The sequence below is a fragment of the Daphnia pulex genome, chromosome 8, assembly GCF_021134715.1.
Source record: "Daphnia pulex isolate KAP4 chromosome 8, ASM2113471v1".
In the NCBI taxonomy this organism is placed as follows: Eukaryota; Metazoa; Arthropoda; class Branchiopoda; order Diplostraca; family Daphniidae; genus Daphnia; species Daphnia pulex.
In genome coordinates, this window is record NC_060024.1 from 8,284,694 (window position 1) to 8,404,482 (window position 119,789).

At 39.0% G+C, this 119,789-nt stretch overlaps 15 protein-coding genes and 4 long non-coding RNA genes across 35 annotated transcripts; 8 read left to right on the plus strand and 11 right to left on the minus strand.

Moving 5' to 3' along the window:
* Positions 1-12,106: 12,106 nt before the first annotated feature.
* Positions 12,107-16,581, minus strand: LOC124200838 (nodal modulator 1-like). The gene is made up of 9 exons (XM_046597167.1): positions 16,308-16,581; positions 16,137-16,236; positions 15,944-16,072; positions 15,310-15,882; positions 15,078-15,246; positions 14,708-14,996; positions 13,319-14,641; positions 13,075-13,249; positions 12,107-12,990 (listed from the first exon to the last, which is right to left on the minus strand). The coding sequence occupies exons 1-9, from the start codon at positions 16,445-16,447 to the stop codon at positions 12,265-12,267; spliced, it is 3,624 nt and encodes a 1,207-aa protein (XP_046453123.1). The 5' UTR covers positions 16,448-16,581; the 3' UTR covers positions 12,107-12,264.
* Positions 16,582-21,523: 4,942 nt separating this feature from the next.
* On the minus strand, positions 21,524-24,854 carry LOC124200839. The gene is made up of 7 exons (XM_046597168.1): positions 24,093-24,854; positions 23,775-24,026; positions 23,521-23,698; positions 22,441-22,899; positions 22,257-22,370; positions 22,091-22,176; positions 21,524-22,009 (listed from the first exon to the last, which is right to left on the minus strand). Exons 1-7 carry the CDS (start codon positions 24,488-24,490, stop codon positions 21,829-21,831), a joined length of 1,668 nt encoding a protein of 555 aa, XP_046453124.1. The 5' UTR covers positions 24,491-24,854; the 3' UTR covers positions 21,524-21,828.
* A 366-nt stretch (positions 24,855-25,220) lies between these two features.
* LOC124200841 lies at positions 25,221-30,550 on the plus strand. The gene is made up of 3 exons (XR_006877399.1): positions 25,221-26,127; positions 27,572-27,822; positions 30,215-30,550. It is a non-coding gene; the product is annotated as an uncharacterized LOC124200841 (long non-coding RNA).
* Positions 30,551-32,239: 1,689 nt separating this feature from the next.
* LOC124200840 (alpha-L-fucosidase-like) lies at positions 32,240-34,706 on the plus strand. Its single transcript, XM_046597169.1, has 10 exons — positions 32,240-32,442; positions 32,508-32,832; positions 32,916-33,057; positions 33,141-33,247; positions 33,320-33,480; positions 33,540-33,741; positions 33,818-33,979; positions 34,069-34,210; positions 34,285-34,441; positions 34,518-34,706. The coding sequence occupies exons 2-10, from the start codon at positions 32,508-32,510 to the stop codon at positions 34,617-34,619; spliced, it is 1,500 nt and encodes a 499-aa protein (XP_046453125.1). The 5' UTR covers positions 32,240-32,442; the 3' UTR covers positions 34,620-34,706.
* Positions 34,707-35,299: 593 nt separating this feature from the next.
* LOC124200650 (transmembrane protein 165-like) lies at positions 35,300-37,164 on the plus strand. The gene is made up of 8 exons (XM_046596918.1): positions 35,300-35,444; positions 35,557-35,731; positions 35,807-35,936; positions 36,007-36,226; positions 36,298-36,473; positions 36,528-36,719; positions 36,786-36,891; positions 36,956-37,164. Exons 3-8 carry the CDS (start codon positions 35,814-35,816, stop codon positions 37,024-37,026), a joined length of 888 nt encoding a protein of 295 aa, XP_046452874.1. The 5' UTR covers positions 35,300-35,444; positions 35,557-35,731; positions 35,807-35,813; the 3' UTR covers positions 37,027-37,164.
* Positions 37,165-37,557: 393 nt separating this feature from the next.
* Positions 37,558-44,298, plus strand: LOC124200645 (DNA-directed RNA polymerase I subunit RPA1-like). Its single transcript, XM_046596910.1, has 20 exons — positions 37,558-38,047; positions 38,118-38,526; positions 38,585-38,716; positions 38,773-39,193; positions 39,256-39,432; positions 39,499-39,801; positions 39,872-40,004; positions 40,069-40,183; positions 40,258-40,786; positions 40,849-41,030; positions 41,104-41,389; positions 41,464-41,592; positions 41,660-41,815; positions 41,884-42,068; positions 42,130-42,508; positions 42,574-42,863; positions 42,921-43,416; positions 43,482-43,754; positions 43,819-44,011; positions 44,088-44,298. The coding sequence occupies exons 1-20, from the start codon at positions 37,708-37,710 to the stop codon at positions 44,186-44,188; spliced, it is 5,229 nt and encodes a 1,742-aa protein (XP_046452866.1). The 5' UTR covers positions 37,558-37,707; the 3' UTR covers positions 44,189-44,298.
* A 431-nt stretch (positions 44,299-44,729) lies between these two features.
* LOC124200647 lies at positions 44,730-47,448 on the plus strand. Its single transcript, XM_046596912.1, has 5 exons — positions 44,730-44,992; positions 45,086-45,334; positions 45,463-46,185; positions 46,249-46,504; positions 46,577-47,448. The coding sequence occupies exons 1-5, from the start codon at positions 44,867-44,869 to the stop codon at positions 47,281-47,283; spliced, it is 2,061 nt and encodes a 686-aa protein (XP_046452868.1). The 5' UTR covers positions 44,730-44,866; the 3' UTR covers positions 47,284-47,448.
* LOC124200648 (ADP-ribose glycohydrolase ARH3-like) lies at positions 47,312-49,056 on the minus strand. The gene is made up of 4 exons (XM_046596913.1): positions 48,920-49,056; positions 48,573-48,847; positions 48,394-48,493; positions 47,312-48,330 (listed from the first exon to the last, which is right to left on the minus strand). The coding sequence occupies exons 2-4, from the start codon at positions 48,793-48,795 to the stop codon at positions 47,487-47,489; spliced, it is 1,167 nt and encodes a 388-aa protein (XP_046452869.1). The 5' UTR covers positions 48,796-48,847; positions 48,920-49,056; the 3' UTR covers positions 47,312-47,486.
* A 275-nt stretch (positions 49,057-49,331) lies between these two features.
* LOC124200649 (persulfide dioxygenase ETHE1, mitochondrial-like) lies at positions 49,332-50,973 on the plus strand. 3 transcript variants are annotated; one of them, XM_046596917.1, is made up of 8 exons: positions 49,332-49,475; positions 49,577-49,675; positions 49,736-49,880; positions 49,949-50,134; positions 50,222-50,391; positions 50,462-50,474; positions 50,535-50,651; positions 50,711-50,973. In XM_046596917.1, exons 2-8 carry the CDS (start codon positions 49,631-49,633, stop codon positions 50,797-50,799), a joined length of 765 nt encoding a protein of 254 aa, XP_046452873.1. In that variant the 5' UTR covers positions 49,332-49,475; positions 49,577-49,630; the 3' UTR covers positions 50,800-50,973. The 3 variants fall into 3 exon arrangements, with proteins under 3 accessions (XP_046452873.1, XP_046452871.1, XP_046452870.1); XM_046596915.1 differs by having other exon boundaries at positions 49,337-49,475; positions 49,572-49,675; XM_046596914.1 differs by having other exon boundaries at positions 49,344-49,675.
* Positions 50,974-51,260: 287 nt separating this feature from the next.
* LOC124200651 (gamma-secretase subunit PEN-2-like) lies at positions 51,261-52,093 on the minus strand. Its single transcript, XM_046596919.1, has 3 exons — positions 51,776-52,093; positions 51,601-51,705; positions 51,261-51,519 (listed from the first exon to the last, which is right to left on the minus strand). Exons 1-3 carry the CDS (start codon positions 51,834-51,836, stop codon positions 51,380-51,382), a joined length of 306 nt encoding a protein of 101 aa, XP_046452875.1. The 5' UTR covers positions 51,837-52,093; the 3' UTR covers positions 51,261-51,379.
* A 2,498-nt stretch (positions 52,094-54,591) lies between these two features.
* LOC124200029 (sodium-independent sulfate anion transporter-like) lies at positions 54,592-58,105 on the minus strand. 2 transcript variants are annotated; one of them, XM_046596110.1, is made up of 13 exons: positions 57,787-58,105; positions 57,559-57,667; positions 57,181-57,479; positions 56,804-57,002; positions 56,506-56,726; positions 56,254-56,431; positions 56,011-56,175; positions 55,765-55,926; positions 55,567-55,707; positions 55,342-55,487; positions 55,107-55,271; positions 54,890-55,040; positions 54,592-54,817 (listed from the first exon to the last, which is right to left on the minus strand). In XM_046596110.1, the coding sequence occupies exons 2-13, from the start codon at positions 57,593-57,595 to the stop codon at positions 54,672-54,674; spliced, it is 2,010 nt and encodes a 669-aa protein (XP_046452066.1). In that variant the 5' UTR covers positions 57,596-57,667; positions 57,787-58,105; the 3' UTR covers positions 54,592-54,671. The 2 variants fall into 2 exon arrangements, with proteins under 2 accessions (XP_046452066.1, XP_046452067.1); XM_046596111.1 differs by having other exon boundaries at positions 57,568-57,667; positions 57,787-58,104.
* Positions 58,106-63,191: 5,086 nt separating this feature from the next.
* On the minus strand, positions 63,192-74,582 carry LOC124199644. Of its 3 annotated transcripts, XR_006876914.1 has the most exons (6): positions 74,291-74,582; positions 74,111-74,232; positions 64,391-64,690; positions 64,169-64,312; positions 63,923-64,093; positions 63,192-63,473 (listed from the first exon to the last, which is right to left on the minus strand). It is a non-coding gene; the product is annotated as an uncharacterized LOC124199644 (long non-coding RNA). The 3 variants fall into 3 exon arrangements; XR_006876913.1 differs by lacking the exon at positions 64,169-64,312 and having other exon boundaries at positions 74,297-74,581; XR_006876912.1 differs by lacking the exon at positions 64,169-64,312 and having other exon boundaries at positions 74,291-74,581.
* A 529-nt stretch (positions 74,583-75,111) lies between these two features.
* LOC124199643 lies at positions 75,112-77,253 on the plus strand. Of its 4 annotated transcripts, none has more exons than XR_006876908.1 (5): positions 75,112-75,267; positions 75,358-75,981; positions 76,040-76,123; positions 76,186-76,549; positions 76,607-77,253. It is a non-coding gene; the product is annotated as an uncharacterized LOC124199643 (long non-coding RNA). The 4 variants fall into 4 exon arrangements; XR_006876909.1 differs by having other exon boundaries at positions 75,132-75,267; positions 75,343-75,981; XR_006876911.1 differs by having other exon boundaries at positions 75,182-75,199.
* Positions 77,254-78,222: 969 nt separating this feature from the next.
* On the minus strand, positions 78,223-79,104 carry LOC124199519. Of its 2 annotated transcripts, XM_046595349.1 has the most exons (3): positions 78,862-79,104; positions 78,423-78,719; positions 78,223-78,365 (listed from the first exon to the last, which is right to left on the minus strand). In XM_046595349.1, exons 1-3 carry the CDS (start codon positions 78,883-78,885, stop codon positions 78,315-78,317), a joined length of 372 nt encoding a protein of 123 aa, XP_046451305.1. In that variant the 5' UTR covers positions 78,886-79,104; the 3' UTR covers positions 78,223-78,314. The 2 variants fall into 2 exon arrangements, with proteins under 2 accessions (XP_046451305.1, XP_046451304.1); XM_046595348.1 differs by having other exon boundaries at positions 78,223-78,719; positions 78,862-79,103.
* Positions 79,105-79,774: 670 nt separating this feature from the next.
* LOC124200925 (sulfide:quinone oxidoreductase, mitochondrial-like) lies at positions 79,775-82,623 on the minus strand. Its single transcript, XM_046597308.1, has 8 exons — positions 82,358-82,623; positions 81,590-81,695; positions 81,290-81,514; positions 80,994-81,188; positions 80,706-80,918; positions 80,451-80,637; positions 80,110-80,356; positions 79,775-80,046 (listed from the first exon to the last, which is right to left on the minus strand). The coding sequence occupies exons 1-8, from the start codon at positions 82,441-82,443 to the stop codon at positions 79,986-79,988; spliced, it is 1,320 nt and encodes a 439-aa protein (XP_046453264.1). The 5' UTR covers positions 82,444-82,623; the 3' UTR covers positions 79,775-79,985.
* A 53-nt stretch (positions 82,624-82,676) lies between these two features.
* LOC124200926 (lambda-crystallin homolog) lies at positions 82,677-84,432 on the minus strand. Its single transcript, XM_046597309.1, has 6 exons — positions 84,265-84,432; positions 83,913-84,100; positions 83,603-83,811; positions 83,359-83,516; positions 83,147-83,289; positions 82,677-83,080 (listed from the first exon to the last, which is right to left on the minus strand). Exons 1-6 carry the CDS (start codon positions 84,294-84,296, stop codon positions 82,857-82,859), a joined length of 954 nt encoding a protein of 317 aa, XP_046453265.1. The 5' UTR covers positions 84,297-84,432; the 3' UTR covers positions 82,677-82,856.
* A 1,111-nt stretch (positions 84,433-85,543) lies between these two features.
* LOC124200927 (serine proteinase stubble-like) lies at positions 85,544-93,316 on the minus strand. 6 transcript variants are annotated; one of them, XM_046597315.1, is made up of 10 exons: positions 92,568-93,316; positions 88,882-88,979; positions 88,123-88,719; positions 87,298-87,633; positions 87,095-87,186; positions 86,907-87,013; positions 86,597-86,834; positions 86,452-86,511; positions 86,253-86,378; positions 85,544-86,185 (listed from the first exon to the last, which is right to left on the minus strand). In XM_046597315.1, the coding sequence occupies exons 2-10, from the start codon at positions 88,970-88,972 to the stop codon at positions 86,027-86,029; spliced, it is 1,806 nt and encodes a 601-aa protein (XP_046453271.1). In that variant the 5' UTR covers positions 88,973-88,979; positions 92,568-93,316; the 3' UTR covers positions 85,544-86,026. The 6 variants fall into 6 exon arrangements, with proteins under 6 accessions (XP_046453271.1, XP_046453270.1, XP_046453268.1 ...); XM_046597314.1 differs by having other exon boundaries at positions 87,298-87,990; positions 92,574-93,265; XM_046597312.1 differs by having other exon boundaries at positions 87,298-87,990; positions 92,568-93,265.
* Positions 93,317-94,322: 1,006 nt separating this feature from the next.
* Positions 94,323-96,732, minus strand: LOC124200928 (GDP-fucose protein O-fucosyltransferase 2-like). Of its 3 annotated transcripts, XM_046597317.1 has the most exons (7): positions 96,486-96,732; positions 96,302-96,413; positions 96,082-96,223; positions 95,890-96,010; positions 95,603-95,810; positions 95,114-95,417; positions 94,323-95,021 (listed from the first exon to the last, which is right to left on the minus strand). In XM_046597317.1, the coding sequence occupies exons 1-7, from the start codon at positions 96,602-96,604 to the stop codon at positions 94,735-94,737; spliced, it is 1,293 nt and encodes a 430-aa protein (XP_046453273.1). In that variant the 5' UTR covers positions 96,605-96,732; the 3' UTR covers positions 94,323-94,734. The 3 variants fall into 3 exon arrangements, with proteins under 3 accessions (XP_046453273.1, XP_046453274.1, XP_046453276.1); XM_046597318.1 differs by lacking the exon at positions 96,302-96,413 and having other exon boundaries at positions 96,486-96,647; XM_046597320.1 differs by lacking the exon at positions 96,486-96,732 and having other exon boundaries at positions 96,279-96,415.
* An 11,510-nt stretch (positions 96,733-108,242) lies between these two features.
* On the plus strand, positions 108,243-111,515 carry LOC124200410. The gene is made up of 3 exons (XR_006877302.1): positions 108,243-109,866; positions 111,105-111,248; positions 111,311-111,515. It is a non-coding gene; the product is annotated as an uncharacterized LOC124200410 (long non-coding RNA).
* Positions 111,516-119,789: the final 8,274 nt, after the last annotated feature.

Genomic DNA, 119,789 nt, shown 5'->3' on the forward strand with positions numbered 1-119,789 from the left:
GCCTAATTGGGCACCTGTCGATGGGTTGTAGGGTAATGGGGAGCATGGGCCGGTGAATATTTATTTAACTGTACGATTTGCCGGTCATTTGCAATTGGGCCAGATAATCCAAAATTAAATTTACATCGCTAGAAAGGGGATTTTTATCCAGCAACAAATACCAATCACACCAACAGTCCTATGCTGATTCGTATACCGCGTTGGTGTTGGCGCGCCCCCCTTCCAAGAGAAGCTCGATAGCTGGCTCTGAAAACCCTTGCAGAATGTAAGATCTCATAAGAGTCTCCGGGCGGCCAGCTTGAGCAACCCTGATTGGAGTAACGGGTGATACGTGCCTTGTGCTGAAGTTGCGAGGCTCGCCGCTGGTACTATTAGGTGAGGGATATTGCATGCACGTTCCAGTAGTACCGGAAACCCCGGTTGGCCTCTCCAAATGTGGAAAATTAAAACGATTGTCGCTTTTTCTCGACTATGCTTTTCAATACATCTTAAAATAACGGAAGTTATTACTACAATTATTACTACTTATTACTACGCGTATCCTTTAACTCGATTCCAGCTAACTGAAAACGCGTTGATGGCCATTGCTCCGGGCTGTGCCTTCCATGACACTAAGCTTTGTAATTGGGCGTTCCACGGTGCGGCAAATAAATCCGTGTAAATATCCCAAATTTCTCGCATCTCGGAAAACACGGAAGGGTCCAGCCTGCGTCTGCTTCCGCCCAGGATTCTCGATCAGCAACAACATTTAACAAGATACACAATAATAATATGTTAAGTTCCGATTTTTAAAACTAACACGCAGTAAACTAACTCCAAGCGTGCCGAAAAACCGTAAAAAAACACACATTTTGACACTTAATGAGTTGGCGGAGGGGTCTAAATTTTATTTTTTTTAAGAAAAAAAAATATGGTAGTTATTCAACCTATAAACTAACCTCGATTCAAAAAGATCCATACGAAAATCAAAAAAAGTGCGGGAATGAAACAGACTAACACGTATAATAACCGAAATTCAATAATGTCTGATGTCCCCTCTCCAGTAGCACTGAAGCTCAGCAAAAAATTTATTCTGATGCCAAACTGCCAACATAAAGGCTATTTAATCCACCTTGAAATTCAGCAGTCCATCTAATCAGCTGGCGGCTGCACGAAAAATAGCCCAGCAAGTAAATTGCCAAAAAATGTGGTCGTCGTGTGAAATTCTGGTGTCATGGCTCTCAATGCTTTCTCTCCAGGTAAATATAAAACTAAGATTACAAATGCAATGATTATGGGAGCTTAAATTGAAGAGTTAAACCTGGTCCAAATTAGTTAGATGTTTGTGCAGATTTGAGGCCTGAGACAGCCATCGTAACAACAAGTGGGCAAGTTCTACTTGTGGTTCTTCAGAAGCAAGCATGGTATCATCACTAGGGCAATGATTTGTGTTACTTTTATTTCTCTGGATATTTTAATGATGCTAAACTAGCATCTTAAATGCTACGTGGAAACCTTTAAATTCTCCTTTTATAACAAATTAAGATTTATCTACCGTCTCATTTTCAACTTTTCTTGACTTGATGTTTCTGCAAATATTTTTTCGTAACCCATTTTTAGTTAGACAAACAGCATCCCGTTTCATTGAAGAAACTTCCAGGATGTCGATCGAGTTACTGTATCTCTTCTTCCTCTTTCTTCAAATGTCCTCGTGTAATACGCCCATGCGAATGTGAGGGTATTCACGAGGACCCCTTGTTCCCTATCCTGCTTGGCGTATTTAACTCTTCAGTGGATGGATGGAGCACCTGTGAATATGCCTGACCGTATTTCCCATGCTGAAAGTTAGGAAAACTGTCACTGTATTCTTCTTTTTTCCAAATTTGGCTAAAAAATTGACACGAGAGCCAGTCCCTATTGATCTTTAAAAAAAGGGGACAATTAAAAATGCAGAACAATGTTTTATAGTTCCGTTTGCCATCCCAGCCAAGTAAAATCTGGCACATTCCGTTTTCGATTTCATCAGAATTCTCCTGTTTTCTACAAGTGTATATGTTTATGTAGTATATGCAGTATATGTATTCTAAAAATGGTATTCAGAAATTTTTCGAGGAAACCAAATGTTGTATTTTATCGGCTGATGGCTAATGCTGGCACAGTATCTTGCAAGAAAACCTGACAACGCCTACAAATCTGTCAGCTTTTTCTGCAAGATACTGTACCTAGCATATACTTACAAAAGTTGCTAGACGTAATGTCTTTTTATGTGTATGCTTCTAGAGTCTTTTCTTTTTCTCTCCAATTCACCAGAAAATCGGGTGATAAGAAGAAAATTTTTATTGGTTGGCATTTGGAGATATCCAAATTGTACGTAGATGGGATGCAATATTGTTGTGATTGAAACGACAGAAAGAAAGAAAAAAAAACTATTTTTTGAAGAACCGCCACTCGCTCATCAGCTACGGTATATCAGTCACATTATAAGTTATAAAGTTTGGATAGGTCAATAGGCCCAGAACAACCAAAAAAAGAAAAATATTAGTGAAATTTTGTGTGTGTTAATCCGGAAAAAAGAGGACGGGAGTTCTTCAACGCTTCAACTTATTTGTGTCATCTTCTCGCTCGTAAATCTTGAAAAAAAAAGAGTTTGAAATTCTGCTATGAAGCATAACTGTGGATATATTATTTTTGGGCGAAAATGGGCCTTCAGATACTCAAAATGTTTTGGGGATTAAAAAAAAATTTAACATTGAATAAAAAATTTCAAATGGTCTGCCAACAAAAAAGTAAAACAATAAATAAAATAAAACTCAATGAAGTGACCAGTACTTGAACTGTTTTTGGTACATCTTTGCACGGTATTCCAAAATCAAGCAATCTTTTATTCGCAGATATACAAGATAAAGATCCGACGCAATTGAGACATTTGTTCAACAATAAACAGAATTCGGTGTTAGGGTATCTTCTTCGTCTTTAAAAGGTTTAAATGCTACATGGCTATAAATGTTGTCTCGGTCACTATGACATTTGAGTTTACCGTTGACGTGATATTTTCCGCATGTGACTGATAACTTGTTCCACTGAGAAGAATACCGTCATTCTGTCATTGCTAGAATATGAAATAAGGTGTTACGTAGTTGATCATTTTCAATTTTAGGATTTGTAACTAATTCCATTTTAAAAAGCTTTTATCATCAAATGATCTTCTTCTTGGTTACGTTTGCAGGGGAAATTTTGTAAACATGTTTAAAAGAAGATAAGTTTGGACAGTGGTCTACCTTCGTTCGTAATTATGTATGTATTTTAGACAGTTGTTAAGTGGGGTAGTTGTGAGTATTTCCGTTTATAAATTTCAATTTGAACGCTGGAAATATATTTAAAAAAATAGAAGTTATGGTAGAAACTGAAAACGATTAAGATTAGTAAACGTCATATGTGCTAATAAAAATCTTTATCATGTGTGACACATGATAAAGGATATGGAGCTAGTAAACAATTTCATAATAATTGCGAATTCAGAGATGAAGGAAAGATGAAAATCAAGTAGCAACTACGATTTTTGCTGCCTAATTGCCTGTTACATGGGAAACCAGACCCAACTTGCAGATTCCTAATTTTTACCTCTTATCCCCCATTACCTCAAGTGAAAATGACACATTTTATTTCAAAAACACGCCAGATTTTAGATTATTTTAGAATGTTTTATTCCACAGTGATTCACAATTAAATTGACCTAACCTAGAGGAAATGTATCTTGCACGATTCGATGGGGGCCATGTACTGCATGGCCTTCATAGAACAAGTACTTCAAACATAAACTCTGAAGCTTACAAGAAACACATCAAGTGTGGCATCAGCTGACATCGAAGATGCATAGGAAGAAGTTGAGTCCTCCTCACACACCGATTCAGAATCGGAAGCATCATCATCTGTTTCTGGTCCAAACACTCCAAAAGCAAGAGAGCCGAAGAAGAAGAGCCCTATTTGGCAATGTGAAGGATCGGAAAAAGCTATCCAAACATTTTTTCTGGTCAAAATAGAAGAAAAAGATAAAGAAGATAAATATTGCAAATATGTCAACCAAGGTAGAAAAACCACAAATATGAGACTTCTCCTAGAGAACCACCACAGCGAAGAACTGAAAAAACTGCAAGATTATGAAAATACAGCAGCTGAAAATTAAAGTAAGAAACCTGCAGGAATATCGCGATCTTCCGGACTCGTCGACTTCTTTAACAAACCATCTAATTCAACTAAACCACGTGTCAAAAATCCGTATCCTCAAAACATTTTATCCTACAAAACGTTTAAAGAGGATCTTACTTGCCTAGCAGGATTCACCTCCTTTCCACTTAGCATCGTAGATAGCTAGTAGTCATCATGCATTGCTGTTTCATGCAAACAGTCGCATTGCCGATCTTCCAAGCCGAAATACCCTCAAAAAGTAGGTTGTGGATTATTCAATAAAAGTATGTATGTATGTACAGTATGGTCCAAAAAAATCCGAACAACCTAAAAGCCACCTATCAGTCATGCGGGAACTATGTTAGGCTTTTTGGTCCTAATTTTGGGGGCTAAGAACAAAGCGAAAGGTGGGAAGAAGGAAAAAGGAGAAATAGGCTCATTTAGCCACCGGTCATGCCTTTCCCCCCAAAAAAAATCATGAATGAAACCAGACGGGCTGTCTGGAATTTCCTTTGCGGGTAAAAACGAATAACCGCATTGCAATAGCCTTAGGCCTTAGGCCCTAGGCTCACCGTCAATATTTCGACAAGTGACAAGAAAAGGAAAAAGCTGGCCCAATCCTGCACCATGAAGCGGGAAAAATTCAAAGTTATCGTAATGTTGCTTTGAATCCCGTTTCATGCAAGTCAATTTTGATCGAATGTCGTGACGTCAACGAAATCATTTCACTGGCGATTATTAATCGTTTCCTACTATTTTCCTATCATTTAATTAAAGAAGTAATGAAAAACGACAATTTGATTGTCAATTAAACAAGATTCCATACTTTGGAGATGACGTGATTTGAACTCGGGACCTTAGAAGTCGGAGATAACTATCGTAACCACTAGACCAACACAGAGTGATTCAAACAATGTTATTCTAAAAATAAAAACAAAACAAGAATTTCAATATTTAGTCTAATGCCCTTCAGCCTGACAACAGAAGTCTAAACGAGAGACTATTGAATCAGACAATCTCTCCCAGCATCCCAGTCCCAGTCTAGTGGATACGGGTGTTTTCTCCTACCCCTAAGGTCGCGAGTTCAAATCTCGGCATCTCCAAAAAATGGAATCCCGTTTAATTGACTATCAAATTGTCGTTTTTCATTACTTCTTTAATTAAATAATGGGATAGGAAAATAATAGGAAACGATTAATAATCGCCAATGAAATGAATTCATTGACGTCACGACATTCGGTCAAAATTAACTTGCATGAAACGTGATTCAAAGCAACATTACGATAACTTTGAATTTTTCCGCTTTATGGTGCAGGATTTGGACAGCTTTTTCCTTTTCTTGTCACTTGTCGAAATATTGACGGTGAGCCTAGGGCCTAAGGCCTAAGGCTATTGCAATGCGGTTATTCGTTTTTACCCGCAAAGGAAATTCCAGACAGCCTGTCTGGTATCATTCATGATTTTTTTTTGGGGAAAGGCATGACCGGTGGCTAAATGAGCTTATTACTCCTTTTTCCTTCTTCCCACCTTTCGCTTTGTTCCTAGCCCCCCAAAATTAGTACCAAAAGTGAAACATAGTTTCCCGCAATGTGGGTAGGTGGCTTTCAAAATAAAATCGGTGTTCGGATTTTTTTGAACCATACTGTATGTATGTATTCAATTTATATAGCGCACTATCGCAGGAATTCAATCCCGATCTAATGACGCTGTTTCGTTTCCAATTTGGAAGATGTGATTAAACACATCACCGTATGTTTAACGTCATATCCTTGAAAGCAATCAAGGATCCCTGTGTTATGCATGCTGCCTTTCTCCACGGCGCGACGCTACAGGATTTTGACGGGTTCAGCTGGGTTTCGAAACCATAGCCTCATTGCCTTTTTCCAAAGCGTTGACGCTCTAATCCACTACACCACCACATCCCACAAGTGAAGTAAAATGTCATCACATCGTTAAAAGCAGCGAAGAATTTTTTCGTCACAATGAAAATTAAGAGCCACTTAGGACTCGACAAATTTTATCTTGGTGTTGTAGGGGGGGAGGGTGGAGTGAAACGGGACAGCGAGAGGGAAAATAGTTTAAATCATTATAAAATTATCAAAAAATTACCTCAAATGGGAATTGATGTATTCTAATGAGGGTACAAGTTTGGATCGTTTTGGTTTAAAATATAGGTTTTATTTAAAAAATTAAAAACAGCTTTTTCTTCGCTAAAAACGTTTTCGCCATTTAGTGTTTCCTACTGAAACCATCAGAAAATTTTATACTTTGAACATACTGACATGTTTGTTATTCATTTTTCTATCGTTTGTCATAAACATTTCAATTTTTTCAACAAAATTTCGTATCAAAACAGCATTTTTAAAAAAGGCCGTTGTGTTGGGTGGGTTGGGACAGCTGAAATGTCCGATATGGGACAGCAGTGGGCGGGGTTTATGGAGATGGATTTTCGTCCTTCACTATTTCTTGGCATCCTTATCAATCGATTACCCGAAACCAAGCCCCCTCGATTGTTCCCCTATCTTAGATAAGCAGTTTATTTTGCTATAAGAAAACTTTTTTTCAAATTATAGATTTCAGATGAAACCTTTTCAAACTTAAAGAATTCATGAATGCGGATAGTTTTTCATTTTTTAAATATTTTTCCTGGTGTTTTATTGGCTAAACCGAGGCTGTCCCACATCAACCACCCCAGGAGGCCAGTGTCCCAATTCACCCAATGTCATAAGCTCCTCCCTCAAAAACTTTGAAAATCGGTACACGGTAAACCTTTTCTTTTAACAAGCGATCTCCCACTCAAGCGGATCGAAATTCCCCCTTTCTGGTGGAGGTACTTTTAGGATCGTAATCCAGAAAAGGACTCAAAAAATCCGAACTAGGTCTATTCTGTTCAGAATCGCAAGGCGATTCTAACGGAATAAAGTCCGGATTTTTATCTTGTCTTGTAAGATGCCCCAGATATCACGATTTTCGTGAGACCCTCATTTCGACACATTTTTCAGGCATGTTATTCGGCGTTGCCGATTGCCGTATATGTGACTTCGCCCCCACTCCTTCGCTTTTTCCATTGTTTCCTATGTATCAAGTCCCATCTGTATCGATATACAAGACCTTGAAAAAATAGGAAACAGGGAAAAAGCGAAGGAGTGGACAGAAAAGGGGGCGAAAAGATCACTTGTTAAAACTACCAAAAAATTACTGGCAGTGGGAAAAAGCACAGAAAACAGAAAAACAGAAAATAAATCAAATCGGTTGATTTATTTGGTAGTTGCAGCCTAAAAACAAAACGCGTCTCAAATTACTCCACTCTCCCCTAGCTGTATTCTACAATAAAAAATCATCAAGAATCAAAGTAGCTGATGCATCAGCCTGTAGAGATTTTCCTCATCCATATACTGGATTGCGTATTAGGCAGCTTTTTGAACAAATTTTCATCGAATATGATTTAGATGTGAAGAAAGTTATTCGTTTTTCACAACTGATAAAGGAGCTAACGTTGTTAATGCTTTACAGCCATATAAAGTTGTTCAATACGTGAAACTTTTATAGCCTCTTTCAGACCTCCAGAGATTTAGCGGAACACTAATAAACATCTAAACTAAGACTTCTTTCTGTTGCAATAAGCTCTGGTTATAATCTAAAAATTCTTTTCTTTATTTTAGCTTGACCTTAACAGTGTTGAATCACTGTATTTAGCTCTTCTAAGGGTACAGAAAAGTTACCACTTCGACCTTCGCCCTCCACCAAAGAGGGTGAGGGTGACTCCACAAAACTTTTTCAGCTCTTGCAGATTGTGAGCATATCAAGGCCGAGCTCTCCTATGCCTAGTGAAACGGAGGCCCATGAGGAGTCCCGTGGATAAGCCCTTCGTTCTCGAGATCGTCGTGATGTTACTGAACCAATTTTTTTTTTGTGCTCACTGGAATTCCAAGAGGATCCTGGTTTTGCAGGTTTTGGAGTTTTTAACGGTTTTGACGATGATTCTTCTCGATCTCGATTCAAGACGTGACAGGCATAGTCGCGGACGTTCTTCTTCTTGTTAGTAAAGAGATTGCTAACCTTCTCCGTCTTCGAGTTTTGCGTCGCCTGTTGGTAGATGTCGTTTTTCCGTGGTCGTCCAAATATTACGAAATGCAAATTTTTGCGTTTTTTATCTAGCGGGATTACCGGGAAACTTTGTCCGCCGAGTCCGGATCTTCGGATAAAATAACTCCTTCCAGGTTAATGTTTTTTTTTTTTTTTTCATTTAACCAATCTGCATTTTTTCTCCAATTTTATCGCTATCAATTATAGCTATCATCTCCCGTTGACGAATTGTTGCGATTCTGACGGGTTTGGCTCGAATGTTTACGCTTGGCGTGCTGACATTTACAAATCCCCGCTTGTCTAATTTGTGTATGAATATAGAAAAATGATTCTTCAACATGACTTTTGAGGCAAAATATAGGCCGCATACTTTGCAAATTTGATCCAAGATTTGGGATTGAATGGTAGGACAGTGATATGGTAAATTTCGAATGGTAAGCGTCGATCTGGGTAGAATATCGTCTAGTTTTAAACTGACGAATAAAGATGGAAATCTATTATTTGGCTGGCCCGTCCATTAAAAAAATTTATTAAACTCAATCAACCCTTCCAGTGAGAACCTTACCATCAATATAGCTTTGACACCTTGAAGGAAATGCTCTTAACTTCACCTATTCTTTGTTGAAGTTATTTATTAATCTGCACAGTAGAGAAAGACAGCAATACAACTTACACGTAACAAGTTATCAAGTGACACACAATGACAGTATACTTAGGGAGGTACAGCAACTGTACAGACGTGGTGTCAGTGTGAGAGTGAGCGAGATCGGGTCTTTGGCTCTTTGCAGACGACTTTATGCTAGATGTCAAGGGGAAGAGAGGATTGGGTTATGCAACACATGGGGTTCAGCAACTGGGATCCCGGGGTTGTAATATTAAATTCAACATTATTTTCCATCCCAATTATCAACTTCCCTTCAAGATCCAAACAGACACTAGTGGATATGGCGTGGGCGCCATTTTGGTTCAACATCAGGAGGGGGGAGAACGGGTGATATCCTACGTAGTCGGTTTCTGAGTTCAGCCAAGTTAAACGAGTTACTCGGTTTCAGAGAAAGAATGCTTGGCTTTGGGTTGGGCGGTCGACACATTTAAAACTTACGTTTGGTGAAATAAAGTACGGGTTCTTACTGACCATCATGCTCTTTGCTCTCTGTTAAAAAATGAACTTAGCTGGTCGTTTGCCCTGTTGGAATCTTCAATTACAAGATCTAGATTTGTAAATTGTGAATCGTAGTGGAAAACTTCATCATGATGCCGATGCATTATCGCGCCAACCGATAGATCCCTCTGAGAAGGATATCACCACTAGGCAGGGACAACCAACGAACACCTACCCCTTTACCCGTCAATTTCTAATAAAAATATCACCGAAATTAAATATTTATAATTTAATAGATTCTAGCTCATTTTTGAAGCTCGATTCATTAACGTAACAAAAAAAAATGGTAGCCGACATAGGAATTGTCAAAATGACCCGTCCTCTAGCTCAAGTAGTCCATGCTAAAAACCCCCTACTTTGAACTATGCTTTAGGTATGTGTCACAAGTTTTTAAAATTTTTTATTCCATCAAAATATAGTCCAATCCTGCTAGTTTAAGTATACTAAGGATGGTAGAAAAATTATATTTATTCCATAAAATGCAAAAAGTGTCAAAATCGCTCTTGTTTGAAAATTCGCAAAACGTGTTTGACATTTTTTTGCTTGAAAATTGCTCATTTTATAGCCTAATGCGTCCTCAAAAACATATAAAAAATTTAGAGAAGTGTTATTTTTGGTTTTCGAGAAATTTGCATTGCCCTTGGACACGATAACATAATTTTTTTTTAAATGCGCATGGTTAAAGAGTTATCTAAAACATTATTGCGAACTAAATTTTAAAAAAGCGGGAAGAGAAAAAAATAAAACCTGGTATTTATCGGTGTTTTTAATTTTTTTTCCAAATCAGTGAAAACTCAATTTTACTTATTTTCATATTATTGATTATTGGGTTCGACTTTATGCTCGGTCAGTCGGTCTTTACCCAAATTCAACTCATTAACGACATCTTTGAGTTTGCTGTAGCCCCGAGCAGAATCTTTCCTATGTATTTTGTAAAAAAAAGCATTTTTCAAATGGATTTACTGTTAGAAATCAATTTTGAAAATATAAAAGAGACACGTTCATTCTGCACTTGTTTACACCTTTTTACAATAAAATAACTATATAAATGTTCATTAAAAATACTTTACAAAATCCCATCAATGTTAGCAAGCCAAGTAATATGTGGAAGTTGTAGCATACATTGGATACAGGTACAACCGAGTCCATAAATATCTACCCCCAAAAAAGGCGCGAAAACTAATAGTATAATAGCATAACAATAGAATATGTAGTTTCGCTCCTTCTTGGTGGGGTAGATATTTATGGACTCGGGTGTACATCCTATTGATTACACCGATGATGTTTACGATTTATGAGGGTAAAGAAACGATTACCGCCTTGTTATTACCACACCTTGCTTTTCCCAAATTTTCTTTCCCCCTTAACTAATGCCCCCGATTAATGATTGATAATTGCCCTTTAAACAATTTGAAAAGTTCCATGTGGAATTTAATAACGAATTCCAATAAAATTGACATGTTATCTCAGTAAGAATACACATCATTTCATTGAAGTAATCCAATAGCTGTTTCAATCACATTTCAATCACACTCACACCGAAACCCTTTATATACTTTGCCGAAGCTCAAACCATGATGAGTAAAATTCAAATTTTGCCGTCTCGTTTTCATACGTTAGTTAGCCGATTTTCGTCTTTATTTTTTAGTGAACATTATCCTCTTGGCCTTGGCTATGAAGTTCATTTATTAAAAAAGTCGTTTTCGCTTCAAAACTATCGTAAATTTTAAAAATTAACAAATTTCCGGCTTGCTTTGCGTTTATTTCTTCCGTAGCTCGATTAGTGGTTCAGCCTGGGTTCAGCCTTGAACGCGTCTCCCCTCTACCGATGCAAATACAAGTGCTCGAGTTTCCACACTTTTAAAAAATGAAAAACCTTACTAACTTAGTGGTTCACCGCTGCTGTGAGATGAAAGGAGAATTGAGTAGTAGGAGAATTTTTTTTCAAGTATTTTTCACCACTATGATTACCATTAAACTTTCCAAAATTAAATCATGTTATTCACATTAAGCGAGGGGTTGGCATTGGCAACTCACAACTTGGGTGTACGAAGATTCGGGATTCTAGAGAGATTCTAGAGATTCTATAAGATTTTACAAGATTCTGTGAGAGGAGAGATAGGGAGATTCTGGCCAGGGCGGACCAAGGTGTACGAAGATTCTGGGAGTTGCCAACCCCCCGACATTAAGACAAACGCTAAAATGAACGGTTTCTCAGTAGTGAAAATATCAATTTATTTACTATTTTACCAAACGCAATGGTTCTTGGATAAGAAAATTCTTCTCGGGAGACATAATAAGAAAAAAAAGTAGTTATTCGGTATAATCGATAAAAAAACGAATGTAAAGAAAAAAACATTACAAAATTTTACAAAAAATTGCTTTTTTTTGGTGAAAAGCAATACAAAAAAACTCGGTTTTTGTTTAGAAAACTCAAATACTTCGTTGACTAGTTCATTTTGTATAAAGACAAACCATAAAATCAAACCCGGTAGTAAGTTTGCATAAACATGAAAATAATTTAAAAAAAAAAAAGAATAAGAGCTGGACGTTCCACTTAACAAGGCCCAGAAAACAGTTTTGAGTTTGATGATCTCTTCTCGAAAATAAACGCTGGACCACCCACGTAACGCTGGACCAGGACAACAGAACTTAACAAGTCATCTGGGTACGGAGAACAAACAACAACGTCTGTTTTTAAGTCAAAGATTTGAATTTATTGGCCTACTAGCACGAACAACAACCACACATTCACACAAAAAAGAAGGGAAAAAATTCTAACAAAAAATCTGTTGTGCTTTGAATGAACATTCTTTCACACGTCATATATTGATTGTGCGATCTGACGTATTTTACTGAGCTCTTCTCGGTTTGACTCTTTTCTTCACAACAGAGTTGCCCTCGTCCATGAGAGCGAGCTCCTGCTCGCTAAAGACGGGATTGTTGGGATGACCCGACGAAACTGGCACTCCAGACATACCGGAACCAAAGGCGAATCCACCTCGGCTGGGTTTCAGGGCGTTATTCACCATGGCCAAAGCTCGATTGAGAAGCGGGCCGAGTGATTCGCGATAGTAGACGGCCAGGCCAACAAGCAAAGCCACCAGGACGCCTCGGATGGACACTTGAGTTGTTTCGGAGGCATCGACCGTCTTCCTCCTCGGATGGAAGCGGAGAGAAAGGTGCTGAACGGAAGTATTTGCAGTAAACGAGAGCTCAGGGATTTGGTAGTCGTAATTGTGACGGCCTAAATTGGATTCCAGCTGGATGAAGTATTTACGACCATCCATGGGCAAGACGGGCAAAATGACGAGAGGCGAGTTGTCCAGCTTGAGACTTTGCAGAACCACTCCTGGTTGATCTTCACGAAACAAATTCAACTTGATCGTCCTTAAATGCTCCGGTTCGAGTACGTCCACCGTGATCATGACATCCGCCTGGTTGACGGCCTTGATAACGGAAAAGCGCAGACCGGACAAATCGTTGTTTTCTACTTTAATGCTTGTGCTCAGAGGCAATGTGCGTTCCACGTTTTTGTTGAAACCGTTGCCAGTCTTCATCCGTACGGTATACTCGCACTGCATAAAAGAGCAAAAGAATTTTAAAATTAAAATTAATTGATATGGTTCAAGACAAGAATACTTATAACAAAATGGACTTACACCAGGCAGCAGACCGCGGATACGGAACTGTCCATTTGCTTCGGTCGTCGCATCTTCCTGATACTCGGCGCAATGAGACGGACCCGTTCCAACTGCTTCCACACTCACGGAGCCTTCCGGTTCTCCATTGAGAGCTGTCACGGATCCAAAACAGCTGAAAGCTACCCTCTCTCCACTATGAATAAAGAAGAAAGAATTAATTAAGAAAATTAGAAGCGTATAATTCAAACATAAATTCACTTACTTGATTTGCAATTCGACGGTGGCACCATCTTCGATTTCAATCAGTTTTGAGCTCGGTTCGAATCGGTACTCTTTTAACACCGGCTTGATGAAGTACTCACCCGGGTTTAGGCTGCTCAATGTAACTCGCCCGTCAGATCCAGTTTGACTATTCTGTCTGTAACCAACTCCACCTGCAGCCGCCACCAGAACGGAAGGTAATGGTTGGCCGGTAGCGCGATCTAGTACCAAGACGGAGATTTCTGCCAGCTTCTCTGCGATAAAGTCACCAAATGCCTTATCTGGACGGACAATGTAGCCTCTTTTTTTAGCGTCAAGACTGAAAGTAGCTGCCAGGTCCAGAATCGGATGGCCATCCAAATTGACTGGGCCGTAAATGTATTGACCGTTGCTATCTGTCTCCACAGTGACTGGTTGGGTCAACCTCCCTCCGGTGATGGTGACCTGAACTTCGCTGATTGCCGGACGTATCGAGCCGCTTACATAAAGCCCACGCTGGGCAATAATGGTTCCTGCCTTATCATCACACTCTCTGCCCACCGTCAATTGTAACGTTGCCGGGAAGAACAGGAGCGACTCAGCCGTGGCTACCACCTGAAGGGTCTCCCCGGTGGGTGCATTAAAGACAAAACGATGTTCGTATTCGTTCTCCGATGGCTTTTCCACCGACTCCAGCATCAAAGAAGCTGCTTCCCCATTTGGTGAAGTGGCCGTCACTCGTAGGTCAGTCACTTCGTGATCAGAACGGACGACGATACCAACTCGATGGCTGACAGATTTCAAGTGCGCCAAGACCGGTTTATCAGAGCTCCATTCGATTGATGGAGGGTCGAAGACGTGGCAGCTCTTTGGAGTGAAAACATAATGGCCTGCACGAGGGAGGCAGTGTTTTGAAGTGCCCGTTTTCACAGTCAGTAGATCTTCACTCGGTTGGCCATCGAGAGTGTAAGCCAAGTCGACCTCGTGGCTGGATGAAACGGCAAAAGCAAATCCAGTTTGCTCAAAGGTCAAGTCCGAGTGATCGCCGTCGACTAATTCCACGTCAATCGTTTTAGCCTTCCAGCACCAGTCATCTTGCAAGACGGACAAACGGTATTTTCCGGGAAGTAGATGATTGAACTCAAAGAATCCCCCCGTTTCTGTCGTCGTTTCCAAGGGCTGGGCCAAACGGGTCGGTTGTGAAACGCTTGCTAATTTAACTGCCACGTTCGAGTTGGATCCGATGACGTTTACTTTGCCGTGAACCGATGCTCGGAATTGCGAAAAAGTAAAGCCGGACAAGCCTTCTCGTTCTACTTTGATTTCGTGATATGCTGGGAGAAACCTGAAAAAAGATCATTTGTACAATTTCGAAGTCAAATGAATATTTCGCTCATCAATTATGAATTACTTTAATCCAGCAGCCACTTCGGATTCTAGCGCCATCGGTTCCAATTTATAAACACCTGGTCTTAGCAATTGGCAAAAGACTCCAGTGTCATCGGTGGCGACGAGCACTGGCTCGGCGGAAGAGTCCTTAGTCGATGTTGGAATGAAAATCACTTGTCTTGCTTTACGACCGACAGCTAAATCAGTTAGCTGGATCTGTCCACAGACTCGGAAGGAGGAAGCGACAATATCTGGCAGAGATGGTGTAGTAGGACTGATTCGTACATTCAAACGATCGAAACCCAATTGATCTGTAGATTTAAAATCAAATCATTAGAGGAAAAAGCTTAACATTTGTTTTATTGTATTTCTTCACGTTTAATTCGACATACCAGACTCAGCAGTTAGGCGATACATTCCCGTCTTTATATTCTCCAAATTGTAGGATCCTCCATCGTTTGTGATCGCCACTTGCTTATCATTCAAATAAACTTTGGCACCAACAAGGCCAGAGCCACCAGAGTGCTCTAGAACGCGACCACTAACGCGGAATCCCTGGACCTAATATAAAGTTATAATTTTATTTGAAGAAACGCAAGATGAATAAAATCGATGGTGACATACTTCAAACTTTTGTGTCAAGATAAGGCGACTATCTTCAACGTCAAACTCGAACGTAGCGGGAGTGATGTCGAACCGGATGTTTTCTCCTTGGTAGAGAGGTAATATTTTGTAATGTCCAGGTTGAACAACAGGGAACTGAAATTGGCCTTTCAGATCGGATAAAGCTTGGCAAACAAGTTTCCACTCGCTGCCCTCTTCAACGGGAAAGGATACGGATGGAGCGTCCAATCCACAGTGAGAAGTGGCGTCATCGTCACGAGAAAATAGCGAAAAGATTACGTTTTGGATAGGCTCTCCTTCGCTAACGACTTGACCCTGAACTGGGTAGCCAAGAATATCCAAGCCTTCGACGATTGATTGCGAGTCGGATTTCACACTGACTTTAACTTCACTGGAACGGAGACGCCATTCGGAATGGCTAGCTTGAACTCGGTAATTGCCCGGTACGACATTTTTGAAGGAAAATTGTCCTTGTTTTTCAGATAAAATATTTTGAAGAACATTGTTAGTAGTATCATCAATTAACTGAAGAGTTACGCCTGCAGGGCCACTTGTCCTTCCATGGCTCACCACCTGAATTAGTGGTTGAATTTGGTAACAGAATAATTCAGTGACAAAAGCTTGCATGAACTACCTTGCCATTAACAGAAAATCCTTGAAATAAAAAGTTGATATCTTTTCCCTGTGAGCACCGATCTGTTTCTCTGTCAATGTTGATGGGAAAAGATGATGGTTTGAAACTCCAGCCATTTGGTGATACAACCTTTAGAATCAAACATTTTAAAGCAACAGCAAAATACACAATGTAGTGAGTTTTTAATGCATACTTTGATCACATATTCTCCCTTGTCGTAAATAGGAATAAAGTAATAGCCATTGTTTGGAGCACAATCTGTGTGATATTTCAAATTTCCTTGCTTAGTGTACCTAGAATAAATCACGGGTGATAGAAAGATTTGTTAAAATGCGTAAACAGGATGGGAATAAATATTCATTACAGCCGGATTTCGACTTTAGATAAGTCGAGTCCTACTCCTTTATCGACTTGAACGAAACCGCCACATCCCAAAAAATCTTCGTCCGCGAATGAAGAGGTAAAACAGCAGAAGAGAAAGAATATGAGTTTTACGGAATACATAGTTATGCTTTTTTTATTACAACATTTGATCTAATCAGACAGAATCAATTTAATTCTGCTCGTATTTCGATCTAACCGGAATGTTGCAGATGCAGACGAAATTGCGTGACGTTTATCATGCGGAGTTGTCAGTTCACTTAAATTTCCATTGCGGCGCTGCCCGGCGGCTGGCCCGGCGCCCGCGCCCGACCATATCAGAGAGACAGAGATATATAGCAAAGTAATAAATAATAAGAAATATTATTATTAATATTATAATAATTATCTTTATAGTACCGGATACTATAGGTCTGTAGCTCTGGCCAAATCTTAATTTTATCTACGTTGTATCAGAGCTATAGACTCCTATATAGAAAGATCCCTTGAAAGATCCTGTAACTGACGGATGTGATGATTTCGCATTGATTTTCGGTGATGCACGGCGTTGTGTTTGTGTTTTGTAGATTGTCGTATATGCTCACATTATAGCGCATAAGCGTGAAGAGTTCATCACTTGTCACTCCACAGCTAAGAACTGAATACACTTGGTCAACTTTTCATTATCCGCGAAAGGGGACCAAGTGGAGAGTTAGTTGATCCCAAGGGATCGAACACCTGACAGAAGTACTGTAAATACTTTTGTTATGACTAAATCGGATAGTTATTTGCCTTTCATTTATTTTACTATCTTCATCAGTTGTCTATACTAACAGCAGTAAAGTGCTTTGGAACATTCGGATCCGCGATTCCCGTACTCCGCGCAAGAGGGAAAACATAAGAACTATGTCAAATTGTAAGACAGAAAAGCAAGCTTATCAGCTCGCCGCGAAGGGATAGACGTAAGCCAGTTGAAAACTGTCTTAAATGAAACATTCAGGGCCTATTGTTAAGTCGGAACTATTCACAATTCACACTTTTCCTCACAGACTTTTTGGTCTTAAAACGAGATTTTTCTGACACAGTTCAATATCCTTGCAAGTTATTTACGTTTAGTTTGCTCAACTCAAATGTTCCTATTTTTACACATAAAGTTCAATAATTGAATCTAAAAATAACCACCTCTAAGTTTAATAACTGCAAAACTTAAATACAAATCAAATCTGGTTATTGCGTCATGGTTGGGACACCAATGATTGCGTCATCACGGCGATGCTATGGACATCTGATGGTTTTTAATCATGTTTAAACATCCATAAAGAATATATTTCAACAAAAAATATTCGACAAGAAAGAATTAATTTTAAACTTAACACGTTATTTTAAACTTAATACGTTAAGTAAATGACAAGCACGTTAAGAATGGAAAGTGGAATTTAAACCTAAGGTGAAAAAGTTGTAGTCGCCACCGCAAGATGTCACCAGTCGTTAAACAATTATTTAAACAGTTTTTCATTAATTACGGGAAAACTAATTAAGTAAATAAAATTATTTTTGTTCTGGTCGCACCGCATATTTTTTGTGTAATTTTTAAGACCAAATTGTCCGAAATCTGTCGTAAAACACACGAGTTATTGAGCGTTACATACACACATACATACATACATACAAAGTGACATGGGATTTTTTTTTCTGCGTATGCGATTATTAGCCCCAACTATGTCAAATTGAAACTGGCTACCAAAATTGGTAGCCAATTCCAGTAGCCAATCCTGGCCCTAGCCAATTCCAGTGGCCAATTGGCTACTAGAACTGGTAGCCAATTCCTTGAATCTATAATAACTATCTCTGCTATACCCCATTGTCTTACATGCACTAGATACATTTCCTAAGCTTTTTTGCTAGCATTTAAATAAATTCAAGTCTTGAGACCAAGGAAAAGCATCAAATTTACTATTTAAATTTTGTTTAGGGAGATTAGGAAAATAATATAATAAGTAATAAGAAAACTCTCTCCACCATGGCCCGGGCCACAGCCCTACCGTTCACGCATGTACTCAACCGAAAAAGGAAAAAAAAGTCAAACTTCAAGGAAAAAAATTCTATTTCAGCAACGTTGCATTCTCAGAAAGGGGACGAAATTTACATTTCAGTACATGAACAAGGCCAAACATTGGGAAGAGGGGGGATACGAATTTTCATTTATACATATCAACGAGTTAGAAAGTTGGCTAAACTGAACTGGCGAAACTGAACTGCTATTGGCGGATACTTCCAGGCTTGCAGGTGGCGCCTCCAGCACCAGGTAGGTCAACTTCTTCGTCGGGACGCCAAGCGGTGACTTTGAGTACTACGGAATTCAGCAAAATAGGTTCTTGATGCTGGAAGAAATGAAAAAAACAAAAAAATTAATAAAAAGTCACATTTGCAAAATAGAAACAACTTACATGTATAGCAGCAACAACTGAATCTTTTGAGTAAAATGTAATAGTGACCGAGCGGATCAATCCGGGGTTGGGGTTCTCCTCTACCTCCATCACTTTGCCGAAAAACGAAAATTTCTCCTTCACAAAAAAAAAATTAATTTTTGCAATTATCTAAATTAATTAGCAAACTACCTGAATGGTCTCGAGGGGCACACCTACTCCAATATTTTTCACATACAGACGAAGGGATGCATCGCGTTTGACAACCTCCTTAAGGGCCTTTAGCTCGTCGTCAACAACGATCTTCTGGATATTCTTGGTTCGAAGGCGCTTTTCAATCAAGGTAGAGAAGGTATATTTAGTTTTGGTTGTTTTTGTTCAAGCTTATCGGTGGATTGCTGGTTCTAGACTTGCAATATTGTGCATAACTTGCACCAATGTGAACATAAGAGTCTGCATTCAATAACGCAATAAGTCTTTGACCAGGTTGAATTTCTAAGGAACGTGGATGCAACACTTTCGCCCCACAAGATGCAAATTCCAGCATTTCCTCAAAACTAATCTGTGATAATTTCTTTGCCCCATGAATCTTTAGATTTTTGAGAATGATCTTTACTAATTACAGCAATTTTACTATCAGGAAAAATACTCCTAGTTTCTTCTTCAATTCTCTCAATTCCAGGACCACAGATAGTTAAAGAATCTTTTTCTAAACAATCTGGACAAACAATATGAATCCTATACTCTATTATTTTTTAAGATAGAAAAGCAAGCTTATCAGCTCGCCGCGAAGGGATAGTCGTAAGCCAGTTGAAAACTGTCTTAAATGACAAATTCAGGACCTATTGTTTAGTCGAACTTATTCAAAATTAACACTTTTCTTCACAGACTTTTTAGTATTAAAACGGGATTTTTCTGTCACAGTTCAATATCCTTGCAAGTTATTTACGTTTAGTTTGCTCAACTCATATGTTCCTATTTTTACAAATAAAGTTCAATAATTCAATATAAATATAACCATCTTTTAGTTTAATTACTGCAAAACACAAATGCAAATCTGGTTATTGCGTCATGGTTGGGTCATCAAAGATTGCGCCATCACGGCGATGCTATAGACATCTGGTGGTGATTTATTATGACCTAAGGTGAAAAAGTTGTAGTCACAACCGCCACATGTCACTAGTTGTAAAACAATTACTTTATCAGTTTTTCATTAATTACGGGAAAACTAATTAAGTAAATGGGATTATTTTTGTTCTGGTCGCACCGCATATTTTTTGTTTAATTTTCAAGACCAAAAAGTCTGAAATCTGTCGTAAAACGCCCGAGCTATGGAGCGTTACATACAGACATACAAAGTGACATGGCTTTTTTTTTCTGCGTATGCGATTATTAGCTTCGCCCTTCGGGCTCGCAAAGATAGAAAAGCAAGCTTATCAGCTCGCCGCGAAGGGATAGTCGTAAGCCAGTTGAAAACTATCTTAAAAGAAAAATTCAGGGCCTATTGTTAAGTTTGACTTTTTGCTAAATGCCTTCCTATAATTTTTCAGAATTTTTCTGTAAATTCTATGTTTTTTCTCTTAAATTTTAAAATTATCGTGAAATTTTGATTTGTCTGAGTCATTGTTAACAAAGGGCATGGGTCAAAACAATATTTTTATTAAAAAAAAAGTAAATCTATAATGAGACTTGAATCATGACCCTCTTCATTATCAAGCCAGCGCTATAACCAAAAATCTATTTTTCGTATTTTAATTCGATCCATTATCAAAGTAAATAAAATTATTTTTGAAAGATCCTGTAACTGACGGATGTGATGATTTCGCATTGATTTTCGGTGATGCACGGCGTTGTGTTTGTGTTTTGTAGATTGTCGTATATGCTCACATTATAGCGCATTCATCACTTGTCACTCCACAGCTAAGAACTGAATACACTTGGTCAACTTTTCATTATCCGCGAAAGGGGACCAAGTGGAGAGTTAGTTGATCCCAAGGGATCGAACACCTGACAGAAGTACTGTAAATACTTTTGTTATGACTAAATCGGATAGTTATTTGCCTTTCATTTATTTTACTATCTTCATCAGTTGTCTATACTAACAGCAGTAAAGTGCTTTGGAACATTCGGATCCGCGATTCCCGTACTCCGCGCAAGAGGGAAAACATAAGAACTATGTCAAATTGTTCACTTTTGAGGACGAGGACATACATGCAATGCTATTTTGAGCTTCCCTTTTTTTATATACATTTAAGTTAGCAACATTCGTGCATTTACGGACAGGAAATATGCTATTATTAAATGTTTGACAATGTCTCTGCTTTTCTTTACGCGACTCGTTAAAAGGAGTAGTCGGTACTCCCCGGTAGCGTAATTAATTCCACTCTCCATTTATTTACGATTTTTGCCAAATTTTTGGCCCTGTGCCTGTACACGGGATAGTCTTTCAACACGACCAAGAACTAAAAACTAACCGATTCAGCATTTACCGGCAATGAAAAGAATGACGCCGAGCTGTATAGCTGCTGACAGGATGCTGGCGTGGAACCAATATTATTGGTCGACCAGTAAAAATAACAAGTCGGAATAGAAATTAGACGAATGTGCACAAAACAATTGTTAGTTCTGTGTTACCGTAAAAAAAAAAGAAGTCGGAAATGGATGGTACTGCGAGAGCACAACAACACACGGAAGCAAGAGGAGAAGACGCATCGGTAAATAATGTTTAAGTTTTACATTTCAAACTCTGATATGGTCGGCCCAGTAGAAATAACAAGTCCGAATAGAAATTAGATGAATGCGCACCCATTAAATGTGTATTATTACTTCATCGACGAATTAGCATCACAAAATTAAAGCACTCAATTATTTCAATCAGGCAAGGATTTATAGATTTTTGGGGTCTGAATGGCAATACATAATGTCATGATGCAAAGAATAAGAGAAAGGAAATGGCTTTAAAATAAAATCAATCAAAACGTTTACTTTAATTTGAAGTAAAAAAAAAAATCAAATGGGCTCTTAAGGCTCACTGGAATGGATGGAATGCACTAATCATTCAAACATGAGAATGTCCAAAACACAAAGAATACTTGTGTTCTAGAAGAGATCTTCCAACTTACCAAACGAAGGATAAATAAATCGTTTCAAGTGATCAGCCATGCGTTCCGACTGCTCGACTACAAGACTTGGGCTGGTTAGGGCGAGATGAATGCAGAAAAACTGGAGGTAATGGGTCGTTTCGGCCTCCTCATCTTCCAGCCCTCCCTTCATTAAATTTCTGTTAATGAAACCAACAACCAAGAAAATTAGTCAATACGGAGAAGTCTAAAATAAAGTTTAACAAGATATAATGGCTCACTCGTAAAAACCGCTACCCATCAAAGCTGGATAGCCAAAAGTACCGGTTTGCATGTCCCAGTTGGATTTCCATGGCAATTTTTTGTTCTAAGTTGGAGAAAAATACATGCGAGTATAATTTACGATGATTCTCAGAGTTTGAAATGTAAAACTTGAACATTATTTACCGATGCGTCCTCTATCCAGATGGCGTGCGAATAGCACAGCTGCTTATCGTTCCACAATAAATTGTGCATACCTTCATTTAGCCATTCTAAGGAGGTATGAAAGATTTTCCACATCTACCAAAACAAGGGAGAAGGCTTTTAATTGAAAACTTTAGAGTTTAATTCTTAATGAATTGCTTTGTACGTTGTCAAAGGAGGAGTCGTGCCGTCCCAGCGGCAGAGCGGGGGAGATCATTCGATGATTTTTTCTATCGATGAGGACGAAATGCACAAGCCCGGGGTAGATTTTGAGCAGTGGGGTAAGCCTGCAGGGCTGCGATAAGGACTGCATGGGAATACTCAATTGGATGTCGTCGATCACGGCCGAAACGTGTTCAACAGCTGCAAACAGAAGGGATGGATTGAGGCAGACGATTTCAAATCCGCGGAGAATTTGGCGCGAAAATGCGGACATGGCTGATTGATTTTGGCTCTGCTCCGGTCGCCAAACCAGCAAGTCCCACCATTGATGCCGCTGATTATACTTGTAAGCCATTTTTTGCACTTGTTTCAATTGTTTCGAAATCAAGTCGCTCCTTATGGGCGTCGCGTAGAGACTTTTCAATAATGAAAAAAGGCCAGTGGCTATCTGATGCAATCCACCCTGCAAAAGAGGGAAAACAAAAATTAAAATTTTGCATTCCTTTATGTGCCATAACGTCATGGAAATCAAGATCTTTTGACAGCTAGCACTTTTTTTTCGATCTCATTGCAATACTTTCATTATTTCAATATGTATTATTCTTTCTTAATTCAAACTTTCACTGATTACGCATTACTGATAAAGGGCGTGTCTTGTCCTATTTCAAGGTATTCAGGAAACAGGCGTGCATGTATTACACAGGAATGTTATCACTAAGTATTGTTTTACATCGGCAATTCCAGTGTGAAAAGAAAGAATTTTGTTAAGGACGGCTTTCTTTAACTTTTGAAAAACAATGAATAAAAACTTGAAACGAATCTATAAAATAGGACAGGTTGTTAAATAAATGTATTCTCTGACAAACTCAATTAAGGCGAATCTAAAGAAATCAAATAATAAATAATTTAACTTAAATCTATTAACTAATCGAATTCCAATAAGAACACAACTTAACAAATTCATTACTCGTCATCAGTTTTCCTCATTTTCTTCTGCCCCAATTATTCGATGCTATGACGAATTTTCTTGAATAATTGGGATGCAAACTCAAGGATAAATTAACCTTAACATTCGAATTATTACCTCAATTAAGACGACCACATCGAGACCGTCCTCCACCCTTTGAATGTGAATTGTGTAAGGTACACACGATTCAAGGATGATGAGACTATGGCGAGTTGAAGATCTAGAATGGTCAAAGGCATTGGCAACAATAATCAGAAACAGAATCTCGTCAATCTTTAATTCTGATGTTCCCTTCCTGTAAATAATCAAATAAAGTTCATTCATTTTGTGTAAGTAAATAATCTGAAGAATTGAATGTGTTGAGATTATACCCAGAGTAAATGGCAACAATACTGGTTTCTTTTATGATGAGGATGTGAGCCCTGCTCTCTGGAATTCCTCCACGCATATTCAAATCTGAAACTGCGACTTGGAGGACTCTTAGAATGGAAGAATTTACAGCCTCACTGATGGGTTCATAATGCAGTGATTCTGTAACAATGGGCTGACTAGATTGTCTCAATCTTAAAAATGTTTCAATCAGAAGAGTGGCAAGCTCTGAGTGAGTATTCGAGTGTTTCAACCTGCACAGAAAAAAGAAACATTATTATCAACCACTCTTTTTTGTTGAATTTAATTGCCTGGCATACACTGATAATGAAGGACCGCAAACATGTTGCATGAGACTGAAGCTAACCCTAGCCAGGTGAACAGCATTTACAGATGACCTGGCTACTGTGATGAGCAGGAATCCCATTTGCTCATAAAAGGCCACGGTGGAACCGTCTTCACAGGCGATACAATCGTAAGAATTTTGAAACTCTTGATTCATGATTCTATGTGAAGTCAAGAGCGGAGAAAAGATTTGCATGAGGATCATTGATTCGGCATCTCTTCTCGATCGAATGTCATCGTCCATTACTTCCTCTCCTGGCACGGCACACATGTCCAAGGTATCCGATACGCAATGAATTCTGTTTTTGAACTCGCGGTCACTATAAACATAGAGCAAATCATCGTGATTGTCAAATAAAACGACACCAATCATTTGATAAACAAGTCAACGAGGAAAAAAACGTAAACAAAATTTCTTGACAGTTGAAAAAGGATCGTCTGCTTGATAATCGATATCTCATTTCACCATCGATTTATAAAAGTAACCGAGTTGATTTATTATTCATTCAAAAATGCCAAAGTAGTTCATTCTTAACGCGTTGACAAGCTCATTTGTTGTCAACATTTTGACGTTGTCTCAGCAGTTGCGAAACTTGATAGATTGCGCTCTTATATAGTGTGCTGTCACGTGTCAGAAATCTGCTATTATTCCGTCCCATTTTGGAATGGAGTTTTACCGGTTTCAAACAGAAATTTATTCGCTTTGACAAAAACGGTAATAATGCGCAGTGACGTGAATTCCTTTTTCACCAATTGCCCAAATCACCGTCTTCCTTGTTTGCGCACATTTGAAGGGAAAAGGGACGTGAGCGAGGATCGCCGCCGATGGAAGGCGACAGGAATCCGCCCAGAAACTCTTCCAAGGACGACACACTGTCTTGAAATGGGCGACTCCCAGTTGGAAAAGGCCTTTTTTTTTCTTCCTTTCCAAATCGAGTGTCTGTGTGAAATTCCCCAATTTTTACGATAGATAGTTTCACCCTGCGGGCCATTCATGGCGATCGCTCTCGAGTGTAATATCCTGTTTTACGTCCATCTGTTCTCGTTTGTGTTGTCAAACACGGGCCGTATCTATTTTCATAACAGCACATATATACCATAAGCCATTTGAAAGCCCATCCGAGTATATATACATATAGTGGTGTGCTCTACGTGCATCTGTTTTTTGTTTTCAATAAAAATCCAAAAGTCTTATGGCGGGATCTATCGGACTGTTGCGTGATGGAGCGGCTAAATCCCATCAGCGCGTCCATAAATCACCGATTCAAATTGCTGCTGCTGCTGCGGTCAAGGCGCTATATATATTATATCTTTTATTTCAGGAATAAAAAAAGAGAGGTAGCCCTGCGAATCAATCAATCGTCATATCCGTCCGACACATTGTTGTATACATTCAATAATGCGTATTATATTCAGCATTTCCCGCCGCCGGGCTCTTGATAGTAGACATGTGTCACACCTGCGATTCATCTTCCCTATGTATCTATTTCCCTCTGTATGGCCGCCGTTATTTTCTTTTCATGATGAAATCCACAAATGAATTCGACGCAGTCGTCCAGGAAAACTGTTGGAAACAAAAAATATAATTCGACAAAAAAACAACTCGCCGCTGCTGTGTTGACGTCACGAACCAGGATGTATAAGTTGCCGCTGCGCTGCCACTGGATTGGTGATCCACGGCCAGAATGGGCGGTTCCATATATACCCTGGTCTCTTTTTTATTTTATTTTTTCCTCGGAGAAGAAAAAAAAAAAGTTCCGATATAGCTGCTATATGCGTGTATGTGTGTGTGCGTGCGTGCTGTGGGTATATACAAAACGCGCAACTGATGGTCTCGGCTTGTTCAGTTCTCTTCCAACAGCACCACGGGAGTCGACAGTGCTTTTTAACCGGCCCCCGACGACGACTATTTTCTTCTTTCCTTTAAGGAAACTGATTTTCAACAGACAATAATCGTCTTTTCTTTTTCGGGGGGGATTCCAGCAGACGGAAAAGGTGAAAACTCAGCAGGTAAGATATGGCCAAACTATACACAACTACCTATACTGTTAGCTATTTGATAACCACCACTCTATTGGGTTCGTTTGACGGCGTGATTTTCGAATTTTTTATTTCATTTCCTCAAAAGACGACGGGGTGTGTGTGTGCTTGTGTGTGCTTATGTGTGTGTGTAGCGAAGCGGGAATTTGAAAAAAGAAAGAAAACCACACGAGTTCCAGCGCCCCACTGACCGCTGATGGGCTTATTTCTTTTCCGTTTCATTTTTGTGGAGTAAAAACTCCACAAAAATAAAGTCTATATCAGAAAAGAAAAGGAAATTGTGTTCTTCCTTATATTTTGGTGGGTGTTTCTCAAGCGTAACCTTATCTTTACGAAACAATGGCACATGGGAATCTTTAAGGAAGTAAAGATACATTCATTATTATACAAGATAAGCAAATACAAAACCAAGAAACCAGAACAGAGACTTATATTGGCCAGCAGTTCGGCCGTATGGGCCTGCCAGGTCGTCTTGTTTCTCGTTATGTAAATTTTTATGGGTGGAAAGAAAATAAGAAAACCTTCATATACGCCTATTTGTAAGTTTTGTCAAGGGGGACTCTTGTCTTATCTCCATTTCTTATTTTGTCAAAAAAATTGAAAGCCAAACAAATGAGAGACTGGGAGTGTAGAAGTCCTTGATGACCACCGAGGAAAAAGATACGACATGGCCACCTGTCATCATTTGGAAGTTGGACATGAATTTCAATGGCTGATCAATGGTCCATCGCTCACGTAACCAACGACTCCAAAAAAATGTTGAAAGACCAAAAATAAAGAAAACGAGTTTTCCTTTTACTAATCTTATCCACATGCTGCACGTCTGTATTCATTTGAATATCGCGCCCCGTATCAAAACAATGGCTCCACCTCTAAAGGTGTAGACAGTGTTTCGTTGTTTTATTAGTTTTTTGGCGATAGATTTTTTGGGGGAAAAATTGAACTCTCCTGATGGACGACGAGTCTATTTGGGCGTTACCGACCAAAAAGTTGCAAACTATATCTCACTCCCTTAAAAGGATCGAAATATCTCAAGATTGCAACAACTCTTTTTACGTCTTTTGATTTTCCCGCCCTTTAACGTTTTCCCTCGGAATTAAAAAAATCAAAGTTAATTTCAAATAGAACGTGGGGACCAACACAAACACCTGGCCTATTCGTTAGCGCATCCAGATGTTTTTTCTTTCTTCTTCGCTCCTTTCCAATCAAACAAATATTTTTAACAACGACACAAGTGGGCGAGAGAGCGGATCGACAGTTAGACTGTCGGAAGAGCTAGAAATCCGTACCCCAAAACGATATCCCATCCGTTACATGATTCTATTACACACAAAAAGCGTATCGTTCGTTTATGTGTTTCACCGTTGACTGCTGATCCGTTTTCTTATATTTCTTGTGTGTGTGTTTTTACCAGATTTCTTCGTTCGAGCAATTAACTTTGACAAAACAAGTCGGCAGACGACGGAATTTTGTAATTTGGGAAGGCGAAGAATGTCCAACAAGTACTTCCCCAGTTCGTCACCCGACGAAATGAACGAGAAGCCGAAAATGTCGGCCGACCAGGAATCCGCCCTGGATATGCACTTCAACCGGAACAAGACGATGCACGCATCCGACGTGGCCATTCTCTCAGCCGAAACCGGATTGTCGGAAGAACAAGTGCAGGTATTTTTTTCCCTCGTGTATACTATAACTACCCGGCCATCTCATCTGTTCGCTTTTCCCAAATGACTAAAAACTCCACAAAAACGAGCGTGTAAACAAAACAACATTCCGTTTGCGGGGGAATTGGGCACATTCCTCCAGTCCACCAGCAGCAGCTACGACTCAATAAACAAGTTTGGAATTTGTGTGCGCTGTTTTCCAAGTACGGCGCCTTTTTCCTGGGAGTCTAAAAACAATTGACAAGATAATAATACAGTTAAAATAAAAACGGGTCACACAATTCGGGTACAAAAGGAATTAATGCAAAAAGTTTAATTTCAAACCGGGTGAACTCGAATCAAATGACCCGCATTATTTTTTTTTTAAGTCAAATTCATAAAATGTCCTTTTTAATTATATGCATAATTAAAGGTGTTTTTGTTTTAAAAAATCCGGTTTCTTCTGAGAAACGAAAAACTAATTGAGCACTGATGTTAACCAATACTATTAAATTCTGGGAGGTTTTAACCTTGTGATTACACTTTTCAAGGTGACCCATGATCGTCTAAATGCGATAAGAAATTTCGGTTGGATTTCTTGGTGTGGTCGCCCCGATCACGCTCTCCCATCATGCCCATCATCCTAAAAATATAATTACAAGAAAAAAAAAGCAAAACAAATCATGTATCATTTCGTCACGCGGCTTCTGTTCTTTCTCCGTGTTACGCCAAAAAGAAATTTCCCTCGAGGCTTTGACAAGAAAAAAAACGCCATCGTGATTATTATATTATCACGTCGTAATGCAATGCGCGCCCTCCCAACACGATTGAGCGGAGAGGCTCGTCTGAGAGCATCTAGAAGCCGCTGGAAATAATCCTGGCTTGTGGCGTGCTATGCGGTAATAATAGAGGTGGTGTGGGCAATATAATATCGTCCGCTTTCATCCTCGCACGTTACGTAAAATGGTGTACACGAGAGTTGTGTGTAGTATCGGTAAACATGTAGCAAAAACGAGCGAGGAAAAAAGCTGTCGTCTTTTTTTATTTTCTGTTATTGTTGTCCTTGGCTGCGGCCAAGGTGCTGGCACACAGTCCGGATACTTTCCAATGTTTCTTTGCTTTTTCCGTTTTTAACTTGGTGGGGGTTATACTGATTTTTCTTTTTGGGAAGGAAGATAGAGAAAAAAAAGGGGCTGTGAAGTTGTGTGTGACTGGGCATTGATGATGATCCGTGAGTCTGCAATCAAGCGTCGTTTAAAAAGCTCGTCAGCTGGGCCGTCTGTTGCCCCCTGCCTGCCAAAAGGCATCAATGTCCAGCTGCATGGACGACTGTCTATACGACCCCGACGTCACGTATAATGCCAAGACATTGATGGTTGTGTTTCTCTCTTGTTAAAGGGTCATCATCTCCAAGGAGAAAATTTAAGAAATACAAAACAAAAAAAGCAAAAAGAATTGAGAAAAGACACAAAAACGGTTCAGAATGTTAATTTTGGAATGAATCCCGTTGGCTGTATTAGATAGACCCCGCCCTTGACGATATAAAAACTTGAAATTTGGATCATTTGATTCACCGTTGCCAGGAGAAGAAGAAGAAGGGTAATTTCCTTTTCCTAATGGTAATTGCTCTAAACTGGAGCTGGAACAGAATTCCAGAGCTCGGGCTTTTGTTTCTCTTTTGTATAGAAAAATATAGTAGCCTAAATCTGGGTCCCCCCCTCCTTTAACAACAACCACATTTCCTGAACGCTAGCAGCTGTGTATAATATAAGTCTGGAATTGCGCACTTATATTCAGGACGGGGGCGACTGACCGAACGACCGGCGACTTTACTGTAGTACCGAAAAAATAAATAAAAAGAAGAGAAAAGTTTCCTTCTCTTTCTTAATGTATAATGACGCAATAGCAGAGTTGAGTATAAATATCTTCCTTTTTTTATGTGTGCGGAATAGGAATGCCGAAAAATAATAAAAGTTGAGCAAAATGTTTTTTGGGTCCGCTCTTTATGAATTGCTTGGAATGAGAAAGAAAGAAAGAAAGAAAAGAACATAATATCCATTCGAGATTGAACGACTCCCTCCAGCGAATTTTGTTAATAAGAGATGCTAGCTGCTTTCCTTTTTCTTTTCCTCACTAAAACCATCAACGACGATATGTGGCTTTTTTTTCTGTACACTAGTATATTATGTAGGTATATAAACGTAGTATACTGTGTGTGCAACATCATCTATTCAAAGCCAAAAGGGGTGGGAAGAGGATACCCGAAAAACACTTGGCAAAGTGGTTGAAGAGCTATTTTCAATCTTTCAGACTTTTTCTTTTTCAGCTCTTTTGTGTGTTACTTATATACCGCATCTTTTTTAAGATTTTTTTTCTTTTTAAATTTGGTTTTGTTTGTTTTATTTTTTCGACAGCAATGGTTCCTGTTCAGATTGGCGTCGTGGCGCAAGGAGCAGGGACTGGGACCTTTGGTCGGACGTTTATACGAATAAATGGAGGCAATTAATTTTTGGACGACGCCACTAATCAAATATGACCATCATACGCATCGCGCAAACAAAAGTCAACCGAGAGCAGAAATAATACTACAACAACCCTCGGTTACCCAACACACACACACAGCAGTGACCTCTATATATATGCACATACATATAACATCAACTCCAAAGTCTATATAAACCCAAATGAAAATTCAATTATATTACGACACCCGGAAAATCCGGATCGAAACTTCTTCATCAGCTCCTTTTTTTAAAATTCCGAAACCTCAAACGAACACGTCCGCTGTGTGGGTGTTATTGAAATTTAACCAAAGAGACTGTCCCACACACAATTATATACGAGATCCCCCCTCACCTTACCAAACACGAAAAAACAAAAACTATTCGCACAATTTTATTCGTTTGAAAACAAACAAAAACAAATACACGGTTTCCAAAATGGTGAACATTTTTTCTGAATGAGATTTCGTCATTGATTCATCCACGTTGGAGTGTCTAAAGACGTTTTTGCTGAACGAATATTTAGACCCTTTTATTTTTGTTTCGTGCTCGTTTCTAAACTTTTGCAATCTATAAATAGGTCGGTGAGAAAAGTGAGTTTTGAAAAACTCTGGCGTTGGCGCCATTATTCATCTTGTGTGTGTTTTTGCAAGCCGAGATTTTGACTTGGCTTTCATCCCGCGACATCCGTCACAATCCCCCGCGCTAACTCATCTGGTGTAGTGTCTACTACTCCGCTACTACTACTCCACTACTCACCTAGGATGTGTGTATAAATACTATAACTGCAGACGAAATAAACCTACGAGACAAATGGCTGTAGGAGATAAGAAATAAAAGACAGTCTGAGATGTGGCCCAGGATGGTGGGAGGAAATGACGGGCCGGAAAACGAGTCAAACTGTGTTTTCCGGTATAAAAAGGGAAAAAGAGAAATGCTGAGAGAGTGTGTGACTCTTTTCCTCTCTCTACCTTATTGGTGAGTCCACCCCCTTTGGCCCGTTTCCTCCAGGCGTGACGTCGACTGCTGGCGGGCAATCGAGCGTGTGTACGTGGTATATATCTTGGTGAAAACACCACCAAGAGTCGCATCGTCCTATACACGATCCACGTATAGGATGAAAGTTTAAATATAGCCCTGGCGATTGCACACGATTTCCTGTTGGCAGGAAGAAGAAGAAGAAGACGGACAGAATAAAATAAATTTCCAAAACAAAACAAAAAGGGGGGGGGGGGACTGATTTCCCGCCGACGAGTGAAGAGAGAGAGAGTGGCTCATCATGCAGCACGTCGGATCGCGTTGTAAATCAACGGAGCGACTTCTTTCCACGACTGACGTAAGGTTACGGCGGCCCATTCGTCAATCCGGCCATAGAGCCGGTCTCGAGTCGTTAAAGCACACCAACTCTGTCTCTCTCTAGAGCTCTTAGACTCAGGTAGTAGGCTGGTATAGTATATAAACTTGGATGAAGTGTGGTCAAAGAGCTTCTTCTTCTTCCCCTATGGCTCTTGAAACGCGCGCATCAGCGCAGATTGGAAAAAAACTTTTGCGCTGGGCTCCGTTTGATTTACGACGTCAGAGTCTACTCACGTCATCTTTTTTTAGACTCGCGTCTGATAGGAGAGAGGCTCTCGTCAGCCTCTCGTGACCTTGTCGAATCGTCGCTGTCTACAGTATATGATTATGATTTGTCGATTCGTCTTTCTTTCGCCCGCGACGGCCATTTTCTTCCCAAGTTAAATCAGCAAGCGACTCTTTTTCTATTTTGGATGACCGCTGATGGCCTGACCGACGGACCGAACGGCAAACTTCCAGATAGCCAATTTTCATTGACCATCAAATGGTAAACAATAGACTCACCGAAAATAGACAGACAGTCGGCTTGTTTATCTGCAGATAAATGTTATTCTTTTTTTCTTTCTTTCTTTCAAAGAAGAGCGCACATTAAAAAGTAAAATTTTGAAATGCATCAATTCACGAGCACCACCAAGCGGATGTTTCAACAACTTTGTGTTGCTCTCGAACAAAACAAACAAAAAGCAAGGTTTTTAAACTGTGACATAAGCTGTTATCTTTTCTGCTCGAAAGTTTTGACATTCTGGTGAGGTTTTATTCGTTCGCAAGAGCTCTGGGTGAAAAAGGTAGTATAATACGTTTTATAAATGACAATTATCATTTTTCTGATGTTTCTAACTTGGCGAGGAAGATGTGGTGCTTAGAATACTGTTTTCTGGCTGCTTTATGCATCATTGCATCTATTCAACATGGAAGTTCTCAGCAGAAAATTTACCATGAAGATTTGATCGAGAAAAGTCCATATGCAACAGTCAAGTCTCCTACCATGAGCCCAAAGAATAAACCACTTGTGGCGATTCAGGATCAAGAAAATCGCTACACACCAGACTGGGATAGCCTTGATTCAAGGCCTCTCCCTTCTTGGTATGATGATGCAAAATTTGGAATTTTCATTCATTGGGGTGTTTTTTCGGTTCCATCATTTGGAAGTGAATGGTTCTGGATTAATTGGAAAGGTATACCATAATTATCACTCCTGAATAAATTTTGTCCTAGTTATTAAATATTCCTCTTCACTTATTGACATCATTTTATTTAGGTTCTAAAAATCCAAAGTATGTTGATTTCATGAAAAGGAACTACCCTCCAGGGTTTACTTATCCAGATTTTGGCCCAATGTTCACCGCCGAATTTTTTGAGCCACAGCAATGGGCTGAGATTCTTAAGAGCTCTGGTGCAAAGTATACTCAATATTTTTTACTAGTTTTTATTGTAAAGTTTAATAATTATCTTTCAATGTCAATGTATTAATGTTGAAATTCAGATATGTAGTGCTAACAAGCAAGCACCATGAAGGGTATACACTTTGGCCTTCAAAATATTCATTTAATTGGAACGCAATGGATGTGGGACCAAAACGAGATTTAGTTGGTGAGTTGACAAACGTGTTGATTTCGTGAATTTGTTTGCAATATTATTCGACATATTATTCTTGTCTTACAGGTGATTTGGCGAATGCGATCCGAAAGCACACCGACCTCAAGTTTGGTCTTTATCACAGTCTCTACGAGTGGTTCCACCCGCTTTACTTACAAGACAAAGAAAATGATTGGGGAACACAAGATTTTGTTAAATCAAAAACAATGCCGGAGCTTTATGAAATCGTAAATATTTCCCTCGAGAACGTTGCCGGTTGCAGTCAGTTTATAAATAAGTTTTTTAGGTCAACAAATATAAACCCAGCGTCATCTGGTCCGACGGGGATTGGGAAACGAATGATAAATACTGGAATTCAACTGATTTCATTGCTTGGTTGTACAACGATAGTCCAGTGAAACAGGAAATTGTGGTAAATGATCGATGGGGTAGGGGTGCGACTTGCAAACACGGAGACTTTTACACTTGCACCGACCATTTTAATCCAGGTATTGGTATTTCTCTTTTACGCTTCCGCATTTTTACCGTTTGGCCTTAATGTTGTTTTAAAAAAAAAAATTAAAGGTACTCTTCAACTACACAAGTGGGAAAATTGTTTGACTATCGATCGACAGTCTTGGGGCTTCCGACGTAATGCTGTGCTATCAGACTATAATTCGACACCCGATTTATTGAAAGAAATGGCGACGACAGTAAGTTGCGGGGGTAATATGCTCCTCAATGTAGGTAATGAAATCGTATTTGGTCTAAGTTTTTTTTTACGCTAAATCGTAAAAGGCGATACAGGCTCAAATACATTGATTTACTATCTCCAGGCCCTACACATTATGGACAAATTCCTCCCATTTACGAGGAGAGACTTCGTCAAATAGGGCAATGGCTCCATATTAATGGCGAAGCAATCTACGGCTCTCGACCCTGGATTTATCAGAACGACACCTGTACTCCAGACATTTGGTAAAACATTCCGTATGAGCATGTATTGGACATTTGAATCTGACACCCAAAGCTGTGTTCAAAATTTCAAATAGGTACACAAAAGGAAAAGGATCTAAAGAGCTGCTGCTTTCAGATCCCGTATACGCAATAGTCCTTCAATGGCCTGAAACTGGCGTAATTGAATTGACGGTTCCAACTGCCTCTGCTTCAACCCAAGTCAGTTTTCTTGGCTATCCCGGTGAAATCAAGGTAATAATTTGTTCTCTGTTGCTCAACCCTTAATAGGGTGACGTTAATTGGGTTGATTATTTATTTTATATTCCAGTGGGGGGTTACTTCTCCTGGAATACAAGTGAGATTTCCATCCAAATCAAAAGTATCCAATGATTGGGCATGGGTCCTTCGGCTGGACAATTTAGTCTATTGAAATAAAAATTTGCCTGATGTACTTTTTGTTATCAACAACAACAACAAAATCTAATATGCCCATTATACAATGTTTTCAAAAGCTTAATTATAAAGTGATAATGAACACCAAGGACCAAGTAAATATTTCATCTCATTTAATCTTGAAGGATCATATAACATAATTATCCGAAATATCGCGTTTTCTAATCTCGGGTCAAGTCCGGTCAACGCCCGAGACTATTTTCTTGCTAATTGAGTTATCAGTTCTATAACGCGGAAATTGATTAGTATTTGTTTATCGCTCTATAGGCCTATAACTGCCCCTTTCCTATGCAATTAAGCGAGAAACCCGTATTGGTTTAACCATGGGTATGGAAAGATTTTCTCTCCATATGGAGAGGGTATGGGTATATATACCCATGCCCGTTTGAGTTTCTAGAATGTGTTCCAACATAATTGAAAGAAGCTTAGCTTCTAATTAGTGACGTTCAGCTGCTATGGAATATTCTCTCTTCTTCTCAGCGAACACGGGAAATATTCAAAAATCGCATTGAAAATGCAAGAAAATTTGGACAGTTATCACACGTTAGACGTTACAACTTACAATTAAATACGGAGTACAATTCTTTATGTTTCTATAGTCTAGAGCTTTATATAATAAAACTGCTGCTAAAAATTTGAAACAGTAAACAGAGAAATGCAGAAAGAGCAGGAAAGAGAAATGTGAAAGAAATATTGACAAGTATCATGCAACGCTGTCCAGAATACAGAGACCGCCCACTTTTCACAGACAGCCGATGAGCCGAAAGCAAATCTTGACAACGTATACAAAAGTCTCATAATGGTAAAGTACCACTCGGTGTATCTCTGTTCTCCTTCTTAATATTAGATAAAAAGTTCAAGCTATCTTTCATCGATCGTTAATTGATAAAGCTGTTTTTGTTTTCGTAAATTAGGTTAGCTGGATCAAGACACTTCTCCTATTCCTTTATTGAAAGGAGAATCTCGAAGAGTCTTAAACACATTGCCGGGACGTAGGAATTTTCCCCCCTACGCTCTTTAAAATAAAGTGACAGTTCTTTTTCAAGTGTGATAGAAACTGTGTTAGCATTAACTGTCACAATTTAATTGGTAAGAACCTGACATCATTCAAATGAGATTTCAGTCAGACAAATGACATGAATTTTGCCCTTTTTTCCTAACCAGGATCAGAATGGCTTTTTCTTTAGCTAGAACACAGTGCAGGTTTTTGCTGTTGTCTATTATTTTTGCATTACTTGTGTTTCAAGTGTATGCAGATAAAGAACCTCATGAAGACAGCAAAGAGGACAATTCAGTAAAAAACATAACATTTGTATAATGCTAAGCATATTATAATCCAAAATTTATGCATTTTCACTTTTCAGATAGAAAATGGGAAAAATAGCAAGGAGATTAAAGGAACTGAAGCTCCTATGAATGATCTGGGATTTGCTCATGCTTTTTTAGCTTCTTTATCAGTTATTATTGTATCTGAACTGGGTGACAAAACTTTTTTCATTGCTGCTATTATGGCAATGAGACACTCACGCTTGGTTGTGTTTAGTGGAGCAATTCTTGCTTTAGTAATAATGACTTGTATTTCAGGTAAAAACATTTTTTTGTTGATTTGAAAATGAAAAAGACTAACCACAATTTATGATTTTGGTCAAAACCAGTTCTTTTTGGGTGGGTAACAGTAATTATTCCAAGAGTCTATACCTACTGGATATCAACTGCATTATTTGCTGTGTTTGGCCTCAAGATGTTAAAAGACGGATACTCTATGTCGCCAAATGAAGGGCAAGAGGAGTTTGAAGAAGTACAATCCGACCTGAAAAAACAAGAGGATGAGGTAATATCATTTGAATTGCTTGATGAAATCATCGCCTAAATTTTTACATCTTAGGAAAATGAGAAAGAATCAACGAAGCTTATAGACGAAGAATCGGGAGCTACATCAGTGCATCAACCTTTGAGTCTACGTCAGCGGATATCTGGATACATACCCAAAGTTTTTTTGCAAGCTTTGACACTCACATTTCTGGCTGAATGGGGTGATCGTTCCCAATTAGCAACTATTATTTTGGCTGCAAGAGAAGTATGTCGTCGAGGTGTTTTTTTTGCTAAGTTATGGATCGATTTAATTAAATTTATTTTCCTTCAGGATATTTTTGGTGTAATGCTGGGAGGCGTTTTAGGGCATAGCCTGTGCACCGGTTTAGCAGTTTTAGGCGGCAGAATGATTGCCCAGAAAATTTCTGTCAAGACAGGTAATTTAAACAACAAATTTTTACGATCAATTAATTCAATTAAAAAACACTGTTAAAATTTTAGTGACGCTCGTTGGTGGAGTGGTGTTTCTCTTATTTGCTGTGTCGGCACTTTTTTTTGATCCCGAATCGTAAATTGATGATCTGCCATCGCAAGTATACTTTTGGAGTTTCAAAATGTACAGGCCAATGTTTGTTAAAATTTTCTCCGATAAACTCACTAATGAATTGATTAAAAGAGCCCGAAATACAAATTCTGTTGTTTTCAACAAACGATATTCTATTTTCATTTCAAGTTTTAAACAAACAATCCGAATATGCTGACAAACAATCAGAAAGTTTTCAGAGCTGTTTAGATATAGGTAAATCGATCTCTATTGCACCCAATATTAGGAACCCGAAGTCGTTATTTTCTAATTAGATCTATTGAAAATATCTACAACGTAAATGTTTAGTTTGCTTTTTAATTTATTATTAGTGACGAACTATTTTTAAGGAGTAGACTTAATTTTAAGGGGCTTCCAATTTTTCTCTGATTATTTAAGCATGGAAGTGGAATTAAACAAAAATTTCAAGTGAACGGCGGGAATTTCGTCATGTCATGTGTTGATAAAAATTGTCCTCACAGATGGCACTCATGGCAATTATTTGATAGGTTTTCGTCTGCTCAAACAAGTCTCTTCATTCGCACGTGGTTTTTCCCGGTTTTCCGTACGGCTTCTACCTCCTTGCAGAATCTTGCAGATTTGAAACGGCTGATGGTGAAGAGACAAGTGTAAATTCGTTTTTGTATTTTTTTCTTGTCATCAACTTAAAATGGCGCAAGAGCGTAACATTCATTACTATCCGGAATCCGTGACTTTTGGGTTTCACACTGCCCATGATATAACTAAGATCAGTGTAGTGGAAGTTACCCAAACTGATACTTTCAATGCACTTGGTCACCCAATTACAAATGGCTTGTATGATATGAAGATGGGGCCCTTTAGTAATGATGCTGGGAAATGTCCTACATGTAGCTTGGGGATGTTGCACTGCCCAGGACACTTTGGTCACATCGCTCTCCCGCTACCTTGCTATCATCCTCTGTTCTTACGAAATGTGGTGGCAATCATGAAAATGACCTGCCCTGTCTGCAAGACATTTGCGATCCCTGGTAAGGTGCTTTCTGTTCCATAAATTACTATGCTAACCAAATACAATTTTGTGTTATCTTTTCATTACAGAGAAAGACAAACTGGTATTGGTGGGTCAGCTCCAACTTCTCAAGTATGGATTGATAATAGATGCACATAATTTGTGGCAAAAGGCGAAGCCCACTGTGGAAGATTATGATGAAGATGAGGGAAAGACAACACAGCTTAATGAAGAACAACTCGAAGAACTGCGATTGAATATTGAGGAGGAAATCAAAAGGGCAAAAGAGGATGCAGGGATTACCTGTGGTGATAATCCTCCACCAACAAGGCATGTGGAAAACATGAAAATGGAGTTTCTGAAACTCTTCATGCTCAAGTTTAAAACCGGGAAGAAAAAGTGTGCTCAAGGCTGCAAAGGTGGATTTGAAAGAATCCAACAATATAGATCTCGCATTGTTTACTCTCTAAGGCATGATACACCCACAACTTCTTTGGGGTAAAATTTTTTTTATATGTTTAATTTTAACTTAATAACTCTTCGACTGAATAATTAGGGGGAACATGATGATCAATCCGGTTGAGTTCGAAGAAGATTTGGAAGACGAAGATGACGTAGAAGGTAAAACTCCATCAAAGCATAAAAGGAAGCCGAGGGCAACGATGTATGTTACCCCCAAAGATGCAAGGTACCTACGGTTGTTTTTTGTGATGAAAATAGTAACTCTAAGGCAATCCTGTACAGAGACCTGTTGCGACTATTATGGGAGAATGACAAGGAATTGTTCGGACAGATGTACCCCGTCTTATTCAAAACCAACATTGATTATCCAACTGATGTGTTTTTTCTTGAAGTAATATCGGTGATGCCTTCAAAATTTCGGCCCGTAAATATCGTCGGAGGTATAATGAGTGATAATAAGCAGACAGCCGTCTTGCGCAAAATAGTGCAGGACACTTACGTAGTCAAGACTGCGCTTTTTTGCCATGAGCAGAAAACCATGGACAATGTTCCCGAAGATTCAAAGCGCTTCCTCAAAAGTTTGCAGGGAGAAACTCTTTTGGAGAAACTGCAAACAGCTTGGCATGCACTCCAGGAAAATGTCAACATGATAGTGGACGCGTCTATGAATAAAGATGATAAAAACATGATTGGTTTTAAACAGGTACCATCAGTTACGATCCCTCCAACCAGCTAGACTTTAAATACATTTTTACCACAATTTAGATTTTGGAGAAAAAGGAAGGGTTATTACGTATGAACATGATGGGGAAAAGAGTTAATTTTGCGGCTCGTTCCGTAATCACACCCGATCCCAATTTGGACGTTGAAGAAGTCGGCGTTCCTGATTGTTTTGCGAAAAGGTTAACGTTCCCCACCCCAGTAACATCATTCAACGTTTGTGTAAGTTTCAGATGTAGATAGTTAACCAAATGAGACCCATCTAATTTCACAACTGGCCTATTTCAGGAAATGCGCGATGCCGTGCGTAATGGACCCAACGTTTGGCCTGGCGCAACACACATCGAAGAGAGCAATGGGAAAAAAATCAATCTGAACCCCAATGACGAAAAATCACGCGCGGCCATTGCCAAAACCTTGCTAACCCCTTTCGAAGCTAGTTCTCAGGCGGCGGTTTATGAGAAAGGCGGCAAAATCCGTACTTTATTCAAACCTAAAATTGTGCATCGTCATTTGAAAACGGGCGATATAATGCTTCTGAATCGCCAGCCCACTCTGCACAAGCCCAGTATGATGGCTCATAAAGCCAGGGTAAGTTTTAATTTTTCTGGCATAACTATTATAGTATTACTATAATTAAAATTTAATTTTTGCTTTTAAGGTGCTGATGGGGGAGAAGACCTTGCGGCTGCACTACGCAAATTGCAAAGCATACAACGCTGATTTTGATGGTGACGAAATGAATGCACATTTTCCTCAGGGCGAAGTAGCTCGTTCTGAGGGATACAACATCGGTATAATTCATTTTATGTTTTTGTACAAATTATTTAATTGTGTCTAGCCTGTTATCCTTTTTAGCGGCTGTACCGCATCAGTACCTTGTGCCCAAAGATGGAACTCCTCTAAGTGGGTTGATCCAGGATCACATGATCGCAGGAGTGAAACTCACGATGCGCGGGCAATTCTTTAACCGGTTAGTAACTACTTCCCAAATCCAAGTTCTATCTTGTAATTGTTAAGATAAATTGATTTTTACTTGTATTTCAGAACCGACTACCAGCAGCTAGTTTTTGCTGGCTTGGGCGGACGAGAATATGATGGTAAAACTAAACTTTTGCCTCCCACGATACTGAAGCCGGTCGCCCTGTGGTCGGGCAAACAAATATTGTCCACCGTTATCATCAATCTGACCCCCAAAGGCAAAAAGTTGATCAACATGGATTCTACAGCCAAGATTAGCGTCAAGGACTGGCAAACGGTACCGGCAAGAAAATGGGAGGGAGGTGGTACTGAGCTACAAGGGAATAGCATGACGGAAAATGAAGTTGTCATCCAACATGGAGAGCTGCTGGTTGGCGTACTGGACAAGATGCATTATGGAGCCACTTCATACAGTCTCGTCCATTTGTTTAATGAGCTTTATGGAGGTCAGTATTCGTGCCGACTTCTCTCGTGCTTCGCGCGCCTTTTCACGACATACCTTCAGCTGAAAGGATTCAGTTTGGGTGTCGAGGACATCTTAGTAACTCCGCGGGCTGATAAAAAGCGCAGAAAGATTCTTAAGCGACTTGAAACGGTAAGTTGTTTTGACCCGTTTTACATTTCATTGCCCTTATTAATTGTTCAAAATCGAATTAGGTTGGAGATGGTGTTGCTACCAAAGCTGTTGGTGTTACCCCTCAAGAGGTTGAGAAAAGTGGAATGGAGATTGTGAGGAAGAAAATGCAAGAGATACATTTCAGTCAAAATGCCCTTAAAAAAATGGCCATTGACAGAGAATACAAAGGTGTTACTGATCAAATCAACAACGAAGTAAACAGGCAAGTTTTTATTTTATTTATTTTGTTTTATTTTAAAATTCACGTTTTAAATGATTTTATTGATGAAAACTAGGGCCTGCATTCCGGGAGGACTGCATAAACTGTTTCCGGATAACAACTTGGCGTTGATGATTCAGTCAGGTGCCAAAGGATCTAGCGTTAACGCTATGCAAATTTCTTGCCTCTTAGGCCAAATTGAATTGGAAGGAAAACGGCCCCCTCTGATGATATCAGGGCGTTCTCTGCCGTCTTTTGTCGCCTTCGACACATCGCCTCGAGCAGGAGGCTTTATCTCTGGTCGTTTTATGACTGGCATTCGTCCTCAAGAGTTTTTCTTCCATTGCATGGCCGGTCGTGAAGTATGTAGTACCTGTTTTTTCATTTTCATTTATTTGCAATCTTTCTTCATTGCTATTGTTTATTGTGTCCGTAGGGTCTTATCGATACAGCTGTAAAAACGTCTCGAAGTGGATACCTCCAGCGTTGTCTCGTAAAGCATTTAGAAGGAGTGAGTGTTGCTTACGATGGTACAGTGCGCGATTCCGACGGACTTGTTCTGCAGGTATATTTTATTAGTGCATGTGCTGTGCGTTAATCTAATCCATTTGGTCCTCTTTTCTATTAAACAGTTTCTTTACGGGGAAGATGGACTGGACATTTGCAAATCGCAATTTCTCAACGACAAAGGCATTCCGTTTCTGGTAGCCAACCGCGATTGTGTCCGTTTGATTGAACCAGTATCCGATGAGTCGGAGCAGAAAGAAGTGGATCACGCTAAAAAACTGGTAATATTTTAGGCTCTTAATTTTTTTGTCTTTTGTTTGCTTATATTTTCCGTTTTTTAACCTTTCAGGTGAGGCGTTGGCTTAATAAGCATGGATCGCTAAGTAAAGAAAAGGTGCGAAAGTCTGGGTTTTTGAACTATTCCTCCCAATGTGGGATCAAGGACGATTTTGAAAAAGGGAAAAATGGTCGCACTTTTACCGCCTTTGAAATTGAACAGGCTTGGATAGCGTTGTCTGCCGAAGAACGGGCGAAGTAAGTTACTATAGAATTTTATTTATTGTTATTTTTTAACTCTATGAATGATTTTTTGCAGATACTCCAAAAAGACTGAAAGCCCACCTGATCCTGTAAACGCTAAATTTTCCTTTACACGAAATGTGGATGTGTTTGACGAGCAGCTGAACACGATGATGTCGCGCTACCTTGATCGTCCAGGCGTGCCCATTGGAAAGAAAGAGCTGACGCGACTCGTTTACAATAAAGCAGTTGCGGCCTCGTGCGAACCAGGGGAGCCGGTGGGAATGTTGGCTGCCCAGTCGATCGGTGAACCCTCAACCCAAATGACCCTCAACACTTTCCACTTTGCCGGTCGTGGTGAGATGAACGTGACGTTGGGTATCCCTCGATTGCGTGAAATCCTTATGGTGGCTGCTGCAAATCTCCAAACTCCGTCGATGGACATTCCCATATTGGTAGAACTTTTTTTCTCTTTTACAATTTGTATTCCATTTAACGATTTTTGGACATGTTTATTCAGGGTAAGGGACCTAAAGCCCTACGCAAAGCTGAAAAACTTAAACTCAAGCTGACTAGGGTTACGCTTGCCGATGTCCTAGAGAACGTTTATGTAACCGAGGGATTGTCAATCAACGAAGGTGAAAGGGCCAGGATTTACGGACTTAAATTTAATTTCCTCCCGCATGCCTCCTACAAGGATCGTTTCTGCGTTAAACCAAAACAGGTTTTGCATTACTTCGAAAAAACCTTTCTTCCGAGAATTCTCCTGCCTAATATCAAGAAGGAAGCTGAAGCACAGGGAAAGCAAAGGTAACTTTATAAAATATTCAACATAGTTTCTTAACTTTACCCCTTCTTCGTTTTTAGCCTTTTTGAGTGCAAATCAGCTGTCCAACCTCGTAAAGCCAATGTCAAAGAGGATGGGGCAGAGGGTGCTGGTGAAGAGGGTGAAGCCACAGCCAATGGTCGTGCAGAAAAAGATGATGAAGACGATTTCGATGAAGGTAGCAACGCAAATGATGATGATTTTGCGACACAACGCGCCAAGGACGCTGACGAGCATGAATATGAGGATGAAGATGAAGCAGATAAGGAACCTGTTAACGAAGACGGTTTTGAAGACGAGACTCCGAAACCTAAGGAGGATGCCGAAGGAGAGGAGACGGATGATGACCAACCCAATGAAAAAACTATGAATGAAGAGGATGCTGCGCTCGACGTAACACCTTCAAAAGAAGAAATGGATCAGGAAATGGCCGAAGCGTATGAAACGCATAAACTCACTGTGATCCAGGAACATAGTTGGATCTGTGATTATGATTTCGATAGCACTGGATTCCTTAGTTGCACAGTCACGCTATCGGTATAAATAATAAATTTTCGCGAGTAATTTCTTGCCCTGCAAGTAATATATTTTTTAATTTCCAGGTTCCGCTGTTTGTCGAAAAGGTGGATCTATCAAGTTCTTTAAAAAAGTGGGCCGAGTCTTCTGTTGTGCACCACGTGATGAAAATCAAGCGTGCTTTTGTTGTTGCCCCGGAGTCTGATAATGGCGACATCATTATCAAAACAGACGGTGTTAACATTCAGGCTATGTTCGATTACGCCGGCATTCTGGATTTAAATCGGCTCTACACGAACGATATTCACGAGGTGGCCAAACACTACGGTGTCGAGGCTGCCTCCCGTGTAATCGTCAAGGTATATCTGTTATTTTACTCGTGATTTGGACTAATGCCTTAAAATTGTTCCTTTGAAACACTAGGAAGTGAACAACGTGTTCAAAGTGTACGGAATCACCGTAGATCATCGCCATTTGAGCTTGATTGCAAGTTTCATGACATCAGGCGGAAGTTACCGGCCGTTCAGCCGTCACGGAATGGCCGACTGCACTTCGCCGTTTCAACAGATGAGCTTCGAAACGGCTACGGAATTTTTGAAGAACGCCACGCTTCAAGGTAAAGTTTAAGGCTGCACCCCTGATTACTTGTCCGTAATTTGCCTCATTTTTATCATTTTTTTATATTTTGTTAGGCAAAACTGATTTTTTGAAGACCCCATCTTCGCGTCTCATTATGGGACTTCCAGGTTGCGAAGGAACTGGATCTTTTAATTTAATGGCTAAGCTGTATTAAAATGGAAATTAAATGAGAATTGAACAGAATCATTTAATTTAATGGCTAAGCTTTGGAAATTTAATGGAAATTACATATAATGTTTGAATAAATTTCAAATTGAATCCGAATTTGTTTTGTTCAAATCATTTTGCCTTTGATAATTGAGTCCAAAAAGTCCATAATAGAATAATATGCCATTTTTTTTTCTTTTCTATTTACATTACGAAAAATAAATAATAGTACATGTTTAGATAGTACTTCATAGATAATAACAGATGAATCGAAATTTGAAGATTGGATCAATCATGGTCATCCGGTCTTCTACTAAAATGCTTTTTCAAAATTTTCCCGGTCTTTTGTCGACGTTGCAATCTTCAAAATAATGACAACTTTTTGAGTCGATTTAATTTTTACTGACTGAATCTGAATCACTATTTCGCGAATAATTAAAAAATAATTCTATGTATGCTAGAAAATCATCTTTTTAAATAAAATATAACACTTGGTACAGCTATTCGTTATTCCATAATTCAAAGATTGAAAAATTACCTTATGCTTTGTCAACCTTGAAGCTCCGACTAAATGTTGACTGCCTGACTGGTAATTTTCGACGAACAAGAGAACGAGTTAATAAGTTTGCCTGGCTAGTTTTCCAATTTGTAAAAGGATCCAATTGCCAAGAAATATTTGTTTATCATGCCAAAAGACGTCGAGGAAAAGAGTAGTTCTAGTAACTCGCTCGTCCAAAGTATTGATAATAATGAAGAAGATTTAGACGAAGAAGGATGCTGTCGATGTTGTCATTGTGGATCCGGCCAAGAGGTAAGAAGCGACAAGCAAATTTGTCGATGCTGTTGTTTGTTGTCAGAAATTGTCAAGAAACCTATCATACTCAAACGTTTCATTGTTCTGTAGGATGTTAAAAATCAGAATTACTTGAAGATGAGAGAGCACCTTCAACAACGGTTGAAAGCAAAAAACCTTTCACATTCAGCGTGTGATTCATCAACTGGTTCTAGAAGTAGCTCATCAAATTGTAACATTGATGGCTATGCTGAATTGGATTGCCTGGTAAAATACATTGAAGGACATAAAGCCCCTCAAAAGATTGGTCCCCATAATCCAAAACGAGCTGCCAAAAAGGCTCGACAAAAGGAAAAAAAGGTAGTTTTCCAGCTTCACAGTAATTCTTAATTTGTAAATAATTTATTTCTTTGGTCATTTATGTGGAAATTTTTTTTAAATCACATCTTACTGGCTCCTTTTAAAGTAAATTTTTTTTCCTTTTCCAGCTAGAGCAAAAGAAGGCAGAAGAATTGGCCACAAAACAAGCATTAAAGAAGCCCACACCAACTTCAGTTCCTTCCAAAGTTTCTCAAGATCGAGTACCAAATGGAATGGTGCGAATCACGCATAATCCGCTGACCAATTCTGCTGTGATTACTCCTTTGTATGGACCCCTTGAACCTAATCCTTCCTACTTGCAGCAGCCACTGGGACTCTCTCAGCCAGTGAAAATGGCTCCTCCTTCAAACCCAGTGTCCATTGATCCTCCCAGACCTAACCCAGTTGTAATCCCAAATACTGGTTCCAACTCTGTCCAACAACAGCAGACCTCCGTTTCTGGTTTAGCGAGTAGCCCCTCCACATCTTCACAGCCGCAGCAAATGGTTACTATTCGCCGTGTCATGCAGCCCAACCTCAGCGAGCCAGTCGTCACTGTCACACTCAAAGGAGAAACACCCGACAATGACCGAGTCCTTTTTACTTTAATCAACGGACAAGTTCTTCCTACGGACAAACCCGCGACTTCCAGCTCTTTGGCTGTTAATTCGACTCTTCCGTCTCCAGGATCCACCATGCCTTCTTCTAGAAATGTTGAGCCAGTTTCCGATTCGACTCCCACTCAATCTAGGAAAAAGCAGAAGAAACAGGAAAAGAAAAAACAAAAGAAGCTACTGCTAAAGGCTGCTAATAATACTGAGTCAATCGCTCAGTCTCCCAAAATCGATCAAGTATTCATGTTAGTTTATGACTGTTAAATGTGTTGATTACTCACGCTTTAAAATCTTATTTAGATGCAAAATATTGTAACTCCTCAGTATCCAAGTCAGCAGCAGGACTTCACTCTGGATAATTTTCGGTTACCACCGGGTATAACTCTTACTCGGGTGCAAGGTTCTCACTCTCCAGTACATCCTGAGCTTCCGATGCGGATGGTAGATCGAACCAAACGAGAAAACAGCTATTCTTCAACTAATACTTCGTCACCTGGACCCAATCCAATAATTGTGACGTCACCTCTTAGCGCTCCTAAAACAAAGGAATCTTTGGGCAAGTTTTTCTTTTTGTTTTTGAATTCGACAACAAATTTAATGAAAAAAAAAATGTTTATTTTAATATTAGGTTCTCTAGGGGGACTTGCGGCACCAAACGTCATTGTGGTTGATACTCGTAAAATTCAACAGCAGCCAACAATTCCTCAGCAACAGCCGAGAGTAGTCCAGACCTGTAGCGTAGGTGTGCAGACAGGAGAAGACGACGGAGATGAAGAGTTATTCCCTAACGGGGTAGTTTTAAATAAACAACAAAGAAAGAAACTTCGAAGAAGAGAAAAATTGCAAGAGGAACAAGCTATTTTAAACCAGTTGGCCGACCTGCAATTGGATCCTTCCTCCAAGAAAGTGAACGACAGTGGCAAAAAAAATGGAACAGTATCTACTAAATTACTCGCCAACCAAGTCAAGTCAGTCCCGTCTCAGGCAGCTGGAAGAGGGAAACCAACCAATGCTACTAACGTCAAGAGTACAACTAGCAGCGGAACTTGCACGACAGGAGGGAAATCTAGTTCGAAGAAGAAGAAAAAGTCGCGTCCATCAGCCAGTGCCCAAGCGAGCGAAGATAAATGGGAAGAAAATGTTTTCGTGCCTAAGTCAGATTTGGATTTAGAAGGAGGAGACCTGGATGATGACGAAAGGGAGTTGGAAGCCTTTAAGCGTTTCTGCTTTAACACAGTGCCGCCGGAGCGAAAAGAAAAGGTTCGAATTCACCTCAACGTCAAAGACATTTTTGGCAAGAAGTCAAATGGCCTTCAAATGACTTCCTGCAAGTAACAGTTAAATGGAATGAATAAAGCGAAGGTTGAGGGAAAGGGAAACCATACGTGTATTTGTACAATTGTTTGTTGGAAACAAAGAATCCTTCGACCAGTGGATTAATGGTGATCAGCATTAAAGTAGGTTGCCAGCCACGTCGGTATTACACAAATGTTTACCCTATTTTCTGTTGAGTTTGAATTTAGTTTTAAGTCATTGAGCTATTTCTCCACTGCTTGATAAAGACAATCGGCCAATTCGATCGCTTGCTCGACTCCCTCGGCTTCACAGTGGGAAAGAAGAACTGGAGGAACAGCCTCGTGTCCATAGTAGGCACCAGCAAGTGCGCCTGTCATGTTGGCAATTGTATCTGTGTCTCCACCTAAACTGATTGCGTAACGGATGGCTCTTTGAACCGGACTTTCACTGGATCCACCAGCACTAGCCGAATCATCTTTGGCTGAGCGCAGAAAACTGTAAATAGCTGTGCAGACTGATCCATAGGCTGACACAAAATGACCAAGAACGTCGACAACTTTTTCTGCACTGACTGTTGGGTTCTTCAGTAAATGGCGCATTTCTTGCAGCTTACGGACGTAGGAGCTTTTTGTCATGTTGATAGTCGTACGCCGGGGTTGGCTACTGTTATGAAGAAATGAGTTAAGCATGCTGGGCTGTTCTTCATTTTTTTCTATTGTGGCCATCTTCTCTTGTAGATAGAGTGCAAACTGATCCACATCTAACGGAACAGAGCTATCAGAATGCAGAGCTTTTTGAATGGCCAAGCACTGGAGTATGGCACCATTGTATCCTAATTCATTTGCATGAGTAATCAAAGATGACTTGTATGCAATATGCATGGCTTCCTCTGCATTTGAGTGACAGAAGAGAGCTATCGGTGCAATTCTCATGGCCGACCCGTTTCCATATGAACCTCGACCTGCGTAAAGCAGTCTTCCAGGGCCGTAAGGGTCCTTGCAGTCATCTCTCTTGAGAGCTTTGAACACATCTGTCATGCTACTTGCATATCCTCTTCTAGGATGAGCATAAAATTCATCAACAAACCTAGAAAAGTGAAAAACAACCAAGAATTATGACTCTTTCTAGAAGAAAAAATTGAATTCTTACTTTTTAGCCATGTCTTGAGGGTCAAATCTGTTCTTGTTGATCAATGATTGAGCAACGGAAAATGTCATAGCTGTGTCATCAGTATAGGCTTTATAAGGTGCTACAATAAATTTTAAACAAATTAACTGCTGTTTCAACACTTTGAAAATACATAAAAACACTATTTTAAATGATACTACCTTTTAGGTTGGAGTCATGTAATTTTTCAAAATATGAATTTAGAACTGACTTCGAGATTGGCCTCTCCTCCCCTTCAAATGGTTGACCAAGGCAGTCACCTATCAAGGAACCAAGCATACATCCACGAAATCTGCTAGCTAGGCTAGGGCACTTTCCGGCAACAACATTTTTTCCGTTTATGATTTCCTCACTTTCGGATGTTTCCGTTGTCTGTTCTGACATTGTCTCGTTGGCACTTCGAGCCCTGAAACCAATCAACGAGTGGTCTGAAACTCTGAAAAGGATTTTCGAAATATCGAATCTTTCAATATTTGAAATTAAGTAATAAAACTGTGGTTGACAGTACTCTATATAAAACAAATGAACGAAATACTGTAAGTCAAACAATAGTGGAATAGTGTGTGGAATTCCGAGGATATCGGTATTTTCCAACTTTTCACCACTAACAAAGTTGGAACGAACAAACAGTTGTACGCTTGTTCCGCTAGGTGGCTATTGTTATTGGCCGGGAGCATCCCGTTAAAAGCAATGAATAAGTTGAAACTGTAAAAACAAAACAGAAATCGCAAATAATTAAATTTCGAATTGATTGGATTCATACTGAATTAGTTCGTATTTTAAAACGCCCCTTATCATAATTTAATATTAGCAGAGGATTAGTCTTATCTTGGAGTTTGTTTGCTGTTACGTTACGTTATTTAGACTGCGTGCAGCAAATGTGTCAAGTCACGTCACGTAGGCTAGTCAATTTTCACTGAAATAGCACAACATCCTCGGTCGGTGTCTCATTCGAAGGACAAAGAAGAGGGCGAGTAGGTACTGTTATAAAGCTCACGCGGTCACAAGCATTTCGCGATCGTTGCAGTGCAGTTGTGTATTGTAAGGATAAAAGAATAATCAAAGTATATTCAATATGTCTGTGTTTTTAGTTGGAAGATTTTGTAGACAGATTGTTACTCACAATTCTCAGATAAGAAACCCTTTTGTTTTGTCCCTAGCTCAGTCTTTTCACCTGTATCCTGGTAGACCTTCCTGTGTTAACCCACTTGCTAACAGCATGATTCAGCAAATTTCAGTGTCTGAAGATTTCTTCTTCAAACAGGCAAGTTACTTAATTTTATCTTAGAAATGTAACTATTTTATTGTTTTTGTGCTTTTGAAGTTGTTTGACAGAGTGAGCTGCACCTATTCATATTTACTGGCTGATGTTAAATCAAAAGAAGCTGTTTTAATAGATCCAGTGATTGATTTGGCTGAAAGAGATGCAAAGGTAGTTGATAACTTGGGGTTGAAGCTGAAATATTCAGGTGAGCATTTTAATTTGTATTTATAATTTTCCGAACAGCATCAATAACCTTTGATTTTTTAAATTCAGTTAACACCCATATGCATGCAGATCACATTACTGGTTCAGGTGTATTGAAAAAGCTTTTGGTTGGCTCCCAAAGTGTGATCAGCAAGGCAAGCCAAGCTATGGCTGATAAATATGTTGAGCATGGGGACATTATAGAATTTGGCCCTCATAAATTGGAAGTAAGATCTACTCCAGGACATACAAATGGTAAAAAATAATTAAATTTCTTTTATGGAATAAATAAATAATTACTCTAAAATTATCTATTCTTTTGTTTTTGTGATATTGCAAAAGGTTGTGTTACATATGTGTGCCATGCGCAAGGAATGGCTTTCACTGGTGACGCTTTACTTATTCGAGGTTGCGGCCGCACTGATTTTCAAGAGGGGAGTTCAGAAACTTTATACGAATCCGTACACAATCAGATCTTTTCCTTACCCGAAAATTTTCGATTGTTTCCAGGGGTATAATAAGTTGTTCATATTTAAAATGATCTTTTTCTTTAAATCTTATATATTTTTTTTTTCTTTCTAGCATGATTACAATGGTAATTCTATTGTTGTTTCGTGAATCCAATACATTTTAAAAATATTTCTTTCTGGGAAAGGCATTTTGGACACGACCGTGTCGGAGGAAAAGAAGTTCAACCCGAGGCTCACAAAAAGCAAAGGGGAGTTCGTTGAATTAATGAAGAATTTAAATCTCCCTTACCCAGCACAGATAGGTATTCAAAATTTAAATTTGGAAAGGCTTGTTTTTAAATAACGCATTTGTATTCTGCAGATAAAGCGTTACCTGCAAACAAAGTTTGTGGACTATACAACTTGCCTACCGAAATGGAAGAAAAATTTAAATCAGTTTTGAATGTTTAAATTTTGCTTACTGTAGAGAATAAGCCTCTATATAATCTTATTCCAAACATTTATAGCTTTACCTCATATTCCTTATATTTAGCGATTCATTGGTGGAAGAAGCAATGATGAATTATCATCTTGTCATACTGCAATACATAATTTAAATGGCACAAAATAAAACAATTTCATTGACATTGAACATATGATGAAACACTCAACCGAGTTCTAATATTATCAATTATTTTGAAAAGATGTCAGGGTTCGGGGGTTGTACTTTTGTAGAAATTTCAGGGGAGTTACTGACGAACTAATTATTCAAATGGTCGAAGGACGCATCACAGTTTTTGCGACATAATACTACTTTTTTCTAACTCGTTTTTTTTTCAGCCGCGAAAAGAAAATGTATTAAAAATTGAGCGTTCGGTGCTTAACTACATTTCAGAGCTCTTTCGAAAGAATTAAAACTGTAACTCACTTTGTCAGAATGTTACTTCAACTGTATTAGAACACTGAAAATAAATCACAATATCATGAACAGAAATCAGGGATTAGTTAGCAAATTAAAGAAAGTCAGATTTCAGAATACATTTAATTCAATTTATGGTATTCCTCTTGGAATGACAAATGATAACTGATCTCCTAATTCTCCCCAAGAAGCTCTGTTGATCTGGAAAACACAAGTCCAACTAATGAAAATCACCAACCAGACAAAAGCACCAATTCCTGAGCGAATGACATCTAAAAACAAGATTTGATGGGGATAAATTATTTTAAAAAATTATGTAAAACAGCTGAAGTATTTCTTAACATGTGATATACATTGTCTGATTTGATGTTGTTCTTCAAAATGAGGTTTATAAAATGCATCTCTGGAAAACCAAAAAGCATTAATTGTCCACAGGAATGGTAGAAAAGCAAATCCTCCTAAAGAATACAAATCAAGAAGAAATTGGTAAAACAAAACACCAAAGCAAATGAATTAATTTACACTTGCCATAATAATACTTTCGGCAAAGAACTAGTTTTGAATCATTTTTTAAACGTTCAATATCCATGATATTCTTTCCAGTTCACACCAAAGTTTACACACAGAATACTTCACAAAGATAAAACACATAAACGTTTACAAAGCCGATTTTGATCTCTGTATATCCTACTTTAAGCTTTACTATCAGCAATCAGCAAGCATCAATTGAATTGATTAAACTTAAAAGGATAGCAATAAAGGCCAAGTCAAACAACTGTCAAATGAAACTGTGACAGCATTCAGCAATGGTGCCACGAAGTAAAAATAAAGGAGACTCAGCACGGCGGTCTAATTTGTTATACGATATCGGGTTTGCCTCTGGCAAGATCAGTAGTTCATTTTCTATCACTAGATGGAGATAGAGAATGTTACAAAACTGTCGACTGCTTCGCGGGAATATAAAATAGAAGTTGAACAGCGGCAAAGAAATAGGGAGTGATAGCCTATAGGAGCTCGTGGCATTTTCTCTGGCATGTTTAGTTTAATTCCCTCTTGGCTTACAGGAGGGTCCTTAGGGTGTCCCATTTTTATCGAATTTTTGAATTTCATCTTAGGGAACGAGATCGGGGTGTGTTATGACCAGGGGCACTCTTCAATGAGCTCTGATTTTTTTCTTAGCCCCGAAGTGTAATTATACTTCGTTAAATATAAATAAATTATATAATTTCTAAATTTGACACCCTAAGGGTCCTGGGGGTGTTATTGGGACTGGTTTTTGGTTGGTTTTTCGGACAATAGGGTTGGTGCATGAATAAGGGATTCGTTTGAAAAATATATAATTAGAATCAGTTTTTCACGCTGATTCTCATGGTATTTTTTTTTATTTTTAAAATGATAATTCCCCCCCCCGTAACCTCACTTCAAAGTTGAGATTAGCTCCCTCCATTTTAAAACGGACCCCACGCCATTTTTGGTGGGCGGTCCTTAAAATGTGATGAATTTTGCTCTTTTTTTCCCCTTTTCACCCTTTTTCGTGCTGCCTGTACCCCCTCTTTTGCCCTTAGGGCCGAAAGGCGAAAGAAGAAAAGGGAACAGTAAAGCGAACACCAGAGATAAAGATATTGCTTGCTTTTTGTAAAGTACAGCAGTCGACGTTTTCCCCCTCCCTAGTAGATAAATTCGAATCTGCGCTGCTCCTTTCGGTGAACTCCGGAAACTTCGCTAGAAATAATTGAAAAATAAAAAAATTGTCCAAGATGACCCCTTCCTCCCTACTACATTTAGTAACATGAAGAGATCTACATGTTACACATAAAACTACACACTAATACATAGTTTTACATGTAAAAAAAAATGTAGATACATGAGCTATTTTTTCATTGGAACTCCTTCGAGATCAGACATAATGAACACTGTTCACTGTTCATTGAACAGTATGGTAGGGATACCCATGTTGGACACCGGTCCATGTTGGACAAGCCGGGTAAAACTAGTAAATTTTAATTTAAAATCTAGGTTTTTAAAACAATAGGGGAGAGCGGAGTAATGTGGGACATGGGGCTACATGAGACATCGCAGTTTTGAGCATGTTCCCGTATTTTTTTTTAAATAATTTTTTTACCCAACATGGGACATGGTAAATGCTCAAATATGGTAAAAAAAACTTTAAAGTCGATTTACTCAGGGATGCGTTATTTGCACAAACTTTCCCTTATACCAATCGAATCGGCTTAACGAGCTCTTTCGAATGGCTTTAAGTTGATTGTGCTACCTATACCCCCTCTTTTGCTCTTAGGGCCTAAAGGCGAAAGAAGAAAAGGGTGAAAAGGGGGGAAAAGAGCAAAATTCATCACATTTCAAGGACCGCCCACCAAAAATGGTGAGGGGTCCATTTTAAAGTGGGAGAAGCCTAACTCAACTTTGGAGAGAGATAACGCTCTGAAAAACGAATAAAAAAAATAAAAAATACCATAAGAATCAGCGTCAAAAACTGATTCTAATGATATTTATTTCAAAGGAATCCCTTATACATGCACCAACCCTATTTTATCACCCTATTTTTATTTTTTACATTTTTATGTGTTTCACATGTATAGGTACCCCCCCCATATTTTTTATTTAATTTTAGAGTAACCCGTTTAACCGCAGGAGACGGCAAACATTTTCAAAAATGTGTGGGAGGAGGCTATTTTTAGGGGTAAGTGAGGACACTAGGGTGGGTAGGGTGGGACGTTTGCTTTATAAGCCTTAAAATTTGTTAAAATTAAAAAAAAAATCGAAATCGTGTTTCCCTACATCGATTCTATATGTCCGTAAAAAAATTATGAATTATCGTGTAAATTGAGAATTGCATTTTATGAAAAAAAAACTAAGCTGCGCCCGATTTGAGGGCGGAGCTCCCTGCCCATCTCAACTGTAGTAAAATTTGCTGTCCCAAATTCCAAACCTCTCTTTTTTTTAAATGTCCATATTTCCTAAAATAATGGGTCTAAAATTCAAATTTTTTTTGTAAACGATAAAGAAATGATCGAACAAAGTTTCTATCCATGTAAATAGTATGCATTTTTTTGTATTTTTCCCGTAAAACATTATATGGCGGAGAAAAATTTTTACATCGAAAAGCCGTTTTTTTTTTTAAATTTTGTCAATAATTCCTACAATTATTGACAAAAACACACCAAAACTTCAACCCCGATTAGATAACATGTTTTTACATGTTACACAAACAAAATTTTTAAATTTATTAACATTTTATATTTTTCCCCTAACTGTCCCTCTTGACCCGGTATTCCGGAATACTCCAGTCTCCCCTAGAAGGCTTTTGAAAATAAAATCGCTGTTCGTATTTTGTGTACCATACTGTATTCACATCGGTATTTTTTCAATTTAATTTCAGATGATTAAATGAAATTTGACAATGCACTTAGCCCCGTGGTTCTTGTTCAACGTCAACTGAAATGCTCATTGATGTCTCAGCAACGTCAGAATTTCTTTTGACGACTGTTGTTGACGAAAATGTAGATGATGAGGCGTTAGATAGCACAGGTGTTTTAGACAATGTAGTAATATCTGTCAACATAAAAAAGGGCACATAAGAATTTTTGCCTCCCCCCCTTCATCTTGTTGCTTTTCACAATTTACCTTGGAGAAATGTGTCAAAGTCCATGTTGTCGGTGTGGATGTGCAGGTCACACCCAATGCCAGACAAAACGGGCAATACTTCTGGTTTCGTTCTAGTCAAGACAACTTTGTGGTCGTGTTTCTGCAAGCTCTTGATCATGTTGTCGAATCCCTGAGTAAAGAATTGATTTCATTAGCTAATAAAGCACATTTTGAATAAAATTTCTGGAAGAATTACGTAAGAGGTAGTGAAATCCGCCGCCGACACGTGGCTCATATCGATAACGACGATGATGCCGGGATAAAGCGCCGAGGCCTTACGAACACATGACATAAAATATTCGACAGCGGTAAACACCAAACTACGATCCGGGGTGATGATAAGATATTCGGTTTTTAGAGACTGCGTGAACCCAAAACATTGAATACCAAACAATGAAATAACCTATTGACTAATGACCCAATTTGTGTACCTGAACTTTGTGAATCCGGATTCTCGGTCGGGCAGTGCTGTACAACAACATTCCCAAATTGATAGCCGTACCGATTAAAATACCTTGCTCAAGCCCAACAAACACACAGAAGACGAACGTCACTCCAAACGGAACCAAATCAGTTTCTATGCTCACATAATCGAAAAAAAAAACACGTCAAACAAATAAGGCCAAACAACAAAAATTGTTATTCAGGATTTTTACTCTTAGATTTCCAAACCATTTTCACTAAATGGACTTCGACCATGAATATAACGGCGCAAATGATGACAGCTGCAAGGCAGCTTTTTGGAATGAAAAAGAAATAAGGCGTCAAGACGGTGATAGCCAACAGGACGAGAGAAGCTGCAAAATCGAAATCGTTTTGATTTTTGATTATTTAACATTTCAATAAAAAAATACCGGTGTAAATTCCGTTGAAAGGTGTTCTGACACCGCTGGCAGCATTTACAGATGTACGCGAAAAAGAGCCGGTGATTGGGAACGAAGATGCAAATGAACCCATAATGTTGCTAGCACCAATAGCAATCATTTCTTGACTGGCATCGATTTTCTTCCCTTTTGCTATAATGCAGGTTTTCAGAGTTCCACAAAAAATACGTATTACGTATACAATTTTAAGTACTATAAATGCTGAGCTCTGCATACCAAATGACTTGGCGATTGCGATGGATTCCAGAATTGCCACTAACGGAGTGATATAGAGAGAAGAGCCCAGATTTCTGCATATCTCCACAAAAGTGTATGTCTTGTCGCCGTTCTGGAAGGTGAATACGGGTGGCTTAAATGGCGGAAATCCACTGGGGATAGTGCCTAAAAGTTCAAGCAAAAATTTAGATGTTTCCGCATTCATTTAAAAAATAAAGTCACTTCACTTATATGTATTTTTACCTGTTAAAGTGAAAGGAAAACTGGGATTTCCGGGCTCGGTCAGACCGTAAGCGATGATGGATCCAACTATTATGACGATTGCGTTACGGGAGACGGAAATAAGCCAGCACCCTGTGTTGAACCAATTTTCCCAGCGGTTTCTCTCTCCTTCTTTGCCTAATTTTACTTGGTCGAGAATCTATAGGACATGGAAAAGAACCGGAGTTATTCAGGAAATTCCAAAGTGATAAAACGTCTATATCTTTATCTCACCCGAAGAAGAAGTAAAATGGCAATGGAGGAGAATCCCAACACTGCGTCCCATTTTTTGGTCTCTTCAATGTGTTTGATAACCGCAATCCACGTATTCAAGAAACCTTCTGCTTCGAATTCCAATCCGAGAAGAGCTTCAATCTGAGTTGTGGCTATGGTAAAAGCGGCGGCACTTGTAAATCCCGCCACGACTGGAGCCGCGATGAAATCAATTAAAAAACCTACCAATCATCAATCCGATGATGAAATTCACGGATAATTTTTTCGTGTTATATAAATTACTTTAAAATCGTTATACCAAAGTTAAGAAGGCCGAAAAGGAGAACGATGCACCCGGTTAGAAAGGCGAGAAGAATGGCCGCTTCTGGTCCCATTTGCGCGGCACCGGAGTCATATATTACGAGAGCCAAAAGAGCCGTTGGTCCGATTGTAACTGCGTGTGTGCTGCCAAGTAGTGCATATATAAAGCAGCCCATGTAAGCAGCGTACAAACCATACTGAAATAATGTATATATAAATTTAGAGATGCTCAAGAAGAAATGCCACACATGCACGAGGAATTGGCGATACTAATGCCTTAGATTATAAATAACAATACATTACACATTAGATGGATAAGAAAAACTACTCGTGGTATAATTTTTTTATTATGGAAATCAAAATATTCAGGTATACCTGGGGGGGAAGTCCTGCCACGGTTGCGTAAGCTAATCCTTGTGGGATCACAGTGACTCCAACAGTGATTCCGGCCACTAGGTCGGCTACGAAATCCTGTAGGGAATATTTGGGAAGCCATTTCAGGATTGGGAAACGCATGTACAACGTTTTCTTGCGAAAAATACGTTCTTTCCGCGTCCTCCACCAAGATTTCGGTTCCGAACCATCTCCACCGTCATGTTTAGCCTTTAAACGAATGACGGTGACTGAAGAATGTGGTACTTCTACGGGGATGTTGCCCTCATGATTTTCGCTGCCTGAAAAGAAAATAAAATTTTCATATTAAGCAATGTAAGGTGCTTAGCAAATTAAGCATGATGAATTCATTATGAATACTTGCGTTACTTGAATCAACTCTTCTTTCCTCTGCCATGGTAAACAAAGCTTCGCAGTCGACTGTGACATATTACTTTCGGACTGAATGTATAAAACACCAACCACTAATCTGTTGAGAATTAAAGTTTGGAAAGTTTGGGTTATCTATTAGATTCGATAGCAAATGAGGAGGAGCCGGTGTGATGGCAGGTCCCAAGTTGGTTACAAGATTGTTTATTTGCATTTTACTTTTAGAGATTCCCAGGTAATGGCACAGTTGTAGGGGAGAGGGGGGTTCTATAGTCCGTTGTACTATGTGAAACAACAAGTTAAAAAATATTTAATTAGTTAAATGTTGTTTCTTCCTCCGTGTCGTGTTTTTCTCAGACGGCTCTTCTTTGGGCTTGAACACAAAATCAACTGAATGTTGGCTATCCGGAAGATACTGGGGATCCGTTGTAATCTTGACGCAATTTTTTACGTTTGAGATAGGGGAGAGTGGGGTTATATAGTCCGATGTACTATGTGAAACAACAAGTTCAAAAATATTTAATTTAGTTCTAAAATTCTAAAATTAATTCATGATGTTGTTCATAGGTATCTACTATATTCCCTAAAAAATCATAAATTTTGTAAATGAAGTTTTTTAGTTTGTCAAATAAATAAAAAAAAGCCCTCTAAAATTCTTTAAAAAAACATTTTTTTTATTTACTCAAAATTTCAAAATTTTAAAAGAAAAGTGAGATAGCAAAAGTGTAGATATACCTTTTATCTTATCCCCCCCCCAAAAAAAATTTCTTACTTCAAAAATGTGTTTTATAATTCAAGTTTTCCCAAAAGCGTTTTTTGGGGGATATTTGGGACAGAGATTTGGGGTTAAATGGGACTAAAAAGGGAGTCTGTAATGGGCGAAGCTAAGCTCAGTGGCAACGCTGGAAAAAAAAATTTTTAAACAAATAATTTTTAAACATACAATAAACCTAAAAACATAGTGAAAGAAAAATACTAGGTGGCACAAATATAATCGCATGGTATTTTTAAATTAATTTATAACAATATTTTAGTGCTAAATTTAGTGTGTTTCGCCTTGTCCCATATAAACCCCGAATTTTTCCACGCCCACTTTTTTCCACAACTTTAAAAATCGGTAGCGGGTAAACTAACGACTCTAAAATAAAATAAAAAATACTGGAGATAGAAAAAGTGAGACAAATACAACAAAACATTTATTTTATAAATCGGATGATCTGGAAAGGCCCTACACGAGAAAAACAAAAACCGGTCCAAATAACACCATTCTCCCCTAACCGTCGTTGGGATGTTTCGGATCTTTGCCTGTACATCCAGCAGGACCACCCTTCCTTGTCGGTGGTGGGCCGTCAAGGGACAAGTTCGTTTTAAAACTGTTGCGTTCGGACATTGTTAACGAAGAAATGAGTGCGAAACAGCGTGGCAATTGCTGTATTGAAGCCAATCCGCCTTCTTTGTCTCAGCAAAAGTAGGTAAAAGGATTATACCAATATACATGGCGAACAGTAATTGGAACAACATAGTAAAGAAAATGTTTGAACATGGCCAAAATGTTAAAGGACAGATGAAAAAACATGGTTGCGTTTCCACTTTATGAACGTTGTCTTTCTTGTGGGTTTTCTTGTTAATAAAGAGATTTCTCTCGACCTGGACATGCAATATAGGGTAAAAGTCTCTATGAAAGATATGTGGTAACGGAACGTGTAAAGCAATGAAATGTTTCATACGTAGAGTAGAAGCAAAGCATCACACCGGTTAAAAGAAAACGTTTCAGGTATAGTTTCAGTCTGTACCGTATTATACGGGGTATGTGAAGAAAAGGGCCGAAGTAAATGATAAAGTCGATAGACTTTCTAACTGTAGGGGAGACTGGAGTATGCCGGTACACCGGGTCAAGAGGAAAGGGAGGGGAAAATAGAATATATTAATTAATTTTAAAAAATGTAGTGTAACATGTAAAAACATGTTATCTAATTGGGTTTGAAGTTTGGTGTGTTTTTGTCAATAACTGTTGGAGTTATTGACAAAATTAAAAAGACGGCTTTTTGATGTAATCATTTTTCGCCGCCAAATAAGGTTTTACGGGAAAAATACCAAAAAAATGCATAGGGGAGACTGGAGTATATCGGGACACCGGGTCAAAAGGGACAGTAGGGGGAAAAATAGTAGATATTAATAAAATTAAGAAAAATTTTAGTATGTTATTTCAATACGTATATTCTACCTTGTCATGAAATTTGGTTGAGTTTTGTCAATAACTGTATGACTTATTGACAAAACTAAAAAAACGGTTTTTTTTAGTTATTTTTGACTCTGCCATTTTATGTTTATAGAACCAAATAAACACTAATGGCATGGAAATTTAATATGGAAATGAAGATAAATCATTTCTTAATCGTTAGGAAAAACATTAGAATTTTAGATCAATTAATTTAGACAGTATTAGCTTTTTTTAAAAAAGTGTCTAAACCGGGAAATCGGGACAGCTGTTTTTGACTATTTTGGGACAGTTACGGGCCAATCAGCGTACAGCATTTTAAAGAGGCTTGATTTCCTGACCTGGCAACGCAGAATATCCTACTGCTCCATAAAGAATTTTGTTTATATAAGAAAAAAGGTTCATTAACAAAATAATCAAATTAAAACATTTATAAACTCAAAGAGTCTATGCAGTGGAACACTTTTTCAGTTTTTTTCATTTTTTTAATGAATTTTAAGGCGAAAACAGAGGACGTCCCTCATCACCCACCCCAGTGTCCTCACTTACCCCAAAAAATAGGCTCCTACCATAAATCTGAGTAAACTTTAAAGGTCTTTTATGGGGAAATGGTTTATTATAAAATTATACAAAAAATATGGGGGGGTACATTACAATAGGGAATACATAAAAAAATTTTTTTAAAGAAATTAAATGATTAGTTGGGGAGATATAGGGGGCAAACGAAAACCGTCCCGTTTTACTCCAGTCTCCCTTACTATATTTACATGTAAAGAAACTTTGTTAATTTAATAATTACTTTATCGTTTAAAAAAATTGGAATTTTAGACCCATTATTTTAGGAAATATGGACATTTAAAAAAGAGAGGATTTCGGGAATTCGGGACAGCAAATTTTGCTGCAGTTGAGATGGGCAGGGAGCTCCGCTCTCAAATCGGGTGTAGCTAAGCTATTTTTTTTCGTAAAATGCAAATCTCAATTCACACGATACTTCATAATTTTTTTTTACAGACATAGAATCGATGTAGGGAAACACAATTTCTATTTGTTTTATGTTTAACAAGTTTAAAGGCTTATAAAGCAAACGTCCCAACCTACCCCTAGTGTCCTCACTTACCCCTCAAAATAGGCTCCTCTTACAAATTTTTGAAAACTTTAGTCGTTGCCTACGGGTAAACGGTTTACTGTAAAATGAAATAAAAAAATATGGGGGTACCTTTACATGTGAAATACATACCCTACTAACACAGCGATGTACCATGGATATGACTGCAGCGTACTCCCAAGGATAAGGGAGATACAAACCTCATATCCATGGAATTCTTCATGTTGATCCTTATTTCCCCTTCCCCGCACGTACCATTTGTATGTCTCTTGAATATATACCGGTTTGTGTATACACAGTATCCTTAAATAACATCCATCTTTGGATATGGTTTCTGTTAGAAAATAAAAGATAAAAGTCTCACCCCTGGTTTGAACTACTGACCTTCAATTTCGCAGCTCGCCTCTCTGACCACTTGACTCACTGTTCATACAATTTGGGAACAAATGTTTGGGAGTGATGGAAATTGAGATATCTTTTAGCTTTTTCGTCCACTGTGTACCTAATATGGTTATACTGTGATGCTTATTCTGTGTAGGTACCAAATGGTATCACAACAAAATCATACCCCCGGGTATATTACTTTAACGTACAATCAGTATATTAATGAATATACGCTGGTGGATCTACGATGAATATTTTTTATTTGATCCCATCCTAGATCCGAATAAATTTATACCTACGCTATACTACCGCCCCCCCCCAATTGTGACCTGGATCTATTCATCCCATATTTACCTACATCTTACATTAAGTGGATGGGCCGTGTTAGTAGGGTAAAAATGTAAAAAAAAATAAAATAGGGCGATTTAATTGGAAGATATGGGAGAAAAACGAAAACCGTCCCGCGGTACTCCAGTCTCCCCTAAGCGGGTGAAAGTCAAATTTTTTTTTGTTTTTTGTTTTCTCTCTTTGGCTTTTTTTTTCGTATGAATTGTTGTCCAAATTTTCGTAGCCTGACTTATCGCGTTGCTGCAATTTATGATCTTCCCCGTAAATTAAATCCTGTTCACTAACTTCTGGATTGTTGGTTATACACGCGACGGTATCCAGGTGGGAGCGGATATGTTCCGAGTAGGCGCGAGATATAACGAATCTTCACAGAAAGTTTCATTCCGTCATGGCGATTTATCTCGCTACGAACCACAGCGGGTGATGTCATCTTTCTCCCGCAATATTTTGTGACTATTTTTTCTTTAATGGCTTCAAGCACGGCTTGTTAGGTCTTGTGGTGAACTTACAGCATCTTCTTCTAAATCGGGCAATTCATCAAACAATGGTGGGAGTTTCTCACCACTGATGGAAATGTCGTCATTTGAATTTACAGACAAAATGAATTCAATTCAACCACGAAGACATTCGTAGTAATATGCTCTGAAACAGTCTTGGAAGATTTTCCATGGGCGTTCTTTACGCTCCATGCTATAAAGACAAAGATAGTGATAGATGCAATTTCGTTTATCTTTTTCGACCATCTGAATTGGTTTGGTCCGATTGTTGGCTATGTCAAATCTAGCGAAATGTAGAATTAAAAATTTTGAGACAAAGCGAGACACAAAATTCCAGAGGCTCTCTAGCAGATGATAAATTCCAACGACTACTGCGTTGCCGCGTTGGATACAAATGCTAAAAAAGATGTTGAACAGCCCTATATAAGGGTAACGTGGTAAGTAACTGGGCCTATTTTGTAGGTTCCTTTTTCGTCCGGTCGTATTATCCAAGCCTATTTCGTTATGGTCTATTTCGACCGGTCCTATATCTCCGGCTTTCTTTTAGAATTTAAACGAACGAGGGCGCTCAAAATCCCAAAGGCTCCCAAGGTGCTTTATATTTTTGCCAACAACATCTGCAAACCAATGAATTTAAGGTTTCGGAATCGAACAGCAAAGGTAAACAAATTCCCCTGAAACGATGTCGGAAATATCCATTTCCCTCTCAAGTTTATGATGCAACGTCGCACCCCACCTCATTTTGCTACCCTCTCTCACCCCCCTTTTTCTAAACGCCCCCTCTTTGTTCTAGAAATATCTAGAACTGACCTTGGCTCCGCCGAGGTAGGTCGCAGGCCTTTTTCTCTCTCGCCCGCTCTTTTCAGACGTCGCCTCGCCCGCATCACGGCAGGTTGACTTCTCTCTCTCTCTCAGTTTCTATCTCCCTTTTAGTTACTTATTCTAACTGTATTTCGTCTTGCAATACAAAAGATTGAAACAGCGTCAATATTCTCGACAAACGATGTAACCTATTACGAAACTCGCGATCGCAAGGAATCGGAATTTTGATTGCTGAAAAGCTTCTTCAGATATTTCTTAGTTTATTTATACGTCGCGTATCAGTGGAAGATTTTCAAGTTTAAATCATGAAGTAACACCACAGGTTAAGGAAACGGGGCGAAACTTAGGAGCGAAGGGAAAGGGGACATTTCCATGTAGAGGCAAGAATTTTTTTTTACATGTTACATTATTTGGATGGCCTCCCTCAGTTGCGTCTCTTCTTTCACCCTTCTGACTTAGGGTTGGAGCTTTATCCATTTTCTGATGGCTTTGTCCACAAATTGGTTGTTCCCGAATTTCAACATTGCTGCTCCTATCAAAACGATTGCAATAAAACGTGAGTTAGATGTAGGCCTGCAGCTATTAAAACAATTGCAATAAAATATATGTTAGATGCAGGCATATGAAATATTTGAAAACAACTCTGGGCCCTCTTGTCAAGAGTTGTGTTGGAGTTTGTGAGTACGTGTCCACTATTTACCGAGGCCCAATAATATGGCACGTTTTTGGTGTCATAAGTAGCCTACCACCTCTTCGCAGCACATCAACCTCAATCCAGCAACTTGCTATTTTCCAGCGTTTTTTTAAGGTATCCTAAAAGCCATGCTGACCTCTAACGAAGGGAGAACTTAACGAATGTAGCTAGCGCTGGAAAATAGTAAGGTGGTGGGTTGAGGTTGAAGGTTAAAGGTTAAAGGTTGAGGTGATGCTTATTTCACTTGAAACGTAGCATACAGCAATAACCCCAGTAAAATTTCTTACTTTTGATTACGTCGTACAACGGCGACAATAAGATGGGATGTTTTGGGCTTCTCACGTTTCGAGAAAAAATTATCATCTTCACCAGCCGGTGTTTAAAGATGTATTCCAGAAGACCGATGATGAAAATTTCTTGGTCTTCTGATGTAAATTCCGTCTCGAGAATGTTAAAGCCTACGTAAAGAAAAATAATTATTATTACAAAAAGACAGCAAATCCAAACAGCTAATAAACAATAAATCAACGGACGTTGCATGGGTCGTTATGGCAATTGAAATGTCCTGGCATATATGTTTGATCCACAGCCGGCTGGATCTCGGTCTGTTGATAATAGGCAACGTCCAGGAATCATCAATTGCCCAGCCTATCATCAAGGGATCGTAATCCGGTCGGCTGTGGATTAAGTGTTCATAATAGAGGCTTCAAAGAGCAGAAGAGCTTTAAAAATCGTTAAAAATCCGTTTTTCTTACCAAATTCTCCTTTGAATGGTTTTGTCCCTGCAGCTGAACTTCCAATAATGTCAAACTCTCTAATTTCTTTAATGGGAACTGCCTTTCTTGAATATTATTAGCGTCTGCATAGATCAAGTTGCCGGCAATTTCATCCCCACCTTCTTCATCCAAACGTTCTATTTCTTCATCCAAATGTTCACATTCTTCATCCATACATTCACCTTCTTCAAACACACGTTCCCCTTTTTTCCACTATCTCAAAATGTTCAGCCAACGCAGCCGGCTCAGGGTTTTCTTCCGACAATGGTCCCTGATTAACTGGAAAAGAAAAAAATATATATCATATTTGTGGCATTAAAAAAGATCGAATAGAAAATTCTCCTCCCATCTAGATGTAAGCATTGCTTTTTTGAATAGCTTTAAGCGCTGGAAAATAGCAAGGTGCTGAGTTGAGGTGCTACATGTCGCAATAAAAACGTGTCATAGCATTAAATGGTAAAGAAACAAAAAACACGCAAAAAAGCCTGTAACGGCAAGAAGAAAAAGAAAAGAAAAATCTATTGACCCCTGGATTCCGTGGGCAATACTTTTGATACCCAACTATTCCTCTCAAGAAAAAAAATCTGTCGGAAAATCTTTCATTTTGCTAATCTTCTTTCTAGGCTCCGGCTATTTATTCTATCGTCTTTTGTTTTCACCACATTCCTTTCTCACCCCCTTCTTCTCCCCCCGCCCCTTAATTGTTCAGTTCGCACCCTCGTTTTCAACTTCGAACAGTCGCACAATTCTGAGCTCTCATTTTCAGACTGTACAAACCTAGCGAATTCACCTTAAAATACATAACCATAGGACCATATTCTTTAAAGTGTTTCATCTCTTATTTGGAACAAAAGCACATCTTGGAGCCATGACTCCAAACTCTAGATTTTTAAGACATTTGGTGCCGTAACCAGGATTGTTGCCCAAGCGTGGTCGGCAATCATTCTCTCTCTCTCTCTCTCTCCACGTGGAGTTGGTCTCGTGGTCTATCTGGTCTTCTCAAAACTCGTGTGGCCGAGAAAACCTGGGATTGACTTCGTGTATGTTCATTTATCATCGGATGGTTCTTATTTTTGAGGATTCACATCACTCAACTTTGAACCTCAACGTCCTTTTTTGATCATCGATCCTTGCTTTTATCTCTATGCCAAGAAAGAGAAGCAGTAGGATCAGACGGGCAATACAGGCTGTTGAGTACGAGCAAAATAAAAATCTTCTGCGAGAAGCCAACGCACAAGTTCGAGCAGCCATTGAACCTCAAGTTGCTGAACCTCAAGTTGCTGAATCTCAAGTTGCTGAACCTCAAGTTGCTGAACCGCAAGTTGCTGAACCTCAAGCTGCTGAACCTCAAGCTGCCGAACCTCAAGTCGCTGAACCTCAAGCTGTTCAATCTCAAGCGATTAAACAGAAATCACTGGAGGAACGCATACGGGAGACAGTGGGAATTTTCAACGTTATTCAAGATCTTCATCGCAGAATACCCCCTCAGCTACTGCCACCAGTGAGGATTTTGACTCAACAGGCAGCGGGAAATTTTCAATTTCAAAACGCTATTCAGCCTATCAACGAGAGAAGACGAAGACGTTCTTCAGTTGGCGCATGAAGACGAAGACGTTCTTCAGTTGGCGTATGAAGACGAAGCTTAAATCTCATTCGTATTTCTTGAATTGCATAGTTGACAACTCGAAAGAGTCATTCGGTCGGTAGTTCAGGAAGCTCTCTATGTATTAAGCCAATCGTCAATACAATCATGCTGCTATTCACTATTCAATCATCTCGATAGTTGTCTCTTCTCATACATCATAATGAATCTCCAAAGCTCACAGTATCCTCGTTGCCAGACTTGGTCACTCTCTACTCTCCTTTCGCCTTTCAAGTGAATAGTCGACTGGCTTTTATCTCATCTTTCGCAGCTGAGAAATCATCAACCTCGTGGCCACGCTTGGCCCAACTCTTTCTCTGGTTACCAAGCTTGGTTTCCATCGCTAATAGCTGACAAGCTAGCATCATGATCTCCGACGTTCATCATTTCATTCAAAAAAAATGGCGAGGCTGGCTTCCCTAACGTCCAAACGTGGTGGCAATTGCGGTGCAGTTACTCGATTCATCGCCAAAATTTCCGACATAATCACCGATGCTGCCATGGATAGACACCGAAAAATTCACGAGCTGAACAAGAAGTTGGGAGATCTTTACGACAAGATCAAGGTAGTTGAAGCGCTCGATAACGAAATCGTCGAACTGTTCGCCACGGCTGACGTAGAGGATGAAATGGACAGTGCTGGTGTGGTCAGTACGGCAGAGTACGACGTTCGTGACGCAGCAAAATTTACTCTGAAGAAGCTTATGGATGAAAATACCGCAGAAGTAGCAGCAGCAGCTGCCAATCCAAATCTTCCAGCAGTTACAATCACTCCAATCATCAACATGACCGCTGCCACAGATTCAAGTCATCTCCCCAAATTCAACCTACCTGATTTCAACGGAAACATCCTCATGTGGAACGCCTTTTGGGATGTTTTTGAAGTAGAGGTACACCAGAAAACCAAATACTCAAACGCTACCAAATTCATCTTTTTGAATTCTCGTCTCTCTGGCGAAGGTAAAGCTCTTCTACTCGGCCTGGTACCGAGTAATGACAACTACACAGTAGCAGTTGCTTTATTGAAGTAATGTTTTGGCCAACCAGCTGAAATAATCATGGCTCACATGCGAGCTCTCGTCGCATTGCCAAAATCCCGGAACCGACCGGAACTCACTTCGCAAGTTCGTCGACGCTCTAGAATCGCACATCCGCGGTCTCGAAGCACTCAACAAAATGCCAGATTCTTATGGAGATCTACTGGTCTGTATCCTCTTTGACAAGCTCTCAGCTGAGCTACGTCGCAACCTGGCTCGACAGAATGCCGCTGCAGAATTGGACACTTTACGGAAGAGTCTATTAACCGAAATAGAAGTCCTTGAAGATAGTGAGAGCACACTCATTCATCCATCATCGCTCAAGCCTCCCAAGAATTTGAATATTATGTTTACTGGAGCAACCTCATCAAATAAGGAGTCGAAGAAAAGAGAAACTCCTCCTGCCCGAAAACTTTACTGTCCGTTTTGTGATGGCGAACACTGGCCTACTGATTGCACGACCGTCAAGACAGTTGAACAACGGTACGAAGTTGCAAAGACAAAAGACTTTGTTATAACTGCCTCAGAAAATGTCATACAGCAGGAACGAAGTGCCCTTCTTCGTTTCGTTGCCGTGAATGTCACCGACCTCATCACACTAGCCTCCACAAGCCGGATACACCTAGAATTATTGGTGCTAATATACACTCATGATGTCTTCCGACTTCAGTAGCACTCACAACCGCCAACGCCAAAAAACACGAGCCCTTTGTGTTTTTGGACACTGCTATCGCTACTGCCCAATCTCAATTTTTCAAACGCTCCAGTAACCTTCTGATAGACAAGGGAGCACAGCAAACTTTCATCACTCTCGATCTCGTCAAGCAACTAAAACTTAAGCCAATACGGATAGAAAGTCTAGTTCTTATTGGTTTCACTTCTTGTCGTGGCGTGTCTGATTTTTATGATGTTGGACAACTATCTCTGATCGATCGTCAAGGATAACCTATTCTCATTGAAGCAATCGCCATTCCACACATTGTGGACCCTCTCTCTGATCCGCGTATCGAACAGATTTACTGAAGTTGCCTCATCTCAAGAATCTACTACTGGCTCATCCGGTCTCAAAGAAATCTATCTTCAGCGTCGACATTCTAATCGGAGTTGATTTATACTGGGACATCGTCGGTGATCACGTTATTCGTGGACCAGGTCTAACAGCTGTTCAATCAAAGATTGGTTATCTTATCTCCGGGCGGCTGAATAATTTGAGTGACATCATCACGCAATCTGTCATAAATATGCACATCTCCGTTGAAGAAAAGTTCGACGTCGCCCGTTTCTGGCAAGTCGAAACCATTTGAATCCAGCCAGATCTGGAATCAACGCAAACTACTCAAAGCTATCAAGAGAAATCTGTGGAGTTTCGAGATGGAAAGTACATCTCGCGAGACTACCGTGGAGTGAGAGTCACCCTCACCTTTCGTCCAACTTTCAAATATACCAGAAAAGGACGTGAGGAACTATCAAGAGCCTAGCCTCAAAGGGATCAGATGGACTCAAACTCTATTCACGAATCATTCAGGATCAGCTGGACAGAAAATTCATCGAGATGATTCCGTATGCTGAAATCAACAAACAGAGTCAATACATTCCACACTTCGGCGTTTTCAAAGACTCTGCTACAACACCGCTAAGAATCGTTTATGACTGTTCATGCAAAACTCCAGCTGGAGTCAGGCTAAATGATTGTTTGGAAATTGGCCCTCCACTCCAGAACGATATGTTTGCCATTCTTCTTGGCTTTCGCGTACACACTATCGGTTTAACAGCCGACATCGAAAAAGCCATCCATTAGATCGGACTTCACGAGCAGGATCGTGATTTCGTCCTTTTTCTATGGCTAAAGGACCCTCTGGACCCTAAATCTGATTTCTAGTCATTCCATTTCCGTGTTATTCCATTCGGCGCTAGCAGCTCTCCATTTATACTCCTTTCGATGATCAAGAAGCACCTACAAGCGAGTTCATCTCCGCTAGCGGCTGATATCAATCGAAACATTTATGTTGACAATCTTATATCTGGTTGTAAAACAACGGAAGAAGCTATGGATTATTATTCGGAAACGAATAGTGTATTGAAGCAAGCTGGACTTAAACTGCAGTCATGGGGTTCCAACGATAGCCATCTTACGGCGAGAGCAAACAGCGAAGGAGTCAGCCATGGATCTACATTCACTAAAGTCCTTGGACTCAATTGGGATCGGAACGAAGACACTCTTCATCTCCCTAATGTCCAGCCCTCATACGTGTGCCATCCACAGTCAACGAAACGAGAGGTGTTACGTGGCATCTCGGCTGTGTATGATCCAATTGGATTTATTTCTTCTCGACTTAGACTTGACTTGGACTTGACTTAGGCGTTTTTCCTGCTTGACTTGAAAATTTTTTCAGACTTTAACCGAAGTTGAATTCCGAACCAAAAAATTTCAAGTCAAGCAAGAAACTTGAACTTGGAAAACTCCAAAGTCGAGCACTAAAACTAAGTTAAGTCTCTCAAATCTCAAGGTACCTTTTAGGTGCCTTGAAACTGACTTACGGGCTTAAGTTCACTAAGTTTGCGGTGAAAATTGGCAGTGGCGTTGTGTTTGTTTACACAATGACCGATTATTGTAATGACGTCATTGATGAATTCTTATAATGTATGGATAATTTAACTAAGGATTTGGGATATTTAACTACGGGAAGTGATAATAATCAAATAGTTCCTAATTGTTTGTCTTATTCCATATTATGAAAAATGGAAATATTTTTATAAGTTGATTGACCTTCACTTGAATACATCATAGGGTTTAACTTTTACGAACTATTGTAAGAAATGAACTCCCTATGATAAACTTTTGATTTTTCATGACTTTTTGTCCATCTTTTACATAACACAAAAGGCAAAAACAAGCCGGAATTCATTTTCTTTCCTATCATAGGGGAGACCGGGGCTATGTGGGATATTTTTTTTCTTTTCGCTGCCATTTAAATTAAAACTAAGAATTATGAAAAAAAAAGTATAGGGGTGATTCCCTGGCATTTATTAACATTCGGTCATTTTTTTAATTTTTTTCGTTTGATCATTCAATAGCTATATGGTGAAATGCCAACATGAAAAAATGCCGAAAAACAAAAAAATTAGGGTTAAGCGGAACAGAGCCGGGGGAAAAATGGAACATCAGTTTTCTCTGCAACGGCTTAATTATATTTATTAAATAATGCACTGCTGAAAAGGAAATTCATTTCCCCTTCAGAAGTGCTGTCTTTTTATTTATTTTGTAAAGTAGAAGTGGAGATGCTATCAAAAAAGTCTTTTTGATAATTTTTCCTTTGTTGTTGTTACTAGGGGGCGTTTTCCTGGAAATAACGTTGATCTGGCAATACCTGTTTTACCCCGTTTTCCATGTCCCGTTTAACCCGAACCCAAACAACATCAAATAAACTAAAATATATCAGGAACTCATTTTTTATAAAACATTAATATTATCTTAAACTAGGAAAAAACCCTATAAAACAGCTATCTGGGTTTTATAAAAATATAAAAAAAAAATATTACGAAAATGGAAAACAAAACGTCGGAAATTTTTTTCACGACTCCCATTTTTTTGTTTTTCCCATACAACTCGACAAAAAATCAAGAGGAAAAAAACTTTATATTATAAATAAAACATAATTTAACATACGCTGTATGTATTTCGTAATTTTAAGACAAATTGTACATATAAAAATTTCCCTGTACATTTTAGCCCCGTGTCCCAAATAGCCCCGGCCTCCCCTACTGGTTTTATTTTGTAATTCTAAGAAACCAAAACTTTTAAAACTTTTATTTAGAATATTCGTCGCAGTCCTCTGATACAGCCAAACAACTGTGTCGCGATTTTACAACTGCAGTTTCTCAACCCTTATCTTTTATATTTAAAAACCACTTTCATTTCCCAAAAACTAAAATAACTTGAAACACTAATACAAGGATATGTTCAAATTTCCATTTCATATTCCATTTAAAACATAGCCCAAACATTAATATGCTGAAAAGCATTTATCCCAAGCGCCATCGGTTCAATTGGTTGGCACGCTAATTTGAAATAAAAGTCTGTTTTTTTTAAAGTTCCAAGTCCTTTTTACCGGAACTTAAAAAGTTAAAATTCGTCTGCAAAGACGAAAAACATTATAAGTAAGACCTTCTGCCATTGGCTCAGTTGCCACTTTCAAGTTAAGTAGCGTTCCTAAGCCAAGTAAAAAATCTAAGTGAAGTCCAGTGAAAAAAGTGAGCTTTTTTGGTTCGGAATCATACTCGGACTTGAGATTGAAAGTTTCTAACTTTAGCTCAAAACTCGACTTTACTCGGACTTAACTTAGATTGTTTCAAGTCAAGTTTTCGTTATGTTCAAGTCGCCGTTCGGAATACGACCCCTGGAAGCTCAAACTGGACTGGGATGACGCCTTACCTCAAGATCTGATCGAAAAATGGACAGACATTTCGAAAACAATCGAAAATATCTACTACAATTTCCTTCCGTCGTCTTTATCTCGCAAAGGGAAAAACTTCTCCTGAGAATTGAGATACCTACGAGATCCAACCGGAAAACGTCCAGCTCTTGTCTCCCAACTGGATTTATTCATCGGTAGCGACGGACTTATACGTTGCAACGGCCGTATGGTCAATGCTCAATTAAAGAGAGACACAATTCACCCCATTCTTCTTCCAAAGGAATCTGCCTTATCCACACTCATCATTCTCTCTCATCACGCCCTGATGCTACATGGAGGAGTCAAGATGACCATCGCATCAATCCGTCAACGCTACTCGATTCCTCAAATTGGTAAGAGCGTCAAAAAATGCTTGAGAAACTGCGTCAAGTGCAATCGTGTGCGTGGAGCTCTGTACGTGGCCCCAAATCACGCTCCGTTGCCATTATCTCGCTCCTCTTTTTCAATTCCGTTCACAGTAACGGGCATCGACTTCACTGGGTCTTTCATCATTCGTTGGCCTAAAGAAGCACCTAAAACAGACCGTATCGTCTATATCCTCCTTTTTACCTGTGCGTCAACCCGCGCTATTCACTTGGAAGTAGTGGAAGATTAGACTACGCTCTCTTTCCTCGAGGCGTTCCCCTGCTTCATCGCACACCATTCACGTCCCGCCATCATCATGTCCGACAATGCAAAGACATTCGAAAAGGGCGCAAAGGTCTTCCAAAAGATTTTTCGCGACCCTCTTACTACCATACCTAACAGCTGTCCGATTAAAAGGTGGAATGGCGATTCATCCTTAAACGAGCCCCATGGTACGGTGGTTTCTGGGAGAAACTAGTCGGAATGACCAAGGAAGCCCTTTCAGAAATTCTCGGTCGCACGAGACCCACCCTCAGTGCTTTTAGAGCCCTCGTCGCCGACGCTGAAACAGTATTGAACGATCGCCCTTTAGAGAGTCCATCTAGCGTCGTCAGCGATGGAGAGTCTCTCTCTCCGGCGCACCTCAGGTATGGCCGGCGTCTTAACACTCTACACTATAACGAAGAAATCGACGACGAGAAACTTGACTCAACCTATGGCGAGCGTCCCGACGAACTCAAGAAGGCCGTTATTCGCCACCAAACTCTCCTTGGACATCAAGAATCGTTTCCTCGCATCCTATTTGTCTGCTCTTCGAGAATACCATCAGGCGACCAAGAAGAGTCAACCAACAGTCGTCAAAGAGAAGGACGTGGTCCTCATCCATGACGAGAGACTACGCAGAGAATGGAAGTTGGCTGTCATCGAAAATCTCATCCGCAGCACTGATGGCGAAATCCGAGCTGCTGACATCCGCACGGCGAATGGAAAAACGAATCGCCCATTTCTAAACTCTATCCACTCCAGGTGACTGAGCCGGCCAGCACTCCAACTGAAATTTCGTCTGGTCCGGCCATCGTTCCAGCACATTCACGTCCGGTCCGAAAATGCGCCATCAAGGCCAAAGCAGCAGTAAAAAAAATTTTTGAACAGGAGTAGCAGCCGAAGCAGATTCCCGGCCCGGGAGAATGTCGGAAAATCTTTCATTTTGCTAATCTTCTTTCTAGCCTCCGGCTATTTACCCTATCGTCTTTTGTTTTCGCCACATTCCTTTCTCATCCCCTTCTTCTCCCCCCCCCTTAATTGTTCAATTTTCACCCTCGTTTTCGACTTCGAACAGTCGCACAATTCTGAGCTCTCATTTTTAGATTGTACAAACCTAGCGAATTCACCTTAAAATACACAACGTAGGACCACATTCTTTAAAGTGTTTTATCTCTTATTTGGAACAAAAGCACATCTCGGAGCCGTGACTCCAAACTCTAGATTTTTACGACAAAATCAGTGCAAAACTGAGTTGATGCGACCCAAAAAATAAACAACAACAAAAATACGGTTTCCAAAATAAATACCGATAATTTCAAAACGCCATTGGGGATTTTCGTTTTTTTTTGTACGTGTGTTACCAACTATGTGACTGATGCACTGATAAACAAATTTTGGGATTAGATGGCCCGTTTATAAGTCTTATAAACAGGCAGCCATTTATACAGTCTCACTCGTTTATTCAGTATAAAAATAGACCCAAAAATGAAAAAAAAACCGTGAGGCTACTTTAGACGTGATTTGCCAGCCACTGAAACACGTTGTACCAGAATTTTTTTGCACACACTATTCTTCTAGTGATGCCTTCACATGACAATTTTTTTTAAATCGTGATAGGTACCAATGTACAAAACTACACATGAAAAAAGCGGGATCTTACTTTTAACAAAAACAACGATGATTATTTTGACAAAACTTTGGACGGGAAATTTACGCATTCACCCTGGGTTGATATTGTTGTTGTACACATTGTGACAAACTAGAACCACTGCTGAGAAAAATTACCCCATTTCCCAACAGTTTGCGCAACCCGGGAAAAGGTTCGAAGCGAAAACATGTTTTCCATCGGTGTGCTGTCTTAAGTAGCCACAATCGACGGTACAAAGGCTAGAAAAGCTATTTACACCATTTAATTTAGTATTTTTTAAATTATTACTTTGTACGCCAAAGTGATAAGCTATCGTCCCCATCGATTCCGAAATGTTCCTGATTAGCTCATACATGTTGTTGTAGTCGTGACGTAGGGAAAAAAATATTCCGGCAAGTTCTAGAAGGGAACTGGAAACAAACGAAAGAAATGTTTATTATGTGGCTCGACATTCACGCAAACTGGTACCGTCACTTGTAGGATTTGGGGACTGCTACTGCTGATCAGGGGAAGGACACATTTGTAGAAAGACCCGTTTTCACTATACTATACTATACTACACTACACCATACACTACACTATATCAGGAGTCATAAAATTAAAAAAAAAACCCGGTTTCACTACACTATGCTACACTACACTACGCCATACACTACACTATATGGGAGACCAGGCAAGTGTAATCGGGATTTTACCATACTACACCACACTACACTACGCCATCCACTACCACTACACTACACGGTGGCTGGTGTAGGAGCATCCCTATGGTAGTTACACATACGCTCACTAGGTGGCGCCACGGTATTTCCAAGTCAGCCAGGGGTAGTGAGCCAAACGGCGCGTCATAGGGATTAAAAGTTACACTAAGGGCATATAGCTCGAACGCCGGCCTAGAAGTTAAGTAGGCCATGGTATATTACTAACTATTTTTGGCATTCACCCTCTACTGGTTCAGTTTCCCGATAGGGATTCTATCGCCAAAGACCTGTTTCCTGACCCAACCCAACCCACACCAACAGATGGCGTTGTTCCTCTCAGAGAGATAGGAAAGTTGTTTATTTCATTAATATCTTATACGATTTTTTTCTTAGAGTTAAAAAATTAGGAAATTATGATCATGTTGTGCAAGACAAGGTTTTACATGGAGCCGTCGCATTTAGATTTTTATATTGCGACGAAATCATAATTATATACTCGAATTTGTGTTTTCGTGTTTTATTAAACTGCCGTTAGATGGTTCTGACGCATTGCTATAAGGCCGTGCTATATAAACACAGCCTATTATCTAGTCAACTCGGTCTTCTGTTTTCCTTTCCATTTGCAGTCTTCATTCGAAAGTAATGGTACTCTTCCATCAACCAGCGGCCATCAATGGTAGAATTAAGTAATTTCAATACCACATTGGTTAAAGAAAAGGGGAACTGTTCTTGAAGACTGCCTAAGTATTCTCTTTGCTCGCATTTGTTTATAACCACTACAAGTCTGTTGTTGAATGCTGTTTGATTAATTATCGATAGTGTTTTGTGTTGCAGATGCAGAATGAAATTACAGAAATGACTAACAACAGTGAAGAACAACAGACCTCATCTTCCTCCGAGGGGACCATCATATAGAGGTGGTAATTCAGCCACCAACAACAGAGGCCAAGGTTGAATGTGATGCTCCCCCCGCTGTGATCACCACTCAGCCAGCACAGCCAATGCTTGAATACGATGACAGCATTGCTGTGGTCATGTGGGAAGCCACCGTTACTGGTCGACGCCTCATCGACGAGATGGTCAACCTGGGATCAGTCTACGTGGCACAGGAAGAGAAAGCAGAAGGGCACGATTTCAACGAGTACGTCATGGATCATTTTACGTGGCACAGGAAGAGAAAAGCAGAAGGGCACGATTTCAATGAGTACGTCATGCCGTATGGCAAGCTACCGCTGAATGTAATTCGCAACTACAATCTTCGCATCGTTGACACGGGTCGTTACCGCATGCTCAAGGAGATCCGCAACAACAGAATGCTCAAGTCCAAGAGCAAGGTGGCCGCCTGCAACGATTTCGCCTCGTGGTTCATCAAGCTCCGAAAAGATAATTTCACCGACAAGAAAATTGTCTTAGTCTTCTTTTAACCACGCCACTCCCAAGATCCTTCAGCTCTTCCAGGTATATCGCCATTAAGTTTCTATTTTTAGACTCGTTTCTAACTTTCAGTTTGTTTTAGGCTTTGGAACGTTACCGTCTTCTTGATGATGTCAACAAGATTTTGCTTGGATGTGTTAATGGCTGGGATCTGCTCCGTCAACAGGTAACAACTGAAATAGTAACAAGTGAATTGGTTAGATTTTCTAACGTTTCAATCGAAAACAGGTGCATGATTTGAAGGATGAACATCGCATGGTCCTTAAAGCTTTGGCTGATCATCACCTTGGAGTCGACACACCTTTGGAGAGCGCTGTTCAACGTGCTCAATCTAGCACTTCACAAGATCCTTCGCAAGGTGCATGGCGGCCGCATCAACACTGGGGTACATAAGGAGAACCTTATCAGTTGCGATCATTTGCTCGAACAAGTCAAGAAGATCAAAGAAGAATTGACTAAGGAGGCTCAATGGAGACCTGTATTCGCTGACATGTTTCGTCAAGATATTAAGCCTCGCCGGCGAGCTGGATTCCTCCGCCATATGCTCGTCGAGTCGGGCATCACCTATGCAGGCCTTACGGAAACATTCAAGGTGAGTTTGTTTTCTTATTTTCAATTCTTAACCGGATAATTGAAATTTCTTTTGCAGGACAAAAAGATGACGGTGTGGTCGAGGTCATCAAAGAGAACATCAAAGGCAAGAATGAAGCCGACGTGGAGGAAGTCAGCAAGCTGCTGAATCAACACCTTGCGCAGCCAGACAAGCCCGTCCGACGCGGTAGCGGCCGTCGAACACCCCGCACTCGTTCCCTTTGCACCGCCACGGACTTGGAGAAGCAGCAGCCTGCGTCCAAGATCGAGCCCGAGGAAAACAACAACGACCCTGTCAAGATTATGGATTATGGATGTTATTCCCAGCACTCCTGCGGTCCGAAGTTTAAAAAGTCCCTCTCTCCTCGACCCGCCTGAAATTACTTACTGCCTCCCGCCCCACTTCCCTTTTGTTTTTCACTTAACTTGTCTCGTTTTTGAGAAATTTTGATCTTTTTTTAAGTTTACAAGTCTTTCAGGAAACAAACTTGATGTCGCTTTTGGTTATGCTTTTCTTTTTACCAGAGATAACCCTTGCAAAATTTATAAATATACCAGTGAGCTTTTTGGTAATTGTTCTAGTCTTCTACTAAAATCAATCCAGGTTGTATGTGTGCGATGAAATTGTCTCTGCAGTGCCTTTGCAGTGCCTTTCATACTTGTGAGTTGATCTCATGGAATGGAATACAAAATACTCTGAGGAAATTTATCGTCTTTTATTTTTTTTTTCTTCTAAAAAAAATTCTTATTCTTCATCTCTTATGCAACTATCGAACATTTCTTTTAAGTCGGGATTCTCTAAGGCGGCGGCGACTCTTTTCTTATCGTTGATTTGTTTATTGACTGGATGGGAATAAAGTAAAAGAATATTTTATGAAAGCTTTTTTGAACATTTAAATATGGTATTAGGACTTACTCTCTTCTTCTGTGCTGTGTTTACCCTCTGCAATAACTATGTCCAATTTGATCCTTTCCACCACATTTTTCTGAATCTTGCCTCTCAGGCAGAGACCAATAAGGCTGGCAAGTGAACAATGAGGAACTGTAGGATTGAAATCTACTCTAACCAAGTAACCATATTCCTCAAATGTTTGTATGATTGTATTTTATATTACAATATATTGGAAATGATTGTATGTATATGGTCAAATTGTTGGACCACTCCTATCGGGAAACTCGCGCGCGCAGCAAGGGATCGGATTTTATAAGCTTTCATTGAAATTGAATTTAACTAGGGCTCGCGTTTCAAGCGCTGCCATCCCGCTAACGAACTATGTAAGAATTACGGGAAAATTATATCAAAATTTACAAATGATGTTTTGGTATTCTTGTTACAAACCCCCCCAAAATTTTGCGACGACTAAATTAGACCTAAGTGTTGTCCTTGAAAAGGTCAGAGGTTGGACTCTAGCCCTGAGTTTGTGTTGGATGTGTTCCCAAAAAATGCGGGGAGTCAATAAAAATAATCATTTAATTACCGAGAATGTCAGTTCTGGTTCTGTATATTGGTGTGTATTGATTAGGTTAGAATATGTTTCGTTTTAAATTAAAGGAGCGTAAGAAATATGTATCTAGCGCTTCATCGTAGAGATTTTGATTTTGATTTTATTACATAGTTACACTCATTCCTCCTAGTGCACCGATTCCAGACGTTAAAATGAAGAAGAAAATCTACGCACTCAGAGAATTTTATTTAAAATAAATATTTTGTTATTCACATTTATTTTACAAGAAACGGTTAATGTCCCACTAGATTTAGTATGGGTCTATCGAAAGAAATAGAGTTGATTTAAACCGTGAAACATATCCGCCACCAACTGTTTGAAAAACAATACAAGGTGAATGAAGCTTGTTACAAAAATACTAGTGATTACTTCGCGTGCGTCTATTTTGCGTAAGCCTCTTTGACTTTCTTGATTTTCAATCGGATCGGAAGATATTGGTGTTCCATAATTGAATTTCGGTAGCTGTAACTTTGGTTTCCATTTGGATGGACGATATACACCGGAGTAATCGTGTCGGTCGTGTGCAATCGTTCGTTTTTCAAATTCGTCAAACCGTCTAATCTGCTCGATATTGAATTCTATAATAGTGCTCTGCTCCGATGACTCTACGATGGACACGGTGACTCCTAAGGCTACAAGGATAAGAAGGACTCCTTGACTGAATAACTATAAATTCGTAACGAAATTAAATTGAGCTTGTGTTGTTGGTATCACCAGTATAATAATCAATTTAAATTATATTTAGTTTTACGACAGTAACGTGACCGAATTGCATTAGTTTTACGTGACGAAATTTTATAAGTTTTACCTTCATTATTCCAGGGTGACCCATTTTTGAAGTGATGGTGTTATACCGGATTAATTTAAAATTAACGAAGTTAAGCTCTGATGAAGTCAAACTCAAGAAGCTCACTGATATGAATACGAGCTAAAAAATACTGACTTATATCAGTTTTGAAACAATAAAAATACAAAATAAAACCACATAACCAGTCAATCCATCTTGAACATCTTGTCATTGGCATAAGTCACGTGATGGTTTTTTGTATCTAATTGCATATGCGGTTTACTGCGCTACTAACCCGGGTTAGTAGCGCAGTAAATATAGGGGTAAATATAGGGGCCTCTATATTTCTCTCCAACTCGATTCAATATTTCTGGTCAAATTCAGCCGTGTTGCTTTCACACTCAAGAACTTATGTTATCTGTATTTCTTTGTAATTAGTTTCTGATTAAGCTCATGAATTGGATCCACTAAAAGAAAATTATAGGGAGGAAAATATAAACCTGGTGAAACACATCTCTAGTTTAACGAATAAAATCCACGCCAGGATGTTAAAAAAACTGAGGCAGATTGGATATCTCAATTTGGAGAAAGTAGTGATCCACAATAGAACTGAGAGGCAGGTTCTATATCAATCAAGAATTCATTCGAGTGGATTATACAATTTTGATGAAGTAGGCTATCCACGCATTTCAATCGTGTCCACCAGTGTCCACTATGCTTTGAGGTTGAATCATGAATTTTAGAAAGCTGCATCGTCATGGGCACGTGGCCTGTTTGCTTACTGATGTATACATATTGTGAGCAAAGAAAAAAGAAGACCCGTTCAATATTTCACACGAAGAACATCACCGCATTTGCAATAGGCCAATAGCGTCTTTCAGACTGAGTTCAAAGCTTAAACTACAACAACTTTTATATTTTCATGACCGGTATGGTGGGATACGTGTTTATTTGATTATGTACTATTCTGTTTGTTTTTATCACGAACATCGAAATTAATTGGAATTCGATTTTTCGCCTGCAACCTTGTGCAATATAAAAATTCACTGGACTGCACATAAAAAAAAAATACTAATTTTTTTTTGTCATGATAGCGGCGATATTATTTTTTGCACTGATTTTCTTCAATCTCTTCCGTGAGTCGATCAACGGCCTGTGCCCAAATGGAGAATCTTCCTAATTACGCCAGGCCCATTCCACCAACCACTGCAACATATCAAAAGTTAAGAGATGGTAAAATAACTTAACGGGCGAAAAATACGATATTACTTTAGCATAAGTTTCCAATACAAGACTGGCATAATTTCCTTCTTCATGAAAAACGATGTGTTCCGCTCTTTAGCTTGATTGATGGGAAGCGTCTCTAGCGGTTGACCGTCGTAATCGAATTCTGCCAAAATGCATTTGGAATAACCCGTCACCAATGGACAGGAAGTGTAGCCATCATACTTTTGAGATGGCTTTTTCCCTTCCATCTGAAGTTTCAAATTGTCGTATACAATTTTATTCTGCCCAGCTAGAAATAGAGAAAAAAAAAGAAAAAAAAAAGATATTTAGCTCACAGGGTATAGTTTATTAGGATTCCCAGAACCACAGCAGTTTTTACTTACCAATGGCAGCCATTGTCTTGGAAGTGGGTAGATTTGTACAGTCACCGATTCCAAAGATATTGGGGAAACGAATGTGTTGCAGCGTACTTTTATCGACTTCCAAATATCCAGCTTCGTTGGTCAATTTCTTGTTGGCTTTCAGCAAATCCGGCGCACTCATAGGCGGCGTGACGTGAAGCATTTCGTACTGTACTTACAAAATGGATTAGAAATTTTTGAAATAAAGTACATTTTGAACCGACTAGCAAAACAAACTTTGAAGGTTTTCGTATTTCCCGCCGGATCGTCTAGTAACCTGAAAACCGCTTCTTTGGTATCCGGTTTAACTTCTATAAGTTCATGTCGGAAATTTACGGCAATATTCCTCTCACGCACAACTTTTTCTAGCGCGTCCGCATATTTCTTGACTCCAAAGAGAACGCCCAGCGAAGTGTTGAATATCACATTAGCCTTGTCTCTTTTGTTGTGCTAAATCGGTACGTAAAATGTCAGTTGGCAGACACAGGAAAAATAATAATAAACGGGTGATAATATTAGGCGTACTTTTCGAAGGTATTCTTCCGAAATGTACATGGCTTTCTGAGGCGCACCGGCGCACTTGATTAAGGTGTTTGGAAAAGTGAAAATAGCATTTCCTCCTTTAAAGTTTTTTAAGGTTTCCAGCGTTTTTTCAACGTACTTGGGCGAATAATTTGAACAGACGCCCGGGGTATTGAAAGCTTCCGGCAATCCTTTGATCTATTTTCATAGGTAATGATCATTAGAATTATTACAGAAGCATAATTTTTGTATAGTCTAAAATTTCAGTTGAAATTATTAAATGTCAGTTGATCGCCTACCTTGTTATAGTCAAGTTGCAATCCCATAGCCACGACAAGGTATTCGTATTTGATTTCTTCTCCAGATGCTGTCACCAAACGATTTTCCTCCGGGAAAAATTGACTGGCTCGTTCTTTGATCCAGTGAGCATTTTTTGGAAGCACTTGGCTCATTGGTCGACCAGATTGTTCGAGTTTTTTCATTCCCCCTCCAATCATAGTCCACATTGGTTGATAATAATGAGTCTAATATAATAATTAATTATTATTATGAGTTTTGAGTTTCAAGTATTGAAAACAAAAAAAGAAATGACAACTAACATCACTAGGCTCGATGATAGCCACATTGTTTTTCGGAAGGACAGATGCGAATTTAGCCGCTACCGAGCATCCGCCAGTTCCTCCACCCACGACGACAAGTTTAAAGCTGTTAAATAAACGATCTTATTTGAATACCGAGCAAAAATTAAAACGTCAATTTATAGAGTGTGCATCAACGATGGCGTTTAACATTGAACTTCAGTTTTATTTTGGTACTTTTTTAAAAATTATGCAGATCAGGTGCTGACATGTCGTTGTATCGTATAAATTTAACAATAACACACGTAGGCTATTAGTTGTCCCTTGCAAAATGCAAGGACTTTGCTAAATTGAGGCAGATGATCCTGTTTGAATGTTGTCTTACATTTCCTAGCCGGCCGCTGCCGATCAATAGAAAGCGGTAGCACTGAAGTAGGCCATACCACAGAGAGAAGAAGGTGGCGCTCTCGTCGGGCATGTGCCGCACTCACATATTCGGGACTAAAGTCACGTTCACACGTTGAAGGTTGCACGAGCGTTCGTTCTCCCAAGGGCAAGAGCATGATACAGCATGACGAAGCATTTTTTAAAGCAGCTGTTTTTATTCAAGGTTGTCTTCTCATGACAGCCAAAATAATGCATCTTTAAAATTCGCAATAATTTGTTAAACAATACTATATCACCAAATCCAGGAAAAATACAACACCTTTTTCTAATCAACCCCCTTTCAAAGTTAAAACTGAAAGCACAAAATCATCACATACTGACATGCACAATTGAAAAACATACCTTTGACTGAGTCGCTGTGAAGTAGTCGAAAAGAAGCGCGGATTGCATCCTAAAACTACCATTTTACATTTCAACAACGTAGCCATGGTTATTTAAGAGATTACACTTTATTTGTTCTTACTAAATACAATTTAAATGCGTGTAGACTGAATGATATGCACACAGTTGTTGAGAAGAATCTGAAAGACTACGATACGATCAGCAAGGCCATTTGTGGCACATAATACTATTTTTTCACGTAATCCCTTCGTTGTTCTGTTTTGGAACGCCCGCGCCATCTTACGTCGAATAATGAAGTAGATGTTTGAAAAGGGCAATCTTGCAGTTTTTTTGCAAATACAATTTGATTAATTTCTGTATTTTAGAATTATAGCATTAACACTTTTAACACAATTATTATATATCTAGAAAAACAAATAAGGGGTCCGTGAGTCTGGGAAAGCAATTTCGGTTTTCAACTACGGCCTACGGGATTCAACAACAAATACAAAAAGTGATTTTAATCAGTCTTTTTCTTATCGATATTTTGTTTCAGTTGAGCCAATGAAGAGAGACAATTGTTGCGCCAAGCTCTTTTCTCCTGCAGATTTTCTAACGGCACTTGATCAACCAACTGCTGGTTGACTTTCTGCAGATTGGCTCCCTCGAAACGGGTAACGGGGCCCAAAGTTTTGCTCACGTTGAAAATCGTCTCGCCGTAGCGTTCGCAGTAATTCTCCATCCCTTTTGGAATTAGAAAAATGTAGTGAAAAACAGAAATGATTTCAATAAACAAAAGACCGCCGGCACCTTCAGCATTGAGATGAGCCGTTTCCAACGGTCCCATAAAAGCGTAACGGGGCCCTAATCCATGGCTCATGACCGAATCAATGTCAGCGACGTCTAGAATACCTTCCTGGGCCAGATACCAGCATTCGTTCAAGATTGCGTATCTGAAAGTGGCATCGAATTGCATATTTTAATTCAATTCCTTTTTAAATAATTCTCAGCGCGTTACTTACTGAATTCTGTTCAATGCAAAACCAGGAATTTCTCTAGAAAGGGAAACAGGTTTTTGTCCAAGTTCCTCCATTATTTGACGAGCCTTGATGGCAACCTCTGGTGACGTCCACGGTGCGGGTACAAGCTCAACCAACGGTACGTAGAACGGGGGATTTACCTTAAGAAATTTAGATTTTATTTTTACACATTTCTTGAGGTTTTGAGCTTTCGTGAAATTGAAACAGATAGTAAAATTTAACTTACTGGATGAGCTACTATAACATTCTGCCTATTTTTCATGTTTTCAGAAAACAAGGATGGAAGTGTGCAACTGGTTGAACTTGCAATGATGGCACTATCATCAACAAGCACATCTAACTCAGCAAAAACCTTTTTCTTCAGTTCAAGATTTTCAGGGACACATTCCTGGACATACAATGCTCCTTGCACACATTCTTTTAAAGTCTTGGTTCCTGTGGATGAACATCAACAAAAGAGTCATGCACTATGCACATTACGTCTAGATAAGAATAGCTAACAAAAAAATGTAATAAGAATGCATATATTTCCTCACCAGTTATCAATTTCAGCTGCTCAGATGCACTCAAGTTACCCCTTAAAAGTCCAGAGGTAGCCAAAGCTTGCAGCTGTTCTTCAATGTCTTTAATAGCATTCTCAACAAGTTCTTGTGTTACATCATACAGGTGGACATTATACCCTGCACCAGCAAATAACATTGCCCAGCTACGTCCTATCAATCCACTAAATTCATAATGAATAAAAAAAGACAAAATTTTAGATAAAAAAAGGTGTGATAATACAGGTGGGTATTACATGCAAGCAGAAAATTATTCAGTTACAGGTTTAAAAAAAAACAATTAAAGAAAAAATAATAAAAGAAGATGAATTTAAATATCAAACTATACCTCCCGACGATGGCCACTTTTTTACTTGCCATGCTAATAATGCGCAATCACGCAACACAAGTCAAAAGAGAACTTGGAGCACAAACGTAAAAGCGTGAATGAGAACAAGTCGAGCTGTCAAAAGATCAGATAGAGACATACGTAAAACAAATATTTTGTTTTGAACTGACCTCTCTCGCCATCTGTTAGGGAAATATGTATAATTGATCATTTGTATAATTTAGTACAATTCAAAGAGGAAGACAACAACTTAACAGTCCGAAATATTTTTAAGGAACTAAATCCAGTGAAGGATTATGATTCGTAATTGAATTTTACTGAATAATTACAATGACATATCGTTGCGCATCAAGCCATCACAACGGCTTCAGATGTTTTTAGATAAGGCACAAAACGCACAATATAAATATAAGCTGTGATATAAGAAACAGATTTCAGTCTTAAGTTTCAAACCCTGCTTCTGGTGGCGAATGCCTATACAATCATGCATAAGCCCCGAGAGAATTCGGCAACGAATTTTATTCTTTTTGAAAAGTTGGTCCGTTATTTCGAATATTCTGTTTCGAATTTCCTTCAGTTTTTGCATATGTTTATTCGTGTATATGTCATCAGCGTAGCGTAACTGTAAACAAATAAATGTTCATGAACGTTTCACTTCATCAGATCATTATGATGCAACAAAGGCGACGATCACGACATCAATTTCCGCGCTTCCTTTCAACAGTTACAGAAAATGGTCTTTAACCGTTGTTTGAGGCTTCGCGTAGGAAGATTTGGTCGTACCGGGAAGCGAACGCGGGACCTCTCGCGTCGCAGGCTAACGCCTATCCCACACGGCCGAAATAACCCGTCTAAAGCGAACGAATCGCGTGTACAGCCTAGACAAAAGACATCCGTTTACACGAGTAATTACCCAGTACCCCATTTTTAGGGTATACAGTTAGAAGAAGTGATCATTCATAGTTCATAGCTATTTTATTTTTTTAGGAACAAATTTGTTTATTAATTCTTTAAAAATAAGGACTTTATTATTTATCTTGAAAAAAAGACTTGTTCTGATTGTCTGAAGCCAATGATGCATATCATTACGCAACCATCAGACTTGGAATTTTGGATCACCAACTGTTTAGGAAAAATTCAACAAGACGACGATTTTTCAACGTGTTATCTCAACGATAACCGCACACAAAAATGTTTCAAACACAATGCAACATTGTTAACGGAGAAATCCTGAACCCGAAAACGCCAATCATATAACAGCAAAAAAGTTGCGGGCAAATCGTTTAAAGATTTGTATCACTATCTACACTATACAGACACGTTGCAATTCACAACTCGAAACGAAACATTATAAAAAAGAACTGGATTGGAAATGGACAGCGAAAAGAAATGAAAAATAGTAACCTATTTACAGTGACGCATAGTGCATTCCTTCAGACCTCCAGAGATGATGGGAAACGCATATGCAAATTAACGATACATCAAGATTTTCTCGAACAAGAACCAACAAAAGGTCGATCGATGAAATAATCAATACTTCATTTATAAATGGACAGTTGCTGCCTACTCTTTGGATCAATAGCACTGTGGGAGAAAGTCATTTACGATTTTCCTTTTGACAGTAGGCCAGCTACGAAATTGAAAGAAAAAAATTGGGTAAACAGAATTCGTCACATTCTGTGTTTGATGCAGTCAAATGAAGATGATAGCAGTACGGCATAATTTCATATAATATATCACATTAATGGTTTTTCGGAATTCTTCACGTCACATTTTCCAGAATCCAACTTGTGAATTTGGATATTCTCGTGCAAACTCCCGGAAGATTGGCCTCAGCACATCCAATACCCCAGCTGATGATGCCTCCCAAGAAATATTTGCCATCACGGCCACGAATTTGCAATGGACCACCCGAGTCGCCCTATTATTAAATATTAACCAATTTTAAAAATCCCGCGGAATCGTTAAACTGTTCATTTGAAAAATACCTGACAAGAGTCTCTTCCTCCTTCCTCGAATCCGGCGCACATAAATATATCAGGAATGTATTCATGGCGTCCAGCTTTTAGGAACATATCCTTGCATTTATCGTTGCTAACTATAGGAACTGTAACCTATTGAAAACAGATCAAATCATTTTTAATAAAGATCTGCGGATTTTAAAAATTAATCTGTCAATTTTCAAACCTGTTGAAGCATTGAGGGTAATGTTCCTCCTTCCGAGAGACGACCCCATCCTGTGACCGTCTGTCAATCAAAACAAAATTGGTTGTATTTTTTGGTGGTCATTTTTTTAATTTTGAATTCTTTATAATTAAATTTGAGTACTAACACCGTTTTGGCCGATTAAAGACTCGTCCATTGCTGGCAGACAGATTGGTGCAATATTTGGCTGAAAGGTGATCGGTTCTTCTAGCCGAACCAACGCAAGATCATACTCGTATGTGAAAAAATTGTACTTGGGATGAACGATCTTCTTATTGACTCCGCGTTCAACAAATGGGTATGGCTCTTGCACGCTGCTGAAATCGAATTCCCCCATACGCATTCGAATTTGCGAGACGAGAAGACTGAAATAAAAATGTGTGTTATTTATTATTGCTTTTGTGAGATATAGGGCGATAATAAAATCTAACACTTACTCTTCGACACAATGTCCTGCCGTTATAACCCACAATTCGTTCAAGAGAGCTCCTCCGCAGCGATGCGTGCTAGAGAATCCGAAAAAGGAAGTCCGCCGAACAGACACCTGAAAAAGTGAATCAATTGGGGAAAATTTGTTAGAAATCTACCCAAAAGAAATTTTGTTTTGTCGGATTATATTTTATACCTGCCAGGGCCAAGAGCCGAATTTCGAATTGTTGCCTCCCACAATCCTTTCTCCTCTTGCAATTTCTGCTAGCATAGGAGGTACACCACATTCTGAAACATACAAAAGAATTGAATTACAATTGATGACATAACCTCTGCGCAGTTTTTTTTAATATCCAGCACACATACTAGCCCATATTTTTATTTAAAAAAATGCTTTACCGATTTCTGGATAGCTGCTAGGCAGTGAAGTAACGGCCAAAGTGGGTTTCTTCGTGCTTTCCGTGCTGCTGGTGGAATTGCTGAAACTAGTGGGCGTTACACTGGTTCCAGGTTTCTTACTGGAACTTTCAGTGCTGGTGGAAGTGTTCTGAACCGACGGAGTTACGGAGACTGTCGCCGTCTCGGTCACATCGGTGATTTCGTTAGATGCAAGTGATGCAGCAGCAGTAGATGCAACGATGGAAGAAGAAGTAGTAGTAGTCGTATGGTTGGACAGGTTGTTCAATGGAACGCTCTGCGACTCGGTCGAATCGGCTTCGGTGGTTGACGTAACCCCTGAAGTGACGTGAGCATTAGTCAAAGGATCGTCAATCGGCTGATTGGAAGCCGTGGGGATCGTGATTGGGATATCAGCGGTGGAATTAAGTTCATTAAGCGAAGAAGGGGAATCGGGAAGCTCAATCGCAGATGTTAGAATCGTTGAATTTGATTCAGAGGTTAAAGGTGAAGGGTGAGAAATTGGCACAGGTGAGGCGACTAAAACATCGGAATTCTGTGGCTTCGTTATAGCGGTAGACGAGACCGGGACCGCTATCGGGTTCAGAAGGTTATTGGGAATGAGTAGGTTGAGTGACGGTGCAATTGTAGGTGCTGGTTGTGCGGAAGCCAACGCCTGGTTCGTAGGTGCCATGGCTGTGGAAGAAGAAACAAGCGGAGGGTTAGTACTAATTCCGGTTGCAACCGTTGGCAAAGCAGCTCTGCGTGTCGTCGTCCGTCGATAGGGCTTGGGACGTAATTTGATAGGGCCTAGTGTGGGTTGACTACCTTGCGGCTTTGTGGTCGATTCCGCTGGCGTCGATGGAGTTGGAGTTCTAGTGGCGGATGCCAGCACGGATGTCGTCGACACAATAATCAGCGGAGTTGTCGTTTGCGATGGCGATAATGTAACCGTGTTGTGGCTTATTGGACTAGCAGTCGATGTAAGTTCGTTAGACAAAGTTGAATCCGTTGACGTGTTATCTGAAAGCCAATTTGACACTGCTAATGACGGCAGCCCAGGGCTTGGAATTTTCTCGGATTCCGGTGCGGTTTCGTTGGTGCTGTTTCCCTTCCAGGTAGGGATCGACGCGATCAGCGTCGTCAGCATGGAAACTGGAAGATTGTTGGGTTTAGCTGCTCCGATGACATTTGGAGAACCTACTGGCGTTGGATAATTGGTCGCCATGGTGGCAATCATCGACGACAGGGATGGTTTTGGAACGACATTGTTGTCCAGGTCGTGAGCGCAGCAGCTACCGAACATGAATCGCTCCATGCACATGCCCAAAGGTGTGCCCTCCGTTTTGACACATTCCCATACGAACATGCACGTTCCTTCTTGGCCTTTCACGTAGCAGGGTTTGCGACTGATTTGGTAGCTAGCTGATATTGGTCAAAGCGCCAAACATGAAAACCGAAAGAAAAGCATAAATCACTGTGCGCAATTTGCATCACAAATTCATGGCAGTAAAATTTAGTGAATAAAATAGTTTTGGCATTAAATCTATCATAAATCTGGAAAACTAATAAATTTTTAGCACTTACGAGTTGTCAGATTATTTTGTGGTTGACTCGCAGAGAGAACTAGAGGCAAGAACGAAAGAAGAAACAACCCCATTGCACATCGGATATCCATCGCAAGCCTGTCAATAAAAAAAATGAATAAATAAAACCGAAATTATTGGCCAGTCTCAATTATTTCTATTGTACCTTATTCCATAAAAGCAATCTAGGCAATTCTGAAAAAGTAGCTCAATAAAAACCGACAATGCTTAAACAAAACTACGGCGGCAAGTGAAGCGGTTACATTTGTCGACAGTTGCCGCTCGAGAGAAACCGTAACGTAGCGAATAGTCAATTCTAATCTTGATAATTTGCTTCCACAGACAGCTGTTATTTCCGCAAACTGCAGCACTGCTGGCCTCGTGTTCAACAACCGCAGGGGAATGCGAAAAACACAGTCAGCTGCTTTGTGCGACTTGAACTTAATGGCGACATGTCCAACATAAATGGGAATCTAAAATTCCCTGATAATTATTAGGTGCTGAATATCTTTAACTACTAGTTGCTACTACCAGCTGCCAACCTAGTTACAAGAAATTTAGTTCGACCGATAAATCTGGTTCGCTAACAGATGTAGGTTATTGTGCAGTGTGTGCTAAAGCAATACTTTAGACTACTATTTAACTATACCCTCCTTTGTTCTCATCCGCCGTGTATTTCAAAAATTTCATGACAGCCAAACTTATTGCAAGTTCTAAATTGCGGATGTACTGCGGAAAAACCACTGGAGAATCAAGGCTATTGACCCAATGATCCTCCGACGTGCTAATTTGAAGGTACTTGGAAGTTGAACAAAATGAACAAAATCAAAACGACAAAAAACATTTGGCGAGCTGAGCGCATGATGTCTTTGTTTTAAGATATCTTTATCTCGATTTATCCGTCCGTAGCTAATTGTTTCCAAGTAAACGGGAACGCCCGATTTCACCAAGCAATAAAAGGATTATACCGGACATTTTCTTTTGGCAAACTAGTCGGAGTTTTCAAAAGAATACTTTTGAGATGTTGATGGGCGATAAGAGATGACACTAGTATTATAAAAGAAACTTGCAGGACTGTCAATTAGGTCGAGAGAGAAAAGTCCGAGACGACAGAAAACTGGCATCACCTAGTTCCACACACCACAGAGTGATGAAATGTAGGTCACAACTCTGCAACGGTGAAAGCAAAAACGAGCCAGGTGGCAGCACTGTTTTTTGTTTGCAACTTCATAATTGGTACCGTATGCGCGCGCTGGGCAAAAGTTTCAGTTCATCGGGACAAAGATTCGATATTGTCGCTCGTTACAGAGTTACAAAGGGAAAGGTTACAATAATTGCCCGTTCTACCAACCGGTACTTAAGAAGCGAGCTCTGGTGTTCATGCCCTTAATCCATCAACGATAGCAGCAGCAACGTCGTCGTCGTCTATAATGACCAGAAATCGTGATCCAATACGGTCGACACTGATACCGTTAACACTGAACCGCAGCAGCAGGCGCCAGCCATGTGTTCCACACAGTTAAAAAAAGAAATAGAACGCGGGTATTTGGTATATCTCCTTCGGTTATGGGCTACCCAGCCAGTGTTTGCTACCTACTCAAAATCACGGACCTCAAAAACAATCATTTTTATTGCGATAGTAAAAGAAGACAAAAAAAGAAGCTCCCGATACTCGAACAAACTGTACAGTAACTGGTTGGAATTCCTAGCAGCAAACAAGAAACACCTCCAACAGTTATGCTAATTGTCTTGGATCTTTTTTTCTTTTTTCCCCGGCGAAAAGATAAAAAAAAAAGAGTAAAGCACAACCAGATGGGACGCATGAGCACTTTTGAATACTCAAAAAATAAAAAGAGAAGACTCCTTTTTTTTAGTCATTGTGTAATTATGCGAGTTTGAGGTCGCTTTTGCCGTTGACACACCCAGACTCTCTGTTGAGAGATTGACTCTTATTCCTGTTATGCCCGTTGTTTTTTTCCCGTCAGAGTAGGGAGGGTTGCACAGGTAAGGAAAGGGGGTGACGAGAGAGAAACAGGAAAGCCATGTAGGTCAAACCGAACTGTGCCCTCGCCCTTAAACCCGGTGTAAAGAGAAAGCGATATACTCTATCCCCACCTTTCCTTATTGTAGAAAGCGCCCGACGTGAGCCAAATGAATCATCCTGACTTTTACATTTCTTTTCACAACAGAGTATTTGTGTAATCCTCGAACCCTTCCGGTAAGGTAACGATAAAGTTAAGAAACGTCGAAACAAAATTCATTCCGTTTTCACTCGTTTCTCAAGACATCCGGATCCTTGATGTTTTTTAAAAGTTATTTAGTGGTATTTATTTTATTTAGGACAGCTAGGTTACTATAGGCCTCCTCCTCCACATTTGTCAAACGTTCCTTTTCAAGGTGTACTGTAATTGTCTGTAGAAAAAAGAAAAATGATGGAGTGAACGGTACTCGGGCGCGTAACAGCGCTCTAGAGAATGTTGTGAAGGCACAAATTCCAACTTGGGAATGTTTCGGAGGAATGTCTCAGAGTGAAGGGGACTCCGGAGCTTTACGGTTTACCAAGCACGGGGGTTTCAATCCGTCTGCTGGATATACACATCCTCAAGTTTCGCTCCTTTTGTTATGTAGTGGAAAAGGGCGAGATCATTTCAATCTGGCGAGATGATCTGTCCAATCTGGACGCATCGTGTCAACAACGCATGACCGTGCTACGGCAGTCGTTCTTTTATTTTGGAGCCATAAACTGTATGTGTACATTACGTACGCATGGGCGACTTGGTCAGATAAGAACCCGTAGCCAGGTACTACTACGTATACGTACATATAATATAATATGAAGGAAAGAACAACGGAACCGTGTAGAGCGGGCTGAGGTTTTCTGTTGTTGCCGCTGCTCCGATGCTGCTGCTGCCGCTTGCGTGTGGAAAGGAAGCGGCAGCGGTACCGCAAACGGGCTTTGGTGAGTGACCCTCTAACCCGTTTACATCCTCTACCAGCGCGATACGCGCGTTCACGCGGCATATTCGGGCCAGTGCTCACACGGAAGGGCAAAGAAGTCCTTGGTTAAAATAGCGCCCTTCGGAAAAATTCACCCTCCAAGTCCTCAGACTGCCTACCGGTACTCGTTTTGTGATTCTCAAAGAACCTCCCACCCTTCCGTTAGTTTGATTTTATATTTTTTCTGCTTTGCTTTTTTTCTCTCATCTTGTCGCCGAACCCTTCAAATCTATCACGGCTGTTTTCAACACTTCACCTCAATGTCTATTGTATGGCCGTTGGGTCGATCTGGCACTGACTCGATTTTTCACAAAGTTTATTTTTTTTTTCTTTTTTCTTTTTTGTCAAAGCGAAGATTAACAATACACTTCCAGGTCTTTTATTATATATTTTTTTCCCTTTATTTAAACTGTTCCCCAAGGAAGTCGCAGAGTGACGAGACAATTTCGCACTGTGTATAAGAAAAGTGTTTCCCTATATTTTGAAAAGAAATTTTGAATTCTTAGCATTTCCCTTCGAGAAATAAAAGATGCGGGCTTTGTTGTTTAATATACAGCTCTGAAAATGATTTTCTATTGATCAGTGCGGAGGTGTTTTGGAATAGAGAGCTTATAGTTTTCTATTGATACTTGTTGTCTATAGCTAAGGGCTAAATAGAAGTGAAAAACAAAACAAAAAATATGAACTTGCCGGTACCGAGGCGAGATCCTGAAAAGTTGAGGCAACGAATCCGCTAGGAAGGCTTCACAATTTTGAATACGATCAACTCACTCCAGGTAGGCCGGCATTGTTTTGCCACTCTCCTGGTCGTAGATAACGTGTTAGGGTTGACACGAGGGGAAACAACACAGCAGGGAAAGAGTGGAGAAAATGGAAGACGGGCGAGGATATAAGTCTTAAACGCGGCTCCAGTTTTCTTTTTCCGATTTTCAAAAGCAACGGTACTCCAACTGGTGTTCCAGATTTCTCCTATATTCCAAATGAAAGAAGAAGAAGAAGAAAAAAAACCGATCCCGCCCCAAATTCACACAACAGGAAGAGGCAACCAGAGGCAAGAAGAGCGGCAGCGATCAGAAAAACGTGACCCTCTAGAAAACCTCTTTTACAATCATAACAGCACGATTGCAGTCGAAACAGACAGTAGGAATTTGTCTGCAATGTTATACACGGTTGGGCACATCATTCCTTCGTTTCAATCAAATTGTCTTGCCCCTTCTTTTTGGCGTGGCGGCACCTGTAGAAAATCAAAACTAACACAACAACTTTTAAGAGAGGCAGACTGTATATATAACGTAGTGGCACGGAAGACTTGAACATGCGACCACACGGCACCTAGTACCGCTCACTACTGGAACGAATACCAACAGGACAGGCCGTCTAGAGGAAAACGGTGAGTCTCAAAAATCCACTACAAGCTAGAGGGGAGAGCCCCTTACTACTCAGCGCGACCCACAAAAGAAAAAGGAGAAAGCTTTCGGTCTTTCGGTAGACCCCCGCTGGCTATTGGAAAACAAGGTAGTTTTTTTTAAAAGGAAAAAATTTTCTCCGACTTTTTTTTTTTTTTTTTTTACTTTTTTTTTATTTGGGTCCTTTCTTATATACATTATTGATAAATGCTTTCCCAAGTATCTAACTAGGTGGCGATCAAGCAGACTTCTTGATCCCGGCGAATTGTTTCGTCGTTTGGAAAATCACTTTTGCGGTGTTACTTGTCACGTAAAGCGGAACACACTTGGGAAACTAGTTCTCGATTATTTCACAAACTCATCATCATCTGCCTCAGTTGCTAACAAATAATGCGTTCAACCCCATTTAAGTGTGTTGCCGGTCCCACCAGCACTCTCTATCCCTCCCCCACATCACCACTAAAAAAGAAAACAGGCAAACAAGCTACATGTTTTGCTTGCTGAGCATGCGAAAAAATAGGTTAAAAAGGAGATTTTCTTTGGCCAAGCATGCGAATAGAAAATATCCCAAAATTACACGCAAGGCATTGGGAATGATGTCTTTAAAATATCGGGAGAAAGAAAGAGGTCAGCCATGTTTCTCGCCCTGATTACGATTGTTGAAATGTACATGCTGATTCTGTGGGACTATAACGAGCAACAGAACAAATGAGAGGTAACCAGTTGGTGCGTGACCTTACCATTGTTAAATTCTGCCTGTCCTTATAAGCGAAGCTTCCGTTCACTCGCATTTTATTCACACGTGCCAAGTCTTTGCAAAACCAAAAGAATAGATAATAACAAAATCATGCTGAGAGACAATATTCTTTTTAAGTTGCGGTTAAAATTTACGACGATGGCACTGAAATATTTGCTTATGTATATATTATCCAGGTAGTCTGGGAAAGTGTTAATGTTCTTGAGATTATAATGCACTCTTTTGTACATAAAACTTGATTACGTTTGTCGGTTAATCTAAAGTAAATTCAAAACTATTTCATTTGATAATTGGAACTCTTCTTTATACTGTATTTATAAAAAATAAAAGCATTTAAAATTTTGTTTGGCCCAGAGATAAACTCAGTGACATATAAGCAGCCCATATGAAAATTCTTGAATAGCACAACTGCGAAAAGGAGGTGAACATGCCGGTATAGTTAAAAAAAAAAAATTACAACACAAAATGTTAGATAAAAAGATAAATGAGTTTAGTTTCGACATTTTGCAGCCCAGAAACAGTCCAAAACATGTGTCCTCTAGTAAAGACTTACGTGAGTAGAATTTAGGTCAAATGTTCCCTGTTGACATTATTATTACGGCTATGCCTGTTACGCATGACAGACTTGGGAGAAAATATTGTTATTTACTCCAAAAAGAAATACAAGAAAGCTACGCCATTTATTGCGTCCATTTCACATTATTTTTTTCCACTTGGCTGGCTGTTCGCAAGAATCATTGTCATCAGCACAAAAGCGGTTGAACGTGGAATTGGATGGGAAGCCCAATATTTCTCGCTCTTCTTGAATGCGGAACGAAAAAGTCGATTCGAAAGATCCAATAAAATGCCTTGCCCTGGAACAAATTATCTGTTCAACAATGGCAACTCCTCCGTCCAAAATCTCTTTGCGGACTTCAAAACTGGGTAGATAGAGAAACAGCTGATACTTGGGCGATAAATAGCTTCGCAATTCTTCCATTTCTAATTAAAATAATAAAATTCCAAATGAGTGAATTTTTAACTCTACACACAGGAACTGATTGTACAAAATAATTGGAGGACTTGGTACTGACCCTTCTTAGTTCCGTCACTTGCGACAAAAATGTTCCGGAGATTCAGTAGCGTAGCTGTTTTCGCCAATTTCTTTGCTGCCAGCTTTAAAGAGGGAACATCATTAGATCTTCCGTAAAGGAAGTCTTGCCTCCTCAAATGCCCGCAGACGTAGTCTCCACCTTTTGCTACCACTCCAGGAACTTCATCTCTCCAATCACTCGGAAGAGAGGTACGATCTGTTTCGTCATCAGACTGAAGAAATTCGAGCCGGAATTGACTAGCCAAGGCATAGAGCTTGAATGAATAACGCATGCTTCGCCGAACCTGATAAGAAATACAGTAATAACTAAATATCTTAGTTTTAATTTAAGATGTAGATTGATTGAGTAAATGCAATTTTTTCTTGGCTGTGTTGACGAAACAAAAATTTGTTCATTCTTTCAAGAATGATTAAGACTAAAAAAAAATTAGGCTTGATGATCCCAAATTTATACAAGTTTGTATATTACCTTCCAATATTCAACACCCCCATAATCATCATGCAAAGGAATTTCTCCTCGGTCAATCATGATTATGTCTCCAGATTTCTTCGAGTGCTGTGATAAAATTGGTAGGAGTTTCCGAAAGTGACCTTGAAATGAGACACAACTAATGTTTCGAACTTCGATTTTTTCATAACCCCAAAACCAGCCTTTGATTGCACCATCTTTGGTCTCTCTAAAGTTGTTGTAACATGTACATTTTATTAATATAAGCAGACTGATGAAAGACACATATATGTAATTGAGAAAAATACCTGTAAGGTAGTTTATTGATGCAATTTTCAAACTTATATTTTTCTTCCCATTTTCCACTCTCCCATCCATCTTGAAAATGTTGCAAGTAGAAGAGCTGGTTGATCAGCAGATTTTTCTTTTCTGTCACAATAACATAATCATTTACATAAATACAACAAATACAATTTGTGATTCCATTTAATTACACTAACCTGATAATAGATCAGATAGTTCTGTAATGCTAACATACTTTATAAGACTTTCAGTATTGAAAAACAATTTCCAGGGAAGTTTGAATTGATCTCCTATATCGTTGGACTTCCAATGAGGAAGTGGACCCCAGGGAGGTAGCACCTGCAGTAAAGGAAAAATGATTTAATGTTCATTGCTGTCCAATTTCATCATGCACCATCTCTAAGTTTAAAAGCTTGCCAAAACCCAGTCTCCATGTTGCTGAAGTCTTTTGACAAAAACTGCTAACCGTATAAAGACATCACGACGTAAATTGAAACCTTCGGCCGGATTCAAATCGTATAGCAAGTAACTAACAAGAAATCAAAACTTATTTTCAGGTATCACTTCAGATTACTAATTTATAATTAACAACGAAACATACTTTCGATCGAACACTTCCCCACGATCGCATACTTGTGAACCAAACAATTTTCCACTATTTCCAAACAAAACAACAAACCAAAACAAACTAAACCTGAACAATTTTGCATTTACTGTCATCGTGACAGAGATTACCAGAGATTACCAGAGACTGGAGTCTGATAGTAGCCCGTGAATCTATCGCACTGGCGCCCTCTATCGCGGAGCGCCACTGCAATAAGGTCAATTTTGGCCAACTAGATATCGAGCACTGGCACTCCGTCGTCGCCTGATTTTTTTTTCGAAACTCTATACCTCAGAGACTTCTTAACGGGGAACTTTTAACAAGCGATTCGCCACTCAAAGAGATCGTTTTGGGTTTTTTTGATACAGCGGAAATCGTCGCTGGGGTTGTAAAAATAAAAAAAATATACAGGGTTTGTTCAAATTTTTTTTGCTAAGTCGATTGGTAAAAACCGCAATCGTCTAGCTTTTGTAGTTTGGGATTGGGAGATATTTAAAAAAAAAAACTGAGAGGGGATAGCCGAAAATTGGACTTTTTTTTTTGTTTTTGTGCAGCAGTTTTCTCGTCAACTGCTGCACCTAAAAATATTGTAATTGTTTCAAAAAGATGGGATAGCCCACCTCTTCAAAAAGTTTTCTTGTTTTACGAAAATGCGAAAACAACATTTCCTTCTCTTTGCCTTTAGCCCTTTAGGGTCTCTTGGGGTGGTCTCCCTCATAACGTCAGCCTACACCTATCCAGAGTGATAGAGAGTATGGTGAAGCGACGCTGTAAGAATTCTCCATAAGGCATCGTCAGATGTTTTCCAGCATTTTCTCAAAGTTCGAGATCACTTGATTTGCAGACGCCACATGGCTCTCCTTAATATGCAGGGCTTCCACCACGCGTAGCCTCACTGAACTGCTGTTTTGCTCCGAAAAAGGGTTATGATAAGCAATTTTTAGGGGTTGTAGCAAGCGATTGACAGCCCAGTGGGTATAAATTCACAAGGTAGTTATCTTGGGTTCAAATCTCTGCATAAAACCTTTTTTTTTTAATTTTTTCCTTGTGTTTTTTCTATAAAGCGAAATAGATGAAATGCCTAGATTCTGTAAAAAATGCGAGTTTTTCACATTTTTTAAACAACATCTGAATTTGTTTTCTTTGGCAAGTCTGACTTAGAAAAAAAACGTGTTCAAACATGTTTCTGGAAAAATCCGCAAGGTGTCACTAGCGCATATAAGGGAGACTGCTCGGACGAAGCCTTATGGAGAATTCCTACAGCGTCGCTTCACCATACTCTCTATCACTCTGACCTATCGAGGGGGGGGGGTCACCCCAACAGACCCTAAAGGCAAAGAGGAGGAAATGTTGTTTTAGCGAGCGCTAGGTGGCTTATAGGATGACGCCCGGCATGGCCGAAAAACGAAGAAATTTTTAGGAATTTTTTTCCAAAATTTCAATCGTTAATATCTCGGCTTCTGAGCCGAGTATCGAAAAAACATGAAAACAGTTTGAAGAGGTGGGCTATCCGAAACTCAGAAAAAACTGCTGACTTTTTAAAAGTAATTTGTGTATCGCCACTAGACGATAAACCAGTTCCCGTGGCACAACTAGGGTGGGGCCTAAAAAGAGGAAGGGAATAAAAATCGGCTTTAAGAAAAAGCCCTTGGGGTGTTGTGTTTGTGTTCAGGAACCCATTAACGTTCGGCAGAGGGCGGTAAAGAACACCAAACGGCAGTGGTATTTCGTATTTGGGCTTGCACTGTCGAAAAGAGAGGTTCTCTAATGTTCCTTTTGCGGAATTTTACCGCCATAAAAATCAAAGCTCCGGTCTGTATGCTCAACAGTCAACATCCAATTCTATAGGTGTTTCGACCCGTAAATACTTGCGGATTAGGATTTTCAATTTGATTGGCGTAATATTTACCTATCAAATTCTTTGCTTTCTTGAAGAAGGTGAAACTCCGCTCTGAGATCCATCAGAAACGAGTTTCCATTGGAGCTTCATGTCGAAGTAATCCTTTTCTTTTAGATTGCGGAACTTTATTTTTATTTCTATCCGAGTTGCGTTCCAGCGATAATACCCTAACAAGAACTTTCAAACTTCAAACGTTGTGGAATAATGGTACTATCCCCAAAAATTAAACAATTAATAGGATTATTTAAAAGTAAAATAATAATGTCATATAATATTAGTTTCCCCGAAATACTTCCCGAACATTTTCAGAATTCTTTATTCTTCCTTCTTCGTCCAAATAAGCCTTCCACTGAATTTAAGTAAGTGGAATGTGTTTGACGTAATATTTACCAATTTTATCTTTATGTTTAGCAAATGAGCAAAACGAACCTCTTGTGTTGCTGATGCGACCAGGAGCCGGGGCCGGAGCCGGGGCTGGTGCCGGAACTGGAGCCGGTCTTTGATTGTTTGCCGCTTCGGCACTGCGATAGGATGAAGGTGGCTGATCTTGCGGTGCTGCTTCTTTCCAATCGTTCGTTTGCCTTCTGCGGTCTTGCCTCTCTGGGCTTGTCTGATCGTCCAGCATTTCTTCCCAAAGATTTCTGCCGATGTTTCGTCTCGGCCTAGCTCTTTGTCTATCTGGCTCTTGAGCTTGAGCTCCGGCTTGATCACGCCTAGGGAAACTCACTCACAGTAACCTGGTATCCACGGCCAACACTCTTATCTTGCGATTTGCGATGGCCGTGTTCATATTCGCCGTATGAAGACCTAGCGACTGCTCAAGGTCGGTCACTATTTCTTCTCCCTGAGCTTCAACTAGTTGCTTTAGGTCGGCTCTTAGTTCTGTATCGTCGAACGTTTGATCTCCTGCGAGTCTTAGCTCCTTTTAGTTATTTTGCGGTTGGCCCTCTGCCTGATCTATGTGCCTGGCCATGCGAGCTGTTAGAGATTCCAATTTGTTTCTTTGCGTCAGCAATGTCGCTGCTGTGTGCGCTTCCACGGCTGCTATTCGAGCTGGAGTATCCTCAAGGATATATATTTTAATTTTTTAAAACGAGTTTTTCAATTTAGACACAAGCCCCCCCCCCCCCAAAAAAACAGTCGGTTTTTCATTTTAAATCCTGAAGTTGGGTAGACAACGAGTTATTCGACGAAGATGGGTATTAGTTGCCCAGGGGGAGTGCAGGCTGCTTACTTGGCCCCATCGTGTGGATGTTGCGGTCGGGATCGTTCAATGCCCGTCAATACAATATGCACGGCACATGGCGGCACAAATCCATGTGTAAATGAACAGTGGCTGCGCATGCAGCGACCTGTCCTCTCGTAATCCAAGCACCTTGAACGGTATTCCAAAAAAAACGGGATTATCATCGTAAATCGCAGGATAGGCAGCCACGACAGGGGGTGGAGAGCGGGCACATCTAGAACTACGAGGGCCAGGAGACGGAATTCTTGGACTGCCTACTCTCTGCACCGGTGGCGAGCCACTTGGGTTTCTGTCTCAACGACCTACTCCCTTGCAGGTTCATCGTGCCATCTGGGTTTTTGAGTGGGGCTCGACTGGATCTCGCTCCGTTATTTGCTGTGTCTTGCTGAGTTATCGTCTCAGCTAATATTTGCCTAACGGCTTATTCCGTTTGCATTGCCGGGTCTGATTGGGTTCTTCCAGGCGTTTTGGCAGTCTCACCCGACCATGGTATCATCGTGGCTCCCCTTTCGTCCGTTCTTCTTTTTTTCAGACTGTAAAATTATATCGAAATGAATAAAACAAGAAGCAGTTCTTTATTTTTATAAGTGTTTTGTTTTAGACAAAAGACACAGGAACAATATAGATTTACTGTTGGAGTGGCTTTTTAACCGACTCTGGATTTCTTGCGGGAAGGGTGCTTAGGGTGCTTCTTTTAGTGCCACCTCCTCTCATTATGCCGCAAAATGGAGTTATGGTTTGGACTCTGAACCGGAGTTGATCCTTTGCTCCGATCTTCTTGGGACCGGGCGGGGCAGTGGTCCGTCTTCTGCCTGAGCTGTGTCATCAGCCACTGGATCGTACTTCACTTGATGAAAAGACAAAATTTGATCCGGCATGTATAGCTGGAATTTTAAAAATAAAAAAAAACCTGTTACACACTGCGATAAAATTATGAGCAAATTAAATTAATTAAATTTCATAAAATTAAGACTCACCGCCTGTTAAGTTGTTATGTTGGGAATTTGGTCCAGTGTGGTTTTTGTCTGTTTGTCTTCTCGTCTTCTCGTCTTCTCTTTTAAAATTGTAAACTCCAATTTTTCTGGCATGAAAGAGATTCAGATACATCTTCATGTATGCCGCCGTTTTGGCAATCTGTTTTGTAGGACGTACGACACATACTCGAAAATCTAAAATAAAAAATAATAATTAAACAAAGAATCAACGAAAATCTGTAATAAACTTACTAGTTCCATCGATTTGAAGGATAAGCTCATGCCCATATTGCGATCCTTGATTGAATTGATTAGACTACATTTGAAGATGATCCTTTTAATCTTTGAATCCAGGAGTGGCTGTACCACATGTGGGTACACACCACCCCCAGGAAATAGTGCACGTCGGATTTTTCTGGCATAGTGCTCAAAATTATGGGTGGGAAAAATTTCCTAGTATTAAAATATTTGCACATTAAAAAATATTAGTTCAACAACAAATGTAATTATAGAAAACAAATTACCGAGTCATATATCCATAATTTATCAGATGAGCAATATATTGATCGTAACAGTAATCTTTTGCCAGTTCATATTTTTCCCTTGTTGAATAAACCCCATTTTTTTCATGACCTGAAAGAATTTAAATTATTGAAAATAATGTGTGAACCATTTTTAATTGCAAAATAACCATAAATATGGAGATTTACGAGGACATCACCATTTAACTTAAAATTGTGTTCAACCTCGTATGAAGTTCCAACTAGAGTTGTCGAAAAAACAAATAGACTGTGGCTATCTTGTTGTGGACCCCGTGCAACCGACATGGCCCTGCAAATAACACGTAGTTTGAATTTATGATCCTACAAGTATTTTAACTTTACGGCTGGGTTGCGTCGTCGGCTGTTGGAGATGTGTTTCATTTCCAACACTCAATCCCTAAAATTTGGCAATTAATAGGATTGTTCGGATTATTAGGACTTGTTCACTTTTCGTCCGCCAACCATGTCTCTCTCTCGAGGATCAGCTTGATGATCTCTAGGTTAAATGGATCCAGAACTGCCACATGAAGAACGCTGGTTGTCGATTAGGAAACCATAATCGGATGAAATTAGAGTAATTCTTCTTCAAAAGATGCTTCTGATGGTTCGTAAGCAGAGGGGAAATGGAAACCAGAACATATAAAAAAACACAAAACAAGTTCTTCAAAATTATAAATGTCCTCCACATCACATTGGTCATCATCGTCAGAATCAGACTGATTTTTTTTTTAATGTGTAGGCCGACATCTCTTCCGCATTTGGGAAAAATTTCGAAAACATACACAGGAATTTAGTGGATTTATAGAATAAATTGGAGTAAGACACTTAGAGGTCTTCTACGCTTTCTGTTTGTTTCAACGATGCTATAAAAAAATGGTGCCACGCTGACAAGTGTTGTTGAGAAAATATTTAGTAGGTATTCTGAAAGCGTGTCGTAGCTCATAACTTCTTCCAGTATCACCAGGCATACATCAATGAACCGCTGGTAGTCTTGAATGATTGTTGCTTTTTTCCAGTCCACCGCATCGTGGAACAAACTTTCAATGTACAGCTATCTGTCGGCATCACGACAGATTCTCCGGATGACGAGAAGAGACAAAATTTTCATCCTCTTCTCAAACAACAGTCGTGGATAATCCATTTGACCAGTTAAACAGTGCAGTTGCGTGGGGCTCGAATCTGGTACAAATGTTTTTAATATCGAGTACCGTTTTCGGCAGAGAGGGTAAATTTTTTCTCCATGAATTTTAAATTTTTTAAATGGCGTCATCAAACGAAGCTGGCACGTCAGCTTAACTGTGAAAATTTAAAGCATGTTTTAAAAAAAGTACAAATAAAATACTGGTTTTACCTGGTGCGATGATGTTCTCTAAAAATGTCACTCAAATTGCCACGAACAGCAGCAGCTTCTTGACCATGGCTATGAGGGTAATAATTAATAATGTAAACTTCGTTTCTTTTCGTCATTCGATTCGGACAATCTTGGGACTATTTCAAACGACAATGGAGGTAACAAACATGACCCCCAAGGAATAGTTAAATTATTAAGGTATATAAAGTACACAGTTAATGAAAACTATACTTCCCTGTTTGAGATAAATTATATCATCTGGTGTCACGTAATGAGTAGCCCCATCTTGATCTCATGGAAGTTTCCTGGCGTTCGTAAATCCAGCTCTAATATTAACCATTTATATCAGTAGCAGTTTCAGATTCAGACGCAATGACGACAGGGAGTAGTGGGTGAATGACACGAAAGATGATTGACATTAAAAAAGTGGCAACAATAAGTGACACACCTCATATACAGTAAAAAGAACACATTTCCCCCCTTTTAGGTTTATTTTGCGCTTTTCCATTCTCTTATTCTCTTTTCCTTTCCCACTATTTCGGGGGAAAATCGAGTTTTGTCGGAGTAAATTTTTAACCTGTCGGGCTAAAAGTGACCTCTGTCGGAATCATGTCGAGGTCTTGTCGACGTTAAATTTTGTCTGAAAGGATCTCCACTTTCTGAAACCAGATGTATTACATTTTTTAAAAAATTTGTTTTTAACTTTAAACTTAGATTGCAAGAAAAAAGTAGTTTACTTGTATTCATTAGTTTAGTTTTTGAGTTTTTCATGACATTACAAAATGATTTGTCAATTTTGCGATGATCAAATGATGAATGCCATGATTTCTCAATTTCAATTTATTTCCTTTTCTAGGGCAGTGTTAACTTCAAACAGTTAAGTTTCAAATTTAGGATGCTTAAAGAACAATAAGATGATCTTCTTCGAAATCTGTGAAATAAAAAAAATGTAACGATGGAGTTTTATTTTTCAATCCATGATTGGCAAATCAATCCAATAAATATCAAATCTTGGCAAAAGAACCGTGGAATTTGTTTCTTGTGTGGGATGCAGAAGTCCCGTTCATCTCAGTTGTTTACCTGGAAATGCACTTGGGAAAGGTAAACTTAATAACACATAAAAAGTATAAGTGGCAAAAGGTTAAATTTGTTTGCAGATTTTTTTAAGGCTGCATTGTGTTAATGAAGAAAAAAACAAAGATTCCAACTTGAAATGCGCTGCATGCACTGTCCCTGTGATGAGAACAGCAGCCGAACAGGTTTCTGATTTGTTCCTGTCTCGGGATGAGAACATCCAAACAAGTTTCTGATGTGCATTTATCTGTGATGAGAACAAGGCTGCAGCTTATTTGTCCTGTAAGTAAAGATAATGACATTTATAATTTAAATAGTGAGTGGTTGTTGAAATCAGCCAGAACCCTGGTGTGACCATCTTGCTAATTGATTGAATGGGATTAAAAACATGACTCCACTTGTAGAGATGATGCCTATAAGAATAAATATATAATTTGAATATAATTGCAATGTAATTAACTATAAATTTTAAAAATAATGCGGCCGTTGTCCAACAACCAACAATTTCCACACCAGTTGTTATGCTTGAGCTGACGAGTGATTTTGAACGCCAAGTTTTGAGAAACCCCATTTCGCGCAATCTTTAAACAATTAGCTTATTAGGAGCTACATTGAAAGACCAGTCCCAACGCAGGAGCCCAGTGTCAACGATCCAACGAACCCACAAGCCAATCATTATCGGTCTGTTTCGTGTTTTTCAAGATCGATGCAAAAGTGGCATATAATGGAACTAATATACAATAATACTTTTTTTTTACTACTTATATGTCATCGATTGCTCATCAATGATACGGAACGTTGAATTGGAAAACGGAGAACACTAAAATGTGGAATGGTCATCTGGCGATGATATTACCGGCCCAAAATAAATTCCTGTCCAGCAATCGTCACTCAGGTTGGCAAAAACTTTGTCGAAAAGCGGGAACATACTTGTAACCTGAAGCAGCATGATAAGGTTAACAGAATTCTTCCCGTCTTCCTGGGATGAGACCTACGACCTAAATAATGTAAGGGAGCCCCCTTTAAAATGGTAGAACCCCTTTTGGCGGAGACGCTGTTAAAAAAACCAACTAGGAACCGATGGAGCGTTCCGTTTTAGCAAGAGCTGTTTCCAGGATTATGACAAAATTATTCACAATAAAACCTGAAGGATCTTTTCTTCCAAATCAAACATGAAAACCTCCCTAAGGATTTTTGCCGGGGAGAGGTTCTAGTAGAGAACAAGCGTCATCTCATTTACATGACAGCAGAACAAAATTGCTTTACTGAAATCTGCCGTGAGAAGGCATATCGATGGGTACATTTTAAATCATCGACAAACCATTCACACAGCTTTTTTCCGTTCATAGTTTCATTCGGAAGGATAAAAATCTGAAACAGATTCCTGGATGTTTTATATTCCTGTCTGGGCGGACGGAAAGCGACTACAGAAAAATTTAACTTATTCCTCATGAAAAAATCCCCGAAATGTTTTTACTATCTAGAAAAAGAAATGAAGGAATTGTTTCAACTGGGGTATATCCTTCTCCATCGTAAAAAGCATGGACATGAATTGGTCAAGAATTTTTTTCGCATTTGCGTGTCAATTGGATTGCCGGAGTAAGAGTGTGGCCCCCCGTTAAGTGGTCTGTTTTTAACAAAACCAGTCAGAACGAATAGTAACGCCGAAGGTTGGCATAATCGTATCAATGAAAGGGCGAGGGCAAAAGTAAATATTTATGAACTGGTCCCAAAACTGTTTTTGGAAGCTAAATTTATCCCCTTGCAAATAAAGTGCTTTGTAGAGACAAAATCTTAAAACGTTGTCGAAAAGTCATGGCTTGAGTAAATGTAAAATTAATTAGACTGTGGGAGTATTACCAAACAATGCTAAAATTAATTACTAATCAAACATAAACGAAAATTTGCCTAATTGCTAAGGCGATTCGTGAAATGTCGATTCAACAACCTATTTTATGCTGAATTGACCAGTATCCCTTAAAATACTCAATAACCAATGTTTTTGAGTTTAGTTTTGATTTTGAATTACATAGATTATTTGTAAAAAACACAATGCAAACGGAGAAAACAGAACCAGGGTGCTTCTCAAGTTGCATTTATTATTATGAAATTTTGGAAGGTGGTTTTTTTAGCCGGCAATGGACTAGAGTGTCAACGTTCTTTTTTTAAGGCAAAGCTTTTGGTTGCTCGGTCGCAACGAGGATGGATACCGATGCTTCTGACCCCAGTCAGCAAAATCGTGGAGTTTCAAGAGGTAATTAAACACTTCAAAATCAAAACTTTTCTTTGCAGATTTGTAAGGTGATGTATCTCGATACAATACCCCTCCTCCTAGCCAAAGTGATTTCGATCACGTTCATCAGCGTTCTAGTAGTGTTCTTTCATTAATTATTTCAAAGTTTAGTCACAATTAATGTTTTTACTATTGAAACTTAACCAGGGCCACTGCAGATACTCAGGAGTAATCTTTGGGATTGAACTGCCCAGAGGATGTGCTATGCATCAGCGATTCTCAACACAACCATGGTAATCAGTAACGTTTGAGCGAAGGTAAGCCTGTAATTGAATCAAAGTAATTTTTATGCAGGGCATTAATGTCAGGTATACTATCTTGTGCACAGGAGAGTTGAATGAAGCTGATCCACAACATCGACGACCTCCATTACCGGCAAGGGCAACTACATTTTCATCTTTCATCTCTAACGTTTCACCCGTCTTCCAGCCAAAATGATGTCGATCACGTTAATCAACGTTCTAGTAGTTTACTCTCATGAATTCTTTTGAAGTTATTATGCCCCTACTTACCCAAAACTAAAAGACGCCATTATAGTCTCTGTGTGCCTCGTTTAAGCCAACACTGGTCGAAAACTCGTCTCTGCGTAACATGATATATTACATTCTACAATAAGGTAACTTATCGTATTTTATGTCATATAATACTCTTTCTAGTTATAACATTATGTAGTTGATTCTATTTAACATCACTAATTGTCTTGTTTTTTTTTTTTACTTTTTTGGATAGTGGAAATGTTTCAAACACGAAAAAGAGGTTGACAAGGAGTTGAAGTAAGGGATGAGGAAGAAGGACAACATTGGCCAAAATATCGTGGTGTTGCCCAGAAGAGAAGGCCACATTCAACGAACACCATCCTTCACTTTTTCTGAATCTGGAGGAATCGGTTACCTTGGGACTGAACGTGATTGGCAAGTCTTTCAAGAACATTCCCACGTCACCATTCCAGGTCCGTTGCCTAAATGTTTTTGTTTTCTTCCTTTCTTTTGTTTGTTTTTTTTGTTTTTTGGTCGTGAACGATCATTTCGGAAATTTTTCTGGAAGTTCTGTGTTCCTTTTGTCTTACTCATTCAAGGACTTTTGCCTGTCTTGTTTTTTTTATAAGAGTGTATTTATTTATATACCCCAACCAGAATTTGTAATGTAGTGCTGACCAGCAGGCGTCCATCTGTTGTAAATGGGGGGGGGAGGGTTCGGGTTCATTAATCCATTTGAAACTGAGGACGTTTCGTAAAAAACAACCGGCGCGTGATGATCGGTCTCTAGTTTCGTTTCTCTTATTTTTTTTTTGTTAATAGTACCTGCTGAAGCTGACCAAACAAGTGTGTTGTTTAAGCCCAAATACTGCCATGACAATAGCCACAGATTGTTTACATTTTTTACGTCTGTGGTTGGTACATGCTATATACAGAAAATTACTACAACATGAAAGATGGGACTTACACAGCAGGGGTATATGTTTACGGTAATTATTTCACTAAGATTTAAAATAATAGAAACACTGAAATTTTCATTTTATTTTAAAGGGGATAGTGACAATACTACCAGGTCAACATAAAAAAAACATTAGAAGTAGTATTTTATTACAGCGAAGAAGAGACTATACCCTACGCTGACGAGGAAAATTAAGTCATAATTTAATATCCATTGTTTAAAGCATTCTTATATATACTGCAATTACATTATTGGGAAACAGAGCTATTGTTGAAAGTGAATAAAAGTATATAATTGTAAGCTTTTTGATTTCTTTCATTGCATTATTCGTCATCCGCATATTAGAGTGTGCGTGGAAATAAAATTCATTCGCAATCAATTACACATGGGTGTGTTCATATTAGGCTTATTCTGTATTATATAGTATTATTAAGCCTTGTCTGACTTTGTCTGACCAATTGATGAAGGTCAGATAACGTCAGACAAAGTCAGACAAGGCGGGACGGGCTATTGTAGCAGACATCATCTTGACTCGAATGTTGCGTTTCCGCGATGGTAACAAATGTAAAAAAAATGTCGAAAAGCCCTATAAGTCGTGCTGAAAATATCAATACAAAATTGCAAAACTAAAAAATTTTATCAGCATAGCATCACTTTTATTTAAGCAAACACAAGAAAGGTAATTTGGGTTAAAATCAGAAAAAACTGCTGACTTTTAAAACGTAATTTGAGTATCGCCCCCATCGCCACTAGACGATAAACCAGTTCCCGTGGCATAACTAGGGCGGGGCCTAAAAAGAGGAAGGGAAGAAAATCGGCTTTAAGAAAAAGCCCTTGGGGTGTTGTGTTTGTGTTCAGGAATCCATTATCGTCCGGCAGATGGCCTCTGACGTTAAAAAACACCAAACGGCAGTGGTATTCCGTATTCGGGCTTGCACTGTCGAAGAGAGAGGTTCTCTAACGTTTCTTTTGCAGAATTTTACCGGCAAAGAGATTGGCTTATTGACATAAATATTACTCATAAGAATTTTCGGCTTAGTTTACCTTCATAATATTGGCAGCATTATCGGTAACGACGGCAGCTATTTTTCTTATTAGGCCCCATTCGGTCACAATATTTTTCAGTCCTTTTGCTAAATTTTCGGCGGTATGACTGGTTTCAAACGCAATAGTGTTCAACACTCTTGAAACCATTTTCCATTTTTCCGACAAATAGTGGACTGTAACGGTCATATAACCATCATTGGTTAAAGAAGTTCAGCAGTCTGTTGTCAGGGCGACATACGGGACTTTTCTTTCCTTCATCAATTTCCCTTTTGCATCCCTTTAATTATGTAAATTTAGTAAATCATATTTAAAATTAAATTTATGAAAGCGGTAGACAACCTATATAGTTGAGGCAAAATTGTGTGTGTAATGGTGCCGCAACACGGAAGAGTCAACCGCGGATCATTGTGGCGGATAAGGTCGGAAAAATGTTGATTTTTCACCAGTGACAACGGCTGCATATTCCGGGAAATATATAAAACCAGAGCCACGAAAAAAGCCTGCAATTTTACACTTGATGTGGAATAAGGCATATTGCCTATATCTATATTACTACCTATGTGTAAAAGCAAATCAAGTTTTATACATAGCAACATATCTCTTTTAAATTATGTTCATCACTATCAATTCGCAACTTCTATTTCATAATTTTCTTAATCTTACTATTTGATGTTGAACTTGTCGTCGACGAACTTATTGATTCAGACGTTGTTGGAGCAGTAGCAGATGGTAGTGGAGCAGACGACGATATCGATGGAACTGGATCATCTGCTAACGTAGCATTACTGCCCATTTCCTCATTTTCTTCGGTATCTGTGCCGTCAAGCAGTCGGTTAGGTCGGCTTGAAGTCTTCTGTTTTTTTCTTTTAGGTTGACGTTTGTCTTTGATGTTGTTATAAGCCTCTATGTGCAAGGATTCTTTGCTTTTTTCAAGATTTGACCAAAGGTTAGAAGTGTTCGCTCTAAATTCCCGAAGTTCTTGGTACAAGGTACATCGCCAAAATCGTTTATCCTCCACCACGATATCCTCGAAATAATCCCAAACGACACTTGTTTTCCGCTTTGGCATTACTATAGGTTATTGCAACCTACTACCAGTCAGCACTCAACACGAAAAAAGCTCAACTATTCATCTATCACTACATTAAACGAACATTCTATCACTACATTAAATCAATTAAAAAGTAAAGATGATGAGATTTAAAAAAGACATTTGGGAAATGGTAGACGAGAGGGTTAAATGAGGGAGGAAGGTGGTGGAAGCATGGCTCATGGCCGCTTTTACCGGGTCTAAACGTACATTAGACGACAAAAGTTACATATGGACATCATCTTTACTTTTTAATTGGTTCAATTATTTTATTTATTTGTTAACGAAGGGTTTCTCTTCGTTCCAGTGAATTGTTGATTCTGTGGTGCGTCTTGTGACTTGAACAGCCGACGTTCGCCATTTCACTTCTCTTTGTACGACACACACGTTCACACACGTGGACAGGCCCATTTTCCCCCTCGTGCAGGTAATTTGATCTTTTATTTAATTCATTGAAGTCGTCTATTGGTCGTATGAAATAGTCTAGAAAAAGCCCATTGTATCGCTATCGTCGTAATCGATTATTTGAAAAATACAGATATGTCTGTATGGATATATCGCCATCACTAGTGATTACTTTCAAATTAGTATATTCAATTTGATTGGTGTAATCTAAGCTAGCGAATTCTTTGCTTTCTTGAAGAAGGTGAAACGCGCTTTTTGGATCTCAGAATCGAGTTTCCATTGGAGCTTCATGTCGAAGTAAGCCTTTTCTGTTAGGTTGCGAAACTTTTACTTATATCCGAGTTGTATTCCAGGGACATTACCCTAAAAAGAAGTTTCAAAATTCTTTGTGAAATGATGGCTCTATAACCTAAAATTAGACAATTAATAGGATTATTTAAATGTCATTTGATATAAGTTTCCCCGAAATACTTCGCCGAACATTTTGAGAATTCTTTAATTTTCCTTCTTCGTCCAAGTAAGCCTTCCACTGAATGTCAGTAAGTGGAATGTGTTTGACGTAATATTTAACGTACAGATAGTTGGAAGTATGATAGACGAGAGCTTAACATAGGCTCGTCAACCCCCCAAGATAAAATAAAGGGAAGGGGGGACATAAAGGTGATTAATCAACTGGCGGATTGTACGACGGTCCCCAGATCGTACTGGCGTAAGTGGGCCGGAAGAGTGACTCTGTGGTCGGATCGCGTCGTCCGCTGTTGAAGATGTGTTTAATTTCCAACCCTCAATCCCCTAAAATTTGGCAATTAATAAGATTATTTTAAATTAAAATAATAACGTCATTTGATTTCAGTTACACATCAATTTTATTGTTGACGAACTTCTTGAGTATTCTAAATTTTTCATCGTAACGTACCCAACCTTTTTAGACTTATTTACGTGAATAACGTAACTATGGGCTCATCGGCTGATATAAACCACTAACCACAGTGTTGCCAGTCTTATATTCGGATGGAAAACTTGACGAAGTGGAAGTTTCTTTCCATTGCGCTAAGTGAACTTTCGGCTAAAGTCTATTCTTCTCCACGTTTTTCAACAACTAAGCCCCGAGCTTATACACGATGCTAGCGCAACAAGTTTCGATCTTTTGATGGATATCCTTCATGCTAGTACATTAAATCAAGGGTTGGATTTGCTTCCTGAATGTCGACATATGGTTGATCCCAATGCGTTTTTCAAATGTCTGGACTCTGTTTTCAGCCACTATAGCAAGGCAGAAGCGACACAAGGGGACCAAAAGCCACCGAAAACAAAATCCCAAATCGCCACAATCGTTAGCCTCCAAATAGGCAATGAAATCCGTATCCACGGCTTCCATGAGAACTCTAAGTTCTTTAAATCGAGGTAACATATTGACAGCTGGATCTCCCTGGAAGTTCTACTAACTAATTTATTTCCAATATGAGCTTTCCCTGGCCATTCCACATCTATTGGATTTTTATTTTCCTTACCAAAGACTGCTATCATCGTCGATCCAACCATAACCGACAGAAAAATGATGAGACACAAAATGTCTTTGCATGACCTTTCTCTTGTAACAAATTGATCGTGTGCCATTATTTGTGGATTGACTGGATTCTAAAGAAAAATAAGTATAAAAAAATACATTGCTCAATGAAAAAGTTTCTTGGCTTTGCATCTGTTTTTACTTACCAACTTCAGACAATGAAGCGGCTTACAGTTGTACTTGTGGAATTCGAACCACTTTGTATTCAATTAAATTTAATTAATTCCGTTGTACTACGAATCCAAACCAAGTGTACGACTCGTACGAACTGAGAAATTGGCGAAGGAAAAATGGCTTCTTCTTCAGCGTGACAGCGGATGTGCGACTATGTTTCATGTCATGTCAATGTCATGCATTAAATGAGTCATTAGGATACTACGAAGAGTATCAAGCACGTTTGTATTCTTGTCCGCGGAATAGCAAGGTAGGTCAGTTTGGATAACATCCAAGTCTAAAAGGGATACGACTTAATTTTTTTTTCGATTAGAAGCGTTCATTAATGAAGTCACACCTTCGTGACAGCACGATGTATTAGGAGAGGTTGGCAAACTTGAGAGGAAAGAACTGTGCCAACTTTCGGTACTCGTTCTCACTTCTACCTCTAGGTTCTCTAGTGTTAGTGGCCCTGAAATCTGGCGCAGAGTTTAACCATTGTGGATAAAGCATCATGGTTTAAGCATGTTTTAGTTCAGTAATAATAAAATTAACACCACGCTAGTTTGTAATAACGTAAATTCAATTACAATTTATTGATTTTTTTCCAGAAATTCGTAGTTAATTTCTTTTGACATCAAATGATTAGTGAGTTCGATCGTGCTTAGGGTTTTTATTCTTAATGCTTCCAGGGTAGTTTGCGATCAAAAAGGAAAAAGGCCTGTTGAATCACATGCAAGCTCCTTTTCCCATAGGTCTTCCAGGAATGTTTCTAAAACCTGTCAGGTAAAAGAATTAATTGGTATGAATGGTGTGCAATTGTACAAAAAAATAATTGTCAAATGTTATGTGAAACTACCTTTCTTCTATTCTTCCAAGACCCATTGGACAAACTCATCCCATAAACCTTAGAACGGCCGTTCATAACATCAAATACGTTGTTCAATTTAAGAACCATTTCCTCTGTAATTTCAGTACCTTTAATTAGAAAACGATGTTATGAATACCATAGTAATAAGAAAAGTATTAGTAAATAACATGCTACCTTGAAAGGAATCCTGTGTTTCCGGCATACTTCTGAAATACCGAAATCCATTGGCAACTGAATGAGACAGCATCTGCACTGCATACTTGACTTTCATCTTTGAAAGAAATTCATTCTTTTCTGTCCTCTTATCATTATTCTGAATTCCATGAAAAGCAAAAAAAAAATGATACTAAATCCCATGAAAAGAAAAGACTATTATTCCTGATGTCGGCAGTCATTATGTCAAATTCATTAAAAATTTTGGAAAATCATGCTATTTAGAATTACTTACTGCAGCCAACCCCCTATGTTTTACCAATAAAACCCCGAGTGCTCAGTTACTATACGCATAACAACACAGTCTTATTTGGGATTAGTTCAGACTTTCCGGTAATATAATAGCGCCCCGAAAAGGTAAATGTAAACATGCAAAACGGACTCGCTGTTCTAAAAATATAGTCGCCATTAACATGCTAAAAGAAAGAATGGTCGCTATTGACTGAAGCTATACGGTGTAATTATAGACGAATTTAGCCAGTTTTTTGTTGTTGTCATTTTCTTTTTTAAAGTAAATAACACCTTGTAATTTATACAAGGATAAAAGGCGCTTCACATCGAATGATCCCGTAATATCTAATCAAAGACGACTGAAGAGTTACGATATAGCGAAAGAGCACGAAGGTGCGCCACAAATTCAAATGTATTTGGATATAGATGCGTTTCTGTTAATCTACTTAACCCAGAAAGAGGAAGTTTTTAATCCTGTTTGTGAGATACATAATTTTAAAGTCCGTAAATCCTCAATTTGACCTTTGTACTAGAAACGACGAACAAAAAATTAATATTTAAAAATAATAATGAAGAGATAATACGATACAAGACAACACGTTTATTACTTGTACTTCCTTGATTGTGAAGATGTTATTTCGAAATGTCTTCATCAGATGAGATACATCTTCTGCCAGAATATTGAGAGATGTGTCAGAAGTTACTCGATCAACAGTTTTCTTGAATGGATTTGTTTGAACAAGATTGTTCTCTTCAATTTATGTTACAGAAGTGATGTTTTCTTCATGTTAGGTTTAAACAAGATTTTCACCTCCTGTTTCTGGGGTTGTGTGTTCAAGACCGTTCTCTCCACCAAGAGTGACTTCAACACTGTTTCCATCAGATGTTGTTCGACCATCAAGTATCTCTTCTGGTTGTTTATGGCATGCATTGTTTGATAATGGAGAGGTTGTTTGTTTCCGATACTTTTTGCTTGGGGCTACCCCATCTTTGTAACTTACATAATTCAAAATAATTTCATGAATAATACAGGAATTGATGATGAATTCTTCTTTAAAATGTCTAGAACACACATATGATCTTTTCTAGAACACTTTCTGTCACTTCTTTCCATTCCCCCCCCATAAAATCGTATAAAATGAATTGCCTTTCTTCTTTGGGTGGTTTAAATACCTTGGCATCATTTTCTTTGTTGATTTGTGATTTGTATCCAGTAGAACATCCAACCACAAAACACTTCACCGTTTCGCAACACGATTTATAAAAAAACACATCACCCTAATTTAAAGAAGGAAATTATCAAATTAAACAACGAAATGGAATCTATTATCAACAATGGCAAACGCTTTACTTCTGATAATTCGCGCTAAATCTGAGGGCCACTAACACTAGAGAACCTAGCGGCAGAAGTGAAAACTGTTTCCGAAAGTTGGCACAGTTTTAAGCGGGGAAGCCCTACTGCGTTTGCTTACCTTTCCTAATACATCTTGGTTACAGATTGTAACGGGGAGGGGATAAAAAAAACTTTGAAAAAAGTAACTTCAATTATGTACATAGATTGCTTAAGAATTTTACTTCTCGGAAAATAAACCTTCCCTCACCATATCAGGCAGTTTCTTTTTTGGATATATCTATATTTGACACTTCTGTACACTACAGTCTCGGTAAAAAATGGGGAAACACATTCTGCATTTTAATATTCGAAATTTATTAAATTAATGTTGAGTCTGCCATGTCCTCTGGAAAAGAGCCTCCCCCGTTCGTTCGATATGACGATATTTGCCTACATGTGAAAGTGGTGCGAATCCAATTGCAATAAGTAGTCATCCGACATCGCTTGGTCAATATCATCAGGTCCAAACACTACACTTGTCGCCAGCTTGGAGATCGCTGGGGTCCATGTTTTCTCCCTTTTTGATCAAGGAGTGGTAATAGTAAGTATGTTGTATTTAGCTACATAAATTAGCAAAAGCCTCATCTCTTATTTTATTTTAGGGGAGATTCGCATTTTTTCAAAGACGTTCATAGCTATCCCCCACTTCCGTCACAAGAAGCAGACCTAATTGTCGTTCAAATCCGTTTACAATTTCTCAAGCAAGTGATTAGTAAGGCTGTTGAACACATGGTGAGTAGAGGACTAAATTACTTCTCTTTCGCATTCATCAAATGGAATATTCTTGTTAACCAGTAAAACAATCTTAGTTTTGCATTTGATTATATCAATCAAGCAATAAAACTGGGGTATGAGTGGAGGGTCAATGTCGACGAATTAAGAATAAAGTATGTCAACCTTCTGTATCTCAATCATATGGATCACCTGGCTCATGAAGTACTCGTGTCCATTGAATCCGACGAAAAACTTATTTCGACATTTCTCGTTGCTGCTGGAAAATAAGACTCAGTATGTTTTTGAAGCCTATTGATACCTTAGCTTTGAGTCCGTGACAACTGAGTGGCTATTAAATGGGTTCTTCTCAATACTGACAGTGTTGTTCGAGAGCTAGAAGCATGTGTGATCCAATGCCCAGAAAAAAAACTTGTTTGTTAGTTGAACACCTTTCCCGAATTCCAATCGAATGCAATGAGAAGTTCATAGCATGAGCAGAACTTCGTTCATTATAAGAAGTAAATTCTTCCTAATGGTCGAGTAAAGAGCTAAAAGATCTCGACATAAAATTCCCCTTTTTAAGTTTCAATCAGGGGCATAGAGAGATCCCTCTTTACCCGTGGTCTCATATATATATTAGAAAGAGCTCAACATAAATACGATAGTCTAGTTTTATTCATACAAAGAAACAAAAAAGCCAAAACCTGATGTATTCAATTTCTTTAGTTTTTCATTACATTAATAATTGTTTTGTTAATTTTGCGATGATCGAATGATGAATGCGATGATTTCTGAATTTCAGTTTATTTCCTTTTCTAAGGCAGTGTTAACTTCGAACAGTTAAGATTCAAATGTAAGATGATTAAAAAACAATTGGGTAATCTTCCTCGTCATCTCGTGAAATAAGAAAAATAAAATGATAGAATTTACATTTTTTAATCTGTGATCTCCAAATCAATCCAATAAATCAAATCATGGCAAATAAATTGTGGAATTCGTTTCTTGTGTGGGATGCAGAAGTCCCATTCATCTTAGTTCTTTATATGGAAATGCACTTGGGAAAGATAAACTTATAATAACAAATGAAAAATATAAGTGGTACAAGGTTACATTTGTTTGCAAATTTTTAAAGACTGCGTTGTGTTAATGAAGAAAAACAACGAATATTCTAACTTGAAATGCACTGCATGCACTGTCCCTGCCATGAGAACAGCAGACGAACAGTTTTCTGATTTGCCTGTCCCTGATGTGCCTGTCGCTGTTGTAATGAGAACAGACACACAGGTTTCTGATGTGCATTTCTCTGTGATGTTTCTCTGTGAGGAGTTAAGTGGTCTGTTTTTAACCAAGAAATCATAAAGAATAATGACGCAGAATGTTGGCATAATCGTATTAATGAAAATGCAATAAGAGAAAAAGTGAATTTTTACGAACTGGTCCAAAAAATGTTTTCTTTGGCTAAATTTATCCCCTTGCTAAAAAGGTTGCTTTGTAGGGACCAAATATTAAAACATTGTCGAAAAGTCACGGCTCGAGTAAATGCATATGAAATTGAACTGTGGGAATATGTTATGTTATGTGGGAACAAAGCATCCATTAATTGCAAACAGTAACTAATAAAGAAAGTCAAAGAAATCTACAACAATGTCATTAACGAATTAAACCATGCCGTGTATTATGATGATGAAAAAGACGACCTAAGTGATGTATCCAAAAGTCCAAAATGTGAAAGTTAAAGACAATTTTCTAAAGTTTTTGCTGTTCCACTAAATTTAAATGTGTATGCTAGCGCCACAAATAACAAATCCATGACAATATACAAAACAACAAAAATTTTGATTCCTATTTTCGGCTCCTATATTATTTGCCGATACGACCAGCACCCCTTTGAAAACAATCAATAACACATTTTACTGATGTATTTCGAAAAAAGTTTAGTTTCGATTCTGAATTACATAGATTATTTGTAAAAAAAAGCAAACGGAGAAAACAGTAGGGGAAACCGGGGCTATGTGGCACATTTTTTTTCTTTACGATTCCATTTATATAAAAATAAGGGTTAAGACAAAATAAAAGTATAGGGGTTATTCCCTGGCATTTATTTACATTTGATAATTTTTTTAATTTTTTTCGTTGAATCCCTTAATAGTTATGTGATTAAATGCCAAGATAAAAAATGCCGAAAAACAAAAAAATTAGGGTTAAAAGGAACAGAGCCAGGGGTAAAATGGAACATCATTTTTCTCTGCAACGGCTTAATTATATTTATTAAATAATGCACTGATGAAAAGGAAATTCATTTCCCTTTCAGAAGTGCTTTATTTTTATTTATTTTATAAAGTAGAAGTGGAGATATTATCAAAAAAGTTTTTTCGGTCATTTTTCCTTTGTTTTTGTTGCCAGGGGGTGTTTTTCTGGAAATAAAGTTGATCTGGCAATACCTGTTTTACCCCGTTTTCCATGTCCCGTTTAACCCCAACCCAAAAAACATGAAAGAAACTAAATTATTACATACTTAGGAACACATTTTTTATAAAATATTAATATCATCTTAAGCTAGAAAGAAAACCCTATCAAAGAGCTATCTGGGTTTTATAAAAATATAAAAAAAAGCATTACGAAAATGAAAAACTAAACGTCAGAAATTTTTTTCCGATTCCCAATTTTTTTCCCCATAAAACTCGACAAATCAATCATAATTTCAAGAAAAAAAGTTGATAAGATAAATAAAACATCATTTAGCATACGCAGTATTTATTTCATTATTTTTAGACAAATTGTACATATTAAAATTGCCCTGTACATTTTAGCCCCGTGTCCCACGTAGCCCCGGTCTCCCCTACAAGAAAGCTTCTCATGGAACATTTACTTTCATTAAATTTGGGAAGGTAGTTATACTCGTTTAGCCTCCCCAAGGAAGAATATATTTACACGCAAACACTTACAGTATCTACCTATAAAGTTTGAGAACGCGTGAGAGAACGTTATGGAATTATGCAAATTTCTTCGCGCTCCCAAAAATGGAATTTTCGTCGGAGAGAAATATAAAGTGTTCATCTTCAAAGATCACAGATTAGAATCGCTTGTTAAACAAGTGAAGTTTGAAAATTTATCCCGGTACCATGTCAACCCAGTCTCCCATACTGTGATGGCTTTTAAGTTAGAAAGGTTAAAACTAGAAGGATGGGATGAGTTTTAAAATATAATGTTGCGTTATCTCTTTACTTTCTCTTAACTCTTCCACTTCTACTATTATTTGATTCTTATAATTAGTAAATCGTATAACTTTAAGGCATCCATTCATATGTCTAGAGTAATATTTTTCTGGATAATATTGAAAAAGCAAAATAAACACAACTGGTGCATATAGTAAATATGCAGTGTAAAATATTTGTATTTAAAATCTGAAACAATGTACATCGATGCAATGAAATTTGTAAGTATACATTTTGAGATTCATCTTGAAAAATTGCAGAACATATACAAAATGAGACAGTTTTCCTTTAAAAATAAACTTTTCTGTGGCTGCTGATGCTATCCCTACAAGCTGTTTTCCTTCTAGGTTTCCGTTTATGGAATCGAACGGCCCAAAAACGTAATAAAAGTATCTTGTGACTGAAAATTTATACGTCTAAAATACACATCAGTTGAGTTTCAGTTTTATCTTGGCAAACGCGATTAAAACTTCGTTTCACTGGAGAATGGAAAACGTTGTTTATTTCATGTTGCTCAAGCTGTTTTATAAACGCTTATCGTGCCGTTTATAAAACGAAATAAAAATTTATACACACATAGAAATCGTATATATGTGGCGACGTCTTTGAAGATGAGTCTAGTCTATACCAGCGGCACCACACCACGCTGCGGCAGCGGCACTCAGTCGCGTGTTGGCGAAGTTGCGAGAAGGAACTGCTGCCGTTCGTTTTTTTATTAGCTTTAAAAAAAAATTAGAAGAAGTGATTAGAAGTGTGTCGACAAACAAATTTGTGTGTGTGCTTATGGAAAGCATTCCAACTGAAATATTTTGGTGAATATTTGCGTGTGTGTTGATGGAAGGCGATTCCGGAGGGATTTGTTGGGAGTAGTGTGTTTCTTGTTTCAACGGTCCTGTTCAAACAATGACACACACAAAGTGTGTGTGTAGTTTTCGGTGGTGTAAGTGTGTGTGTGTGTGTGTGTGTGTGTGTGTGTGTGTATTTTGTTGGGTTACCGACATACGGGGAACACCATACGTTCCCCCTTTTTTCATGCAACAATTGGGCTCAATAACAGCATACGAAATGCAAGTTATGTTTTCATAGCATTTTTTGAATTCATTCTGTTGGATGCAATAGTTTTTATTATTTTGGTTTATTTCTAATTTAGATTGTGCTTAAGATTTGCATTTAGACTGACTGAGAGCTATCTGTTTGTCCTTTCAAGAAAAAGAAAAGGCCAACACCACCGACCACCACCAACATGGTCAACAAAGTTCTTTGTTTGTTAACCCCTTGGCTGCTACACATTCAATCCTTATATCCTTTGAATAGGCCCACTCTTATTTAGAAATATTTCTTGCTGTCGTTACACTTACTTACATGCTATTTAAAAAAATCTAAAGTCACTTCCATTCTCGTTTCAGGTTAATCATGCTCCGCTATTCCATACATGGAATCCATTGGTGGAAACTGATGATGAGAGATTAGTTTGCTGATATTCAGCAATAAATCTCAAATGCGTGCCATTCTCCCGTCGCCTCAAGGCATGGTTAGTTATGCCTGCTCCACCTACCAGGCCAATTTAATTCGACTACCCAACCAAAGA

Bases quoted from the DNA above. Each gene is read 5' to 3' on its own strand.
- LOC124200838 (XM_046597167.1), bottom strand. From the start codon at position 16,447: ATGTATTCCGTAAAACTCATATTCTTTCTCTTCTGCTGTTTTACCTCT. The intron at 16,237-16,307 runs GTAATGAATATT...GATTTATTCTAG, and splicing joins TCTAAAGTCGAAATCCGGCT to GTACACTAAGCAAGGAAATT. The intron at 12,991-13,074 runs GTAAGTCCATTT...TCTTTTATGCAG, and splicing joins TCCGCGGTCTGCTGCCTGGT to TGCGAGTATACCGTACGGAT.
- LOC124200647 (XM_046596912.1), top strand. From the start codon at position 44,867: ATGCCAAAAGACGTCGAGGAAAAGAGTAGTTCTAGTAACTCGCTCGTC. The intron at 44,993-45,085 runs GTAAGAAGCGAC...ATTGTTCTGTAG, and splicing joins ATTGTGGATCCGGCCAAGAG to GATGTTAAAAATCAGAATTA. The intron at 45,335-45,462 runs GTAGTTTTCCAG...TTCCTTTTCCAG, and splicing joins CTCGACAAAAGGAAAAAAAG to CTAGAGCAAAAGAAGGCAGA.
- LOC124200840 (XM_046597169.1), top strand. From the start codon at position 32,508: ATGTGGTGCTTAGAATACTGTTTTCTGGCTGCTTTATGCATCATTGCA. The intron at 33,248-33,319 runs GTGAGTTGACAA...CTTGTCTTACAG, and splicing joins ACCAAAACGAGATTTAGTTG to GTGATTTGGCGAATGCGATC. The intron at 34,211-34,284 runs GTAAAACATTCC...AATTTCAAATAG, and splicing joins ACCTGTACTCCAGACATTTG to GTACACAAAAGGAAAAGGAT.
- LOC124199519 (XM_046595348.1), bottom strand. From the start codon at position 78,885: ATGGGTCACCCTGGAATAATGAAG. The intron at 78,720-78,861 runs GTAAAACTTATA...ACGAATTTATAG, and splicing joins GTCACCCTGGAATAATGAAG to TTATTCAGTCAAGGAGTCCT.
- LOC124200645 (XM_046596910.1), top strand. From the start codon at position 37,708: ATGGCGCAAGAGCGTAACATTCATTACTATCCGGAATCCGTGACTTTT. The intron at 38,717-38,772 runs GTACCTACGGTT...AATCCTGTACAG, and splicing joins GTTACCCCCAAAGATGCAAG to AGACCTGTTGCGACTATTAT. The intron at 43,755-43,818 runs GTATATCTGTTA...TTGAAACACTAG, and splicing joins CCTCCCGTGTAATCGTCAAG to GAAGTGAACAACGTGTTCAA.
- LOC124200927 (XM_046597310.1), bottom strand. From the start codon at position 88,972: ATGGATATCCGATGTGCAATGGGGTTGTTTCTTCTTTCGTTCTTGCCT. The intron at 86,835-86,906 runs GTAAGTGTTAGA...TTTTTATTTCAG, and splicing joins GCAGGACATTGTGTCGAAGA to TCTTCTCGTCTCGCAAATTC. The intron at 86,379-86,451 runs GTTTGAAAATTG...TGTTTTCAATAG, and splicing joins TACCCTCAATGCTTCAACAG to GTTACAGTTCCTATAGTTAG.
- LOC124200928 (XM_046597317.1), bottom strand. From the start codon at position 96,604: ATGACAGTAAATGCAAAATTGTTCAGGTTTAGTTTGTTTTGGTTTGTT. The intron at 96,011-96,081 runs GTTAGTGTAATT...TTATTGTGACAG, and splicing joins ACTATCTGATCTATTATCAG to AAAAGAAAAATCTGCTGATC. The intron at 95,418-95,602 runs GTAATATACAAA...ATTTCTTATCAG, and splicing joins GGGGTGTTGAATATTGGAAG to GTTCGGCGAAGCATGCGTTA.
- LOC124200029 (XM_046596110.1), bottom strand. From the start codon at position 57,595: ATGGCAGAGGAAAGAAGAGTTGATTCAAGTAACGCAA. The intron at 55,708-55,764 runs GTATTTTTTTAT...TCGATTTTGCAG, and splicing joins TTTCAACGGAATTTACACCG to CTTCTCTCGTCCTGTTGGCT. The intron at 55,272-55,341 runs GTACACAAATTG...GGGTTCACGCAG, and splicing joins TCCGGATTCACAAAGTTCAG to TCTCTAAAAACCGAATATCT.
- LOC124200926 (XM_046597309.1), bottom strand. From the start codon at position 84,296: ATGGCAAGTAAAAAAGTGGCCATCGTCGGGAG. The intron at 83,290-83,358 runs GTAAGTAACGCG...TGCCACTTTCAG, and splicing joins TTTGCATTGAACAGAATTCA to ATACGCAATCTTGAACGAAT. The intron at 83,081-83,146 runs GTGCCGGCGGTC...TAATTCCAAAAG, and splicing joins GGCTCATCTCAATGCTGAAG to GGATGGAGAATTACTGCGAA.
- LOC124200839 (XM_046597168.1), bottom strand. From the start codon at position 24,490: ATGATTGGTGTCGTTTTATTTGACAATCACGATGATTTGCTCTATGTT. The intron at 24,027-24,092 runs GTATGCCAGGCA...TTTTCTGTGCAG, and splicing joins TGCGGTCCTTCATTATCAGT to GTTGAAACACTCGAATACTC. The intron at 22,177-22,256 runs GTAAATAATGTT...TCTCCAACTTAG, and splicing joins TCTGGATAGAGGACGCATCG to AACAAAAAATTGCCATGGAA.
- LOC124200649 (XM_046596914.1), top strand. From the start codon at position 49,487: ATGTCTGTGTTTTTAGTTGGAAGATTTTGTAGACAGATTGTTACTCAC. The intron at 49,881-49,948 runs GTGAGCATTTTA...TTTTAAATTCAG, and splicing joins GTTGAAGCTGAAATATTCAG to TTAACACCCATATGCATGCA. The intron at 50,652-50,710 runs GTATTCAAAATT...TGTATTCTGCAG, and splicing joins CCCTTACCCAGCACAGATAG to ATAAAGCGTTACCTGCAAAC.
- LOC124200651 (XM_046596919.1), bottom strand. From the start codon at position 51,836: ATGGATATTGAACGTTTAAAAAATGATTCAAAACTAGTTCTTTGCCGA. The intron at 51,706-51,775 runs GCAAGTGTAAAT...TGTATTCTTTAG, and splicing joins TTGCCGAAAGTATTATTATG to GAGGATTTGCTTTTCTACCA. The intron at 51,520-51,600 runs GTATATCACATG...TCTTGTTTTTAG, and splicing joins ACAACATCAAATCAGACAAT to ATGTCATTCGCTCAGGAATT.
- LOC124200648 (XM_046596913.1), bottom strand. From the start codon at position 48,795: ATGTCAGAACAGACAACGGAAACATCCGAAAGTGAGGAAATCATAAAC. The intron at 48,494-48,572 runs GTAGTATCATTT...AATTTATTGTAG, and splicing joins ACATGACTCCAACCTAAAAG to CACCTTATAAAGCCTATACT. The intron at 48,331-48,393 runs GTAAGAATTCAA...TCACTTTTCTAG, and splicing joins CCTCAAGACATGGCTAAAAA to GTTTGTTGATGAATTTTATG.
- LOC124200925 (XM_046597308.1), bottom strand. From the start codon at position 82,443: ATGGCTACGTTGTTGAAATGTAAAATGGTAGTTTTAGGATGCAATCCG. The intron at 81,189-81,289 runs GTAGGCGATCAA...CTATGAAAATAG, and splicing joins TGCAACTTGACTATAACAAG to ATCAAAGGATTGCCGGAAGC. The intron at 80,638-80,705 runs GTTTGTTTTGCT...TTGTAAGTACAG, and splicing joins GAAATACGAAAACCTTCAAA to TACGAAATGCTTCACGTCAC.
- LOC124200650 (XM_046596918.1), top strand. From the start codon at position 35,814: ATGGCTTTTTCTTTAGCTAGAACACAGTGCAGGTTTTTGCTGTTGTCT. The intron at 35,937-36,006 runs GTAAAAAACATA...TTCACTTTTCAG, and splicing joins ACAGCAAAGAGGACAATTCA to ATAGAAAATGGGAAAAATAG. The intron at 36,227-36,297 runs GTAAAAACATTT...GGTCAAAACCAG, and splicing joins AATAATGACTTGTATTTCAG to TTCTTTTTGGGTGGGTAACA.